We start from the raw sequence: 144179 nt of genomic DNA on the forward strand, positions 1-144179 counted from the left end.
GAGATAAGTGTATTTGAAAGTGTTATTTCCCTTTCCTCGCTTTATCATTTATCTCCTTTCCCGTTGGGGTTCCCTCTGTTGTAGTTTTGTTGAAGTTGTATGCAAGGTGGTTTTGGTTTTTCCCTTGTACTGTCTCGTTTGTCTAAATACTGTGTGTGGGCATATTATCGCTGGTTCCCAATTGTTGTGATCGGGGTCCTTCTCAGGACTAGATTACTGTGGTGCAGGGATCCTCAGGAGGTAGGGGTTACGCTGGCGGCCTGGACCTCTGTACCTTTAACAGTACCTCCAGGATGAGGGATTAGTCAGGGCCCCAGCTTAGGGTCAGCTTAGGCCCCCTACCTCCAGTATTCTGTGACAGTGTGACATTTTCACCGACCATTGCTTAAGAGGTATGTGGCGCCGGTGGTACCGTCACCTTTACCTCCCCCTCCTGTGGTTGTCAATGGTAACTTGGAGTTCCAGGTATCGAGGGTCATTGATTCACGCTTTAATCGCCGGTCCCTTCAGTACTTGGTTCATTGGAAGGGGTATGGTCCTGAGGAGAGGATGTGGGTTCCTGCGTCGGATATTAACGCAGACCGATTAGTTCGGGCCTTCCACACGACTCACCCGGATAAACCTGGCCCTGAGGGTCCGGAGGCCCCTCGTAGAAGGGGGGGTACTGTCACGGGTGTGTTGCCACGAAGATCGTCACGAGTACACAGCCTGACTTCTCGCAGCTGACTTGTTGGTGCTTTGTGTTTTCTCGGCAGTGAAGGAGTTAATTCTCTCTCTCTCTGGGCTAGCTGAGGTCCAGCCTCGCCCAGCTGCAATCAATGCTTCGTTAGTGAGACTCCTTTATATTCCTGCAGGTCTGTTTGTGAGGTGTCGGTGAAAGCTTTTCATTCAGACTTACAGAGCGGATCGTGGTGTTTGGAGTTGCTGAGATAAGTGTATTTGAAAGTGTTATTTCCCTTTCCTCGCTTTATCATTTATCTCCTTTCCCGTTGGGGTTCCCTCTGTTGTAGTTTTGTTGAAGTTGTATGCAAGGTGGTTTTGGTTTTTCCCTTGTACTGTCTCGTTCGTCTAAATACTGTGTGTGGGCATATTATCGCTGGTTCCCAATTGTTGTGATCGGGGTCCTTCTCAGGACTAGATTACTGTGGTGCAGGGATCCTCAGGAGGTAGGGGTTACGCTGGCGGCCTGGACCTCTGTACCTTTAACAGTACCTCCAGGATGAGGGATTAGTCAGGGCCCCAGCTTAGGGTCAGCTTAGGCCCCCTACCTCCAGTATTCTGTGACAGTGTGACATTTTCACCGACCATTGCTTAAGAGGTATGTGGCGCCGGTGGTACCGTCACCTTTACCTCCCCCTCCTGTGGTTGTCAATGGTAACTTGGAGTTCCAGGTATCGAGGGTCATTGATTCACGCTTTAATCGCCGGTCCCTTCAGTACTTGGTTCATTGGAAGGGGTATGGTCCTGAGGAGAGGATGTGGGTTCCTGCGTCGGATATTAACGCAGACCGATTAGTTCGGGCCTTCCACACGACTCACCCGGATAAACCTGGCCCTGAGGGTCCGGAGGCCCCTCGTAGAAGGGGGGGTACTGTCACGGGTGTGTTGCCACGAAGATCGTCACGAGTACACAGCCTGACTTCTCGCAGCTGACTTGTTGGTGCTTTGTGTTTTCTCGGCAGTGAAGGAGTTAATTCTCTCTCTCTCTGGGCTAGCTGAGGTCCAGCCTCGCCCAGCTGCAATCAATGCTTCGTTAGTGAGACTCCTTTATATTCCTGCAGGTCTGTTTGTGAGGTGTCGGTGAAAGCTTTTCATTCAGACTTACAGAGCGGATCGTGGTGTTTGGAGTTGCTGAGATAAGTGTATTTGAAAGTGTTATTTCCCTTTCCTCGCTTTATCATTTATCTCCTTTCCCGTTGGGGTTCCCTCTGTTGTAGTTTTGTTGAAGTTGTATGCAAGGTGGTTTTGGTTTTTCCCTTGTACTGTCTCGTTCGTCTAAATACTGTGTGTGGGCATATTATCGCTGGTTCCCAATTGTTGTGATCGGGGTCCTTCTCAGGACTAGATTACTGTGGTGCAGGGATCCTCAGGAGGTAGGGGTTACACTGGCGGCCTGGACCTCTGTACCTTTAACAGTACCTCCAGGATGAGGGATTAGTCAGGGCCCCAGCTTAGGGTCAGCTTAGGCCCCCTACCTCCAGTATTCTGTGACAGTGTGACACATGCACACTAACAAATTTCCTTTGTCTGTTAGTAATTAGTGTTGAGCGAGCATGCTCGACACTGCTCGGTACTCGCCCGAGCATCACGCTACTCGGGATGTTCGGCGAGCACCGAGCATTTCCGGGTTACTCGGGCGGGAGCTCGGGTCTCCGCCCTGCACGTTTGGCGCTCTTTACAGAGCCAATGAACATGCAGGGATTGCCAGCCAGTCACTGTAATGCCGCAGCCATGTTGTTTGCGGGCATTACAGTGATTGGCTGGCCGCACAGCATCACCTCGAGTATTTAAAACCGGGCACCGCCATCTTGTGCACAGTCTCTCCGGATCAGCCAGTATAGGGTCAGTGCTGCTGAGTTAGGGAGAGATATAGAGTGCAAAATAGGTAGTGTAGGGTCTCTAAAGCCTGCCAAATCAAACAAACAGTCCTTCTCAGGACTAATATCCATCCCAGATATCAGGCAGGCTGGCAAGCAGGCTGTATAGAAGACGCAGTGGTTATACCAGCAAACGCTGCATTACAGTCCTGTGTGATCCTGTTGGTCAAATTGCTAGACTTATCACCCCGGTCTCAGGGGCCAGGAAAAATTATTTTTTTCCCTCAGTCAGACTGTCAAAATACGCGTCTTATTAACCTTTTGGTATTCCCCCCCCCCCCCCCAAAAAAAATTGAGTGTGTCTGTGCAGTTCCACGGGTCAAATCTCTGCATTATCCTGTTTTTGGCATTTTTTGCCATTAAAAAAAACAGTAATAGTGTCTCCCTGACTGGTCAGACACCAATATATCTGTTTAAAAGAGTCTGGTGTAGGCCAGAAAAATAGAACTATGGTTTTGCAGTTCCACGGGTCAAATCTCTGTATTATCCTGTTTTTGGCATTTTTTGCCGTAAAAAAACCCTGTAATAGTGTCTCCCTGACTGGTCAGACACCAATATATCTGTTTAAAAGAGGCTGGTGTACGCCACATAACTATAACTGTGGTTTTGCAGTTCCACTGGTCAAATCTCTGTATTATCCTGCTTTTGGCATTTTTTGCCGTAAAAAAAACCAGTAATAGTGTCTCCCACTAGCCTCCAGGAGGCATCGCGGTAAGACGTTAAACCCTTTGCCTCACCACAGCTGGAAGGAGACCCAGGACAGTGACCCGGTTGTCAGCCGTATCAAAGAACTGATAACCCAGGAAGGTTCCTCCCTGGAGAAGGATGCGTCTCCACATGCCAAGCAACTGTGGAATGAGAGAAGCCGGCTGTTCATCTATAGGGAGAAGCTGTGCCGAAGGTACGTCAACCCGAGGACCCATGAGATGGTATGGCAGATCGTAGTGCCTAGGACGGACATCCAGATTGTGTGGAGGCCTACCATGATCAAGCAGGGCACTTTGGCTGGAAGAAGCTAGAAACCCTGCTGAAAGGTCGGTTTTATTGGGTTGGAATGCGCGCTTCCATAGAGAGATGGTGCCAGGATTGTGGACCCTGTAGTCTCAGAAGAAAAGACTACAGCAGCCAGAAGGCACCCCTGCAACCCATCAAGACACTTGCCGGTCCCGTAGAGAGGTTAAGGCAGTCTTGCAGTCCCTCCACACCTAGAACTGACAGAATGTGAGGTAGTACAAACACCAGTACCACACGCATCCCAGTACTACGTAGGTCAACACGTAGCACACAAAGTAAGACCCCTGTCAGATACAGAGAGTAAAAAAAGAAACTCTGATAGTATAAATAGTTGCCCCTGGGGTATGTTGTTCTTGTGTAATTTTCATGTATTTAATTATTGAAGTGTTTTGCCTTACAATGGACAATTTAGGTGACATGGACACTTAGCATTGCATTTAGCTACCATTAAGGGTATATATATATATATATATATAAAAGACTCTGTGGCTGAGGACTGTGAGCAGCCCAAAAACTGTTCATGTACATAATTGCACTCCCTGGAGTGCCTTATAAGTAACCACTGAACAAAAACCCGTTTGGCGTGGCCGAAGACGTGGTCCACCACCTGGATCACTTATGCCCTGCAGCCACGTTCCCAGGGCCTACGTTGAGGGTTTTCGGACGGGTCCCTCATGCTACTCATCCACTTTCGGTGAAAAGGACACCAGGTTATGGGACTTGCTGTAACCATATTGTTATTATTGCAATTGTTATTATTATTGTTAACCTGTTTTTGAAAAAAATGCTTCAGTCCAGGAGTACTGAGTTTTACTAGGGGGGAATGTGGCGCCCTCCTGCGCATTGGTGCCACAGAACCCAGAAGGGTGCATGGATGGACTTCTCCACAAGAGGCCCTCACACATTCACACACCTCCACCCTACCACCTCAGACCAGCAGAGGGAGCCCGTTAGGGATATATAAAGGGAGGGTGGAGTTAGGCAGTTCAGTTAGTGAGTCAGATTAGTTACAGTTGAGTGTTTGAGTCCTAGTCAGTGTTCAGAGAGGAACACAGCTCAGAGTGAGCAGAGAGCGTGCCGACGCTCAGAGAGTGGTGAAGACACAGCACGCCAGCTGACGAGTAGTGAGGGCCCCAAGTGTGGTCGACGGCGAGGAGGAAAAGAGAGTGGAGCTAAGGGGGCAGAGGAGCCTAGTAAGCTCACCCCGTTATACAAACCGGACACCGGGTCCGAGCCTACAGGAACCCTTTACACCCAGTAGGGATAACCGGAATCCCAGGAGGACTACAGGTCTCTGGCAAACCTGAAGCTAGACACCTACAGGACCAGGAACCACGAAGGCCCCGACGTCCAGGGAAAGTGGTTACCAACCAGAGATCCTACTTCTGAGCAACAGGTGAAGTAAAAGCAGGACACATAGTCTAGGCTCAGTTGCAGGCTGGCCAGGAACATACACAGAGACAGCAACGGATCAGGAGGCCCTATACCCGCTCACTGGGGAGAGTCCAAAAGTGCGCCCTTCACCTGGAGTACCCTGGACCGTACCTAACAACAGCACCAGTAAAGGTACTGAAGCAAATCCCCTGTCTCTGTCCGTTACTTCTGCTGCGCCATCGCTCCCCCTGCACCACAACGCCCAGCGCAACCTGCATCATTTCCACTGCCCTGAGGCCTGCTCCACCTGCGGGGAGCCGTTCCATCTCAAGCTGCCCTAACACCTGCCTCAGAGGACTGTCGCAGCGCTGGTGATCCTCACCAGACACCACAGGTGGCGTCACGACAAATCCCCCTATAAATATCCCCTTTTTGTACTGACCACCCTGGGTCACGGACCAGGCCAGCCACCGTGATCTCCCCCAAAAACAGCCATAAGGCCCGGCTGCTGAGTACCCCACGGCCCTGGGGGCGAGTCAGAACCATACAGGGTGATTACACACAGCCAAGCCTCATCTCATCCCAATGTGGATTGGGTGACAATGAGGAAGAGAAGGAGGAGGAGGAAGGACAGGAGCTAGTTTAATGCACTATAGACGGTACTACCTGCACAGCTGTCATACCGTCTGTTCAGCGTGGATGGCCAGAGGACAGAGAGGAGGAGGAGGAGAGCATGGTCAGTCATCCTCTTGGTGAGGACACGGAAGTCTTGCCTGTTAGTAGTCTGGCACGCATGGCTGAGTTTATGTTACGCTGCCTTTCCCATGACCCTCACGTTCTCAAAATTTTGGGTGACAGTCATTACTGGTTGGTGACACTTCTAGATCCATGCTACAAGGAGAACTTTATATCTATTATTCCTGAGGCGGACAGATCTACAAAAATGGGGCAGTACCAGAAGGCCCTTGTTGCGGAACTATTAAAAAAATTCCCATCTGAAAATGCTGGCGGCAGAGGGCGCACTTCGTTGGACAACCAAGGTGTACAGGCGAGAGAGACACAACTTTAATCTAGCAGAGGCAGGGGAACACTGTCAAAGTTCTGGGAGAGTTTTCTCAAACCCTCCCATCGCACAGGCCCAGAGGCGCGGGGTACTCTCACAAGGAGTGCAAAGTTTGGGAAGATGCTGAGGGAGTACCTTGCCGACCGTGCCAATGAATCCTTCTTGATTCCTCTGTTCCTTATAATTATTGGGTATCCAAGCTGGATGCGTGGAATGAACTGGCTCTCTATGCCTTGGAGGTCCTGGCCTGCCCTGCCGCCAGCGTTTTATCAGAGCGGGTTTTTAGTGCCGCTGGTGGAATTAAAACTGATAAGCGCATCCGCCTGTCAACTGAAAATGTTGACAGGCTGACTCTTATAAAAATGAACAAGGGCTGGATTGGGCCAGACTTCTCCGAATGATAGCAGCGTAACATAAACTCAAATCCAGTGTCTTTTCTTGGGAGGTGTATTCCCATGCACCTTTTCACACCCACACATGGGTATACGCTTCCTTATTTTGTCTATTTGCTCTTGTCCTCCTCCTTCTCCTCATCCTCCACCACCATATCACCAGGGTGACCGTGGTCCGTGATGCAACACCCACATAATTTTTTTAAAGGGTGTTTATGATGCCCGTGAATTTTTTTTTTTATACAGTATGTTCATGTATACCCCCCAGGGGTAAATGTTTGTCAGCCCATACACTTAGTGCATGGGCATTACAAGTATAGGAGGCCCGATCCTTTATAATTGGAACATTTTTTTATGAGACCCTCCTCCATGTCTCTTCCAAGGGGCATTGAAGTGCAAATTTTTGGCAGCCCTTGCATTCACTGCATAGGCCAACACTATGGGAGACTCTCTCCGTTCTAATGGGAATTTGTCGTTACTGTGGCCCTGCTCTGTGTGTCTTTAAATTCTTAGTGGGGCTTTTCCTAAAATTGGTCAGCCGTTGGACTCACTGCATACCCTATAACTGTATAGCAGACCCTCTCCTTTCTAATGGGATCATGTCATACCGTGTTACTGTGGCCCTGCTCTATGTGTCTTTAAATTGTTAGTGGGGTTTTTCCTAAAATTTGTCAGCCGTTGGACTCACTGCATACCCTATTACTGTATAGCAGACCCTCTCCTTTCTAATGGGAACATATCGTACCTTGTTACAGTGGCCCTGCTCCATGTGTCTTTAAATTCTTAGTGGGGTTTTTCCTAAAATTGGTCAGCCGTTGGACTCACTGTATACCCTATAACTGTATAGCAGACCCTCTCCTTTCTAATGGGAACATGTCGTACCTTGTTACTGTGGCCCTTCTCCGTGTGTCTTTAAATTCTTAGTGGGGTTTTTCCTAAAATTGGTCAGCCGTTGGTCTCACTGCATACCCTATAACTGTACAGCAGACCCTCTCCTTTCTAATTGGAACATGTCGTACCTTGTTACTGTGGCTCTGCTCCGTGTGTCTTTAAATTCTTAGTGGGGTTTTTCCTAAAATTGGTCAGCCGTTGGACTCACTGCATACCCTATAACTGAATAGCAGACCCTCTCCTTTCTAATGGGAACATGTCGTACTTGTTACTGTGGCCCTGCTCTGTGTGTCTTTAAATCTTAGTGGGGCTTTTCCTAAAATTGGTCAGCCGTTGGACTCACTGTATACCCTATAACTGTATAGCAAACCCTCTCCTTTCTAATGGGATCTTGTCGTACCTTGTTACTGTGGCCCTGCTCCATGTGTCTTTAAATTCTTAGTGGGGTTTTTCCTAAAATTGGTCAGCCGTTGGTCTCACTGCATACCCTATAACTGTACAGCAGACCCTCTCCTTTCTAATTGGAACATGTCGTACCTTGTTACTGTGGCTCTGCTCCGTGTGTCTTTAAATCCTTAGTGGGGTTTTTCCTAAAATTGGTCAGCCGTTGGACTCACTGCATACCCTATAACTGAATAGCAGACCCTCTCCTTTCTAATTGGAACATGTCGTACCTTGTTACTGTGGCTCTGCTCCGTGTGTCTTTAAATTCTTAGTGGGGTTTTTCCTAAAATTGGTCAGCCGTTGGACTCACTGCATACCCTATAACTGAATAGCAGACCCTCTCCTTTCTAATTGGAACATGTCGTACCTTGTTACTGTGGCTCTGCTCTGTGTGTCTTTAAATCTTAGTGGGGCTTTTCCTAAAATTGGTCAGCCGTTGGACTCACTGTATACCCTATAACTGTATAGCAAACCCTCTCCTTTCTAATGGGATCTTGTCGTACCTTGTTACTGTGGCCCTGCTCCATGTGTCTTTAAATTCTTAGTGGGGTTTTTCCTAAAATTGGTCAGCCGTTGGTCTCACTGCATACCCTATAACTGTACAGCAGACCCTCTCCTTTCTAATTGGAACATGTCGTACCTTGTTACTGTGGCTCTGCTCCGTGTGTCTTTAAATTCTTAGTGGGGTTTTTCCTAAAATTGGTCAGCCATTGGACTCACTGCATACCCTATAACTGAATAGCAGACCCTCTCCTTTCTAATGGGAACATGTCGTACTTGTTACTGTGGCCCTGCTCTGTGTGTCTTTAAATCTTAGTGGGGCTTTTCCTAAAATTGGTCAGCCGTTGGACTCACTGCATACCCTATAACTGTATAGCAAACCCTCTCCTTTCTAATGGGAACTTGTCGTACCTTGCTACTGTGGCCCTGCTCCGTGTGTCTTTAAATTCTTAGTGGGGTTTTTCTTAAAATTGGTCAGCCATTGGACTCACTGCATACCCTATAACTGTATAGCAGACCCTCTCCTTTTTCATGGGAACATGTCCTACTTGTTACTGAGGCCCTGCTCTATGTGTCTTTAAATTCTTAGTGGCGTTTCTCCTAAAATTGGTCAGCCGTTGGACTCACTGTATACCCTATAACTGTATAGCAGACCCTCTCCTTTCTAATGGGAACATGTCGTACCTTGTTACTGTGGCCCTGCTCCTTGTGTCTTTAAATTCTTAGTGGGATTTTTCCTAAAATTGGTCAGCCATTGGACTCAATGCATACCCTATAACTGTATAGCAGACCCTCTCCTTTCTAATGGGAACATGTCATACCTTGTTACTGTGGCCCTGCTCCTTGTGTCTTTAAATTTTTAGTGGAGTTTTTCCTAAAATTGGTCAGCCGTTGGACTCACTGCATACCCTATAACTATGCCTATCAATATGTATACAGGGGAAACAGGGTAGAGAGAACCAATGTCATAATTAAAATACAAAAGAAATCATCAGTGCAATGCCTGAAGGTAAGTAATTAGATCAATGTGCACCTGAAGAAAATATCTAACCTTACATAATAGACATGTGGCGAAGTTGAAAGTTACTTACAGGTATGTAGTAGAAAACTCCCACAGACCAGACACACGTCCACCCCGACGCGCGTTTCAGCAAGCGCCTTCATCAGGGGGTGGAGATACCAAGCAGACAGGAAGTATAAGAGGAGACGGGGACCAATGAAAAGATACGAAACATGTAGGGGGCGTGTGGTAAAGGACGAATCATCAGAGAGGAGGCGTGGTGCGATGCGATGTGAGCCCCAGCGTCCGCGCTTCTCCGCAGCAACCACGTCATGTGACCTGCAGTGACGGGACCATGCGAAGCACGTGACCCGGAACCACAGGGCACCTGATAGACGCGGTCGGCACGGAGACCGCACAGGACACGGGAGCACACCCGCGTACCGCCAAGTCCAGGATGATAAAGGAGGCGTGAAATAACGCATATGGCGCCACGGCTACCTAGGGCAGCCGCGACCCCTGTGTCACGCGACCAGCACAAAGTGCAAGGTCACGTGGTGACACAGAGGCCGCGGGTATCCACGGCAGCAAGGCGACAATGCGTACCGTCCCCTATATATATAGGGAAAGTGGTTACAATGTTTAAGAGGGACATAATGAATAAAAAGGAAATTATATATGAAATGTGAAAAAAAAAAAAAAAAAGGAAAGAGAATGTGAAAAGGATATATGATAAAAATATAAATATGTGAAAAGAATCATAATAATGTGTGCTGAACAATGTGTGAATGTGTGAAAGTGTGGAAAGTCTGATTGTAAAAGGTGTAAAAAGTGTAGGGGATGGTGATAATAAAGATACTGTTAAGTGAAAGTGAACAAGAGTGAGTCTGTACCAATGTGAAAATGTAAAGAGTGAGTATGAAGATGAGAAAAATATTCATAAAAATAAGTGAAGTGAAATGTGCATGGAGGGAGAATTAAAATCATGTAAATAGAGAGGTGATGAGAACAAACCAAAAAAGAGAATATATATAAGAAGGAATAGAAAACAAAAAAGAATATGAAACAACTAGATAGTGGCCCGATTCTAACGCATCGGGTATTATAGAATATGTATGCGGCCGACCGGGCGCAATCAGCAGAACGTTGTTTAAATTTGGCGCCAAAATCGCTGATTGGTCGCAGCCGGCCACCGCGACCATTCAGCAAAGCAGTGTTTAAATTTGGCGGCAATATCGTGATTGGTCACGGGTGGTGGCCGCGACCAATCAGCGAACTGTGTTAGTGAGGACCGGAGAGCTTGTTTAAATTTGGCGATAAAATCGACCACTCAGCAGAGCGTTGTTTAAATTTGGCGGCAATCTCGCTGATTGGTCTCGGCCGGCCAGCGGCCGGGACCAATGAGCAGAGGGGTGTTTAAATTTGGCGCCAAAATCGCTGATTGGTCGCGGTCGCCGGCGGCCGCGACCAATCAGCAGAGCGTTGTTTAAGTTTGGCGCCAATCTCGCTGATTGGTCGCGGCTGGCGGCTGCGACCAATCAGCAGAGCGGCATTTAAATTTGCCGCCCATCTCGCTGATTGGTCGCGGTGGCCAGCCGCGATTAATCAGCAGAGCGGCGTTTAAATTTGCCGGACATCTCGCTGATTGGTCGCGGTGGCCAGCCGCGATTAATCAGCAGAGCGGCGTTTAAATTTGCCGGACATCTCGCTGATTGGTCGCGGTGGCCGGCCGCGATTAATCAGCAGAGCGGCGTTTAAATTTGCCGGCCATCTCGCTGATTGGTCGCGGTGGGCGGCTGCGACCAATCAGCAGAGCGGCGTTTAAATTTGCCGCCCATCTCGCTGATTGGTCGCGGTGGCCAGCCGCGATTAATCAGCAGAGCGGCGTTTAAATTTGCCGGACATCTCGCTGATTGGTCGCGGTGGCCGGCCGCGATTAATCAGCAGAGTGGCGTTTAAATTTGACGGCCATCTCGCTGATTGGTCGTGGTGGGCGGCTGCGACCAATCAGCAGAGCGGCGTTTAAATTTGCCGCCCATCTCGCTGATTGGTCGCGGCCGGCCACCACGACCAATCAGCAGAGCGGCGTTTAAATTTGCCGCCGATATTGCTGATTGGTCGCGGTGGCCGGCCGCGACCAATCAGCAGAGCGGCGTTTAAATTTGCCGCCCAACCCGCTGATTGGTCGCGGTGGCCGGCCGCGATTAATCAGCAGAGCGACATTTAAATTTGCCGCCCATCTCGCTGATTGGTCGCGGCCGGCCACCACGACCAATCAGCAGAGTGGCGTTTAAATTTGCCGCCGATATTGCTGATTGGTCGCGGTGGCCGGCCGCGACCAATCAGCAGAGCGGCGTTTAAATTTGCCGCCCATCTCGCTGATTGGTCGCGGTGGCCGGCCGCGATTAATCAGCAGAGCGGCGTTTAAATTTGTCGGACATCTCGCTGATTGGTCGCGATGGCCGGCCGCGATTAATCAGCAGAGCGGCGTTTAAATTTGCCGGCCATCTAACTGATTGGTCGCGGTGGCCGGCCGCGATTAATCAGCAGAGCGGCGTTTAAATTTGCCGCCCATCTCGCTGATTGGTCGCGGTCGGCCACCGCGACCAATCAGCAGAGCGACGTTTAAATTTGCCGCCCATCTCGCTGATTGGTCGCGGCCGGCCAACGCAACCAATCAGCAGAGCGGTGTTTAAATTTGCCGCCCATCTCACTGATTGGTCGCGGTCGGCCGGCCACCACGACCAATCAGCAGAGCGGCGTTTCAATTTGCCTCCCATCTCGCTCATTGGTCGCGGTGGCCGGCCGCGATTAATCAGCAGAGCGGCGTTTAAATTTGCCACCCATCTCGCTGATTGGTCGCGGTGGCCGGCCGTGATTAATCAGCAGAGCGGCGTTTAAATTTGCCGAACATCTCGCTGATTGGTCGCGGTGGCCGGCCGCGACCAATCAGGAGAGCGGCGTTTAAATTTGCCGGCCATCTCGCTGATTGGTCGCGGTGGCCGGCTGCGACCAATCAGCAGAGCGGCGTTTAAATTTGCCGCCGATATCGCTGATTGATCGCGGTGGCCGGCCGCGACCAATCAGCAGAGCGGCGTTTAAATTTGCCGCCCATCTCGCTGATTGGTCGCGGTGGCCGGCCGTGATTAATCAGCAGAGCGGCGTTTAAATTTGCCGGACATCTCGCTGATTGGTCGCGGTGGCCGGCCGCGACCAATCAGGAGAGCGGCGTTTAAATTTGCCGCCCATCTCGCTGATTGGTCGCGGTGGCCGGCCGCAATTAATCAGCAGAGCGGCGTTTAAATTTGCCGCCCATCTTGCTGATTGGTCGCGGAGGCCGGCCGCGATTAATCAGCCGAGCGGCGTTTAAATTTATCGCCCATCTCGCTCATTGGTCGTGGTGGCCGGCCGCGATCAATCAGCAGAGCGGCGTTTAAATTTGCCGCCCATCTCACTGATTGGTCACGGCCGGCCACCGCGACCAATCAGCATAGCGGCGTTTAAATTTCCCCCCCATCTCGCTGATTGGTCGCGGCCGGCCACCGCGACCAATCAGCAGAGAGGCGTTTAAATTTGCCGCCCATCTCGCTGATTGGTCGCGGCCGGCCACCGCGACCAATCAGCAGAGCGGCGTTTAAATTTGCCGCCCATCTCGCTGATTGGTCGCGGTGGCCGGCCGCTACCAATCAGCAGAGCGGCGTTTAAATTTGCCGCCCATCTCGCTGATTGGTCGTGGTGGCCGGCCGCGACCAATCAGGAGAGCGGCGTTTAAATTTGCCGGCCATCTCGCTGATTGGTCGCAGCCGGCCACCGCGACCAATCAGCGAGATGGCCGGCAAATTTAAACGCCGCTCTCCTGATTGGTCGCGGCCGGCCACCACGACCAATCAGCGAGATGGGCGGCAAATTTAAACGCCGCTCTGCTGATTGGTAGCGGCCGGCCACCGCGACCAATCAGCGAGATGGGCGGCAAATTTAAACGCCGCTCTGCTGATTGGTCGCGGTGGCCGGCCGCGACCAATCAGCGAGATGGGCGGCAAATTTAAACGCCTCTCTGCTGATTGGTCGCGGTGGCCGGCCGCAATTAATCAGCAGAGTGGCGTTTAAATTTGCCGGACTTCTCTCTGATTGATCGCGGTGGCCGGCCGCGACCAATCAGGAGAGCGGCGTTTAAATTTGCCGTCCATCTCGCTGATTGGTCGCGGTGGCCGGCCGCGACCAATCAGCAGAGCGGCGTTTAAATTTGCCGCCCATCTTGCTGATTGGTCGCGGAGGCCGGCCGCGATTAATCAGCCGAGCGGCGTTTAAATTTGCCGCCCATCTCGATCATTGGTCGCGGCCGGCCACCGCGACCAATCAGCAGAGCGGCGTTTAAATTTATCGCCCATCTCGCTCATTGGTCGTGGTGGCCGGCCGCGATCAATCAGCCGAGCGGCGTTTAAATTTGCCGCCCATCTCACTGATTGGTCACGGCCGGCCACCGCGACCAATCAGCACAGCGGCGTTTAAATTCCCCCCCCATCTCGCTGATTGGTCGCGGCCGGCCACCGCGACCAATCAGCAGAGAGGCGTTTAAATTTGCCGCCCATCTCGCTGATTGGTCGCGGTGGCCGGCCGCGACCAATCAGCAGAGCGGCGTTTAAATTTGCCGCCCATCTCGCTGATTGGTCGCGGTGGCCGGCCGCTACCAATCAGCAGAGCGGCGTTTAAATTCGCCGCCCATCTCGCTGATTGGTCGCGGCCGGCCACCGCGACCAATCAGCGTCGTATTAGTGTGGGCCCGGGAGCGGCGCTGCTTGTGCGGCTCCGTATTAGCGAGGACCGGGGAGCGGCACTGCCTGTGCGGCTCCTTCTGCTGCGAGAAGCCGGGAGATGAGCGGCTGCTCGCAGCAGAAGCATCCCGACTGGCGGCGCCGCTCCCCGGTACTCCGTTCACACTTGCTGTCGGGAGATCAGCGGGCCAAGCTGCTGATCTTCCGACGTTAGCCGCATGGAGGTCAGCGGCGCCGGTCGGGGTAATTGTGCTGCTAGCGCCGCTCATCTCCCCGCTGCATCGCCGCTGACCTCCGTCCGCCAGATGAGCCGCTAACGGCCGCCATGTTTTTTCAGAAATCCCGCGGCGCTGATTGGCCGCTGCCGGACCAATGAGCGACGCGGGATTTCCAGGACAGACAGACATACAGACAGACAGAAAGACAGACAGACAGATAGACAGACAGACAGACAGACAGACAGACGGGATAAGACAATTATATAGTAGATTACATATCCAGCACATATAAAAATCCAAAAAATCACAAAATCATATGTGCATGTATTGAGTCCACATAAGTTCATTGTATAGATGGATTTCGTGTCCACAAAATGTAAAAAGACGCAGACACCACGCAATAGTATCCGCTCCATTCCTGGATCATAGATGACCGAAAATGATGCATAGAGGTTCATGAGTATCATATAAGTCCATCAAGTCCGCCAGATGTAAAGGAACGTGACGCACCACACCATGGTATCCCTCACATAGGTCAAATCGCATGAGATATGAACTAAAGAAAAATAGAGATAAATATAAATATATGTTCATCAATTAAGGTCCAGAGAAAATTAGAATAATAAATATATATCACGGCCTCCAACGGTACTAAAAAAGCAGTTAAAAACACACTACTCATATCATCACTAAATGTAATATAAAAAGAGAGAATAAATATTAAAAACAAGCCTGGTATCAAATAGGTGATCAGAGAAATGGGACAAAACTGTTATATTCATTAAGCCCAAAAGGATGGACCGTATTTAAAGTCCAAATCCATTTTGTTTCCCGCTGAGCAAGATTGTGATTGGTATTACCTCCACGAATGGTAGGGGAAATAGAATCAATACCGCGAACCATCAATTTAGTACTATCACAATCATGGTAAGTCTTAAAATGTCTTGGGATCGTTTTCAAAATTGAGGCATCTTTTTCATCTCTGGCAGCTATAATGCCCAAAATATGTACTTTTAGTTGTCGAGATGTCATCCTGGCGTATATTTTAGGGCATGGGCATGTGGCATAATATATAACGGCCTTAGTAGTACAATAAATTTTTTTGATGATTTTATATGATTTGAGTCCCATTGAGTCAAGAAAAGTATTAGATCGCTCAATGTTAGGGCATGCCACACATCGCCCACATGGTGAACAGCCCCCTATCAAAGGATAGTTATCCAAAAATGTCTTCGGGGGCACAGATTGGTAATGACTAGAGACTAATTGATCATGTAAATTTTTTGACCTGCGAAACGTAATTTGTGGTTTGTCCGGAAGATATTGGGATAGTATGGGATCTGCCAAGAGGATGGGCCATGATCTATCCAAACATTGCCTCATAGCATCAGAATCAGCATTAAATGTCGTGATAAAACGAACAAAGTTTTTGTCGGTTGTCTAAAGGAGTAAAAGAGTTGATGGCGTGGTGTATGTTTGGCTCTATGGTAGGCCCGTTTAACCATCCTATGACTGTAGCCGCGTTTGTGAAAACGAGCCCTCAATTCCAAGGCTCGTCTCTCAAAATCCATGTCTAAGGAACAAATCCTACGGAGTCTCAAAAATTGACCAACAGTAATGGAATTGATCATAAAAGAAGGGTGGGCTGAGGAGGCATGTAAGAGTGAGTTAACAGAAGTTGGTTTCCGATACATATCAGTTTGTAACACACCGTTAGTATCACGCTTAATATTCACGTCCAAGAAGTTGATGGATGAGACATCCGCCTCAAAGGTAAGATGAATGTTAGAGTCATTATTAGTGTTGAGCGATACCTTCCGATATCAGGAAATATCGGATCGGATTGGATCGGGCCGATACTCAAAAAGTATCGGATATCGCCGATTCCGATACCGGAAACCAATGCAAGTCAATGGGACACAAATATCGGAATGAAAATAAACCCATTCTTTCCTTGTAGGTTAATTCTACATGAAGGAAAACAACTAAGAATAATGTAGAATGTAATGGGGGAGGTGGGGGAGACAATAAAGGCATAGAGGTTTAGCCCAATCAAATGGAATAGCAGGAATTAATATTTTTTTTAAGACGTTCTGAGTTATGGAAATATTGACTATGCTAAGTTTTTTTATATTTTGTTAGATATTTATGTTTCACTACTTCCATGCTCTTCACCTTCTTTTTTACTTCTCCCACACTTTCTCCTTCATCATCCTCAGCATCAGCATCTTTTTCATCAACTTCTTCTTCACCTTCTTCATCTTCTTCACCTTCTTCGTATTATTCTTTTTTTTTACATTCTTCATATTCTTCTTATTCAACTATTATTCTTCTTCATATTCTACTTCTTCATCTTCTTCATATTCTTCTTCTTCATCATATTCTTATTTGTGACAGGCATTCCTCTAGTTGTTGTCTATAAAAGTTTGAACATTACACCTTTCGTTCTGCCCGTCACAAAAGATTTACAGCAGGATTTGTCCGCGTTCAGTTTGGCCGGCAGCAGCAGGTCTTTTCCAGGGGCACCCCGAGGAGGAACGGACTCACCCCCATACACTGCTTAGTCATCTTCTGCTTATAATTTAGATATTATCTTTTGCTCTGATTTTTAGTCTTATGCTTAATGTTCTTCCGCTTTTTGTTCTGCAGCTTCTTGTACTTCTGCTTCTTGGTTTCCTGTCTCTTGTTCTTCTGTATCTTGGTGGTTGTCTTCTTCTTCTTTGTCCTCTTGGTCAACTTCTTCAGGGTCATCTTCTTGGTCTTCTTCGGGGTGGTCTTCAAGGTGGTCATCTTCAGGGTCATCGTCTTTGGGGTCCTCGTCTTCGGGGTCCTCGTCTTCAGGGTCGTCGTCTTCGGGGTCCTCGTCTTCTTCGGGGTGGTCTTCAGGGTCCTCGTGTTCAGGGTCGTCGTCTTCGGGGTCCTCGTCTTCTTCGGGGTCGTCTTCAGGGTCCTCGTCTTCAGGGTCCTCGTCTTCGGGGTCCTCGTCTTCTTCGGGTTGGTCTTCAGGGTCCTCGTCTTCGGGGTCCTCGTCTTCTTTGGGTTGGTCTTCAGGGTCCTCGTCTTCAGGGTCCTCGTCTTTGGGGTCCTCGTCTTCTTCAGGGTGGTCTTCAGGGTTCTCGTCTTCAGGGTCCTCGTCAGGGAGATCCAGAGTGATTACCAAGAACCATTTCAAAAAGCTTGAACTTGGAAATGTAGCAGAAGGTACAAGAAGGCTGAGGAACTGACGAGAACCAGCTGATGGTACTGGAACCCGGATGGGTAGCAGAAGGTACAAGAGCCAATGGAACTACCAAGGACCAGCTGACAGTACTGGAACTCGGTTACTAAGCAGGAGGTACCTGTGCCAGAAAGCACTACCAAGGACCAGCAGATGTTGGTGGAACTTGGATACCGAGAAGGAGGCACCTAAGCCAAAGGCACTGCCGAGAACCAGCTGACGGTACTGGAACCCGGATGGGTAGCAGAAGGTACCCATGTAAAAAAAAGTTGCAAGGCCGCGAGCCGGCCGCAGTTACCGAAACCCACAGTCCTACAGGGGGTGCTTGTCTTATTGGCACTATGGAACCAGCCTTCATTGCCAGATCCCGCAGCCCACATAGGAGTCACCTAAACTGCAGGCACCATAGAGTCGGCTAACCCGACCGCAACACGACAGGACAACGCATTGGAGGCAAAGTGACGTTGACACTACCCGGAAACAGCTGACGTGCTGGAACCAGGCTGGGCAGGAGGGAGTACCCGTGCCAAAGGCACTGCCGAGAACCAGCTGACGGTACTGGAACCCGGATGGGTAGCAGAAGGTACAAGAGCCAATGCAACTACCGAGGACCAGCTGACGGTACTGGAACTTGGTTACTAAGCAGGAGGTACCTGTGCCAGAAAGCACTACCAAGGACCAGCAGACGTTGGTGGAACTTGGATACCGAGAAGGTTGCACCTAAGCCTAAGGCACTGCCGAGAACCAGCTGACGGTACTGGAACCCGGATGGGTAGCAGAAGGTACAAGAGCAAATGGAATTACCGAGGACCAGCTGACGGTACTGGAACTCGGTTACTAAGCAGGAGGTACCTGTGCCAGAAAGCACTACCAAGGACCAGCAGACGTTGGTGGAACTTGGATACCGAGAAGGAGGCACCTAAGCCAAAGGCACTGCCGAGAACCAGCTGACGGTACTGGAACCCGGATGGGTAGCAGAAGGTACCCATGTAAAAAAAAGTTGCAAGGCCGCGAGCCGGCCGCAGTTACCGAAACCCACAGTCCTACAGGGGGTGCTTGTCTTATTGGCACTATGGAGCCAGCCTTCATTGCCAGATCCCGCAGCCCACATAGAAGTCACCTAAACTGCAGGCACCATAGAGTCGGCTAACCCGACGGCAACATGACAGGACAACGCATTGGAGGCAAAGTGACGTTGACACTACCCGGAAACAGCTGACGTGCTGGAACCAGGCTGGGCAGGAGGGAGTACCAGTGCCAAAGACACTGCTAGGAAACAGCTGGCGGTGCTGGAACCCAGGGTAAATACTAAAAACAGAGGAGCCAGAGGTGTAATTGGAGCAAGTTTTAAATCAGTAGTACAGTGGATGTGGACAAAGCAGGAGAATTTGCTGGACACACAGCTGGGGATCAGCTGATGTTACTGAACCCCAATAACAGTGGAGCAAGCGTTGACTGTGCAGACTGCACTTCCGAGCGCCAACTGGCGGTGTTGGGGCTCAGGGATAACACTGAAAACAGAGGAGCCTGAGGTGTAATTGGAGCAACTTTAAAATCTGTAGTATTGTGAATGTGGACAGAGCAGCAGAAATTTCCGTCCGCACAGCAGGGGAACAGCTGACATTACTGAACCCCAATGACACTGCAGCAAGTGTTGACTGTGCAGACTGCACTTCCGAGCGCCAACTGGCGGTGTTGGAGCTCAGGGATAATACTGAAAACAGAGGAGCCAGAGGTGTAATTGGAGCAACTTTAAAATCTGTAGTATTGTGAATGTGGACAGAGCAGGAGAAATTGACGTCCGCACAGCAGGGGAACAGCTGACGTTACTGAACCCCAATAACACGGCAGCAAGTGTTGACTGCGCAGACAGCACTTCTGAGTGCCAACTGGCGGTGTTGGAGCTCAGGGATAATACTGAAAACAGAGGAGGCAGAGGTGTAAATGGAGCAACTTTAAAATCTGTAGTATTGTGAATGTGGACAGAGCAGGAGAAATTGCTGTCCGCACAGCAGGGGAACAGCTGACGTTACTGAACCCCAATAACACGGCAGCAAGTGTTGACTGTGCAGACAGCACTTCCGAGCGCCAACTGGCGGTGTTGGAGCTCAGGGTTTACAGTTCAGGTGGTAGAAACATGAACACAACAGGAGACCTGGATACTGTTGCCAACCAATTATTTATTCTGGAAGAGGACTGGCAAATTCATGCGAGATCCAGGCCTTGTTCATTTTGAGAAAAGTAAGCCGGTCAACGTTATCGGAGGATAGTCGCATGCGACGGTCTGTTAGTACACCGATAATACACTAGCAGCAGGGCAAGCTAGCACCTCCAATGCATACTGGCTAAGCTCTGGCCATGTATCCAGCTTACAGACCCAAAACTTGAAGGGAGAAGAGCCGTCTGGGAGTACACTGAGAGGGCAAGACATGTAGTCTGTCACCATCTGACGGAAACGTTGCCTCCTGCTGACTGGAGCCGTCTGTGATGGTGTAGACATTTGTGGCGGCGGGGACACAAAACTTTGCCACATTTGGGCCATACAGGTCTTGCCTTGTGCTGAGGCACTGCTTCTGCTCCCTCTTTGTGCAGAGCTTCCTCCACTGCCTTGACGCACTGAGCTGCTTTGTAAAGCAATAGCAGCACTGCTCTCGGTTGGAATGGAGAACATGATGGAATGCACCAGTGCGTCTTGGTACTCCCGCATTTTACGCTCCCGATTCAACGGTGTTATGAGGCTTTGTAAGTTGTCCCGGTAGCGAGGATCTGGGAGGGTGGACACCCAATAATCAGCCGTGTTGAGAATGTGGGCGATGCTGCGGTCGTTTCTCAGGCACTGCAGCATGAAATCAACCATGTGCTGCAGACTGCCAACTGGCCAAGAAACGCTGTCCCCTGCTTGAGGCGTGATCTCTGCCTGCTCTGCATCACCCCACCCTCGCTCTAGATACTGACTACTAGAGCATTGTGTACCTCCCTCCTCTGGACAGATGTCTTCCTCCTCCATTGACTCCTCCTCATCCTCCTCACAAAGTGTCCCCTGCCTAGGCCTTTGTGAGGAACCACGTTGCGCAGACTGTAGAGAAGCAGATGGCATTTGTGACTCCTCATCCTCCACCTCTTCCAATACCTCGTCCCTTAGTGTTTGCAGTGTTTTTTCAAGCAGGCAGATAAGGGGGATAGTCATGCTGACTAGTGCATCATCTGCACTCGCCATCCGCGTGGAATAATCGAAGGCACGCAAAACGTGGCAAATGTCCTTCATAGAGGCCCAATCAGTGGTGGTGTAGTGTGAACGGCGCACACTGCGACTTGTTTGCGCCTGCTGCAGCTGGTACTCCATTACTGCTGCCTGCTGCTCACACAACCTCTCCAACATATCTAACGTTGAATTCCACCTGGTGGGTAGGTCACATATGATGCGATGTTCCAGAAGGCGTAATCGGCGCTGCAGAGCTGCAATGCGCGATCTTGCGTTGCTGGAACGCCGCAAGTGAGCGCACTCTATGCGGACCTTGTGAAGCAGTGCATCAAGATCCGGATAGTCCCTCAAAAAACTCTGCACGACCAAGTTGAGCACATGTGCCACACATGGGATGTGAGTGAGGTTGCCTAGGCCCAGAGCTGCCACCAGATTTCGGCCATTGTCACACACTACCATGCCTGGCTGGAGATTCGCTGGCACAAACCACACGTCGCTCTGCTGCTTGATGGCATTCCAGAGCTCCTGCGCTGTGTGGCTTCGATTCCCCAAAGAAATTAATTTTAATACAGCCTGTTGACGTTTGGCCACGGCTGTGCTCATATCGGTCATCATAACAGGTAACCGTTCACGGGTCGATGTGGAGGTAGACCGTGACGGGTCCTGCAGCGCTGATTCAGAGGAACTGGAGTATGAGGAGGAGTCAATGTGTACAGACTGGATTCCTGCAATCCTTGGAGTTGGCAGAACATGTACAGCGCCACTCTCAAGCTCTGTACCCGGCTCCACAACATTTACCCGATGGGCAGTGAGGGAAAGGTATCGTCCCTGTCCATGCTTACTGGTCCACGCATCGGTGGTCAGGTGGACCTTGCTACTGACGGCGTTTTGTAGCGCATGTTTAATTTTTCCCTCCACATGCTGTTGCAGGGCAGGGACGGCTTGCCTGCTGAAATAAAAGTGGCTGGGCACGTTGTATTGTGGGACTGCCAATGCCATAAAGTTATGGAAGGTGTCAGTCTCCAACAGCCTGAATGATAGCATTTCAAGGGCCAGTAGTTTAGCAATGCCAGCATTCAGAGCCTGTGCTTGGGGGTGGTTTGCCGAGTATGGGCGCCTTTTCTCCCATGCCTGTGCTAATGATGGCAGTAGACTGGCCTGGGAGTGTGAGGATGACAGGGAAAGTGGTGCTGTGAGTGGAATTACACTGTGCCTCTGTACAACAGTGCCAGAGATTCTTCCATGGCGATTCTGTGAGGAAGCCGAACCAGCTGTGTGTGAGCTGGAGGAAGAGGCTACAACACGAGCTGAAGAGGTGGTAGGTGGCGCTGTAGGTTGGCCTAGGTCTTCAGTGTGTTTTTGTAACTCCACCACGTGCTTGGTCCGCACATGTTTCCACATATTTGTGGTATTGAGGTTGCGGACACTTTTCCCTCTTTTCACCTTCTGATTACACAGCTTGCATTTGACAATGCAAATGTCATCTGCAACTGTGTCAAAAAAGGACCAGGCACTGCAAGTCTTGGGAGCGCCCGCTTTGGATTTTGGAAGAGCCATGCTCCTAATGGGTGCCGAAGTGGAGGCTACAGGCAACCAAGTCTGCCCCCTCCCTCTCCCTCCTTTTTGGGCTGTTCGGGGAATCTCTTCCTAAGAGCTGCTCCCACCACCTTCCTGTCCCTCACGCCATGATGGGTCAAGGACCTCATCATCTACACCACCCTCTTCAAACAATTGCTTCTCCTGGGTAGTCTCGACAGCACAGTACGCACCAGAAAGTGGCACCTGAGTCTCATCATCAGATGCGTACTGAGGTGTGCTGCTGACCATAGGCACTGGCCCACCCGCCTCTTCAGATTCAGAGAGACAAAACGGTTGCGCATCACTGCATACTACCTCTTCTTCAAATTCTCGAATTCTGCTTGGCTGGCCCCCTTTTTCCAAGCCAAGAGATTCAGAGAACAGAAGTAGAGATGGCTCCTGTCCAGGGCTCTCTGACTGCCTGGGCAATTTGGCAGGTGGTGAAGAGACAGAGGGGTGCTCTTCAGTGCTCAGGACCTGAGAGGATCTGGAACTAATTGAAGTCGATGCGTTAGCTGCCATCCATCCGACAACGGCTTCAATTTGGTCCTCCCGCAGCAGTGGGGTACGGCTAGCTCCTACAAAGCTGTGCATAAAGGACTGTTCCCTGGTAAAACTGGGGGATGCTGAGTCACTGGTGCCCGCAGCAGGCACAGAATCCCCATGTCCTCTCCCTGCAGGCACAGAATCCTCACGTCCTCTCCCTGCAGAAACTCCACGACCACATGCCTTACTCCCTGCCTTCTTCATCTTGGTAGACTGATAAAGATAGGCAGAAAAGTACTAAGGGCTTAGTGTGCTTATCCCTGAACAGCTGCTAACAGGTATAAGAAACACTAATTTTATAAAGTGTGGACTAGACTTTAATATGAGCTAATGTGGCCTACACAACTGTAAAGTGGAGTGTTTGGTGAACTTTATTTAGGGTTTTTTTGTCACAAAAAGACACTGGATGTGACTAAAGATGTAATAACGATAGTATCACAAACTTTTTGTAGCTATTACAATGTAGGAAGGTAACCTACAATGCAATAGATGAGTCTACAAAAAATAGGCTAATACTAATCTGGCTGGGGATGCAGGGCACAATGCTGCAGAAAGGCTCCTCTAACTACTCCTATATAGTGTGTTTGGAACCAATTTAGCTGAATACGGATGGAGCCACCACACTAATAGGAGATATCAGGAAAAATTATGAATTGGCAAAAAAGGACAATGTATGAGGCAGTGACACACACTGAGTGCACTACAACCAGACGTGGTTGAAGCACACACTACAGGGTGAGCTGCACTCACACACAGAGACCTTGCAGACAGCGGTGAACAGTGCAGATGCAGAGCACTGTGCACTAGCGCTGCAAGACAAAAAAAAATTCTCTATCTACTCCTATATAGTGTGTTTGGAACCAATCTAGCTGAATACGGATGGAACCACAACACTAATATAAGATATCAGGAAAAATTATGAATTAGCAAAAAAGGACAATGTATGAGGCAGTGACACACACTGAGTGCACTACAACCAGACGTGGTTGAAGCACACACTACAGGGTGAGCTGCACTCACACACACAGACCTTGCAGACAGCGGTGAACAGCACAGGGAACTGTGCACTAGCACTGCAAGGCACAGCGATTTATAAAGTAGGTTGGGTAAAGCAGAATAGACCAAATAGGTAGCTAAAACTGCCCCTCAGAACAACAGCGTCCTGTCCCTAACTGAATTCACAGCAGAGTGAGCTCAAAATGGCGGCGGCGGCTTTTATAGTGCATCATGACATCATTTCATCAGCCAATCACAGCCATGCCATTAGTTAAGATGCCTACATGCCTAACAGGATGTGCCCACACTTCTTAGGATCCTCATTGGCTGAATAAAATGAAACTGGCTCATTGCATTATGGGAACTTCCGATTCCGGTATACGATATTGCAAAAGTATCGGAATTAAGTATCGGAATTCCGATACCGCGAATATCGGCCGATACCCGATATTTCAGTATTGGAATGCTTAACACTAGTCATTATTGTTCAGTTTATGAACAAATAAAGTAGCACACTGTAACACTGAGTATATAGATATGAAATCTGAAATATGAATAGCATAACTGCTGTAGAAAATAGAAATAAATGAAAAAATTTTTTTAGCGCATGTAAATATGAAGTATTAAAAATGAATAGTGTAGCACCCTGAGGATTCGGCTGCTACAGGGGTATTGCACCTCAACCCAGAGGTGTGATATTCCACTCCCGGGTAAGGATGGAGTGTGGATCTGAGCTCAGTCAGCTGCATGCACTACACACATCCCATTTCCGAGGAACAGGCCGACGGTACTCCCACTTAGAAATGTGCAGGTACGACCGAGTCTGTTCCTGGCTGGAGTGGGAGGGGGGTGGTACATCCCATGTAGTGTAGGGGCAGATAGGGGGAGCAGTCTGGGTAGTGATAGGAGCTCATTGGGTGCTGGTCACCTGAGCTCACACATAGAGGGATATATAAGGTGGGCACCAACTAGAATCAGGGTCAGTGGTAGAGAACAAGTCAGTTGGAGAGGAGCCTGTCTGATGCAGAGAACAAATCAGCAGAGAGAAGGAAACAGCAGCCCTGGAGAGAGAGAGAGTGGAGCAGAGAAAGACCCAGAGGGGGAAGACAAAAGGGACCCAAGAACCCAAATTAGAGCACCGGGTGAGGAGTCAGCAAAAGGGTACCGGAACCCAAACTGGTGGGGGCAGAAAGCACACCCCAGCCAGAGACCGGAGACCGTGGGCAGCGTCTGCCACGGTCACCCATCACATCCACCCCGAAGGCACACCACATGAAGGGTCAGGGAACCCGAGGCCAAGGGTGTCCCAACAGAAGGCCCGAGGGAGCTGGACCTAGGTGGATCACTGGTGGGGACGGCTGAAGAAAGGACAGAGGGAGAGCTCAGGGCCACGCTCCGGACTTGTTTGGGGGTTGGCTGGATCCAGGACCTGGTGGACGCAGCACGGCTCGGGTGGTCACTAGCAGCTGGAGTGACCAGTACAACATCTGCAGTAAGTAAAAACCCTTAACTGCACTACCCGACTCTGTCTTCATTGCCGTCTGCACTGCACCACCACAACCCCCATCCTCTGCACCTGTCCCCCCTGAGGCTATACCCCTCCCGTTGGGGGTTATCCCACCAAGCTGCGCACCCACCATCAGCCTCAGCGGACCTTGCTGCAGCGGCGGCCACAGTGACCGCATCACAACGGGTGGCGTAGTCGACACAAAAGAACTTTAGTAACATCTGTAGAACTGCCACATCACACTGAGCTTGACGCCCTGGGCACGGGACCGGGTCACAGCCGCTCGGAGACTACAACCCCCCATCTGATCCGGTGCCGGGTATTCCCCTCAAAAAGGAATATGTCCCAGGGGGTGCGTCAACTTTGGCGTAGTCGGCAGGATTACGTGCCCGCAACACCCGGGTACTGCGTGCCTGAAGAAAAGTGCAAGTTTACCTCTGAAAGAAGTCTCCCGCCGGTTCCGGAGGGTCCACGCCATCGGACTCCATCACTAGTCGTTTCCCGCCGATTGTCCGCCATTTCCAGCTTGTTCCCGCCATCTGCAGAGTTTCCCGCCACGGGGCGACGCTTCCCGCCAAAACCGCAGATTTCCCGCCTTGGAAGAGCAGCGGACGCCATTATGGGCGTGCCAAAGGAGAGCAAGAGGCCACCTCCCATCGTGGGCCAGGACCGAAAATGGCGCCAAAAGTGGAAACCGCCCCCACCAACAGAGACTGTGATGCTAGAGGTGTCTGTCAGCGTGAAAGAACCGCCCCTGGAGCTGACAGTCACCCAGTGGCCCCGGGACCGCCCTCGAAGTGGGAGGAGACGAAAGAGAAGAGAAAAGATGGGTGTCGCTTGGAGGAGTCTGGAGCGAGCGCACCCGGAGGCAAGAGGTCTAACGAGGAGTAGCGGAGGAGCTTACCCGGAGATGGAGGGAAAGCAGAACAGCACCGGCCCGCTGGCCAGGAGTCTGCTAGAGACCGAGGAAGGAGGGCAGAGCAGCACCGGCCCGCTGGCCAGGAGCCTGCCGGAAGAAAAGCAGAGCAGCACCGACCCGATGGTCAGGAGCCTGCTAGAGTCCACAACCCCGCTAGGTCTAGCGGAGATCTTAGCGCAGCTCCCCCGAGACCGGGAGTGTGCACAAACTGCCTTGGAGGGCCTCGCAAGGAGGATGGCCCGGGTGCAGCGCGAGATACTGGCGGAGTGGAGCCGGGAGATGACCCAGCAAGCTGAGACCAGTCAACGGAGCACGCTACCCTGGAAGAGGAAGCAGACCGCCTCTGAGGATGGCGCGGGAGGACCCAAGGCCGGAGACGGCGCCGAGAAGGGAGCCGAACGCATGGAGGCAGGTAAAGGGGACGCCTATACCCCAAGCCGTGACACCGCTTACCTGCCCCAGCTCCCCGTCGCAGAGCCCGAAAGTCCCCCTGCTGTGCCCGTAGCCGCCATGTCACCGCTATGGACTAGGCCCCGACCGGAAGCCGCCGCAGCGACCCCTGTGACGTCACGCGCCTCGACCCGGAGCGTGACAAAGCAGGAAATACCACCAGCCTGGTCGCAAGGCCTAGTACCCCCGGGCGCCGCATCACCAACAGCGCCCCCTACCTCCGCGGAGCCTCCGGCCTGGCCGCAAGGCCAGGTAGCCCAGGGCGCCGCCGTATTAACGGTGCCCTTCACCTTCCAGGTGCCCCAGGCCTGGCCGCAAGGCCTGGGCAACCCGGGCGCCACCACCACCGCGCCCGCGCCCGTAAAACCAAGGGTGCCACACCTGGGGGAGGACTTGTTCAGCCAGCTCACATGGCCGGACGGGCGGCCCTTCATCTGGCCCGAAGGATACCATGAGCTGGAGCGGCAACAAAGACTAGGGCCCTTGTGTGAGCCCCTGATCCCGGCTCCGAAGCCCGTGACTCGGGTCTCGCCTCCTTTAGAAGAAGCCCAATTCGTGTGGGACCCCACGGGAGAAGATTTGATGGGGTTCACCGGAGAAACTCGGGCAGTCGCCGCTGAGCGTACTGAGTGTTGTCGTCAGCAGCTAGCAGAGTTTGCGAGAGAACGGGAGGAGAGGCGGGTCAGAGAACAACAGGCCCAAATCCGGAGCGCGGAGCAGAAGAGCCGGACTAGGAGGAACCCCCGTGCAGCGCACTGTCCCCGCACCATCGGGACGGTGATAAAGTTCAACCCGCAGCATGGGTGGGGCTTTATTCGGGACCGTAACAACCGCGGTGACGTTTTTGTGACCCGCAGAGACGTCGAGTCCCACCTGCCGGAAGGTCACAAAGGCCGTGACCTCTACGTAGGAGACGAGGTCACCTTCACCCGGCACAAGTGTGCCAAAGGACCTTACGCCCTCCACGTACACCGCTTGACGGAGGAGGAGTTGCGGTACGGGGAGGAGGAGCCAGAGGACCCGGGCGGGTCTGAAGCAACACCGTATCGCCAAGAAAAAAACAGGAGGGAGCCGTCGTTGAGGATGGGAGTAGAGACTGTATATAGTTGCCCGTCGGGGCACAGTGAACCGTTGCTGCTAAAATAGTCCCCGTTGGGACCAGTGAACTGTTTACCCGTTAACCCCTTCATCCTACAGGCTGAGGACTGTGAGCAGCCATTCCCTTCCCTCTACCTGGCCGAGGACTGGGAGCGGCCAACTTCCCCTGTAAATAGTTGCGCGTCCTAAAGCGCCCCCTACCGGTTTTATAGAAGACCAGTTTTTGCAAAGAGACTGTCGCACTTTTCCCGGACACACGTTGCACAGTGTCCGGAGGAGGAACCTGAAACCAGAGACGACGAGAATGTTATATGAAAAGTTTTATATGATGTTTTATATGTTTATGTTTATGAAAAAAAATGTATGTTTGGTGTTTTATGTCTTACAGCCCGAGGACGTGCTGTGATTTACCAGGGGGGAATGTAGCACCCTGAGGATTCGGCTGCTACAGGGGTATTGCACCTCAACCCAGAGGTGTGATATTCCACTCCCGGGTAAGGATGGAGTGTGGATCTGAGCTCAGTCAGCTGCATGCACTACACACATCCCATTTCCGAGGAACAGGCCGACGGTACTCCCACTTAGAAATGTGCAGGTACGACCGAGTCTGTTCCTGGCTGGAGTGGGAGGGGGGTGGTACATCCCATGTAGTGTAGGGGCAGATAGGGGGAGCAGTCTGGGTAGTGATAGGAGCTCATTGGGTGCTGGTCACCTGAGCTCACACATAGAGGGATATATAAGGTGGGCACCAACTAGAATCAGGGTCAGTGGTAGAGAACAAGTCAGTTGGAGAGGAGCCTGTCTGATGCAGAGAACAAATCAGCAGAGAGAAGGAAACAGCAGCCCTGGAGAGAGAGAGAGTGGAGCAGAGAAAGACCCAGAGGGGGAAGACAAAAGGGACCCAAGAACCCAAATTAGAGCACCGGGTGAGGAGTCAGCAAAAGGGTACCGGAACCCAAACTGGTGGGGGCAGAAAGCACACCCCAGCCAGAGACCGGAGACCGTGGGCAGCGTCTGCCACGGTCACCCATCACATCCACCCCGAAGGCACACCACATGAAGGGTCAGGGAACCCGAGGCCAAGGGTGTCCCAACAGAAGGCCCGAGGGAGCTGGACCTAGGTGGATCACTGGTGGGGACGGCTGAAGAAAGGACAGAGGGAGAGCTCAGGGCCACGCTCCGGACTTGTTTGGGGGTTGGCTGGATCCAGGACCTGGTGGACGCAGCACGGCTCGGGTGGTCACTAGCAGCTGGAGTGACCAGTACAACATCTGCAGTAAGTAAAAACCCTTAACTGCACTACCCGACTCTGTCTTCATTGCCGTCTGCACTGCACCACCACAACCCCCATCCTCTGCACCTGTCCCCCCTGAGGCTATACCCCTCCCGTTGGGGGTTATCCCACCAAGCTGCGCACCCACCATCAGCCTCAGCGGACCTTGCTGCAGCGGCGGCCACAGTGACCGCATCACAACGGGTGGCGTAGTCGACACAAAAGAACTTTAGTAACATCTGTAGAACTGCCACATCACACTGAGCTTGACGCCCTGGGCACGGGACCGGGTCACAGCCGCTCGGAGACTACAACCCCCCATCTGATCCGGTGCCGGGTATTCCCCTCAAAAAGGAATATGTCCCAGGGGGTGCGTCAATAGCATTACTGCTGTAAAATAAATGAGAAATCTTAGCGCATAAATTGGCCAATTCATGTGTACCTGACAGCCGCGGTAAGGCGTTTCTCGATGTCAGGACCTAGCCAATTTATGCGCTAAGATTTCTCATTTATTTTCTTTGTTACTAGATTTAAGCTTTGACTGAGCACTCCACCCCCATGCCGCAGGTGGTTTTAAATGCATCAGGATCTGACTTTCCCACACATAAGCAGACGGAGGTCTCTTAGAGAGGTATTCACATGGCTAAGTCCTGACATCAAGAAACGCCTTACCACGGCTGTCAGGTACACATGAATTGGCCAATTTATGCGCTAAGATTTCTCATTTATTTTACGGCAGTAATGCTATTCATTTTTCATACTTCATATTTACATGCGCTAAAAAATTTTTTTTAAAAAATTTTCAACATTTTTTCATTTATTTCTATTTTCTACAGCAGTTATGCTATTCATATTTCATATCTATATACTCAGTGTTACAGTGTGCTACTTTATTTATTCATTATATATGGAGGTAGCTGCTCTTAGTGAGCACCTGTTCACACCTATTTTTTGTAGTGGAAGTGCCGTCATTTTCTTTGTTATTATTGTTCAGTTTAGACATGAAATCAACGAGAGAATCCTTAGTCCCCTGCCAGATCATAAATATGTCGTCAATGTACCGCGTCCAAAAGAGGACGCGGTCCATTGACGAGAGGTGATCTGACAGGAAGAGGTCTCTCTCCCACATGTCGTACCTTGTTACTGTGGCCCTGCTCCTTGTGTCTTTAAATTCTTAGTGGGGTTTTTCCTAAAATTGGTCAGCCGTTGGACTCACTGCATACCCTATAATTGTATAGCAGACCCTCTCCTTTCTAATGGGAACATGTCGTACCTTGTTACTGTGGCCCTGCTCCGTGTGTCTTTAAATTCTTAGTGGGGTTTTTCCTAAAATTGGTCAGCCATTGGACTCACTGTGACGCGCCCCCAGGGCAATGGGGTACTCGGCAGTCGGGCCTATGGATGCTGGTGAGCAATATCACGGTGGCGGGCCCGGGCCGTGGCCCAGGGCGGTCAACCAAAAAGGGGATTGGAACTTGGATAGAGATAAAAAATAAAATAAAGTAAATAGTTTGTGACGCCACCTGTGGTACCTGGTAAGGTTTACCAGCGCTGCTGCAGACCTCCGGGGGGTGATGGGATGGCAACTGAGGTGTTTCTGCTCCCCACAGGTGGAGCGGGCCCCCGGGGCAGTGTGGAGTTTGATGGTGGTGATGCTGGGACTTGTAGTGCAGGCAGATGGCGCAGCAGGAGTAACTGACAGAGACAGGGGATTCGCTTCAATACCTTTACTGGTGTGGATGTCAGGTACGGTCCAGGGTACTCAGTAGGATGGGTGCAATTCAGGACTTCTCCCCAGTGAGCGGGTATAAGGCCTCCTGGTCCGTGTCTGCCTCTCTGTATGCTCCTGGCCAGCCTGCAACTGGGCCTAGCTTATGTGTCGTGCTGTTCCTTCATCTGTCGCTCGGTAGTAGGACCTTCTGCTGGTAACCACTCTCCCTGGACGCTGGGGCCTTGTGGTTCCTTGTTCTGTAATGGGTCTAGCTTCAGGTCGTCCAGGGACTTGTAGTCCTCCTGGAATGCCTGTGATCCCTACTGGGTATAAAGGGACCCTGTAGGCGCGGACCCAGTGTCAGGTTTGTATACTGAGGTGAGCCTATGATGCTCCTCTGCCCCCTCAACTCCTCTCTCCTTTCTCCTCTTGCCTTCGGCCACACTCGGGGCCCTCAGAACTCAGCAGCAGACGCGCTGCGTCTTCACTGCTCTTAGCGTCAGCACGCTCTCAGACTCTCTCTCAGTCTGACTCCTTCTGACTAACTACCTGGCTCCACCCTCCATATATATATCCCTATTGGGCTCCCTCTGGTGGTGTGAGGTGGAAGGGTGGAGGTGTTTGTATGTAATGAGGGCCTCTTGTGGAGAAGTCCGTCCATGCACCCTGGGTTCTGTGGTACCTGTGCGCAGCAGGGTGCCACATTCCCCCCTAGTACAATTCAGTACTCCTGGACTGAAGCATTTTAAAACAAGTAATAACAACAATAATAACATTTTCCCATATACATATAATACACCCTTAAAGTTCCAGCGAGATCCATAACTGGTGTCCCTCTCACTGGTGTAAGTGCCATTAGAGTGTCATGAGGGACCCGTCTGAAAACCCTCAACGTAGGCCCTGGGCGTGGCTGCAGGGCATAGGTGATCCAGGTGATGGACCACGTCTTCGGCCACGCCAAACGAGTTTTTGTTCAGTGGTCATATAAAAAAGGGGCACTTTAGGGAGTGCAACTATTTACATGACAGTTTTTGGGCTGCTCACAGTCCTCAGCCTCAGAGTCCCAGTAATGCAGGTGTGGCTATACCGTCCAGCATGATGAACAGGAAAGGCCTTCCTCCTACGAACTGGTGGTACTAGCTTGATGGGCCTGGTTGATTTACTCCTGGGTGTCGGCCCTCGGCCCCAGGGTTTGCTCGTTTAAAGGACAGGTCCGCGCTGTGTGGCCTGCCTTGTGGCAGCGGTAGCAGATGAAGTCTCCTGGAGGGTGACATTGGTCGTTGGTCCTCCCACAGGGTGGCGTTGTCCTCCTCCGGGGTGGCGTTGTCATCCTACGGGGTGGAGTTGTCTTCCTTCTTCTCCTCATCCAGGGGACATCCTCAGGGCTGTCGGCGAGTAGGATCCTTCCTTCCTGCTCGGGCTCCATCTGTAGCTGCAGGGTGCTCAGGACAGTGGCCAGGGTTTTACTTAGCTGACGCACTTCAGAGTGCAGGCCGTCCAGCTCGCTAGGGGGTGCTGCTTTCACTTTTGCTTCAGCCATTAGCGAAGGAGCAGTGGGTGTTGCGGGTGTTAGAACCCTCCTGTTAGTTTTTTTTCTATTTTGTGGTCACGTGACCTGCTGCCTATTTATTCCAGCTCCGCCCTCCTGGCTTTGCTGGACTTCAGTGTTACCTTGACTCTTAATCTAGCCAGGTGCTTTGTACCTATCTCTTTAGTTTGCTTGGTCCTTGGACCTCTAAGTACTTTTTGTCTGTTTGTCTTTTTGCTCCGCTACTACTTCTGCTAGGAGGTGTCCAATTTTGTCCCAGTCCTTAGTACTTTTAGGGACCCCTTCCTTATATCTATAGGTCTGCGTTCAGACTAGCTGAGGACGAAGGCGGGTCTGTTCACAAGGAACAGGTTGCCCGCTGCATCGTAGGGAATCAGCTTAGTCCTATTGTACGGACAGTTTTCCTTTCTTTCCTTAGTTCTTGTAGCTGATCATTACAGTAAGTCCAGCCTAAAACAAAAGAAACTCTAAGGAAAGAAATCCGGAGATCAGCATGGTGTCTGTTCAGGAATTGGCTCAACGCCTGCAGGGATTGTCTCTTGAAGTGGCCGATCTTCAGCAACACGTGAGTAGCTGTCCTGGAGCGCATTTTGTGGAACCGAAGGTAGGACTGCCTGATTTTTTTTATCGTAAACAACAAGATTTTTTTTCATTTAAAAATGCTTGTTTATTATATTTTCATTTGAGACCCAGGTCCTCTGGGAATGAATCACAGCGCATTGGGTTTATCATGTCACTTTTGCGCAAGGAACCACAGGGATGGGCCTTTTCTCTCCAACCTAATGATCCGTGTTTTAGATCAGTGGAGGATTTTTTTTTCTGCTATGGGGTTGTTGTATGACGATCCTGATCGAGTCTCATCTGCTGAGACAGAACTAAGACATTTGAAGCAGGGGTCAGGTGATGTTGAAAATGATTGTACACACTTCAGAAGGTGGTCTTCTGAAGTGGAATGGAATGATTCGGCATTAAAATGTTCGTTTCTTGCAGGTCAAAGTGAAAGGGTTAAGGATCTGCTGATTGCTTTCCCTGCACCTGGAACCTTGCAAGAAGCCATGCAATTAGCTATATGTGTGGACAGGAGACTGCATGTCAAGGTTAATGAGGAGAAAACTCCTGCTATAGCTGTTAGAACCTTGCTGTTAGGTTTTTTTTCCTTTGCTGGTCACATGACCTTGTTGGCCTATTTAATCCTGCTCCGCCCTTCTGGCTTTGCTGGACTTCATTGTATATCTACTTTCTAGCTAGCCTGTGCTCTGTATCTAACTCTGTTAGTTTGCTTGGTCTACGGACCTCTATGTTCTATCTATTTTGTTTGTTCGTCTGTCTGCTACTATTTCTGTTAGGAGGTGTCCCATATTCCTCCCAGTCCTTAGTACTTGTAGGGATTCCCTCCCCACATCTATAGGTCTCCGTACAGACTAGATTAGGACTTTAGCAGGTCTGATCGCAGGATCAGGTTCCCTGTTACATCGTAGGGATTCAGCTGAGTCCTATAGTAGGGACAGATCTCCTCTCTTTCCTTAGCTTTGGTAGCAGAACATAACAATAGCAGCTCCAAGTCATCAGAGGGTCTGCTCGGATGATGGAGTACCGATGGAGATGGGGGCGATGTTACTCCGCTCTCAGGAAAAAGACTGCAGGTTTTCCAAAGGATTGTGTTTTTATTGTGGTAAATCTGACCATTTTATTAAGAACTGTGAGCTTCGGTTAAACAAAGAAAAAAAAATGGTCTGTTACGCCCGTATTGCTTGTTTAAACTCTAAGGGAGTATTTCTTTCAGGGAGTACCTCAGTGCACCTGAATGTGATTGATAAGGGATTTTTGGAAAAACTTAAATTAGAATCCAAACCTTTGTCATCTCCTATTTCTGTGGTTGCTGTTAATAACACTCCTTTGAAATGTATTACTCACAAGGTTGCTGAATTTCCCCTCACTATAAATGGTATACACCAAGAGAATTTGGATTTGGTGGTATTGGATAATTTACCTTCTCCAGTAGTTTTAGGTTTGCCTTGGTTAAAACTGCACAATCCTTTACTAGACTGGTCTACTAATGAGATTAAGTCTTGGAGTCCTAAGTGTTATGATAAATGTTGTAACGGTCGCATTGCTGCTGTGGATAAAGGGGAATTACCTGTACCCATTCAGGATTTTTGGAAGGTTTTTTCAAAGGAGGAGTCGCAAATTTTTCCTCCTCATAGGGATTATGATTGCACCATTGAGTTTATTTCGGGAGCTACTCTTCCCAAGAGTCGTTTATTTAATCTGACTATCCCTGAAAGAAAGGCCTTGGAGGAATACATACAGGCGAGCTTGGCTGCTGATCACATTAGACCTTCTAAGTCACCTGTGGCTGTCAGATTTTTTTTTGTAAAAAAAAAGGACGGCGGTTTACGTCCATGTCTGGACTTTCGCGAAATTAATAAAATTACCGTACACAATTCCTACCCACTGCCGTTAATTCCTGACTTGTTTAACCAGTTAGTGGGGGCCAAGTGGTTCTCTAAAATTGATCTCCGGGGGGCATACAATTTGTTGCGAATGAAGGAGGGTGATGAATGGAAAACTGCTTTTAACACTCCGGTGGGTCATTTTGAGAATCTGGTTATGCCTTTTAGTTTTACCAATGCACCAGCGTTTTTTCAGAACCTTATTAATGACATCCTGAGACCTTTGATTGGTAAGAATGTGGTTGTGTATTTGGATGACATTTTGATTTATTCTCCGGATCTGGAGTCTCATTGGCAGAGCGTACGTGAGGTATTGGAGTTATTAAGTGACAATTCACTTTTTGCTAAGCTGGAGAAATGCGAGTTCGCTGTGCAGAGGATTAGTTTTTTGGGCTACATTATCTCCAGCGAGGGCTTTGCGATGGACCCGGTGAAGGTTCCGGCTGTGCACGAATGGCCTAGGCCTATTGGTTTGGAATTGATACAGAGATTTTTGGGTTTTGCCAATTATTACAGAAAATTCATTAAGAATTTTTCTATAATTGTTAAGCCATTGACCGATCTCACCAGGAAAGGTGCGAATACGGTCCAGTGGACTACTGAGGCCATTGAAGCTTTTGTGTATCTCAAGGAGAGGTTCAGTTCTGCCCCCATCCTTATGCAGCCTGATGAGACCAAGCCTTTTTTGGTCGAGGTTGATGCTCCTTCGGTGGGGGTCGGTGCGGTTTTGTCTCAGGAGAACAAGGATGGAGTCCATCCCTGTGCCTTTTTTTCGAAAATTTTTCTGAAACCGAACTTAATTACGATGTTGGTAATCGGGAATTGCTGGCTATAAAACTCGCATTTGAACATTGGCGTCATTTCTTGGAAGGTGCTAAATTTCCCATTCAGGTTTTCACTGATCATAAGAATCTGATCTATCTAGATGCTGCCAAACGCTTGAATGCCCGTCAGGCTAGGTGGGCACTTTTTTTTTCGCTGTTTAATTTTTCTGTTACTTACATCCCGGGTACTAAGAATGTTAAAGCCGGTACTTTATCTCACAGCTTTTCTCCCATGGTTGGTACCGAGGAAGAGGAGAGCATTTTACAGGAAGGAGTTGTGATAGCAGCATTGGACTCCATTTTGGAAGATGGGATTCTGAAAGCCCAGGAGGATGCCCCATCTAACACTCCCCATGGGAGGTTGTTTGTGCCTAGAACCTTTAGGAGGGATTTGTTTGTTGAGTATCATGAGTCTCGGTTGGCAGGTCATCCAGGAATTTCTGAGACTAAGAAACTTGTAGGTCGCAGTTTTTGGTGGCCTGGGTGGCAGAAGGAAGTCATTAAGTGGGAGCGTCATTGTACGGTGTGTGCTAGATCAAAGGCTTCACATACCCCTGCTGCGGGGTTGCTTTGCCCTCTGGAGGTTCCTAGTGCTCCTTGGACGCATCTTGCTATGGATTTTATTACTGACCTTCCTGTGTTCGAGGGTTTCACTGACATCTGGGTGGTCGTGGACCGTTTTAGCAAGATGTGTCACTTGGTTCCTTTCATTAAACTACCCTGCACTAAGACACTCGCTAAGGCTTTTGTTAAGGAAATTGTCAGGCTCCATGGCGCTCCCACCGACATTGTTTCTGATAGGGGACCCCAGTTTGTGGCTCGTTTTTGGCGTGCCTTTTGTGACAGGTTGGGAGTCCATTTGCCATTTTCATCTGGGTATCATCCTGAGTCTAATGGATAGACAGAAAGAAAGAACCAGGATGTTGAACAGTTTTTGCGTTGCTTTGTGGCAGACAATCAAGAGGGGTGGTCTGAGTTTCTGCCACTTGCTGAATTTGCTCTTAACAACCATACATCCTCTTCTGCTGGGTGTTCTCCGTTTTTTTGTTGTACTGGGAGACATCCGTCGTTTGGTTCGTTCTCCAAATTGGTGTCGGCTGTGCCGGAGGAGGAGAATTTTTCCGGTGATTTGGAGAGAGTTTGGACTGATGTACGTTGTAACCTTCAAGAGACTAACAAAAAGTCCAAGAAGTATTTTAACAGGAAACGTCAAGAGGTTTTGTTTACGGTTGGTGACATGGTTTGGTTGTCCTCTAAGAATCTGCGGTTGAGGATTCCTTCTAAGAAATTGGGTCCGAAGTTTGTGGGACCATTTAGGGTGCTTCAGGTGGTGAACCAGTCTGCTGTTAGGTTGGAGGTTCCCACCTCCTGGAATATTAATCCGGTGTTTCATGTTTCCTTGTTGAAAAGAGCTGATGTATCGCATAGGGATGCCACTGTCACAGTTCCTCCGGTGGTGGAAGACGGTGAATATGAAATTTCTCGTATCCTGAATTCCAGAAGGCATAGAGGGAGTTTGCAGTATCTCGTCGCTTGGAAAGGTTTCAGTCCTGAGGATAACTCCTGGGTAAGGGCTGATGATGTCTCTGCTCCTAGACTTATCAGAGCGTTTCACAGGAGGTTTCCTGATAGGCCTGGGCCTGGAGGATCCAGAGGATCCTCATAGAAGAGGGGGTACTGTTAGAACCCTCTTGTTAGTTTTTTTTTTTCTATTTTGTGGTCACGTGACCTGCTGCCTATTTATTCCTGGCTTTGCTGGACTTCAGTGTTACTTTGACTCTTAATCTAGCCAGGTGCTTTGTACCTATCTCTTTAGTTTGCTTGGTCCTTGGACCTCTAAGTACTTTTTGTCTGTTTGTCTTTTTGCTCTGCTACTACTTCTGCAAGGAGGTGTCCAATTTTGTCCCAGTCCTTAGTACTTTTAGGGACCCCTTCCTTATATCTATAGGTCTGCGTTCAGACTAGCTGAGGACGAAGGCGGGTCTGTTCACAAGGAACAGGTTGCCCGCTACATTGTAGGGAATCAGCTTAGTCCTATTGTAGGGACAGTTTTCCTTTCTTTCCTTAGTTCTTGAAGCTGATCATAACAGCAGGCACTGGGTTGGACCCACCCTGGTGACACTGGATAGCAGTCCCTGATGTTTCCAGGGGCTGCAGACCCTTAATAGCCATGTCCTTGAGGATGTCAAAGGTGGCGTCTGGATGATCTAAAGCCCACCACTGTACAGTTCTGCTCTCCTCCTGGGACCTCAACCTCCGGATGAATTATTCCGTTAGCATTTTATTTTCATCTTGTATGCTGGCTGGACTAACCTGTAGCAGTGTAGCAGTGTGTTTCAGGGCCCGCAGGGCTTCCTGCAAGCGCCAGGCATAGTCCCAGATACTGTCCTCAGGTTTCTGGACACAATGGTAGAACCTCATTCGGAGATCTGTCTCAGTGCGGTTTTCAAACACAGTTTGCAGTCTCTTAAAGATAATGGATACTGATTCCTGGTCTGCGGCTGGCCAGGTTTCGACTTCCCACTCTGCGGCACCAGTCAATTGTCCCAGCACAACAGCGGCTCTTTGTTTACCAGTCATTGAATACATATTCAGTACACCGCATATTTTCCTTTTGAATCCGAACAGGGTGTCTGGTTTGCCATCATACTGGGGAAGCCATTTTGCTCCAGGGATATACGGCAGGGCCATGGGTATTAACGGAGTCACGACCCCTGCTGGTGGGGCGGCCGCTCCGGCCTGTGCAGCGCTGGGCGCAAGTTGGGCATCAGGAGCGTTAACCGGTGCTCCGGCGGCTTGCTGGTCGTCGGCCATGGTTGCGCCCCCCTAGTAAACCGTAGCCTACCTTCTTCACTTTTTCTATCAGGTAGGCCACAGCTCCGCAGGCGACGGTCTTCTTTCAGGACCTTGCGTCGCTCGCGTCTGACGTCAGAGCGTCCACTGGTCTCCTTCCAGGACCTGATGCTTCCTGGTTCGACGTCATGGATGGGGCGTGTCTTGAGCTTCCAGCAGTCACACCTCTCCAATTCCTGCGGTTACGCCCCTCTTCTTCCTGCGCGGTGACAGGAAAATGGCGGATAATGGCGGGAAACCTCGGAAATGGCGGGAAATCTTCACCACAGTAAGTGTTACAGTCTTTTAAGGCACACAGTACCCGGTGGCAACGGGCACGGAATCCTGTTCGTGACGCTAGAAGATGATGCGTCCCCGGGGCAATGGGGTACTCGACAGCCGGTCCTATGGATGCTGGTGGGGGATATCACGGTGGCTGGCCCGGTCCGTGGCCCAGGGCGGTCAACCAAAAAGGGGATTGGAACTTGGATAGAGATAAAAAATAAAATAAAGTAAATAGTTTGTGACGCCACCTGTGGTACCTGGTAATGTCTACCAGCGCTGCTGCAGACCTCCGGGGGGTGATGGGATGGCAGCTGAGGTGTTTCTGCTCCCCACAGGTGGAGCGAGGGGGCAGTGTGGAGTTTGATGGTCGTGATGCTGGGACTTGTAGTGCAGGCGGATGGCGCAGCAGGAGTAACTGACAGAGACAGGGGATTCACTTCAATACCTTTACTGGTGCGGATGTCAGGTACGGTCCAGGGTACTCAGTAGGATCGGTGCACTTCAGGACTTCTCCCCAGTGAGTGGGTATAAGGCCTCCTGGTCCGTGTCTGCCTCTCTGTATGCTCCTGGCCAGCCTGCAACTGGGCCTAGCGTATGTGTCATGCTGTTCCTTCACCTGTCGCTCGGTAGTGGGACCTTCGGCTGGTAACATTCCCTGGACTCTGGGGCCTTGTGGTTCCTGGTCCTGTAATGGGTCTAGCTTCAGGTCATCCAGGGACTTGTAGTCCTCCTGGAATGCTGGTGATCCCTACTGGGTATAAAGGGACCCTGTAGGCGCGGACCCGGTGTCGGGTTTGTATACTGGGGGTGAGCCTATGATGCTCCTCTGCCCCCTCAACCCCTCTCTCCTTTCTCCTCTTGCCTTCGGCCACACTCGGGGCCCTCAGAACTCAGCAGCAGATGCGCTGCGTCTTCGCTGCTCTCAGCGTCAGCACACTCTCAGACTCTCTCTCAGTCTGACTCCTTCTGACTAACTGTCTGGCTCCACCCTCCATATATATATCCCTAACGGGCTCCCTCTGGTGCTGTGAGGTGGAAGGGTGGAGGTGTTTGTATGTAATGAGGGCCTCTTGTGGAGAAGTCCGTCCATGCACCCTGGGTCCTGTGGTACCTGTGCGCAGCAGGGTGCCACAACTGCATACCCTATAACTGAATAGCAGACCCTCTCCTTTCTAATGGGAACATGTTGTACTTGTTACTGTGGCCCTGCTCTGTGTGTCTTTAAATCTTAGTGTGTTTTTTCCTAAAATTGGTGAGCCGTTGGACTCACTGCATACCCTATAACCGTATAGCAGACCCTCTCCTTTCTAATGGGAACATGTCGTACTTGTTACTGTGGCCCTGCTCTGTGTGTCTTTAAATTCTTAGTGGGGTTTTTCCTAACATTGGTCAGCCGTTGGACTCACTGCATACCCTATAACTGTATAGCAGACCCTCTCCTTTCTAATGGGAACATGTCGCACTTGTTACTGTGGCCCTGCTCTGTGTGTCTTTAAATTCTTAGTGGGGTTTTTCCTAAAATTGGTCAGCTGTTGGACTCACTGCATACCCTATAACTGTATAGCAGACCCTCTCCTTTCTAATGGGAACATGTCGTACCTTGTTACTGTGGCCCTGCTCCTTGTGTCTTTAAATTCTTAGTGGGGTTTTTCCTAAAATTGGTCAGCCGTTGGACTCACTGCATACCCTATAACTGTATAGCAAACCTTCTCCTTTCTAATGGGAACATGTCGTATTTGTTACTGTGGCCCTGCTCTGTGTGTCTTTAAATTCTTAGTGGAGTTTTTCCTAAAATTGGTCAGCCGTTGGACTCACTGCATACTCTATAACTCTACAGCAGACCCTCTCCTTTCTAATGGGAACATGTTGCACTTGTTAGTGTGGCCCTGCTCTATGTGTCTTTAAATTCTTAGTGAGGTTTTTCCCAAATTTTGGCAGCCCTTGCAGTTACAGCATGGAAATTACCACTATAGGAGACCCGCTCCTTTATAATGGGAACATTTTTTTTACTGAGACCCTCCTCTATGTCTCTTCAAAGGGGTATTGGGTTGCGTCCAAATTTTTGGCAGCCCTTGCAGTCACTGGATGCGCAATAACAGTATAGAAGACCCACTTGTTAATAATGGGAACAACAAAGCATAGCCGGCTGATGGCTCTCTAACAATAGCTAGGGCCGACTGCTGGCCTTTTAAGAATAGTAAGGGCCGTCTGATGTCCCTGTAAAAATAGGCTTGATGACTTTCAGAGTCCCTCCATCATAAATAAAAAAGGATGTGTCTGATGATGTGTCACACACCACATTGCCAGATAAGGTTGCAAAATGTTAAAATGACATTTCCCGGTGAATGCATTTGTCTAAAAAAATAACGTAAAAAAAACAAAACAATAGGATCTTTCTTTAGCATAAAAACAGCGTCACCAATTTAACCTCAATGTAAGCACATTGTTCAGCTCATGCACCTCCTCCTCCATCTCCGAAATGATCACATCAGTCACAAGCTGACAGCACTGCAGCACTGCCTTGGCCAAGCGGCAACAGGCTGTGCTGAAGATAACATGCTTAATGCTTAATTGACAAACCGCCCAGCGCAGCAGAGTTGATGAAAGCTGTAACACAGCAGCCTGATCTGTGGCTCTCACCGCTGAACATACAGCCAGGCATGGTCGTGTGTGACAATGGGCGGAACCTGGTGACGGAGAAATGACAGCCGGGGTAGATACGATTTCCCTCTATGCCAGTCCTTTCACCGAGCTAAAGAATATGGCTGTGGTGAAATACAATTCCCACTGAGAAGCTGTTTCAGATTGAAAAACATTGTGCCCACCAGAGGATTTGATTCTGAGGGCTAACCTTTCTCCCCCGCTCAAGAGCCCCATAGCAGCTGCAAAGTTAGTGATTGTTGCAAGTCTGCAATGACAGGTGCATGGCGGGAGGCATCTTCGCATGTGCCAAGGATCACTTATGATGGGCACACTTTTAGGCAGTGACCTGGAAGTCAGAGATGCTTCCAGAGATCTTCCCCATGCTGTTCCCATGTCTTTTCAGCACTGTTTGCATGTGTCTGATGATGTGTCACACACCACATGGCCAGATAAGGTTGTAAAATGTTAAAATTACATTTACTGGTGAATGCATTTGTCTTGGTTGAAAGCAATGCATAAGTGCAAAAACACATCAAAAACGCAACGTGTGAACATAGCCCAAGGTGTGGAGGAGTATTTTTGTTTTTGGTTATTTATTTTGCTTTATATACAAGTCATTACCCTGGAAAGGATGTTCCTTAACATATTTCCCAGGAAAATCCATTTTGTTTTTGTTTTTGTATGTTTTATTGTGAGTCCGGAAAAGTGGCGTAGTACTCTGACCACGTTGCTGACAGCAGTGATCTGGGAGTCAGAGATGCTTCCAGGGGTCTTCCCCATGCAGTTCCCATGTCATTTGAGCACTGTTCCCATCGATTTGGGCAATTTTTAGGCCCTCTGCAGACCCCCGGGGGGAGCCGCCTGAAAAATGCTCGAGTTTCCCATAGACTTATGTGGCGCCCCTGAGGGTTCAGTCGCCACAGAGGTGCTGCACCTCACCCAGAGGTGTGGTGTCTCCTTCTCTCAGGTAAGGAGGGAGTGCTGCCCGGAACCCCAACACCTGCATCCAACACTACACTGCTCCTGGCCTGCTGGAAGGGCAAGATGCAATGTGTTTTCCTGCTGAGCCCTGTCCCTGGCTGGAGTGGGGGGAACCCAGAGGTAGGGGGGAACCAGTAGTGGGTGTGGGTGGAGGAAGTAATTTAAGGGAGCACTATAGTAGTACGTATATAAAGGGGAGCCATTTTAGGGTGGCAGGAGAGTTCGGTAGAGAAGTCAGTGGAGAGCAGTCAGGGAGCAGAGGCTCTTTAGGAGCTCTGCTCCACGAGTAGGGCCCTGTCCTAGAGGCCCAGGTGGGGAGCAGAGGAGCAGGCTCCATTCTAAGAAGGGATCCTACGGGGTACGGCGAATGCAGGACAGCACCCGTACGCCCCGCATCTGTCAGAAGACAGAGGGATTGTAGGCCGCAAGAAGGGGACCGGCCCCTGGTCCAGCCGTGTTACTCCAGGTCTCGGCTGGGAAAACCAGAGGCTTCTGGCTTATATAGTCAGTTGCCAAAGCCTCATTCTAATCCCCGTGAGGGTCAAGCAGGTTTGTGAACTCCGACGGACAGGAGGGACTTCAGAGCACCTGAGCGGGATTGAGAGTGGGAAGCGCAGGGCAGGAGGGAGAAAGACCCAGCGTGAAGACGGTCTAGCTAGGAACACAAGAAAGTGGGGTTCTGTCAGGTACTCCTAATATACATGAGGAAGTGCAGAACCCCTGCCTGGTGAACGCAGCACGACGTGGGAGGCCGACAACTGTACAGTGCACCAGTGGAACTGTTGTGGCGCCCTGCTGCACATTGGTGCCACAGATCCTATAGGGGTCCATGGACGGATTTCTCCACAAGAGGCCCTCATAGCATTCACACACCTCCACCCTACCACCTCAGACCACCAGAGGGAGCCCAGATAGGGTTATATATATGGAGGGTGGCGTTAGGCAGGCAGTTCCTCTGGAGAGTTCAGCAAGTACAGGTCTGAATACAGAGTCGAGCTCAGTCTAGAGAACAGAGTTCCTGCTCAGAGCCAGAGAGGGACAGAGTTCTCAGTTCAGTTCCTCTAGTGAGAAAGACTACAGTGGAGCTGAAGTTAGCGAGCCCAAGGCGTGCCGACGCCATAAGAGCGGTGAAGAGTAGCGAGGCCTACTGCCAGTGTGAATTCTAGTGAGGGCACCGAGCGTGGCCGAAGGCCAGTGGAGTAAGCGAGCTACATAGGGGACAGAGGAGCTTAGCCAGCTCACCCCAAGACCATACACCGGACACCGGGTCCATGTCTGCAAGGATCTCTAGGACCAGCAGAAACAACCGGAACCCCTGGCGAACTACATGTCCAAGGAATACCAGAAGCTGACCGTTATCCCAAGGTCAGGAATCACAGAAGCCCAAGAGACCAGGGAGTGTGATCTCCAACAGAAGGCCCTACCACCAGGTCAGCAGGTGCCAGACAGATACCAAGTTAGGCCTAGCTCCAGGCAGGTCATAAACTTACCAGGAAAAAGCAAGAAACAGGAGGCCCCACACCCGCTCGCTGGGGAGAGTCCTGAAATGCACCCTTCACCCTACAGTGCCCTGCATCGTGCCTGAAAACACCACCAGTAAAGGTACTGAAGTGAACTGTTGTGAGTGTGCCTGTTCTTCTCCTGACTCGGCTGGGTCCTCTCTGTCCTGCATCTCTCCTCCTTACGCTGCCCTGAGGCCCCGCTCCACCTGTGGGGAGCCGCACCAACTAAGCTGCCTGACCACGGCCTCAGAGGACTGCAGCAGCGCTGGTGATCCTCACCAGACACCACGGGTGGCGTCATGAACATTTCCCTATTTCTATAACCTTTCCCCCTTTTTTTAAGAGTGACCCCAGGGTACGGGCCTGGGAGCCGACCACCACGACATCCCCCAGAGTCAGGCAACAACAAGGCCCGGGCGCCGAGTCATCCCCATCTCCTGGGCCCGTCACTGTCATAAGAACTGTGAGTAAAAACTTGGATGACTGCACCACACTGCCTCCGTCCTTTCTTTCATCCGCGTCATCTTTCCCTCCCTGCACTACAACGCCCAGCGCAACTTACACTACCTACACTGCCCTGGAGCTAGCTCTACCTGTGGAGAGCCACACCATTCCTGCTGCCGTAACACCAGCTCCAGAGGACTGCTCCGCAGCGGCGGCTCCCTTTAGCCGCAATCCACAGGTGGCGTCACGAACAATCCCAAAAACCCCATATAAAAATATCCCCCCTTTTGCACTGACCGCCCTGGGTCACGGACAGGGCCAGCCACTGTGATATTCCCCATCCCGGCTGCCGAGTACCCCACGGCCCTGGGGGCGCGTCACTTACATTGGGCTCGTTGCTTGGGTCGAGCACCCGAGTATTCAAATTTGCTCGACCCGAGCTACGAGTACCCGAGCATTTTAGTTTCTAGCTCATCACTACTCACAACACATACTCAATACAATATTCTGACATGCTAGCTAATCCTTCATTAGGCTGCAACTCACATTACAACCACTGGGTGGCTACATATAGATATATACAGTAAAGAATAAACCTCTCCTGACAGAATATCAAAAGATCATGTTTTTTTTTTCTAAGCTGATTTCACACCACATCTTGAAATACAGTCATATGAAAAAGTTTGGGCACCCCTATTAATCTTAAGCTTAATGTTTTATAAAAATTGGTGTTTTTGCAACAGCTATTTCAGTTTGATATATGTAATAACTGTTGGACACAGTAATGTTTCTGCCTTGAAATGAGGTTTATTGTGCTAACAGAAAATGTGCAATCTGCATTCAAACAAAATTTGACCGGTGCATAAGTATGGGCACCCTTATCATTTTCTTGTTTTAAATACTCCTGCCTGCTTTTTACTGACTTACTAAAGCACTTTTTTTGGTTTTGTAACCTCATTGAGCTTTGAACTTTATAGCCAGGTGTATGCAATCATGAGAAAAGCTACTTAAAGTGGCCACTTGCAAGTTGTTCTCCTGTTTGAATCTCCTCTGAAGAGTGGCATCATGGGCTCCTCAAAACAACTGTCAAATGATCTGAAAACAAAGATTATTCAACATAGTTGTTCAGGGGAAGGATACAAAAAGCTGTCTCAGAGATTTAAGCTGTCAGTTTCCACTGTGAGGAACATAGTAAGGAAATGGAAGAACATAGGGACAGTTCTTGTTAAGGCCAGAAGTGTCAGGACAAGAAAAACATCAGAAAGGCAGAGAAGAAGAATGGTGAGATCAGTCAAGGACAATCCTCAGACCACCTCCAGAGAGCTGCAGCATCAACTTGCTGCAGATGGTGTCACTGTGCATCGGTCAACTATACAACGCACTTTGCACAAGGAGAAGCTGTATGGGAGAGTGATGCGAAAGAAGCCGTTTCTGCAAGTACGCACAAACAGAGTCGGCTGAGGTATGCAAAAGCACATTGGAAGAAGCCTATTTCTTTTTGGAAGAAGGTCCTGTGGACTGATGAAACCAAGATTGAGTTGTTTGGTCATACAAAAAGGCGTTATGCATGGTGGCAAAAAAACACAGCATTCCAAGAAAAACACTTGCTACCCACAGTAAAATTTGGTGGAGGTTCCATCATGCTTTGGGGCTGTGTGGTCAATGCCGGCACTGGGAATCTTGTTAAAGTTGAGGGACGCATGGATTCCACTCAGTATCAGCAGATTCTTGGCAATAGTGTTCAAGAATCAGTGATAAAGTTGAAGTTATGCAGTGGATGGATCTTTCAGCAAGACAATGATCCAAAACACCGCTCCAAATCTACTCAGGCATTCATGCAGAGGAACAATTACAATGTTCTGGAATGGCCATCCCAGTCCCCAGACCTGAATATCATTGAACATCTGTGGGATCATTTGAAGAGGCTGTCCATGCTCGGCGACCATCAAACTTAACTGAACTGGAATTGTTTTGTAAAGAGGAATGGTCAAAAATACCTTCATCCAGGATCCAGGAACTCATTAAAAGCTACAGGAAGCGACTAGAGGCTGTTATTTTTGCAAAAGGAGGATCTACTAAATATTAATGTCACTTTTCTGGTGAGGTGCCCATACTTATGCACCTGTCAAATTTTGTTTGAATGCAGATTGCACATTTTCTGTTAGTACAATAAACCTCATTTCAAGGCAGAAACATTACTGTGTCCAACAGTTATTACATATATCAAACTGAAATAGCTGTTGCAAAAACACCAATTTTTATAAAACATTAAGCTTAAGATTAATAGGGGTGCCCAAACTTTTTCATATGACTGTATGTTGAGCCAAGAGGAAAGGAGAGAAAGGACACATCTGTATGTTATATATATACACATGTGTACATACATACTGTATAGGTTCCAGAGACAAAGTAGAACCCAATCCCGTGCAAAGAAGGGATTACTTTCAATCCTTTATTACCTGCAATAAAAAATGAAATATTGAGATCCGTGCCATGATTACATTTACTTTTGGGTAAGACATTAATTATTTGAATAAACAAAGGTTAGTATCCTATGATGGGAGTGCGCCAAGATCTCGTCCTACAAATAAACTGAGTATGTGATAAAGTAGTTCTTGCATTCCTTCTTAATACAGTAATGTCAGTGTTCACATCCCGCTGATTGGATTACTAGTTCTACCCAGAAAGCAAAATAAAGAAAACCTGGCTTTACTCCGATGTAACAAACAAAGCTAATGAGGAGGACAAATAAATGAGCACCTACTTTAATCTTATCAGGTGACATTTCTATAGGGTCTTTTCCAATTTCTGGTTAATAGTAAGGTCCAAAAGGATTTATAGAGAGAAAACCGTTATGTGGGAAGGGGCCCCTTTCTTGTCAAGAGTGCTAATTACTTGTTTACCCACCAGACTACTCATATTTTGTAGAAGAATGGTAAGTTTACACCTACCCTTGTCTCTGTCATATTTCTCAATATTAGAAACAATCTGTCACCAGGTTTTTGTCACCTAATCTGAGAACAGTATAAAGTAGAATTACAGACCCTAATTACAGCGATGTTCCACTTACTTGGCTGCTCGCTGTAATTCTGATAAAATCGCAGTTTTATCATTAGGAGATTATCACTAGAGGACTAGTAAACCTGCTACCATGTAGTCTTCCATATTCATGAGCTCTGTGTAATCCAGCCTACACAACAGATTGGCAGCTTTCTGCCTATGCACAGTGTACACAGAAAGATGCCGATCAGTGGTGTGGGCGGAGTTATACAGAGCTCAGAATTCAGAGAATTGCCAGATCTGCAGCAGAGAAAACTGTGATTGTATCAAAACTCCAGCAAACAGCCCAGAAAGTGACACAACACTGGAATCAGGGTCTCTGCCCCTACATCTTGAGGCTCTCAGATAGAAAAAACCTGCTGACAGATTCCCTTTAATACTTGGCAACATAAATGTTTGGGTATGTTCACATAACTTTTTTTCAGGAGGTCGAAAGCGCAAGTTTTTCCTGCCAAAACAGCTTCAGGAAACGCTGGCATTTTCATGGAGATTTTTGCTGTGAAACATTTTTGTTAACCTTTTGTTAACTTTTCCAGAAGCATTTTGTTAACTTTTTCTTAAACTTTACTCTTAACTTTTTTGAGGACTTTTTGCATTTTATTTTTCAGCGTGTTTTTGTGAGCTATTTTCTCACATTTTTTTTTTAAATCCAATAAGCAATGATTAAGCTGCTGTCGTCTTTTGTGGTGCACATGTAGCACCCTGAGGACTCGGCTGCTACAGGGGTATTACACCTCAAGCCAGAGGTGTGGTATTCCACTCCCGGGTAAGGATGGAGTGTGGAACTGAGCTCAGTAGGCTGCATGCACTACATACATCCCATTTCCGGGGGACAGAACGACGGTACTCCCACCAGTTTATGTGCAGGTACAACAGCGTCTGTCCCTGGCTGGAGTGGGAGGGGGGTGGAACATCCCAGTAGTGTAGGGGCAGATAGGGGGAGTAGTCTGGGTAAATGTAGGAGCTCATTGGGTGCTGGTCACCTGAGCTCACACATAGAGGGAGTATATAAGGTGGGCACCATCTTAGGACAGGGTCAGTCAGTCAGTCTGTGAGTCAGCAGTAACTCCAGGAGAGAAGAAGGAAGAGGGACCCAGAGGCGCAGTACGAGAGGGGACCCCAAGATCCCAGAATAAGGACAAAGGGTGAAGGGTCGGCAAGAGGGTACCGGATCCCAAGCTGGCGGAGGCCAAAGCACACCTTAGCCAGGAACCGGAGGTTGTGGGCAGGATCTGCCACGACCCTCACCAAATCCACTAGAAAGGCACATCGAGCATAGGGTCAGGGAGCCCAGAGGAGGCTTGACCAACAAGAGACCCGAGGGAGCCGGACATAAGTGGATCCCTGGTGGGAACGGCCAGAGGAGGGGAGAGTCAGAAGGGAGCTCAGGACCACGCTCCAGAATTGCCGGGAGTTGACCGAGTCCCGCACCTGGTGGACACAGCACGGCTTGGGTGGTCACTGCTGTACAGAGTGACCCGAGCAACACCAGTGAGTAAAAACCCTGAAACTGCATTTCATGCCTCTGAGTCTCCTTGCTGCACCTTCACAACCACCATCCTCCACGTCTGCCCCCCTGAGGCTATACCCCTCCCGTTGGGGGTTATACTACCACAGCTGCACACACACCACCAGCCTCAGCGGACCATCCTGCAGCGGCGGCCTTTTGACCGCAAATCAACGGGTGGCGTAGTCGACACTAAGAACATCTGCAAGGACTGCCGCACACTGAGTTTGACACCCTGGGCACGGACCGGGTCACAGCCACTCGGAGACTACAACCCCCATCTGATCCGGCTCCGGGTATCCCTAACAACATGGCCCAGGGGGCGCGTCAACTTTGGCGTAGTCGGCAGGATAACGTGCCCGCAACCATCGGGTACTGCGTGCCTGAAGAAAAGTTCACATTTACCTCAAAAAGAAGTCTCCTGCCAATTCCAGAGGGTCCCCGCCATCGGACGCCATCTCGGATCAGTTCCCGCCATTTGCCCGTCATCTGCAGTCTTTTCCCGCCATCCACAGAGTTTCCCGCCACTGGGAGAAGATTCCCGCCATTTCAGAAGATTTCCCGCCTTGGCAGAGCGGACGCCATTATGGGCGTGCCAGAGGATGGCAAGAGGCTACCTCCCATCGTGGGCCAGGATCGGAAATGGCGCCAAAAGTGGAAACCGCCCCCACCAGCAGAGACTGTGATGATTGATATGTCCATCAGCGTGAGGGAACTGCCCCTGGAACTGGCAATCACAAAGTTGCCCCAGGACCACCCCCAATGTGGGCGGAGACAGAACAAAAGAGCGAAGATGGGTGCAGCCTGGAGGAGTCTGGAGAGAGCGCACCCGGAGATGAGGAGTCTGGAGAGGAGTCCAGAGAGAACACACCCGGAGATGGAGGGAGAGTCAGGCAGCACCGACCCTGTGGTCAGGAGCCTGTTGCAGGCCGCCACTCCAGAAGGCCTGCTGGAGATCCTGGCACAGCTCCCCCGAGACCGGGAGCGTGCACAGACCGCGCTGGAGGGCCTCGCACGAAGGATGGCCCGGGTGCAGCGAGAAACGCTGGCGGAGTGGACCCGAGAGATGGCCCTGCAGGCTGGAGCCTGCCAGCGAAGCATGCCACCCGCAGCGAGGAGCAAGTCCACCTCTGAGGACGGCGAAGGAGGGACGACGGCCGGAGACGCCGCCGCGGAGGGAGCCGAAGAGATGAAGGCAGGTAATGGGGACGACAATATCCCGTGCCCAGAAGCCGTAAACCTGCCCCAGCTCCCCGTCGCAGAGCCCGAAGCCCCACTCACCGTTCCCGTAGCCGCTGCGTCATCGCTCCAAGCTAGGCCTCAAGCGGCCGGAGCCGCGACCACGCCCCCTGTGACGTCACGCGCCTCGATCCAGAGCGCGGCCAAGCAGGAGACGCCACCGGCCTGGTCACAAGGCCGAGTGCCCCCGGGCGCCGCAGTACCAACAGCGCCTTCTACCTCCACTGAGCCACCGGCCTGGTCACTGGGCCAAGTAACCCCGGGCGCCGCTGTCTTCACGGTGCCCTTTACATTCAGGGCGCCCCAGGCCTGGTCGCAAGGCCTGGTGAACCCGGGCGCCGCCACCAAAACAGCGCCCTCAACGTCCACAGCGCCACACCTGGGTGAAGATCTATTTGCCCAGCACACATGCCCGGATGGGCAGCCCTTTATATGGCCACCGGAGTATTACCAACTTGAGCTCCAAAAGGAAAGGCCCCTGTGCGAGCCCCTGATTCCGGCTCCGAAGCCCGTCAAGAGGACCCCGCTCTCGTTGGAGGAGACACAGTTTGAGTGGGACCCCACTGGAGGAGATCTCATGGGGTTCACCCAAGAAACTCGGGCGGCCGCAGCTGAGCGTGCGGAGTGCTGCCGGCAGCAGTTAGAGGTCTTCGACCGGAAACGGAGAGAGAGGCGGGTCCGTGAGCAGCGGCTGCAGATACAGAGCGCAGAGCAGAAGAGCCGGACCAGGAGGAACCCCCGTGCAGCCCACGGTCCCCGTGCCACCGGGACTGTAATAAAATTCCAGTTGGAGCACGGGTGGGGTTTCATCCGGGACCACAAGACCCCCGGCGACGTCTTTGTCACCCGCAGAGACGTTGAAAGCCATCTGCCGGAGGGACACAGAGGTCGGGACCTATACCTGGGTGATGAGGTCACCTTCACCCGGCATCAGTGCGCCAAGGGCCCGTATGCCCTGCACGTGCATAGACTTACTGAGAAGGAGCTACGGGGTGAGGAGGATCAAGAGGACCCGGACGGGTCTAAAGATTACCCTCAGCCAAGAGCACACCGCCACTGATGAACTGTAAATAGAACATGTAAATAATTACCCGTGTGGGTACAGAGACTGTTGCTACAAAAGTGTAGTCCCCGTTGGGACCAGTGAACTGTTCTAGTGTGTCCCATATCCCTTAACAGGCTGAGGACTGTGAACAGCCATCCCTTTTCCCCTCTGGCCGAGGACTGAGAGCGGCCATATTCCCCTTGTATATAGTTGCGCTTCTTAAAGTGCCCCCTACCGGTTTTATAGGAAACTGTTGTTATTACTACAAGAGACTGTTGCACTTTACCCGGTCACAAGTTGCACCGTGGCCGGAGAAACAAGAATGTTTTATATGAAAAAGTTTTATGCTGATAGTATATATAATGTTTTATATGTTTATGATGTTTTAAAAAAAATTTGTATGTTTGTGATGTTTTTATTCTTTTACAGCCCGAGGACGTGCTGTGATTTACCAGGGGGTAATGTAGCACCCTGAGGACTCGGCTGCTACAGGGGTATTACACCTCAAGCCAGAGGTGTGGTATTCCACTCCCGGGTAAGGATGGAGTGTGGAACTGAGCTCAGTAGGCTGCATGCACTACATACATCCCATTTCCGGGGGACAGAACGACGGTACTCCCACCAGTTTATGTGCAGGTACGACAGCGTCTGTCCCTGTCTGGAGTGGGAGGGGGGTGGAACATCCCAGTAGTGTAGGGGCAGATAGGGGGAGTAGTCTGGGTAAATGTAGGAGCTCATTGGGTGCTGGTCACCTGAGCTCACACATAGAGGGAGTATATAAGGTGGGCACCATCTTAGGACAGGGTCAGTCAGTCAGTCAGTCAGTCTGTGAGTCAGCAGTAACTCCAGGAGAGAAGAAGGAAGAGGGACCCAGAGGCGCAGTACGAGAGGGGACCCCAAGATCCCAGAATAAGGACAAAGGGTGAAGGGTCGGCAAGAGGGTACCGGATCCCAAGCTGGCGGAGGCCAAAGCACACCTTAGCCAGGAACCGGAGGTTGTGGGCAGGATCTGCCACGACCCTCACCAAATCCACTAGAAAGGCACACCGAGCATAGGGTCAGGGAGCCCAGAGGAGGCTTGACCAACAAGAGACCCGAGGGAGCCGGACATAAGTGGATCCCTGGTGGGAACGGCCAGAGGAGGGGAGAGTCAGAAGGGAGCTCAGGACCACGCTCCAGAATTGCCGGGAGTTGACCGAGTCCCGCACCTGGTGGACGCAGCACGGCTTGGGTGGTCACTGCTGTACAGAGTGACCCGAGCAACACCAGTGAGTAAAAACCCTGAAACTGCATTTCATGCCTCTGAGTCTCCTTGCTGCACCTTCACAACCACCATCCTCCACGTCTGACCCCCTGAGGCTATACCCCTCCCGTTGGGGGTTATACTACCACAGCTGCACACACACCACCAGCCTCAGCGGACCATCCTGCAGCGGCGGCCTTTTGACCGCAAATCAACGGGTGGCGTAGTCGACACTAAGAACATCTGCAAGGACTGCCGCACACTGAGTTTGACACCCTGGGCACGGACCGGGTCACAGCCACTCGGAGACTACAACCCCCATCTGATCCGGCTCCGGGTATCCCTAACAACATGGCCCAGGGGGCGCGTCACACACACCTCAAAAAAACCTTAGAAAGTGCTTAAAATATCACCCAGATATTTTTTAGCCTTCCAAATGACTTTTATTGTAAAGTATGGAGCCGCTTCATAACGGAAAATGACTGAAGAACGGTCCTCTCATGTCTTTTAACTGTTTGGCATTTTTGGAAACTGAAGCGATTAAAAAAAATATCCAAAACCTGAACATTTAAAAAACTAAGTGCTTTTTCGATATAAAGGAATAGAAAGAGTCTTTCAAACATTTTCTAACTGCTTTTTCGGACATTTTTCAAAATGGACCTGTTAAAAAATTACTGAAAAAAACATTGTTTGATAATCTGTTCGGAAGAGTATCAAACAATTTTTGCATCCATCACCCTTTTGACAAGTCACACTCTTTCCATGTCCAGTTCCCACCCACTGAATATGCGTCTATATACCAGGGTTAATTATGATGATGAATTATTCCAGTGCCATGAAAAGTAGGGACAACTCTTTTCTGGGAAGTTTTGGGAGGTTTATGGAGTGTCCTGGACTATGCTTGTATTACAGTCTATGAAGAGGGATAGCCTGATTCAGATCCCTTCACTCACTGAGAAAAAACTTAGAGCAAAACTTTTTTGTGGGACCATAAAAAACTAAAAGGATTGTCTCTGCGGTGTATGGTAATCTGCTGCACATTTTCTATCTGGATGTGCAGTACTGGTAATACGGGGGAGATTTAAAAAAAAAAAAAATCTCATCCTCGTTTCGGAAAAATATCCAAATGGAAATGAATACTCTGTGTGGATTTAAAATCCACTGCTTGTCTTTTCTTTTTGATCATTTTTTTTTCCAGAAGATTTCACTCTTGACAAGGCATAGGGTGAAATCTGCAACAAAATTTGTATATAAATAGTGTGGATAATTATTTGAATTTGCTGTGGAATTTCTGCCAAAATCTGTCACTGATTTTTTTGTGCAAATTTCAGTACATGTGACCATACCCATGATATACAGTTGAAACCAGAAGTTTACATACACTATGTAAAAAAACACATATGCATGTTTTTCCCAATATCTGACGTGAAATCAGAATAAACCTTTCTCATTTTAGGTCAATTAGGATTACCATAATTTTTAATATTTTCCAAATGCCAGAATAATGAGAGAGAGAACATTTAAGGCATTTTTATTACTTACTGCAAAGTCAAAAGTTTACATACACTAAGATTCCTATGCCTTTAAACAATTCTGGACTGCCCATATAATGATGTCATGTGGTTGGACGCTTCTGATAGGTTTTTTGACAACATCTGAGTTAAATACAGACACGCCTGTGGATGTATTTTAATGCACACCTGAAACACACTGCTTCTTTGTATAGCATCATGGGAAAGTCTAAAGAAATCAGCCAAGATATCAGGAAGAGAATTGTGGACTTGCACAAGTCTGGCTCATCCTTGGGTACAATTTCAAGATACCTGAAGGTGTCTCGTTCATCTGTACAAACAATTATATCAACGTTTCTCAGAGATATCTATAATAGTGAATGGGGTCATTCACATGTCCGTGATTTTTCTCGCACAGAGTGGTCCGTGCAGAATCAAGGAAACATGTCCGATTTTGATCTGAGTGTTGGGCCAAAATCGGCAATGCAAGTCTATAGGTCCGTGAAAAAAATCAAACAACACTTGGATGGCGGTCTGATTTTTACGGACTATTAGGAGAAGGTGGAAAAACTTTTTTTTTCCCTTTTTTGTTATGTGACATTAAGATTGATGACACTTGGACCAAACTCTGATGAACCTTGCATGAAACTCTGATGAAAATCGTTGCTGAAAGTTGGTCAGTTTTTCTAGTATGTGAAAAATATGAACGTGTGAATGAGGCCTTACTCTGTATATTACATGATGTTGAACATCAAGGTTCCATCTCAACTTTGGTTCCTTTCCCTTTTTCTTTTGTCTTTCGGTGTATGTACTGAGAGTACATGGCGAACGTTTCCATCAGCCTCAAGCACCTAAGGAAGGCTAATAGAGTGTCTACGCTTACACAGATTATATTGACGAAGACATGGAAGCAGATCTGCTCCAAAACCACATCAAAAACCACTTCAAATACTCTTTGAATGCACATCCGCCTCCTATTCAATTCAATTGGAGGCGGACGTGCAGCACCCTGCGGCAGCCACTACAAGTAGACGGAGCAGCTCTGAAAGCAAGTACCTCCGGCCAATGGCCGCCGCCACAGATAACAGCTGATCGGCGGGGGTACCAGGTGTCGGACCCCGGCCAATCAGACATTGATGACTTATCCTAAAGATAGGGCATCAATGTAAATGTAGTGGACAACCTCTTTAATATAGCAGAAACCGACAGCTATAATGACGGAAGATCCTGGTGAAGAACTCTGGTTGCCTTTTGATTCTAAGCCAGATCACAATTTCCTTTCAGGCTGCTACTAGTCAAATCCTTCTTAAGGCCACGGCCCCACTATCAGTATTTGGTCAGTATTCGGTCAGTATTTTTTCTCAGGAGTGGGAGCCAAAACCAGGAGAGGAACAATCAGAGAAAAGGTATAATAGAAACAAGTCACCAATTCTGCATTTATCACCCACTCCTGCTTTTGGCTCCCACTCCTGAGAAAAAATACTGACCAGATACTGACTGAATACTGATAGTGGGGCCGTGGCCTAACAGTTAATGTGGTCCAAGTAAAAAGAAACAAAAAAACATACGTACCTCCCGAACTGGTGCTGCTCCTCCAATATTGGTGCTGTGTCTCCTTGCGGTTGTGTGACATTGTTTTGTTATGTGAACGCTGCAGCCTTAAAGGGGTATTCTCGTCTATAAGATCCTATCCCAATATGTAGTAGGTGTAATAATAATATTAACCAAGTCCTCCAATTAGAAATGTAGTATAGTTTTTCTGATTCACTATGTCTATTTCCTCATGTGCAGGCATTGCAGGACCTTAGATATCCATGGTTACGACCACTAGCAACTAGCTAACTAACTGGTCGTAACCATGGATCCCTAAGGTCCTCCAATGCCTGTACATGAGGAAAGAGACAGAGCGAACAAAAAAAAAAACTATACTACATTTCTAATTTGAGGTATTTGCTAATATAATTAATATTATTACACCTACTAAACATTGTGATAGGATCTTGGAGATGGGAATACCCCTTTAAGTATTCCATCAGAGCGGACAACATAACAATGTCTTGTGACCACAAAGAGACACAGTGCTGACCGCGGAGGAGCACAGCCGGCCCGGGATTTAAATATATGTTTTATTTTCATTTATATTTGTGGATAATCCCATTTAAAAAAAAAATCTGTCACCAGATTTCACAATACAAACTTTATACATTATAAAATAAATCCCATAGACCGGATGAGGCTTGTGTACTTACTTCGAAAATCTAAGTCATCAAGGCTTATCTGACTGATAATAAAATGAGGATTTAGTCCTGCTCGTCTTAATAGCAACATTATACAGCCATTCGGAGATAGATTTTCAAAGTAAGCACACCAGCCTCAAAAAGTATATGAGATCAGGTTAATAATATATACAGTTTGTATTGTCGTATTTGGTGACAGAGACTCTTTAAATAGTATTAGAAGCTTTTAAATGCAGAGAAGAAGACATGACCAGAACCTGAGATAAAAGCAATCTGATCATGTAAGCTCAAGGTTGCAGGATGGGGACCTCTGTCTGTAGCTCAATAATGGGTCATTTTTATGTTAGGAAAATGGCAAATAAAAAAAAAATTGATTGAAGAAAAAGAAAAGCAGATTAAAAATATTTTCTAGGAAATTTTACCTCTTCTGAACCATCTTTGTTATCTGCAGATTACAATGGTAAGTGAATTCAAACTGAGACAGATGACTAATACATACAGTACAGTGTACATATACGCCTCCATAGTGCTGGAGACACTCGTCCTGTGATGAAATACTGCCCTCCTGTGGTTATTAAGCAGTAGTGGTGAAAATGAGAAAGACAGAAATTCATCATGAGTGGGATTTTTTGTCAGTTTTGCTTGTGGCTGCACTTCCATTATTTAAGTCAAAGTGATGCACAATGATGATGCATCTTTACACTTCTATCTCTAATTTGTATGCTCCCCCCTACTGCTTTAAGAATCGCAACTTTTCCGACTTTCTGAAAAGTCAGAATTCTTAAACATCATAGAAAGAAAATGGAACGCAAGAATACGCCTGCACACCAATAAAATAGTAAAGAAAAAATGTCATTTTATTACATGCCAAAAAAACAAGCAGGCAGATAAAAACTCACATACATTTAAAAATACAAGTTATAACTCCCCCCCAAAAAAACATAGCGTGGAACATAAACCAGGTGTTATAGTGGTGGCCAAAAGTATTGGCACCCCTGCAATTCTGTCAGATAATACTCAGTTTCTTCCTGAAAATGATTGCAATCACAAATTCTTTGGTATTATTCTCTTCATTTAATTTGCTTGCAAGGAAAAAACACAAAAGAGAATGAAGCAAAAATCAAATCATTGATCATTTCACACAAAACTCCAAAAATGGGCCGGACAAAAGTATTGGCACCCTCAGCCTAATACTTGGTTGCACAACCTTTAGCCAAAATAACTGCGAACAACCGCTTCCGGTAACCATCAATGAGTTTCTTACAATGCTCTGCTGGAATTGTAGACCATTCTTCTTTGGCAAACTGCTCCAGGTCCCTGATATTTGAAGGGTGCCTTCTCCAAACTGCCATTTTGAGATCTCTCCACAGATGTTCTATGGGATTCTGGTCTGGACTCATTGCTGGCCACCTTAGAAGTCTCCAGTGCTTTCTCTCAAACCATTTTATAGTGCTTTTGGAAGTGTGTTTTGGGTCATTGTCCTGCTGGAAGACCCATGACCTCTGAGGGAGACCCAGCTTTCTCACACTGGGCCCTACATTATGCTACAAAATTTGTTGGTAGTCTTCAGACTTCATAATGCCATGCACACGGTCAAGCAGTCCAGTGCCAAAGGCAGCAAAGTAACCCCAAAACATCAGGGAACCTCCGCCATGTTTGACTGTAGGGACCGTGTTCTTTTCTTTGAATGCCTCTTTTTTTTCCTGTACACTCTATGTTGATGCTTTTTCCCAAAAAGCTCTACTTTTGTCTCATCTGACCAGAGAACATTCTTCCAAAACGTTTTAGGCTTTCTCAGGTAAGTTTTGGCAAACTCCAGCCTGGCTTTTTTATGTCTCGGGATAAGAAGTGGGGTCTTCCTGGGTATCCTACCATACAGTCCCTTTTCATTCAGACGCCGACGGATAGTACGGGTTGACACTGTTGTACCCTCTTACTGCAGCTTAAACTTGTTTGGATGTTAGTCGAGGTTCTTTATCCACCATCTGCACAATCTTGCGTTGAAATCTCTCAGCAATTTTTCTTTTCCGTCCACATCTAGGGAGGTTAGCCACAGTGCCATGGGCTTTAAACTTCTTGATGACACTGTGCACGGAAGACACAGGAACATTCAGGTCTTAGGAGATGGACTTGTAGCCTTGAGATTGCTCATGCTTCCTCACAATTTGGTTTCTCAAGTCCTCAGACAGTTCTTTGGTCTTCTTTCTTTTCTCCATGCTCAATGTGGTACACACAAGGACACAGGACAGAGGTCGAGTCAACTTTAATCCATGTTAACTGGCTGCAAGTGTGATTTAGTTATTGCCAACACCTGTTAGGTGCCACAGGTAAGTTACAGGTGCTGTTAATTACACGAATTAGAGAAGCACCGCATGATCTTTCAAACGGTGCCAATACTTTTGTCCACCCCCTTTTTTAGGTTTGGTGTGGAATTATATCCAATTTGGCTTTAGGACAATTCTTTTTGTGTTTTTTCATTGAAGACAAATTAAATGAAGAGAATAATACCAAAGAATTTGTGATTGCAATCATTTTCAGGAAGAAACTGAGTATTATCTGACAGAATTGCAGGGGTGCCAATACTTTTGGCCACCACTGTATATCCACCGGTGGGGTAATCTCCTGGAAGAATTGTAATTTCTAAATAGTGAAAACCAGTAATAAATAATACAAAAACAAATAGTAAACCAATAAAAGTAATGTAACAATGTAACATCAAATAAAGAAAATAAAAGAGCAAAAATGGAGGCAGCACTTGAGGGGTAAAAATGAAAAAAAAAATTACACCCCTCTTCCCATGTGAAGCCTTTTTCAAGGACCTTGAAGTGACATTTTGAGGCCAGTTTTCTTTTGTAGAGGGGATAATATATTGCCCACATGGTGTGATGAGTTTGGTGTAGAACATTATAGAGACCTGAGCTGTACCCTATAGTACAACCTGTGAGATAAACTGGAACGTTTGTAGTACATTAATACATTATCCCACAAATTCTCGTATGGCTGAATGGCCACAAAATGTCATATTCACAAAAAAAATGACCAGGACTATTACTGCCAGGACTTTTTTTTTATTTTTAAATTCTGTATTCATAAGCATTTTAAACAAAATAAGCTTACACTGTCAATAAATGATAACATGTCAGGACTCTGGCAGACAGTAACGGATCACATACATATGAGACTTTGAAGCAATGAAAGGTTATCAATGGAACATCTGTCAATGTTAAGTCAAATGTCATAAATATTAAACTCATTTTGTTTCCTGGAAGAGAGGTTACAAAACATGGTAGAGTGATCTGACGCCAAAACCAAAGATCCCCATACACATTAGAGTAATGTCAGCTGAACCAGCTGATATCGACATGTCAAACTCTGGCCCATGGCAGGACGGTTTTATCTGGCCTGCGACACCAGAACCACCACAACTATGTGGGGCCATTATTCTGTAAGGAGGACTATTTGGGGCCATTATTCTGTATGGAGGACTATGTGGGGCCATTATTCTGTAAGGAGGACTATGTGGGGCCATTATACTGCGTGGAGGACTATGTGGGTGGGGTCATTATACTGTATGGAGGACTAAGTGGGCCCCATTAAACTGTATAGAGGACAATGTGGGGCCCATTATACTGTATGGAGGACTATGTGGGGCAATTATACTGCATGGAGGACTATGTGGGGCCATTATACTGTATGGAGGACTATGTGGGGCCATTATACTGCATGGAGGACTATGTGGGGCCATTATACTGTATGGAGGACTATGTGGGGCCATTATACTGCATGGAGGACTATGTGGGGCCATTATTCTATATGGAGCACTATGTGGGGCCATTATTCTGTAAGGAGGACTATGTGGGGCCATTATTCTGTATGGAGGACTATGTGGGGCCCATTATACTGTATGGAGGACTATGTGGGGCCATTATACTGTATGGAGGACTATGTGGGGCCCATTATTCTGTATGGAGGACTATGTGGGCCCATTTTACTATATGGAGGACAATGTGGGGCCCTTTATACTATATGGAGGACTATGTGGGGCCCATTATACTATATGGAGGACTATGTGGGCCCATTTTACAATATGGAGGACTATGTGGGGCCCATTATACTATATGGAGGACTATGTGGGGCCAATTATACTATATGGAGGACTATGTGGGCCCATTTTACTATATGGAGGACAATGTGGGGCCCTTTATACTATATGGAGGACTATGTGGGGCTCATTATACTATATGGAGGACTATGTGGGCCCATTTTACAATATGGAGGACTATGTGGGGCCCATTATACTATATGGAGGACTATGTGGGGCCAATTATACTATATGGAGAACTATGTGGGGCCCATTATACTATATGGAGGACTATGTGGGGCCATTATTCCATATGAAGGACTATGTGGGGCCCATTATACTATATGGGGGACTATGTGGGCCCATTATTCTGTATGGAGGACTATGTGGGGCCCATTATTCTGTATGGAGGACTATGTGGGGCCCATTATTCTGTAGGGAGGACTATGTGGGGCCCATTATTCTGTATGGAGGACTATGTGGGGCCCATTATTCTGTAGGGAGGACAATATTGGGCCCATTATTCTGTATGGAGCACTATGTGGGGCCATTATTCTATATGAAGTACTATGAGAGGCCCATTATTCTGTATGGAGGACTATGCGGGGCCATTGTTCTGTATGGAGGACTATGCGGGGGCCATTATTCTGTATGGAGCAATATGTGGGGCTATTATTCTGTATGGAGGACTATATGGGGCCATTATTCTGTATGGATTACTATGTGGGGCCATTATTCTGTATGGAGGACTATGTGGGGTCATTATTCTGTATGGAGGACTATAGGGGGCCCATTATTCTGTATGGAGGACTATGTGGGGCCCATTATTCTGTAGGGAGGACTATGTGGGGCCCATTATTCTGTATGGAGGACTATGTGGGGCCCATTATTCTGTAGGGAGGACTATGTGGGGCCCATTATTCTGTATGGAGCACTATGTGGGGCCATTATTCTATATGAAGTACTATGAGGGGCCAATTATTATGTATGGAGGCGAATGTGCAGCCCATTATAATGTATGGAGGACTATGTGGGGTCCATTATTCTGTATGATGGACAATGTGGGGCCATTATTCTGTATGGAGGACTATTTGGGGTCAGTATTCTGTATAGAGGACTATGTTGGGCCATTATACTGTATGGAGGACTATGTGGAGCCCATTATTCTGTATGGAGGACTATGTGGAGCCATTGTTCTGTATGGAGAACTAAGCGGGGCCCATTATACTGTATGGAGGACTATGTGGGGTCAGTACTCTGTATAGAGGACTATGGGGGGCCATTATACTGTATGGAGGACTGTGTGGGGCCCATTATTCTGTATGGAGCACGATGTGGGGCAATTATTCTATATGAAGGACTATGTGGGGCCCATTATACTGTATGGAGGACTATGTGGGGCTAATATGCTGTATGGAGGACTATGTGGGGCCCATTATTCTGTATGGAGCACTATGTGGGGCCAATTATTCTGTATGGAGCACTGTGAGGGGCCCTTTTTTTTCTGTATGGAGGACTATGTGGGGCCATTATTCTGGTTGGAGCACTATGTGGTGCCCATTATACTATATGGAGGACTATGTGGGCCCATTATACTGTATTGAGGACTATGTGGGGCCATTATTCTGTATGAAGGACTATGTGAGGTCATTATTTTGTATAGAGGACTATGTGGGGCCATTGTTCTGTATGGAGGACTATGCGGGGGCCATTATTCTGTATGGAGCAATATGTGGGGCTATTATTCTCTATGGAGGACAATGTGGGGCCCATTAACCTGTATGGAGGACTATGTGGGACCCATTATACTGTATGGAGGACTATGTGGGGCCCATTATTCTGTAGGGAGGACTATGTGGGGCCCATTATTCTGTATGGAGGACTATGTGGGGCCCATTATTCTGTAGGGAGGACTATGTGGGGCCCATTATTCTGTATGGAGGACTATGTAGGGCACATTATTCTGTATGAAGTACTATGAGGGGCCAATTATTATGTATGGAGGCGAATGTGCAGCCCATTATAATGTATGGAGGACTATGTGGGGTCCATTATTCTGTATGATGGACAATGTGGGGCCATTATTCTGTATGGAGGACTATGTGGGGTCAGTATTCTGTATAGAGGACTATGTCGGGCCATTATACTGTATGGAGGACTATGTGGAGCCCATTATTCTGTATGGAGCACGATGTGGGGCAATTATTCTATATGAAGGACTATGTGGGGCCCATTATACTGTATGGAGGACTATGTGGGGCTAATATGCTGTATGGAGGATTATGTGGGGCCATTATTCTGTATGGAGCACTATGTGGGGCCAATTATTCTGTATGGAGCACTGTGAGGGGCCCTTTATTCTGTATGGAGGACTATGTGGGGCCATTATTCTGTATGGAGCACTATGTGGTGCCCATTATACTATATGGAGGACTATGTGGGCCCATTATACTGTATTGAGGACTATGTGGGGCCATTATTCTGTATGAAGGACTATGTGAGGTCATTATTTTGTATAGAGGACTATGTGGGGCCATTGTTCTGTATGGAGGACTATGCGGGGGCCATTATTCTGTATGGAGCAATATGTGGGGCTATTATTCTGTATGGAGGACAATGTGGGGCCCATTAACCTGTATGGAGCAATATGTGGGGCTATTATACTGTATGGAGGACTATGTGGGGCACATTACACTGTATGGAGGACTATGTGGGGCCATTATTCTGTATGGAGGACTATGTGGGGCCATTATTCTGTATGGAGGACTATGTGGGGTCATTATTCTGTATGGAAGACTATGTGGGGCCCATTATTCTGTATGGAGGACTATGTGGGGCCCATTATTCTGTATGGAGGACTATGTGGGGCCCACTATTCTGTAGGGAGGACTATGTGGGGCACATTATTCTGTAGGGAGGACTATGTGGGGCCCATTATTCTGTGTGGAGGACTATGTGGGGCCCATTATTCTGTATGGAGGACTATGTGGGGCCATTATTCTTTATGGAGCACTATGTGGGGCCAATTATTCTGTATGGAGCACTGTGTGGGGCCCATTATTCTGTATGGAGGACTATGTGGGGCCATTATTCTGTATGAAGGACTATGTGAGGTCATTATTCTGTATAGAGGACTATGTGGGGCCATTATTCTGTATGGAGGACTATGTGGGGTCCATTATTCTGTATGGAGGGCTATGTGTGACCCATTATTCTGTATGGAGGACTATGTGGGGCCTTCATTCTGTATGGAGGACTATGTGGGGCCCATTATACCATATGGAGGACTATGTGAGGCCCATTATTCTGTATGGAGCACTATGTGGGGCCATTATTCTGTATGAATGACTATGTGGGGCCCATTATACTATATGGAGGACTATGTGGGCCCATTTTATTGTATGGAGGACTATGTGGAGCCATTATACTGTATGGAGGACTATGTGGAGCCATTATTCTGTATGAAGGACTATGTGGGGCCCATTATACTATATGGAGGACTATGTGGGGCCATCTTACTGTATGGAGGACAATGTGGGGTCATTATACTGTATGGAGGACTATGTGGGGCCATTATACAGTATGGAGGACTATGTGGGTCCATTATTCTGTATGGAGGGCTATGTGGGGCCATTATTCTGTTCTGTATGGAGGACTCTGTGGGGCCTTTATTCTGTATGGAGAACTATGTGGGTCCATTATTCTGTATGAATGACTATGTGGGGCCCAATATACTATATCGAAGACTATGTGGGCCCATTTAATTGTATGGAGGACTATGTGGGGCCATTATACTGTATGAATGACTATGTAGGGGCCAATTATACTATATGGAGGACTACGTGGGCCCATTTTATTGTATGGAGGACTATGTGAGGCCATTATACTGTATGGAGGACTATGTGGGGCCATTATTCTATATGGAGGACAATGTGGGGCCATTATTCTGTATGGAGGACTATGTGGGGCCATTATTCTGTATGGAGGACTATGTGGGGCCATTATTCTATATGAAGGACTATGTGGGGCCCATTATACTATATGGAGGCCTATGCGGGGCCCATTTCACTGTATGGAGTGCTATGTGGGCCATTATTCTGTATGCAGCACTATGTGGGGCACAATATTCTGTATGGAGCTCTATATGGGGACCATTATTCTGTATGAAGGATTATGTGGGGCCATTATTCTGTATGGAGGACGATGTGGGGCCTATTATACTGTATGGAGGACTATGTGGGGCCCATTTTTCTGTATGGAGCACTATGTGGGGCCATTATTCTATATGAAGGACTATGTTGGGCCGATTATACTATATGGAGGACTATATGGGCCCATTGCACTGTATGGAGGACTATGTGGGGCCCATTATTCTGTATGGAGGACTATATGGGGCCATTATTCTGTATGGCGGACTATGTGGGGTCCATTATTCTGTATGGAGGACTATGTAGGGCCCATTACACTGTATGGAGGACTATGTGGGGCCCATTATTCTGTATGGAGGACTATGTGGGGCCTATTATTCGGTATGGAGCACTATGTGGGGCCATTATTCTATATGAAGGACTATGTTTGGTCCATTATACTATATGGAGGACTATGGGGGCCCATTTTACTGTATGGAGGACTATGTTGGGCCATTATTCTGTATGAAGCACTATGTGGGGCCCATTATTCTGTATGGAGGACTATGTGGGGCCATTGTTCTGTATGGAGGACTATGTGGGGTTCATTATTCTGTATGGAGGACTATGTGGGGTCCATTATTCTGCATGGAGGACTAGGTGGGGCCCATTGTACTGTATGGAGGACAATGTGGGGCCCATTATTCTGTATGGAGGACTATGTGGGGCCATTATTCTGTATAGAGGACTATGTGGGGCCCATTATGCTGTATTGAGGACTATGTGGGGCCCATTATACTATATGGAGGACTTTGTGGGGCCCATTATACTATATGGAGGACTATGTGGGGCCAATTATTCTGTATGGAGCACTATGTGGGGCCATTATTCCATATGAAGGACTATGTGGGGCCCATTATACTATATGGAGGACTATGTGGGCCCATTTTACTGTATGGAGGACTATGTGGGGCCATTATTCTGTATGAATGACTATGTTGGGCCAATTATACTATATGGAGGACTAGGTAGGCCCATTTTACTGTATGGATGACTATGTGAGGCCATTATACTGTATGGAAGACTATGTGGGGCCATTATTCTGTATGGAGGACTATGTGGGGCCATTAATCTGTATAGAGGACTATGTGGGGTCCATTATTCTGTATGGAAGACTATGTGGGGCCATTATTCTATATGAAGGACTATGTGGTGCCCATTATACTATATAGAGGACTATGCGGGGCCCATTTTACTGTATGGAGTGCTATGTGGGTCATTATTCTGTATGAAGCACTATGTGGGGTACATTTTTCTGTATGAGCAGTATGTGGGGACCATTATTTTGTATGGAGGACTATGTGGGGCCATTATTCTGTATGGAGGATGATGTGGGGCCCATTATACTGTATGGAGGACTATGTGGGGCCCTTTTTTCTGTATGGAGCACTATGTGGGGCCATTATACTATATGGAGAACTATGTGGGCCCATTATACTGTATGGAGGACTATGTGGGGCCCATTATTCTGTATGGAGGACTATGTGGGGCCATTATTCTGTGTGGAAGACTATGTGGGGTCCATTATTCTGTATGGAGGACTATGTGCGGCCCATTATACTGTATGGAGGACTATGTGGGGCCCATTATTCTGTATGGAGGACTATGTGCGGCCCATTATACTGTATGGAGGACTATGTGGGGCCCATTATTCTGTATGGAGGTCTATGTGGGCCATTATTCTTTATGGAGGACTATGTGGGGCCCATGATACTGTATGGAGGACTATGTGGGGCCCATTATACGATATGGAGGACTATGTGGGGCCCATTATACTGTATGGAGGACTATGTGGGGCCATTATTCTGTATGGAGGATTATGTTGGGCCCATGATACGGTATGGAGGACTATGTGGGGCCCATTATACTATATGCAGGACTATGTGGGGTCCATTATACTGTATGTAGGACTATGTGGGGCCCAATATTCTGTATGGAGCACTATGTAGGACCATTATTCCATATGAAAGACAATGTGGGACCCATTATACTATATGGAGGACTATGTGGGCCCATTTTACTGTATGGAGCACTATGTGGGGCCATTATTCCATATGAAGGACTATGTAGGGCCCATTATTCTGTATGGAGGACTTTGTGGGGCCCATTATTCTGTATGGAGGACTATGTGGGGCCCATTATACTGTATGGTGGACTATGTGGGGCCATTATTCTGTATGGAGGACAATGTGGGGTTCATTATTCTGTTTCGAGGACTATGTGGGGTCCATTATTCTGTATGGACGACTATGTGGGGCCCATTATACTGTATTGAGGACTATATGGGGCCCATTGTACTATATGGAGGACTATGTGGGGCCCATTATACTGTATGGAGGACTATGTGGGCCCATTATTCTGTATGGAGCACTATGTGGGGCCATTATTCCATATGAAGGACTATGTGGGGCCCATTATACTGTATGGAGGACTATGTAGGGCCAATTATTCTGTATGGAGGACTGTGTGGGGCCATTATTCTGTATGGAGGACTATGTGGGGCCAATTATACTGTTTTGAGGACTATGTGGGGCCCATTATACTCTATGGAGTGTAGCATACCTGGCGGCGTTCTTGCATAGGGCACCATCTCCCACTATGCAAGATTACAAGCTTGTTCATCAGTCCTGTCTGCTAGCCTGGCTTCTTTCCATGCTGTCTGTTTGTCTCTGTTCTGACTGCTTAGGGCGGCGGCCCGGTCACTTCCTGTTTCTTGTAGCTGCTGTGGGCATACCCCTAATGCGTCCTCAGCCTATTGCCGTCAGTCACTGGATATTTAAACCAGCTTCACCTGGTAGCTGAGGCCTGAGCAACGCTATCATTCAGTGTGCTGCCTTACTCTGAATGTGCCAGGTCCTGTTCTTGTCTGTTTTCACCTCTCTGGGGACTGTATTCCCAGACTGGCTCCTGTATCTCCTTCAGTAGCAGTTCCTGTCTGAACTGTATCCTAGCCTGTTCGTCCCGCCTTCTAGGGGCCGCATACCTAGACCTGTTGTCTGTGTTTTCTTGCTTGTCTGTCCGCCTTCCTGGAGGCTGTATTTCCTGGCCAGTCTGAACACGCTCCTAGCCTGTTCGTTCCGCCTTTTCTGGGGGCCGCATACCCAGACTCGCTCCTGTATCTCGCTGCAGTTTCAGTTTCTGTCTGAACACTCAGTTCCTGTCTGAACTGTCTCCTAACCTGCTTCCTGTTTTTCTCTATGTCCGTACCTTCCCTTTTTCTGCAGAGTCTGAACCTGCACCTAACTCCTACTCGTTGTCGCTGTACTTCCGTTTGTGAGTTTAGAGTCCACTCGCTACTTCATTGCAAGTATCTTGGTGTATCTGGTTCTGCCTTTCCCTTCCAGTCTGTTCCGTGTGAACATAGCCCTGTCCCCTCTGCTCTACCTTGCTCACCGCTCCAGCGGTTCTTGCCTGCTCTGCCTTGCTCACCGCTCCGGCGGTTCTTGCCTGCTCTGCCTTGCTCACCGCTCCGGCGGTTCTTGCCTGCTCTGCCTTGCTCACCGCTCCGGCGGTTCTTGCCTGCTCTGCCTTGCTCACCGCTCCGGCGGTTCTTGCCTGCTCTGCCTTGCTCACCGCTCCGGCGGTTCTTGCCTGCTCTGCCTTGCTCACCGCTCCGGCGGTTCTTGCCTGCTCTGCCTTGCTCACCGCTTCGGCGCTTCTTGCCTGCTCTGCCTTGCTCACCGCTCCAGGCGGTCTCGCTCTGCTCTGCCTTTGCTCACTGCTCCAGGCGGTCTCGCTCTGCTCTGCCTTTGCTCACCGCTCCAAGCGGTCTCGCTCTGCTCTGCCTTTGCTCACCGCTCCAGGCGGTCTCGCTCTGCTCTGCCTTTGCTCACTGCTCCAGGCGGTCTCGCTCTGCTCTGCCTTTGCTCACCGCTCCAGGTGGTCTCGCTCTGCTCTGCCTTTGCTCACCGCTCCTGGCGGTCTCACTCTGCTCTGCCTTTGCTCACCGCTCCTGGCGGTCTCGCTCTGCTCTGCCTTTGCTCACCACTCCAGGCGGTCTCGCTCTGCTCTGCCTTTGCTCACCGCTCCAGGCGGCCTCGCTCTGCTCTGCCTTTGCTCACTGCTCCAGGTGGTCTCGCTCTGCTCTGCTTTTGCTCACCGCTCCAGGTGGCCTCGCTCTGCTCTGCCTTTGCTCACTGCTCCAGGTGGTCTCGCTCTGCTCTGCTTTTGCTCACCGCTCCAGGCGGCCTCGCTCTGATCTGTCTTTGCTCACCGCTCCAGGCGGCCTCGCCCTGCTCTGCTCTTGTTCACCACTCCGGCGGTCTCGCTCTGCTCTGCTTGTCTACAGCATCTGCGGTTCTGTTCCTGAGTCCCAGTCTGTACTGGACCTTATCCAGTCTGCGCTCCAACCTGCTAGTGCCTCCCTGTCGGCACTCCAGCCGTGCTTGCCAGTACCCCCTGCCTGCATACCAGTCATGCTTACCAATGCCCGCCTGTCTGCATACCAGCCGTGCCTGCCTATACCCACCAGTCAGTGTGCCAGCCTAACCTGTCTGTTCCTGTATTCCCCGGTGTGGGTCAACAGCCGTGTCCGGGGTCTGACATGGAGTCGCACCTGGTCCCTCTGCTCGGTTCCTCCCTGGTGCACAGGCGTCGCATGCCGTCATGCGACCTTGGTCGGATCGGGTAGATACTTAGTTACGCCCCTCCAGGCACTCTCCGGTTCATAGTCCAGTGGAATCACTAAGCACGCACACGCCAGTCAGTCCGGGCGTATGCATAACATGGAGGACTATGTGGGCCCATTTTACTGTATGGAGGACTATGTGGGGCCATTATTCTGTATGAAGCACTATGTAGGGCCCATTATTCTGTATAGAGGACTATGTGGGGCCATTGTTCTGTATAGAGGACTATGTGGGGCCCATTATACTGTATGGTGGACTATGTGGGGCTATTATTCTGTATGGAGTACTCTGTGGGCCATTATTCTGCATAGAGGACTATGTGGGGCCATTGTTCTGTATGGAGGACTATGTGGGGCCCATTATACTGTATGGTGGACTATGTGGGCCATTATTCTGTATGGAGTACTCTGGGGCCATTATTCTGTATGAATGACTATGTGGGGCCAATTATACTATATGGAGGACTATGTGGGCCCATTTTACTGTTTGGAGGACTTTGTGGGGCCATTATACTGTATGGAGGACTTTGTGGGGCCATTATTCTGTATGGAGGACTATGTGGGGCCATTATTCTGTATAGAGGACTATGTGGGGCCGTTATTCTGTATGGAGGACTATATGGGGCCATTATTCTGTATGGAGGGCTAAGTAGTGTCCATTATTCTGTATGGAGGACTATATGGGGCCATTATTCTGTATGGAAGACTATGTGGGGCCATTATTCTATATGAAGGACTATGTGGGGCCTATTATACTATATGGAGTACTATGCGGGGCCCATTTTACTGTATGGAGTGCTATGTGGGCCATTATTCTTTAAGCAGCAATATGTGGGGCACATTATTCTGTTTGGAGCACTATGTGGGGACCATTATTCTGTATGGAGGACTATGTGGGCCCATTATACTGTATGGAGGACTATGTGGGGCCCATTATTCTGTATGGAGGACTATGGGGCCATTATTCTGTATGGAGGACTATGTGTGGTTCATTATTCTGTACGGAGGACTTTGTGGGGCCTATTATTCTGTATGGAGGACTATGTGGGGCCATTATTCTGTGTGGAAGACTATGTGGGGCCCATTTTACTGTATGGAGGACTATGTGGGGCCATTATTCTGTTTGGAACACTATGTTGGGCCCATCATTATGTATGGAGGACTGTATGAGACCCATTATTCTATATTAAGGACTTTGTGGGCCCATTATTTTGTATGGAGGACTATTTGGGGCCATTATTCTGTATGGAGAACTTTGTGGGACCATTATTCTGTATGGAGGACTTTGTGGGGCCCATTATTCTGTATAGAGGACTATGTGGGGCCATTATTTTGTATGGAGGACTTTGTGGGGCCCATTATTTAGTATGGAGGACTATGTGGGGCCTATTATTCTGTATAGAGCACTATGTGGGGCTATAATACTGTGTGGAGGACTATGTGAGGCCCATTATCCTGTATGGAGGACTATATGGGGCCCATTATTCTGTATGGAGGACTATGTGGGGCCATTATACTGTATGGAGTACTATGTGGGTCCATTATACTGTATGGAGGACTATGTAGGGCCCATTATTCTATGTGGAGCTCTATGTGGGCACATTATTTTATATGGAGCACTATTGTGAGGTCCATTATTCTGTATGGAGCACTATGTGGGGCCATTATACTGTATGAAGGTCTATGTGGGGCCCATTATTCTGTTTGGAGGACTATATGGGGCCCATTATTCTGTATGAAGGGCTATGTGGGGCCATTATACTGTATGGACGACTATGTGGGGCGATTATTCTATATGGAGGACTATGTGGGGTCATTATTCTGTATAGAGGACTATGTGGGGCCGTTATTCTTTATGGAGGACTTTGTGGGGCCATTATTCAGTATAGAGGACTATGTGGGGCCATTATACTCTTTGGAGGACTATGTGGGACCATTATTCTTCATGAAGGACTATGTGGGGCCCGTTATACTATATGGAGGACTATGTGGGGCCCATTATACTGTATGGAGGACTATGTGGGTTCATTACACTGTATAGAGGACTATGTGGGGCCATTATTCTGTATGAAGGACTATGTGGGGCCCATTATACTATATGGAGGACAATGTGGGCTAATTTTCCTGTATGGAGGACTATGTGGGGCCATTAAACTGTATGGAGGACTATGTGGTGCCATTATTCTGTATGGAGGACTATGCGGGGCCATTATTCTGTATGGAGGACTTTGTGGGGCCATGATTCTGTATGGAGGACTTTGTGGGGCCATTATTCTGTATGGAGGACTTTGTGGGGTCCATTATTCTGTATGGAAGACTATGTGGGGCCCATTATTCTGTATGGAGGACTATGTGGGGCCTATTATTCTGTATGGAGGACTATGTGGGGCCATTATTCTGTGTGGAAGACTATGTGGGGCCCATTTTACTGTATGGAGGACTATGTGGGGCCATTATTCTGTTTGGAGCACTATGTTGGGCCCATCATTATGTACGGAGGACTGTATGAGACCCATTATTCTATATTAAGGACTTTGTGGGCCCATTATTTTGTATGGAGGACTATTTGGGGCCATTATTCTGTATGGAGAACTTTTTGGGACCATTATCCTGTATGGAGGACTTTGTGGGGCCCATAATTCTGTATAGAGGACTATGTGGGGCCATTATTTTGTATGGAGGACTTTGTGGGGCCCATTATTTTGTATGGAGGACTATGTGGGGCCTATTATTCTGTATGGAGCACTATGTGGGGCTATAATACTGTGTGGAGGACTATGTTGGGCCCATTATCCTGTATGGAGGACTATATGGGGCCCATTATTCTGTATGGAGGACTATGTGGGGCCATTATGCTGTATGGAATACTATGTGGGTCCATTATACTGTATGGAGGACTATGTAGGGCCCATTATTCTATGTGGAGCTCTATGTGGGCACATTATTTTATATGGAGCACTATTGTGAGGTCCATTATTCTGTATGGAGCACTATGTGGGGCCATTATACTGTATGAAGGTCTATGTGGGGCCCATTATTCTGTTTGGAGGACTATATGGGGCCCATTATTCTGTATGAAGGGCTATGTGGGGCCATTATACTGTATGGACGACTATGTGGGGCCATTATTCTGTATGGAGGACTATGTGGGGCCATTATACTGTGTGGAGGACTATGTGGGACCCATTATTCTGTATGGAGGACTATGTGGGGCCATTATTCTGTATGGAGGATTATGTGGGGCCATTATTCTGTATGGCGGAGTATGTGGGGTCCATTATACTGTATGGAGGACTTTGTGGTGCCCCTTATACTGTATGGAGGACTATGTGGGGCCATTATACTGTATGGAGTACTATGTGGGTCCATTATACTGTATGGAGGACTATGTAGGGCCCATTATTCTATGTGGAGCTCTATGTGGGCACATTATTTTATATGGAGCACTATTGTGAGGTCCATTATTCTGTATGGAGCGCTATGTGGGGCCATTATACTGTATGGAGTATTATGCGGGGCCCATTATTCTGTATAGAGGACTATGTGGGGCCATTATTCTGTATGGAGGACTATGTGGGGCCATTATACTGTATGGACGAATATGTGGGGCCATTATTCTGTATGGAGGACTATGTGGAGCCCATTATTATGTACAGAGGACTTTGTGCGGCCATTATACTGTATGTAGGACTTTGTGTAGCCATTATTCTGTATACTTGTATACTTTGCCCAAGTTTTTCATTTTGGCCCTCTGTGTCTTTGAGTTTGACATTTCCGGTGTAAGGTGTATGGGGGCTCCAGCCGATTGATGGTAGGGGTGATCACCATCAGATTTTGGACTGCCGATCACATTGTTCTCCCGGAGATTATCCACCGGGTGATGTGTCAGTCGGTGGCTTTCTCATAGAGAACACAGGAGGGATCGGCCGAACAAGGGCATCTGTGTATGGGAAAGTTGGCTAAGATGGCTGTCGTCTGATGTGCATGGCCAGCTATAGTGAACAAAAGAAAAGTAGTAAGAGAAGGCATAAAAGGGGATGGTGGGTTGGTGAAAATAAAAGCTGGATGAGTAGGAAAGGGCACATTCCAGCAATGTCAGCGCTGTGTTTCATGGCACTCATGTGAGCGCTGTGGTGCTCAGAGAAGACAAAATAGTAAAATCTAGTATGGCATATTAATACTATATGAAACCCAGCAGACCCGACATCGCAATGGAGCCGATGCAGGAGGTGTTCACCGGCTGTTTGCTCTAACCACTGAGCTACAGCCCATAAAGATAAAGTTAAGAGAATTTGGTTATCTTGACTCTACATTGAAATGAATCCAGACTGAGGTCTTGAACTCACAACCTTCACATTACAGAAAGATGGGAGCTTTAGTGTGCTGATCCACAAGCCCTAGTGATGTAATGAGCAGATTTCCATGTACTTGATCTGTACTGCAGAATCTGACTATAGGCTGATAGTACTGATAGAAATACACTGCTGTGTACAATGTATGTATTTTTATTCTACAGGGAGAATCAGGGTATGTGCCCATGATGTATACCAGCCTGCGGCCCCGACGCTGCGGAATAACCGCCGGTGGCTTCCTCTCAATATGCAAATGAGCTGCGCCATTTTTTTTTCACCTGCGGACTTTCCTTATAGAGATTAGGTCTATGGGGAACATGTGGACCAAGAGTGTGCAAAGCAGTCATCTAAGCAAAAGGTGGCTACTTTGAAGAACCTAGAATATAAGACATATTTTCAGTTGTTTCACACTTTTTTGTTAAGTATATAATTCCACATGTGTTAATTCATAGTTTTGATGCCTTCAGTGTGAATGTACAATTTTCATAGTCAAGAAAATACAGCAAAATCTTTAAATGAGAAGGTGTGTCCAAACTTTTGGTCTGTACTGTACATTGGGGGCAATAGGACTGAATAAAAAAGCAAAATTCAGTGATTAAGAGGTGAGTCCCAATACTTTTTCCCATTGTGTAGATAGATAAGATATTTGCTTAGCAGGATGTTAGTAGTCATCTTGTAAAATGCAGGTGGATAAGTTTGAGGCTGGATTATATATTCAACAACTACTAAGCCCAGGAGAAGTAACCCTGCTCTCCTGGTTTAGGTGGTACTGGAGATAAGGAGACCAGCCACTGCCTTTGCTGTGGTCGCTCTCGGGACTCCAGCGAAATATGTGCAGCCGCATGGAACACAGTGTCCCGCGCGGTTAAGAAGTGCCCAACTGCCAGACGACGTCAGTTAGGGATCAGACGAGGGATGTCTATGGAGGATCCTTAGTTGTCAGCGATGGGAAGAGAACTGAGTGCCGTGGATACCAAGGTCCAGGTTGAGAGGAGAAGTTTTAGTGATCATATAGTGCTATATGCAGCAGGAGTGAGGAGAGCTGCTACACATTGCCGGAAAAGAGCCGGGGTCATCACACCATGAGGGGCTGTTGGCTCCATGTAATGAATAACTGTGGAGAGCTGTAATCATCATCACCATCAACTGGTCCAGTAAAAGTGAGTTTTTCTTCCTGTTGTACCTGAGGTCTGGACATTGTTTATTGAGATGGACTGATCCTGTAACCCTTCCACAACTTTCCCCTTTTTGTTCTGCTGAGGACGGCCTGCCGGCCGGCGAGGCCACGTTGACGGTTAGCCGCCATTATGCCCCAGCTCAGTGGAGGCCGAACCAGATATATGGGTTCTGAATAGAGGCAACAGTCCACCATGGCAATAATTAATCAGTCTCTGAATACTGCAGTCACAGGTGATGGACCCCGGGCCTCCAGATCTTGCTGCTATGGCCTCTGAGGCGGCTGTCCTCTTGTCCTGCTCTGCAGCTTGTACATGTGTTATTTATGGTGCAGGCCCTGGTGCCAGATTCCCTCTATGCTGTACAGTCTCTTTCTGTACTTGGTCACTCTGCCTGGCTGTCGTCTTCTAGGAGCAGTCACAGTCTGTCTCTAGCACTCTGACACTGCTGGGGTAGCTACTAGCTCCACCAGTTGCTGTGATTCCTCCAGCTCCTCTCTCTCTCCTTCTCGGTTCCCCGGGGCACACACTTTGACCTGTGCACCTTACAAAAACTTCCCTGACTAAAACCAGAAGGAAAGTTCCTGGTTTCTTAACTGGATTCTACAGGAAGGTTTTGGCTCCATCTACTGGTCACTGTTTGAACATCTTTCTTGCATATTGTCAAGTAATCCCTAGATATTGCAGCACCCTTGCCATGAGTTACACCCCGGCCATCTGAAGTTGAAGGATACACATTGGTCCCCAATTAAGGAGGAAAGGAAGGAGATATTGAGTGCCTCATGTTTTTGGTAATTGATTTTAAAGTGGGAGAGCTGCAATCATCTGCGGGGCTCAGTAAGCACATTTTCTGTAGAGCAGGCCTGGACTGGGACTGAAAATCAGCCCTGGCACACAAACCATAGCAGCCCACCTGCAAATCGCTGTTTTTAAATAGGAGTGTATCTTTTCTATGCACCCTTTTCTGTACAGTTTGTGGGTGAGAACACCAAGGGAGTTCAATAGGTGAAAAATGACTTTGTCTTTAAAAGTTGGGACACACGCCATTCTGTGACTGTGCCTATGACCCGCGACCCTCCTCAGAATTTTTAGTTTTGAAAGGGGGAACCAGAATTAGGACTTCTATGTATGTAGCAATGGCCCCACACCTCATAGTAATGGCCCCACACAGTACTGTTTGATAAAAAAAAAAAATACTCACCTACCTTGTTCCCCGCTGCTTCAGCGGGGCCTCGGCTGCAGCGTTGCTAGGGTCGTAGCTGCTGTGTTGCTGGGGCCGCGGGAGGGAGAGCAGAGCACTCTCTGGTCACAGAACGCGCCGACACATAGCAGTGTCAGTGCGTTCTCGGCTCCAGCCACGGGTGCGTCGCAGTGTTCAAATGATGAACTCTGTGTGCGTGCGCGCGCCTTGCCCCTGGTGATGCCGAGCCACTAGGGCAGACACCAGGAACACTTAAAGGGGCTGGCAAAAACTGACTGGCGGCCCCACAAGCATTGCCACACTGCGGCCCACCGGGAAAGTGCCCGGTAGGGCAGATTGACAATCCGGGCATGCTGTAGAGACAAGAAGAATAGAGGATCATCTGTATATCCTGTGACCTTGCTTCCAGGGCTTTTTGCACAGAAATCACTGTGTTAGATATATAGGATCAAGACCTTATACAATTCAGAGAGAGGTACTCACTTCATCATGTGTGGATCACATCATACTCCTAACAAAAAGTGTCACCTTTTCATTGGCCATCAACAGGGCTGGCATCACCACCCGGCGCAACCGGGCAAGTGCAGGGGTCCTTGACAAATGGGGGGGACCCATTCGCTGTCGGCACTGTCGTAAATACAGCTGTTGCAACATCAGCAAGGCCCGGGGGGTGAGGGTCCCGCCGATGCGTGCAAATATTTCAGCTGGATGTCCATCCTCGGACGCACATTCAGCTGAAGTGTATTGCAATGCAGAGACCCATCGGGTCTGTGCACAGCAATACACCCTGCTGGCCATTCAGAGGCCAGCAGCTGACGTCGGAGTGCACATGACGTCATGCACTCCCGTTGCTTGTACGCTGAAGTCAGCTGACGGCTTCAGAAGAGGACGCTGTGCGGCGGGGGAGCGGAGGGAAGGTGAGTATTTATTTTTTAAATCAGTGAGTACACGGTGGCCATACTACTACATGGATGACATTGGCTGTGCATTATACTATATGAATGACTGTGGGCTGTGCACTATACTATATGGATTACTATGGGCTGTGCATTATACTACATGGATGACTATGGTCTTTGCATTATATTGTATGGAGGACTATGGACTTTGCATTATACTGTATGGAGGACTATTAGCTTTGCATTATACTGTATGGAGGAATATGGGCTGTGCATTATTGAAGCATCGGCGTCTCTGCCTGCTGCCTGGCAGAAACGCCGTTCCCCTCACCGCTGCGGTCCAGGTCTGGCGTCTTCCTGTTCCCCTGCTGCTGTGGCGCGCATCTGGGCACTGTGCTTAAGGCGCACACGCTCCCTCCCTCTTAAAGGGGCCGCGCTCGCGCCGTCCTATAGAGTCCCTGGCCAATGGCCGGAGGACTTCTCCTATATAAGGCATCTCCTCCAAAATGGAGGTGCCTGTGCAAGGTTGTTGTTCCGTGTGCTAACACTTGCTTCAGCCCTCAGGCCCCGCTGCCTGTCAGTTCTGACCGTCAGTCTGTCTATCAGTCCTGCTCGCTAACCTGCCGTGCCCACCAGCCAGCCTACCTGGAGCATCCGCCTGTTACCTGTTGTGCTCACCAGCCAGCCTACCTGGAGCACCTTCCTGTAACCTGCCGTGCCCACCAGCCTGCCTACGTGGAGCACCTGCCTGTAACCTGCCGTGCCCGCCTACCTGCCTAACTGGAGCACCTGCCTGTAACCTGCCGTGCCCGCCAGCCTGCCTACCTGGAGCACCTGCCTGTTACCTGTTGTGCCAGCCAGCCAGCCTACCCGGAGCACCTGCCAGTTACCTGCCGTGCCCGCCTGCTTGCCTACCCGGAGCACCCGTCTGGCTATCTGCTGAACCAGCCTGCTTATCTACCTGGACCACCCGTCAGCCTTCCTGCCGTGCTCATCCGCTGTACCGGTCAGTTCCTGCCATCTGTCCCGTGGGAGTCACCTGCTCTCACACAAGGTCGGTTCCAGAGTGGCACCTGGTCCATCTGCCCAGTCCCTCCCTGGTTCACGGAGTCGACTAAGCCGCCGTGTGACCTTGGTCAGGCCAAGTAGGCACTTAGTCACGCCCCTTTGGTCCCTCCTTGCACCGAAGCACAGAGGTTCCACCACCCGGACCCGTAACAATTATACTACATGGATGACTGTGTTCTATGCATTATACTACATGGATGACTATTGGCTGTGCATTATACTACATGGATGACTATGGGCTGTGCATTATACTGTATGAAGGACTATTGACTGTGCATTATACTACTTGGATGACTATGGGCTCTGCATTATACTATATGGAGGACCATTTACTGTGCATATACTATATGAAGGACTATGGGCTGTGCATTATACTACATGGATGACTATGGGCTGTGCATTATACTACATGGAGGACTATAGGCTGTGCATTATACTACAAGGATGACTATGGGCTGTGCATTATACTACATGGATGACTATGGGCTGTGCATTATACTGTATGGATGACTATTGATTATGCATTATACTACATGGATGACTATGGCCTGTGCATTATACTACATGGATGATTATGGGCTGTACATCGTACTACATGGATGACTATGGGCTGTGCATTATAATACATGGATGACTATAGGCTGTGAATTATACTACATAGATGACTATGGGCTGTGTATTATACTACATGGATGACTATAGGCTTTGCATTATACTACATGGATGACTATTGCGATGCATTATACTATATGAAAGACTATAGGCTGTGTGTTATACTACACGGATGACTATGGGCTGTGCATAATATATGGAGGTGCATTATACTATATGGAGGAATATGGGCTGTGCATTATACTATATGAAGGACTATGGGCTGTGGATTATACTATATGGATGGCTATGAGCTGTGTGTAGTATCGGCTTCTCTGCCCCCTGACAGGCAGAGACGCTGCCCCCCTTACCGCCGCGCTCCCGGCCCGGTGTCTTCCGGCTCTCCTGCTGCTGCCGGCACGCGCAGCTTCCCAGGCACTGTGCTTAGGGCGCGCGCGCGCGCTCCCTCCCTCTTACCGGGGCCGTGCGCGCCGCCCTAGGAAGTCCCCGGCCAATGGCCGGAGGATCTCTCAAATGAAAGGCACCTCCTCCAAAATGGAGGTGCCCGTGCAAGGTTATAGCTTTGTGTCCTAAACTCTGTTTCAGCCCTCAGGTCCCGCTGCTAGTCTGACTACCAGTCCAGTCTGCCAGCCTGACTACCAGTCCAGTCTGCCAGCCTGACTACCAGTCCAGTCCGCCAGCCTGACTACCAGTCCAGTCCGCCAGCCTGACTACCAGTCCTGTCCGCCAGCCTGACTACCGGTCCTGTCCGCCAGCCTGACTACCAGTCCAGTCCGCCAGCTTGACTACCAGTCCTGTCCGCAAGCCTGACTACCGGTCCAGTCCGCCAGCCTGACTACCAGTCCAGTCCGCCAGCCTGACTACCAGTCCTGTCCGCCAGCCTGACTACCTGTCTCTGCCAGCCAAGTGTACTTTCCAGCCCGACGGTCTGCCTACGATCCAAACCCGCCAGTCTGTCTATGGGCCTGGCTTGCCTGCCTACCTGGAGAACGTACCAGTTACCTGCCGTGCCTATCAGCCAGCCTACCTGGAGGCTCCTACCAGTTACCTGCCGTGCCTACCAGTCAGTCTACCTGGAGGCTCCTACCAGTTACCTGCCGTGCCTACCCGGAGGCTCCTGCCAGTTACCCGTGGGAGTCACCTGCTCTCATAGAAGGACAGGCCCAGAGTAGCACCTGGACCCTCTGCTCGGTCCTTCCCTGGTTCACGGAGTCGATTGAGCCGCCGTGCGACCTTGGTCAGTCCGAGTTGATACCTCCTTGCACCGCAGCACAGAGGTTCCACCACCCGGATCCGTAACATTGTGCATTATATATGGAGGTTCATTATAATATATGGAGGAATATGGGGGACTATGGGGGGTGCATTATATTATATAGAGGACTATGGGCTGTGCATTATGTATGTAGTACTATGCAGTACTATTGGCTGTGCATTATACTACATTAATGACTATGGGCTGTGCATTATACTACATGGATGACTATGGGCTGTGCATTATACTATATGAAGGACTATGGGCTGTGCATTATACTGTATGGATAACTATGGGCTGTGCATTATACTACATGGATGACTATGGACTGTGCATTATACTACATGGATGACTATGGGCTGTGCATTATTTTATGTGAAGGATATGGGCTTTGTATTATACTAATGTGGAGGACTATGTGCTGTGCATTATATATGGAGGTTCATTATACTATATGGAGCAATATAGAGGACTATGGTGGTGCATTATATTATATGAAGGACTATGGACTGTGCATTATGTATGGAGTACTATTGGCTGTACATTATACTACATTAATGACTATGAGCTGTGCATTATACTACATGGATGACTATGGGCTGTGCCTTATACTAAATTGATGACTATGGGCTGTGCATTATACTACATGGATGACTATGGGCTGTGCATTATTTTATATGAAGGATATGGGCTTTGTATTATACTAATGTGGAGGACTATGTGCTGTACATTATATATGGAGGTGCATTATATTATATGGAGGGATATGCAAAACTATGGGGGGTACATTATATTATATGGAGGACTGTTTGCTGTGCATTATATATGGAGGACCATGGGTTGTGCATTATATTACATGGAGGACTATGGGATGCATTATACTATATCAGGGGTCCTCAAACTACTGCCCGCGGGCCACATGCGGCCCGCGGAGGATTTTTATCCGGCCCACCAGGCTGTGGGCGGAGGAGAGCGGTGTCAGCGCCTCTGCAGATCCGCTGTCTTCCTGCTGTGCGCTCCCTGTGACGTCTCAGGTCAGAGGGTGCGGTGACGTCTTTCCACCGTGCCCCCCTAACCGTCACAGTCAGCGCAGAGCGGAAAGATGCCGGCGACGCTGGAGTCCGGACCCGAGGAGCGGCAGCAGGTGAGTAGTGAGGTGAGTATTTTTTTTTTTTTATAATGTATGGAGGCATGGGGCATAATATTAGGGGTGACATCCTGCATGGGGCATAATATGGGGGGGTGACATCCTGCATGGGGCATTATATGGGGGAGCAACATGCTGCATGGGGCATTATAAATAGAGGGGGTGATATCCTGCATGGTGCATTATAACAACAGGGGAGTGATATCCTGCATGGGGCACTATATGGGGGGGTGACATCCTGAATGGGGCATTATATAGGGGGGGTGACATGCTGCATGGGGCATTATATGGAGGGTGACATCCAGCATGGGGCATTATATGGGGGGTAACATCCTGAATGGGGCATTATAAAGACAGGGGAGTGATATCCTGCATGGGGCATTATATGGGGGGGTGACATCCTGCATGGGGCATTATATGGGGGGTGACATCCAGCATGAGGCATTATATGGGGGAGAGACATGCTGCATGGGGCATTATAAAGAGAGGGGGGTGATATCCTGCATGGTGCATTATAACGACAGGGGAGTGATATCCTGCATGGGTCATTATATGGGGGGGTGTCATCCTGAATGGGGCATTATATGGGGGGTGACATGCTGCATGGGGCATTATATGGGGGGTGACATCCAGCAATGGGCATTATATGGGGGGAGTGACATCCTAAATGGGGCATTATAAAGACAGGGGAGTGATATCCTGCATGGGGCAGTATATGGGGGGGGTGACATCCAGCATGGGGTATTATATGGGGGGTGACATCCTGAATGGGGCATTATAAAGACAGGGGAATGATATCCTGCATGGGGCGTTATATGGGGGGGTGACATCCTGCATGGGGCATTATATGGGGGGTGACATCCTGCATGGGGCATTATAAAGACAGGGGAGTGATATCTTGCATGTGGCATTATATGGTGTGAGAAAGGGACATCCTGCATGGGGCATTATATGGGGGGTGACATCCTGCATGGGGCATTATAAGGGGGAACAGCCTGCATGGGGCATTATATGGGGGGAACAGCCTGCATAGGGCATTATAAGGGGGAAACAGCTTGCCTATTGAGGACCTATGCTGCCTATTGGGGACATTTACCTGCCCATTAAGGACCTATGCTGCCCATTGGGGACATTTACCTGCCTTTTGGGGACATTTACCTGCCTATTGGGGACCTATGCCGCCTATTGGGGACATTTACCTGCCTATTGAGGACCTATGCTGCCTATTGGGGATATTTACCTCCCCATTGAGGACCTATGCTGCCTATTGGGGACATTTACCTGCCTATTGGGGACATTTACCTGCCTATTGGGGACCTATGCTGCCTATTGGGGACCTGTGCTGCCTATTGGGGACATTTACCTGCCTATTGGGGATCTATGCTGCCTATTGGGGACATTTACCTGCCTATTGAGGACCTATGCTGCCTATTGGGGACATTTACCTGCCTATTGGGGACCTATGCTGCCTATTGGGGACATTTACCTGCCTATTGGGGACCTATGCTGCCTATTGGGGACATTTACCTGCCTATTGAGGACCTATTCTGCCTATTGGGGACATTTACCTGCCTATTGGGGACATTTACCTGCCTATTGGGGACCTATGCTGCCTATTGAAATACCGGTTGATTTAACTTTACTTGTTCTTCATTATAAATATTGTATTTGTTCCTGTATTGTTTTTTTTACTTCAAAATAAGATATGTGCAGTGTGCATAGGAATTTGTTCATAGTTTTTTTTTTTTTAATTATATTCCGGCCCTCCAATGGTCTGAGGGACGGTGAACTGGCCCCCTGTTTAAAAAAGTTTGAGGACCCCTGTACTATATGTATGGTATTGTAGAATTTACAATATACATCAGTCATGTAATTTAAGAAATAAGTGAAATCTTTGGCATTGTACTATATATATATATATATATATATATATATATATATATATATATATATATATATATATATATTTCTCTGCGGTATCTGTGCATCATGAATCGTGGTATGTGCTATATGAGCCTACTGAGACTCTTCCGAATCTAAAGGACCCGTTCTCCTTATTTCTGAACTGTAACTTACAATACTTGGTCACCTTTTATATGTTTAGAAAATCTTGCCCTAAGTGACATGCCATTTAGTAAAGGCAATAACAGTTTCTTCTCATGACATTTCTATTCAGCTATAGAAATGATTAAATAGGATTGGAGCAGAGCAGTGTCCACAATTACGGGGAGGTTATCTATTTATAGAGTAAGAGGCCACGCTAGCCGCTGAAATATTGGGATTTACTGAGGCTGTGTGCCCACGATGCGGATTTAATGCATTTCCGCGACGGAATTTCCGCCGCGGAAACGCATTAAAAACGCTTGTTGTCTGCCATGTTTCCCATTGATAATCAGCTGTGCACATGCTGCGGAAATTTCCACTGAGAATTATCATTGTGGAAAAATCCGCAGCACAACTATTTATTGTGCGTAATCGCGACGAAATTGCCGCCATTGACTTGCATTGAACGGCATAACATCCGCATATATACATGTATTCATGCGGATGTTATGCGGTTCAATGCACGGATGACCAGTCAGCTGACAAAATGACGTCACCGCAGGTCCTTTCAGAACACCGCGAGACGTTGAGGACAGAGGACGCCACCGGAGAGGTAAGCATAATGTTTTATTTTGATTTTTTACTTTTTAATTATTTTTTTTACTATTGATGAGGCATTTAAAGCAGCATAAGTTGGTCACACAATATAAATTCATGCCGGTTGCATGGACTTATATTGTGTGACCAACTTGTCAAGCACTTTTCCAAGTGATGCTCAAAATCGCTTGGAAAAGCGCTTGAAAAAACGCATGCGAAAATGCATGTAAAACCGCTTAAAAAACGCTTTTCCCTTGCAGAAAAAATGCATGTAAAATCCACATACGTTTTTTCTGCCAGGGAGAGGCAGAAACGCTCAGAAAAACTACAGATCAATTCAGCATTGTGGGCACATAACCTGAAGGAAATAATTCTTTCATCCCTTGCTGTTTTTGTAAGTTTGCCCACTAACAAAGACATGAACAGTCTATAATTTTAAGGGTAGGTTAATTTTAACATTGAGAGATAGAATATCCCCAAAAAAATCAAGAAAATCACATTGTATAAATTAGATCATAGACCTGCACAAAGCTGGAATGGGCTACAAAACCATAAGAAAGACGCTGGGTGAGAAGGAGACAACTGTTGGTGCAATAGTAAGAAAATGGAAGAAATACAAAATGACTGTCAATCGACATCGATCTGGGGCACCATGCAAAATCTCACCTCGTTGGGTGTCCTGGATAATGAGGAAGGTGAGAGATTAGCCTAAAACTACACGGGGGCAACTTGTTAATGATCTCAAGGCAGCTGGGACCACAGTCACCAAGAAAACCATTGGTAACACATTACGCCTTAAAGATTTAAAATCCTGCAGTGCCTGCAAGGTCCCCCTGCTCAAGAAGGCACATGTGCAGGCCTATCTGAAGTTTGAAAATGAATACCTGGATGATTCTGTGAGTTATTGTGAGAAGGTGCTGTGGTCAGATGAGAAAAAAATTGAGCTCTTTGGCATTAACTCAACTCGCTGTGTTTGGACTAAGAGAAATGCTGCCTATGACCCAAAGAACACCATCCCCACTGTCAAGCATGGAGGTGGAAACATTATGTTTTGGGGTTGTTTCTCTGCTAAGGGCACAGGACTACTTCACCACATCAATGGGAGACTGGATGGAGCCATGTACCATAAAATCCTGAGTGACAACCTCCTTCCCTCCGCCAGGACATTAAAAATGGGTCGTGGCTGGGTCTTCCAGCAAGACAATGACCCAAAACATACAGCCAAGGCAACAAAGGAGTGGTTCAAAAAGAAGCACATTTTAAGGTCATGGAGTGGCCTAGCCAGTCTCCAGACCTTAATCCCATAGAAAACTTATGGAGGGAGTTGAAGCTCCGAGTTGTCAAGCGACAGCCTCAAACTCATAATGATTCAGAGATGATCTGCAAAGAGGAGTGGACCAAAATTCCTCCTAACATGTGCGCAATCCTCATCATCAGCTACAAAAAACATCTGACTGCTGTGCTTGCCAACAAGGGTTTTGCCACCAAGCATTAAGTGCTGTTTGCCAGAGGGATCAAATACTTATTTCTCACTGAAAAATGCAAAGAAATTTATCTAATTTATACAATGTGATTTTCTTTATTTTTTGGGGGATATTATATCTCTCATTGTTAAAATTAATCTACCCTTAAAATTATAGACTGTTCATGTCTTTGTCAGTGGGCAAACTTACAAAAACAGCAAGGGATGAAATAATTATTTCCTTCACTGTATATATATTGTGATAAGACGACTCACTTGGCCGCTTCCGGAAGTAGACTCAGGAACCCGGGTTTTCTCTGCAGGCTTTATTATACGGCATAAAGCCCTGCAACTCCAGCAAAATAAACACAGCCTTACTGGCAAAACAACAAAACAAAAGATAAACGATAGCTTAGTCCATAGCATTGTGGGGTTCTTCCACACACAGGTTGTAGTCCCAGCTTTCAGCTCTTCTCTGAGCTGTGGCCTTTCAGTCTGGAGTCTTTGCCACTCCAAACTCAACAACAGAAAAAAAAATTGTGACTGTGCATTTAAACCTTGCTCAGCCACACTCTGAGGAGAGGTAGGGGAATGGCCTCCCATCCTCTGCCATTCCCATAAAACCACACCCTATTTGTGAGTTAACTCCCAGCATATAACATGCTGGCAGGAAGTTTAGAGGTTTCGGTTCACACAGGCTAGCAACCTGTGTGACACATACCAGTGACTCTGTCACAATATACAGTATATAGATATAGGAAGGATATTATGGTTGCCTCTTTATTTGCAAAATAGAATCTATATATCTATCTATTTATCTATCTAGAAAAAAGAGGCAGAATTCCATCTTCAAGTAAAAAATGGACTTCTTTATTCACCCATAGTATTATATCAATGCTTTAGCTCCAAACTGAAAACAAAGTCTTCTTCCAGATGTGTACATGGTGTATTCATTACATATATATAGCGTTACTAATTCATCATTCATTATAATTAATTAATACAAAAATGAATAATAAGTGCATAAACAATACAAAAATGCATTATATAAAGTGCCATGATACAAAAATGAATCTATACAACTATTTAAAGGGAATATGTCACCAGGTTTTTGCCACCTAATCTGAGAGCAGCATAATGTATAGACAGATACCCTGATTCCAGTGATGCATCACTTATTGGGCTGTTTGCTGTAGTTTTTATAAAATAACTGTTTTATGAGCAGGAGAAGGAGATTATTACTAGAGGACTAGTTATCCTGCTGCCATACAGTCCTCCATGCTCCATGGAAGAGATGTATGTGACCAGAATGAACACTCATTTCCAGAAGATGATACCTAGCACCTGTCCCTATACTAAATGCAACTAACAGCGGTATTAATAGGGAATAGAATAGAATTTTTTTTTCAGTTGCAGTTCGGTTTGGTTAAAGCCTCCTTTTAATTGTGAGCAGCGAGTGTTTCAGTAGACAGAGAAGTGGGATGGTGACACTGATTATGGTGTCATCGCTGGTCACCATCTTGGTCGAGTCCTCCAAGTTTTGGAGAACGGCACAGACGTTCAGACATCCATACCCACTCATCAACTCTTAGGTGCAGAGGCTGACCGTAATCCCAATGGGCATGTTGACGCTGTATTCAACTACTGTCCTCTGCTGCTCACAAAGCTTTGCCAATATATGTAATGTTGAGTTCCAACGTGTGGTGATATCGCACACCAATCAGTGAGCTGGAAGTTGCAATCGCTGCTGCAGCACTGCCAAGGCGGTGGAAGCTGTAGCTGACTTGCGAAATGGCCAACAAAAGCAGATCAGGGTAGGTTTTGAGAAACCATTGAACCACTAAGTTGAGCACGTGGGTCAGGCATGGTACGTGTGCGAGGTTGCCAAGCTTCAGAGCCACCACCAGGTTATAGCCATTGTCACACACGACCATGCCTGGCTGTAGGTTCAGGGGTGAGAGCCACTAATCTGTCTGGTCTGTTAGATGTTACTACAACTCTGCGGCGGTGTGCGGTTTTTCACCTAAGCAAATTAGCTTCAGCAGAGCCTGTTGCCGCTTGGCCTAGGCAGTGCTGCAGTGCTTCCAGCTTGTGACTGATGTTGATGTTCCGGGGATGGAGGGTGAGAAGGAGGAAGAGGTGCAGGAACTACTGTAGAAGGAAGGGGAAACCCTGATTGAACCAGGGCTCACAATCCTCGGCGTCGGTAGCATGTGTTCCGTCCCAGGGTCTGACTGGGTCCTGGCTTCCACTATATTAACCCTGTGTTCCGTCTTGGAAATGTAGCATCCCTGGCCACAAGCACTTGTCCATGTGTCTGTGGTTAAGGGGACTTTCCCAGTAACAGCATTGTTCAGAGCTAATATTATAGGACACATGCTCATGAAAGACTGGGACGACACACTGGGAGAATAGTGTGGGCTGGGGACTGAGTACCGAGGGACGGCCTCCACCATGAGGTTGCGGAAAGCTTCCATCTCTACAAGCCTAAATTATTATTATTATTCATTATTATAGCACGATTTATTCCATGGCGCTTTATATGTGAAAAAGGGGATATACATAGCAAAAACAATTGCAATAATCTTGAACAAAATGAGTAATCGTCTGGTACAGGAGGAGGAGAGAGAACCCTGCCCACAATGGCTCACAATCTACAAGGGATGGGTCAGTAGGTGAATGTTGGGATGAAGACTGTGGTAAGGTTGGGGATGAGATGGGATGGGATTGGGTCAAGTTCACAGGTGATGAGGTGTGATTTGGGGGGTAAAGAGGAAACTTGTTCTTCTGTAATAGTGGAGAAGCTGGTTTTGGAGGAGGAAGGTTGAGTAGATATGAGGAGGGGCTGTGGGGACTTCAGGCAAAAGCTTTGTCTGATGATGTCAATCTTCTGCTTGAAGAATGAGGAAAGTCTTCAACTGAGAGGAGAGGGAGGAGGCGCTGAGGGACGAAGGAAAGAATCGAAAGTGTTGAATAGCTGTTTAGGATTGTGAGACAGGGAAGATATGAGAGATGAGAAGTAGGTTTGTTTTGCTGCAGTAAGTGTGGACTTGAAAATAGTGAGGTACTGTTTGAATGCAATGAAGTGCTCGTTGGAAAGGGACCTTTTCCATCTCCACTCAGCAACCCTGGAAGCCCGTTTCAGTTGTTTAGTCAGGTTGGTGTACCAGGGTTGCCTATTGATTGTGCAAGCTTTGGAATGTGTGAGAGGGGCGACTGAATCGAGAGCTGTAGATGTTGTGGTGTTATATAAAGCAGCAGCAACATCTGCGTCCTGTAAGGAACTTATGTCTGTAAGAGGGAGAAGGGATTCAGAGAGTGAGTGTAGGTCAAGGTGTGAGATTTCTGCGAGGGTGTGCAAGTTTGTGGAGTGGGGTTTGTGAGCCTGGAGAGGAGAGGGAAGAGAATGTAAGTAGGTTGTGGTCAGACAGAGTTAGAGGAGACTTAGAGAGGCTAGATAGGGAAGAGAGGAGGGCGAAGATGAGGTCTAGTGTGTGGCCATCTTTGTGAGTGGCTGCGGAAGACCATTGAACAAGGCCACATAAATGGCAACATTTCCAGTGCAAGTAGTCTGGAAATGGGGCCGATTAGTATTGTGGCCTGTGGGTTGGTAGCTGCGTATTAACATTTGCATTTCAATGACTGGGGTAGAGATAGCTGAAGGCTGTGCTGGGTTGAGGGCGTGGACATGATTGCTGTGATTGCTGACAGTGGTTGCAAGTGTGCAATAACAGGTGCAGGGGGGAGGAATCTTCATAATAGACACGGTATTGGCGTGCACATAAAACAGGGGAAGAGGCAGTGGTGTCACCTGCAGACACTGTTTCTGGACCCTGGCGTCCGGCTCAACTAGTATGGTGCTTTGCTATCATGTGCCTGAGCATGCTGGTGGTGGTCAGGCTGGCAATTATGCTGCCCCTGCTGATGCTGGCATGGCAGATGTTGTAAATGGCCTTTTTTCGGGTTAACTGGACAGTCTTTACAAAAGAGCCAGACTCGGGAGCACCTAACCTTTGGACTGGTATTCTGATATTCTCCAAGTGGGATTTAAGGGGAGACTACAACCTGGTTATAATCAGAGAAGGGGACGAATGGAAAACAGCATTCAATACCCTGGAAGGATTTTTCGAGAGTCTGGTTATGCCTTTTGGTTTAACCAATGCATCTGCGGTATTCCAGCATTTCATAAATTACATTTTCCATCATTTGGTGGGGAGGTTTGTGGTGGTCTATCTGAACGATATTTTGGTTTACTCACCTGATTTTGAGAGTCATTGGGAGCATGTTAAGCAGGTGCTCCAAATATTAAGGGATAACAAACTTTATGCCAAACTAGGAAAATGTGCTTTCGCTGTTCAGGAGGTGCAGTTTTTGGGGTACTTGTTGTCATCTTCAGGTTTTTGGATGTATCCGGAGAAGATCCGTGCAGTCCTTGACTTGGAACGTCCCGAGAACCTGAAGGCTCTACAACATTTTATGGATTTCACTAATTTTTACAGGAAATTCATCCAAAATAACTCTGTTATAGTGAAACCCCTTACTGACATGACTAAGAAGGGGTCTGATTTTTCCAAATGGTCGGATGCTTCCCTCCAAGCTTTTTCTTCCTTAAAGAATCATTTTGCCACTGCACCTATACTCAGTCAACCCGATGTTTCTCAACCCTTTATTGTGGAGGTTGATGCGTCGGATGTCGGGGTTGGGGCTGTGTTGTCTCAGGGTTCGTCCCCTGGTAAATGGCATCCATGTGCCTTCTTTTCTAAAGAACTGTCTTCGGCTGAGAGAAATTATGACGTGGGTAATAGGGAACTTTTGGTGATCAAATTGGCGTTCGAGGAATGGCTACATTGGTTGAGTGGGCTATCCATCCTGGTACTGTTATTACTGACCATAAGAACCTGTCATATCTCCAGCCAGCTAAACGTCTCAACCCTAGGCAAGCCAGATGGTCTGTGTTTTTTACTAGGTTCAATTTTGTTGTCACTTTTCGTCCAGGGGTCAAAAATGTCAAGGCTGATGCTTTGTTCCGGATCTTCCCTGGTGGTGGTGACCATGAGAACCCTGCCCTGATATTACAGAAAGGGGTAGTCATTTCGGCACTTTATCCTGAACTGGAGGGTGAGGTGTTGGAGACACAGGGGGGCGCCTCTGCCTCCTGCCCTCCAGGAAGGTTATTTGTACCATCTAATCTGCGCCGCAAAGAAATTAAGGAACATCATAAATCCTATGCTTGCTGGGCATCCAGGTGGTAAGGCAACCAAGGACCTCCTTTCTCGTCATTTTTGGTGGCCGGGGTTGCATCAGGATGTAATTGAACACGTAGCTGCTTTTAGTATTTGTGCGCATTCTAAGGTTTCGCACACCCGTCCGTCTGGTACTCTTCTTCCTCTACCTATCCCTAGTAGGCCATAGACACACTTCTCCATGGATTTTATTACTGACCTACTGGTTTCTGCAGGCAAATCGGTGGTTTTGGTGGTAGTAGATAGGTTCAGTAAAATGGTTCATTTTGTCGCATTGCCTGCGCTTCCAAATGCCAAGACACTTGCTCAGGTGCTCATAAATGAGATTGTGAATAGTGTTGAGTGAGCACTAAAATGCTCGGGTGCTCGAAGCTCGGGCCGAGCTCACCGTGATACTCGGGTGCTCGACCCGAGCAACGAGCCCAATGTTAGTCTATGGGAGACCCAAGCATTTTTGCGGCTGCACTCCCTGCAGTCTGTAGAAAGCCTAAAAAGTGCCCAAAACGATAGTGACAGTGCTCAAATTACATAGGGACAGCATGGGGATCGCCCCAGGAAGTGGTGTTAGTCTATGGGAGACCCAAGCATTTTTACGGCGGCACTCCCGGCAGTCTGTAGAAAGCCTAAAAAGTGCCCAAAACGATAGTGACAGTGCTCAAATTACATGGGGACAGCATGGGGATCGCCCCAGGAAGTGGTGTTAGTCTATGGGAGACCCAAGCATTTTTACGGCGGCACTCCCGGCAGTCTGTAGAAAGCCTAAAAAGTGCCCAAAACGATAGTGACAGTGCTCAAATTACATGGGGACAGCATGGGGATCGCCCCAGGAAGCATTTCTGACCCCCAGGTCACTGCTGTCAACAACGTGGTCAGAGGTATTAAGCCACTTTTACAGGCTTACAATAAAACGTTCAAAAACAAAACTGAAACTGCTTTCCTGTGAAATATGTTAAGGAACATCTTTTCCAGGGTAAAGACTTGTGTAAAAGGTAAAATAAATAACCAAAAACAAAAATACTCCTCCACACCTTGGGCTATGTTCACAAGTAGCATTTTTTATTCGTTTTTGCACTTTTGTATTGCTTTCAACCATGACAAATGCATTCACCGGGAAATGTAATTTTAACATTTTACAACCTTATCTGGCCATGTGCTGTGTGACACATGCATACAGTGCTGAAAAGACATGGGAACAGCATGGGGAAGACCCCTGGAAGTATCTCTGACACCCAGGTCACTGCCCAAAAATGTGCCCATCAGAAGTGATCCTTGCCGCATCAGAAGATGCAGACTTGCAACTATCCCCGTGCAAGTCCTTGTCCCAGGGCAGTGTTCAATTGTACCTCCCCCATTCCTTGCAATGCAAGAGCAAGTATGCAGCCTGCCAACCACCCACCCCCAGGCTGCAATACCATACTGCTTGCTTGCTTGCACTTGAAATTGGGCCTTTTAGGCATGTGGAGGAGGAATCTGGCCACCATGTCATGGCTGCGTCGGCGGCCTGGTATCCATACTCAGTCCCCAGCCGCCCGGCGGCCGGGTGTCCATGCTTGGTCCCCAGCCGCCCGGGGGCGGCCTGGTGTCCATATTCGGTCCCCAGCCGCCCCTATTTGTCCCAGTAACCTTCCCCACACTTTTCTTAGCGTGGCCTGCTTTAGGGCGGCATTGGCCGAGCCCACCAGACAACCAGACTCCTCCGGTGGGCCCTGGCTTCTCCATCAGGGGAGTTGAGAGTGCCAAGGTGAGGAGCATGATGATGATGATAGAAGTTAGCATCTGCTTTGTTTTCTTGGAATGCAAGTGTAAGTGTGCAGCCTGCCACCCACCCACCCCCAGGCTGCAATACCATACTGCTAGCTTGCTTGCACTTGAAATGAGGCCTTTTAGGCTTGTGGAGGCAGACGTCGGCCACCATGCCATGGCTGCGTCGGCGGCCTGGTATCTATACTCAGTCCCCAGCCGCCCGGCGGCCGGGTGTCCACACTCGGTCCCCAGCCGCCAGGGGGCGGCCGGGTATCCATACTCGGTCCCCAGCCGCCCCTATTTGTCCCGGTAACCTTCCCCACACTTTTATTAGCCTGGCCTGCTTTAGGGCGGCATTGGCCGAGCCCACCAGAAAACCAGACTCCTCCGGTGGGCCCTGGCTTCTCCATCAGGGGAGTTGAAAGTGCCAAGGTGAGGAGCATGATGAGGATGATAGAAGTTAGCATCTGCTTTGTTTTCTTGGAATGCAAGTGTAAGTGTGCAGCCTGCCACCCACCCACCCCGAGGCTGCAATACCATACTGCCAGCTTGCTTTCACTTGAAATTAGGCCATTTAGGCATGTGGAGGCGGAATCTGGCCACCACGTCATGGCTGCGTCGGCGGCCTGGTATCCATACTCAGTCCCCAGCCGCCCGGCGGCCGAGTGTCCACGCTTGGTCCCCAGCCGCCAGGGGGGCGGCCGGGTGTCCATAAACAGTCCCCAGCCGCCCCTATTTGAAGGACAGCCTAACCACAAACACGTGGACAAGTGAATGTGGCCAGGGATGGTCCATCTCACTGACGCCTTCACACTGAGTTAATATTGTGGAAGTCGGGACACAGTTGGACACTGGGATGCAACACGTCCTCCAGACATAGAGGATTGGTCAATCAGGCTTCAACACAAAGTTCAGAAGGTAGACAGCAGCAGTGGTCGGCCTCCTACACAACGAGTAAATTATTCATGATCATGAGACCATCCATCTCCTTAGCTTTCTGTTCCTTGGAATGCAGGCGCATGTATGTAGTAGCGGCTAGGCTTGAGGTTGTCAGCGTTTTGGTGCATATCCTACCTCCTCCGAGGATTGCTGGATGTTTTCCTGCTACTATCCCAGTTCTATGACTCCCGTTAAAACAAAGCTTCAGGTGATGAATGATGGATGAGGTGGTGGCAAAGTTGAAAGAGCAGGAAGAACAGGGACCATTCACATCAATATCAGGCCAGTCAACCACACATGTCTTGTAGGATATGTTTCTGTACCAAAAGGAGCAGTTTGGCTACACAGTTATAGGGCATACAGTGAGTGCAATGCCTGCCAAAAATTTTGAGGCACAACAATGCCCCTTGTAAGTAACATGGAGGTCAGAGGGCCTTAACTAAACCGTTTTTTCCATTTATAGCAACTGGGTCTCCTGTACACTGTTGGCCTAAACAGTGAATGGAAGGCTTTCCAAAAATTATGAGGAACTGCAATGTCCCTTGAAACAGACGTGGATTACAGCATACTAAAAACTTCTACCCATTATTGGGGAGTGGGTCTTCTTTAGTGTTCGCCTATGCATTGAAAAGCAAAAGCTGACTAAAATTAGGAGGAAATGCAATGCCCGTTGGAAGAGCTGTGGAGTTCAGAGTGGTTTAACAAGACGGTTTTAATGCCCCTTGGAAGAGACGTGGAGGTCACAGTAGCTTAACAAGACGGTTTTAATGCCCCTTAGAAGAGTGGTGGAGGTCGCAGTGGAATAAAAAGACAATATCAATGCCCTGTGGAAGAGACGTGGAGGTCACAGTAGCTTAACAAGACGGTTTTAATGCCCATTGGAAGAGTGGTGGAGGTCGCAGTAGCTTAACAAGACGGTTTTAATGCCCCTTGGAAGAGACGTGGAGGTCAGAGTGGTTTAACAAGACAGTTTTAATGCCCCTTGGAAGAGTGGTGGAGGTCGCAGTAGCTTAACAAGACGGTTTTAATGCCCCTTGGAAGAGTGGTGGAGGTCGCAGTAGCTTAACAAGACGGTTTTAATGCCCCTTGGAAGAGTGGTGGAGGTCGCAGTAGCTTAACAAGACGATTTTAATGCCCCTTACAAGAGCCATGCAGTACAGCATATTAAAAACATTATTCCCATTATTGGGGAGTTGGTCTCCCATAGTCTTTGCCTATACCTTCCAAGCAAAAGCTGCCAAAAATTAGGACAGAGGAACTTGCAATACCCCTTACAAGAGCCATGCAGTTAAGCATATTAAAAACATTATTTCCATTATTGGGGAGTGGGTCTCCCATAGTCTTTGCCTATGCCTTCCAAGCAAAAGCTGCCAAAAATTAGGACGGAGGAACTTGCAATGCTGGCAAAAAAGAGCCATGCAGTACAGCATATTGAAAACATTATTCCCATTATTGGAGAATGGGTCTCCCATAGTCTTTGCCTATGCCTTCCAAGCAAAAGCTGCCAAAAATTAGGACGGAGGAACTTGCAATGCCCCTTGCAAGAGCCATGCAGTACAGCATATTAAAAACATTATTCCCATTATTGGGGCGTGGGTCTCCCATAGTCTTTGCCTATGCCTTCCAAGCCAAAGCTGACAAAAATTAGGACAGAGGAACTTGCAATGCTGGCAACACGGACCACGGTCACCCTGGTGGTATAGTGGTGGTGGAGGCTGAGGATAAGGAGAAGAGCAAAATACAGCCATAATGAGGAAGCGTATACCCATGTGTGGGTGTGAAGCGGTGCATGGGAATACACCTCCCGAAATAACACAGTGGATTTGACTCTATGTTACTCTGCTGTCATTTGGTGGTGATGAGAAGTCTGGCCCAATCCAGCCCTTGTTCATTTTGATAAGGGTCAGCTTGTCAGCATTGTCAGTTGACAGGCGAGTGCACTTATCAGTTATAATTCCCCCAGTGGCACTAAAAACACGCTCCGATAACACGCTAGCGGCAGGGCAGGACAGGACATCCAAGGCGTACAGAGCGAGTTCATTCCAAGTGTCCAACTTGGATACCCAATAATTAAAAGGCACAGAGGAATCGCGGAGGACGCTGGTACGGTCGGCAAGGTACTCCTCACCATCTTTTGAAACTTTCCACTCCTTGTGAGAGTACCCAGTGCCTCAGGGCCTGTAAGCTGGGCGGGTCTCAGAAAACTGTCCCAGAACGTTGACAGTGTTCCCCTGCCTCTTCTGGATTGGAGTTGCGTCTCTCTCGCCTGTATGCCTTGGTTGGGCAACGAATTGTGACCTCTGCCGCTAGAGTGTTCAGATGGGAATTTTTTTAACAGTTCTGCAGCAAGGGCCTTCTGGTACTGCCCCATTTTTGTAGACCTCTCCACCTCAGGAATAAGAGAGTGAAAGTTCTCCTTGTAGCGGGGGTCTAAAAGTGTCACCAACCAGTAATGACTGTCACCCAACATTTTGACAACGCGAGGGTCATGGTTAAGGCAGCATAACATAAAGTTAGCCATGCGTGCCAGACTGGTAACGGGCAAGACTTCCGTGTCCTCACCAAGATGACGACTGACCATGCTCTCCTCTTCCTCCTTCTCCTCCTCCCCCCTGTCCTCAGGCCACCCACGCTGAACCGACGGTATGACAGTTGTACAGGTACTACCGTCTACAGCGCATGATACCAGCTCCTGTTCTTCCTCCTCCTCCTCCTCTCCCTCATTGTCCCCCAATGCATGTTGGGATGAGATGAGGCTGGGCTGTGTGTAATCGCCCGTTATGGCTTCTTGATCCATCTCATCATACTCTGGCTGCAATGCCTCCTCTTTAATTCTCTGCAGAGAGCGTTGCAAAAGACAGACAAGTGGGATGCTGACGCTAATGATGGCGTCATCGCCACTCACCATCTTGGTGGACTCCTCAAAGTTTGTCAGGATGGTATGACGCGCCCCTGGGCCTGTGTCGCGCTGCGTTGCGCACGCGGGAGCTTACCCGGAGCCGGATCTCTTGAGGGTTGTAGTCTCGTGGCGGTGACCCGGTCCGTGCCCAGGGAGTCAAACTGAGCGGCGATGTAACAGCGGTAGATGTAGGACGACTACGCCACCCGTTGAATGCAGCTATGGAGCTGCCGCTGCAGGACAGTCCGCTGAGGCCGGTGGATGGATGGTGCAGCGTAGATGGTATAACCCCCAACGGGAGGGGTATGGCCTCAGGGCAGCAGATGTGGATGATGGGGGTAGCAGGAACCACTCAGAGACGGTGCGGTGTAATTCAGGGTCTTTACTGGTAACAACGATAGACCCTCCCGGAGTACTTGCTAGTGAACGGGGCCTGGTCAGTCCTTGAGCAGATGGGATCTCCCCTGGCCAGGCGGAGTTGTAGGCCTCCCAAACTGACTGTACTCTTCTGGCTACCTTGCTAGAAGCGGATATAAGTAGCCCACGTCCCTGAGTGTACCGTGTGGTGCTCACCCGTATGGCCGGTGACTCGGGGCCTTCTAATGGCTTCCGCTCCACGATGGCGGTGCTGTTCCCACGCGTGTGACCGTGCCTTCGGGTTTCTGGGCCTGAGGACCTGAAATCCCCTGCCGGTCGGCTTCTGCTGCTGGGTAAGAGTTAGTCCCCACAGCCTCGGACGCCGGGTCCGGTAAGAAAGCTTCTCAGTCAGGGCGAGCTCTGCAGCTGCCAGCCCCTGACTCGTAGTAGTATTGCTTCTGCTGTTTCTTGTCTCTACTCTCCTTGACTCCAGACTCAGGCCCCTGGACAGGGCCTGCCTGTGGAGCAGAGCCCATAGAGCAGCTCTGCTCCCTGTCTTCTCCTCTCAGAACTCCCTACCCTGCCTCAGCCCCAGGTTTATATAGGGGAAGTCCTTCCCCTCCCAAGACTGGGCAGGAGGTGTGGCATGCACAGGATCCCTGACCAAAGGACCTCCCACCTGCTCTCAGACGTAATATCTCTATCACTGTGGCAACCAGACCCCTGGGGTGTCACATTCCCCCCTAGTGAAATTTAGTACTCCGGGACTAAACATATTTTTGTAACATAACAAAGTATAAACAATAACATTACAATAAGGAAACGCATAAAGCTGGTCACGGCGTGTCCGTAACCGGGTGCAGTCTTTGAAGAAAGCAAGGTGTCCATTTCACCAAAACAGGGAGACGTAACCAGGTAGGGGTCTGTCCTACCCCGAGTCCTCAACAGTCTTTTAGTCCATCCTGGGTTACGCTCCACTAACTGTACAAAGGATTCCCGGTAAATCCACCAAGGACTCCTATAAATAACTGGAAACACATAATATTTACAAGATATGGCCGCTCTCAGTCCTCGGCCAGTGGGGATAAGGATTGGCTGCTCACAGTCCTCAGCCTGTGGGGAGATGGGATGGCTGCTCACAGTCCTCAGCCTGGTTAAGGATAGGGGACACACGGGAACAGTTCACACTTGTCCCAACGGGGACCATATTTTAATTAGCAACACAAGTACCCCTACGGGTAACTATGTACAGTTCCACTTTACCGTACTTCAGTAACGGCATCCTCCTGCTCCTTCTTGTGTGTAGGCTTCAGACCCGTCCGGGTCCTCTTGGCTTTCCTCATATTGGTAGTACTGCAGCTCCTCCTTGGTTAACGTGGAGGGCGTACAGTCCTTTTGCACCTGGGGAGTTCAGGCCTTGCGACCAGGCGTGGAGAGGGTCGCCGTTGATGACGCCCGGGGTCAGAGGGTGCAACTTTGGGCCTGGGCGCGGGCTGGTGGTGGTAGTGCCCAGGGCTGGAGGGCTTGGCCGCAGGGCTTGTTGCGGGGGCTGGAGCAGGTCGGTGTCTGCAGCGCCCGGAATCGGCGGCTCCACCAGGGGGCCCGGGAGCAGGCTGACGCTGGCAGCGTCCGGGACAGGGAGACTCCTCTTACCTGCTCCCGCGACCGCTCCTGCGTCACGCGTCTTCTCCCGGCGCTGGTCGGGGCCGGCGACGACTGGGGCACTGCCGATGCTGGGCAGCTTAGTCTACTGCCGGTCCGCCATCTTGCTGTCCGTTCCTGGTGTCCTCCTCCCCCCTAGTGGACCGTGGCCTACCTTCCGGAGATCCTCTTCCGTAGGCCGCGGCTCCGCAGTCAATCGTCGGGGTAGAGGACCTGGCGTCGCGCTCCTGTGACGTCGGCGTCTGCTGGGCTCCTTCCAGGACCTTACGCAACGTCCGGACGTGAGGCGGGGCTTCAGTTCTCGTGCGCTTTCGGAGTCCACGCCCCTCTTCTTCCCGCGCGGCGTCTCCAAGATGGCGCCGGGTGGCGGGAAAACTCCTCGGATGGCGGGAAGAAGGCAGAAGATGGCGCCGGATGGCGGGAAAACTCCACGGATGGCGGGAATCTTCACAGATGGCGGGAATCTTCACCACTGGTAAGTTTGAAAAGTCTCTTTTTCAGGCACGCAGTACCCGGTGGTTGCGGGCACGAAATCCTGCCGACTACGCCAAAGTTGACACGCCCCTGGGCCTGTGTCGCGCTGCGTTGCGCACGCGGGAGCTTACCCGGAGCCGGATCTCTTGAGGGTTGTAGTCTCGTGGCGGTGACCCGGTCCGTGCCCAGGGAGTCAAACTGAGCGGCGATGTAACAGCGGTAGATGTAGGATGACTACGCCACCCGTTGAATGCAGCTATGGAGCTGCCGCTGCAGGACAGTCCGCTGAGGCCGGTGGATGGATGGTGCAGCGTAGATGGTATAACCCCCAACGGGAGGGGTATGGCCTCAGGGCAGCAGATGTGGATGATGGGGGTAGCAGGAACCACTCAGAGACGGTGCGGTGTAATTCAGGGTCTTTACTGGTAACAACGATAGACCCTCCCGGAGTACTTGCTAGTGAACGGGGCCTGGTCAGTCCTTGAGCAGATGGGATCTCCCCTGGCCAGGCGGAGTTTTAGGCCTCCCAAACTGACTGTACTCTTCTGGCTACCTTGCTAGAAGCGGATATAAGTAGCCCACGTCCCTGAGTGTACCGTGTGGTGCTCACCCGTATGGCCGGTGACTCGGGGCCTTCTAATGGCTTCCGCTCCACGATGGCGGTGCTGGTCCCACGCGTGTGACCTTGCCTTCGGGTTTCTGGGCCTGAGGACCTGAAATCCCCTGCCGGTCGGCTTCTGCTGCTGGGTAAGAGTTAGTCCCCACAGCCTCGGACGCCGGGTCCGGTAAGAAAGCTTCTCAGTCAGGGCGAGCTCTGCAGCTGCCAGCCCCTGACTCGTAGTAGTATTGCTTCTGCTGTTTCTTGTCTCTACTCTCCTTGACTCCAGGCTCAGGCCCCTGGACAGGGCCTGCCTGTGGAGCAGAGCCCATAGAGCAGCTCTGCTCCCTGTCTTCTCCTCTCAGAACTCCCTACCCTGCCTCAGCCCCAGGTTTATATAGGGGAAGTCCTTCCCCTCCCAAGACTCGGCAGGAGGTGTGGCATGCACAGGATCCCTGACCAAAGGACCTCCCACCTGCTCTCAGACGTAATATCTCTATCACTGTGGCAACCAGACCCCTGGGGTGTCACAGGTACATATGTCAGACATCCAGGTCCACTCCTGAGGTCTTATGTGTGGAGTCTCTCCTCGCCTCAGAGCCGCCACCAGGTTACGGTCATTGTCACACACGACCATGCCTGAATGTAGGTTCAGCAGTCTCAGCCACAGATCTGCTTGCTCTTTCACAGCTGTCCACAACTCACAAGCAGTGTGAGGTTTCTCACCTAAGCTTATGAGTTTCAGCACAGCCTGTTGCCTCTTGGATGACGCAGTACTGCAGTGCTTCCAGCTTGTAACTGATGTGGTAATATCTGAGATGGAGGCTGAACATGAGGAGGAGGAGGAGGATGATGTGCAGGAGCTGTACACTGTGGGGGCAACTCTGACTGACATAGGGCCCGCAATCCTCGGTGTAGGGAGGATGTGTTCCGTCCCAAGGTCTGACTGGGTCCCGGCTTCCACTATGTTTACCCAGTATGCCGTCAGGGAGACGTACCGTCCCTGGCCACAAGCACTTGTCCACGTGTCCGTTGTCAGGTGGACTCTCCCAGTAACTGCGTTGTTGAGGGCACGGCAGATGTTTTGGGACACGTGCTTATGTAGTGCGGGGATGGCATACCGGGCAAAATAGTGTCGGCTGGGGACCGAGTACCAAGGGACGGCCACTGCCATAAGGTTGCGGATGGATTCCGTCTCCACCAGCCTAAAAGGCAGCATTTCCAACGCATGCATTCGTGAAATGTGCGAATTTAGGACTGTGGCCTGTGGGGCGTTGGCTGTGAATTTGCGCTTTCATTCAAAGCTTTGGGATATGGACAATTGAACGCTGCGGTGGGACGTGGACGTGGACGTTGATGCTGTTTCTTGAGAAACTTCCATAACAAGTGAAGACTGAGAGGAGGGGGCATCTTTGCATGCAGTATGGACAGGGGATTGCCTTGCACGCACAACAGGGGGTTCTCTTACACGCACAACAGTGGAAGAAGCAGTGGTGACACCCGCTGACACTGGTCGTGGACCCTGGGGTACGCCCCACAAAGTCGGGTGCTTTGCTGACATGTGCCTGATCATGCTGGTGGTGGTCAGGCTGGTAGCTTTGTCACCCCTGCTGATGCTGCCATGGCAGGTGGTACAAATGGCCTTTTTGGGGTTATCAGCAGAGTCTTTAAAAAAATTCCAGACTCTGTAAGACCTACCGGTTGTACTGGCAACGTCCCTTGTGTTGGTGTTACAGGGAACTGCCCGCCTTCTGTGTGCGGCCAGCACACTGCTTCTTCCTGCCTGTTGGGGTACTCTGCCTCCCTCCACCTGTATGCTGCTGGCCTCTCTCTGCGTGTCCTCCTGCCACGTTGGGTCAGTTACTAGATCATCCACCATCTCCTCCTCTTCCACTTACGCACCACGATCCTCCTCCTCACTTCGTGGCAATTGTGTCTCGTCATCGTGCACCTCTTGTAACAAATTGCAAGCGTCGACTTCCTCTGGCCGTGGCTGTTCAAATATTTGGGCATCGCTACATGGGATCTCCTCTTCCACCACTTCAAGCGGAGCAGGCGAGGGGCACAAATATGGAAATGGACCAGTGAAGAGCTCTTCAGAGTGTCCAAGTGTGGGATCAGTTGCTGTCTGATGACACTCGGCATGGTGGGAGGAAGGAGCATCAGGGTGAGGAGGAGTATGCGGTCGAGACTCATGGCTACTAAAACTTGACCATGTGGAAGACAGACTGGAGGTGGTGGTGCCCAGGTAACTGGAAGTATTATCTGCTATCCAATTAATAACCTGTTCACACTGATCAGTTCGCAATACTGGTGCTGTAGTGTGCTTCCCTAGTAATTCGGTCAAGAAGTGGGAGCTAGATGTGGCTGTTGGTTGTGGCACATTTTCATCTTGGCCACGGCCCCGTCCTCTACACGCACCATCACCAGAACGTTCAGTTCCACGTCCCTTGCCACTCGCCTTGCCCATTGTAAATGAAGTAAAATAGCTTACATTCGCACTATCAATGGAAAAAGGGTAATAAAAAGGAGATTAGAACCGTGGAAGAGGAAAACCACAGTTCTATTTCTCTGGCCTATACCAGAATCTTTTAAACAGATATATTTGTGTCTGAACAGTTAGGGAGACACTATTACTGTTTTTTTTATATAAAAAAGGCCAAAAGCTGGATAATACAGAGATTTGAACCATGGAACTGCAAAAGCAAACTTCTAGTTATCTGGCCTACACCAGAATATGTTAAACAGATATATTTGTGTCTGAACAGTCAGGGAGACACTATTACTGTTATTTTACGGAAAAAAGGCCAAAAGCTGGATAATACAGAGATTTGAACCGTGGAACTGCAAAACCAAACTTCTAGTTATCTGGCCTACACCAGAATATTTTAAACAGGTATATTTGTGTCTGAACAGTCAGGGAGACACTATTACTGTTTTTTTATGTAAAAACGGCCAAAAGCTGGATAATACAGAGATTTGAACTGTTGAACTGCAAAACCAAACTTTTAGTTATCTGGCCTACACCAGAATATTTTAAACAGATATATTGGTGTCTGAACAGTCACAGACACACTCAATTTTTTTTTTTGGTGGGGAAATACCAAAAGGTTAATAAGACGCGTATTTGGACAGTCTGACTGAGAAAAAAAAAATACAGGATTTAGATGAAAAAAAAAAGATTTTTCCTGGCCCCTGAGACCAGGGGATAAGTCTAGCAATTTGACCAGCAGGAGCACACACGACTGTAATGCAGTGATTGTTGGTATAACCACTGCGTCTCCTATACAGCCTGCCTGCCTGCCTGATATCTGAGATGGATATTAGTCCTGAGACGGACTGTTTGTTTGATTTGGCAGGCTTTAGAGACACTACACTAACTATTTCGCAGTATAAATCTCTCCCTAGTTCTGCAGCACTGACCCTACACTGTCTGATCCGGAACGACTGTGTCCAAGATGGCGGCGCACAGTTTTAAATACTCGAGGTGACGTTGTGCGGCCAGCCAATCACTGTAATGCTCACAACCAACATGGCTGTGGCATTACAGTGACTGGCTGGCAATCCCTGCATGTTCATTGGCTCTATAAAGAGCGTCAAATGTGCAGGGCGGAGACCCGAGCTCCCGCCCTAGTAACCCGGAAGTGCTCGGTGCTCGCCGAACATCCCGAGTAGTGAGATGCTCGGGAGAGTACTGAGCAGTGTCGAGCATGCTCGCTCAACACTAATTGTGAAGCTTCACGGGGTTCCCTCCAATGTGGTGTCAGAGCGGGGGACCCAGTTTGTTTCCAAGTTCTGGAAGGCATTCTGTTCTCGACTGGGGGTGCAGCTGTCCTTTCCCTCTGCCTTCCACCCTTAGTCGAATGCGTGTCAATCAGAATTTGGAGACCTACCTCAGGTATTTTGTTTCTGATAATCAGGAGGATTGGGCATCCTACCTGCTGCTGGTAGAATTTGCCATTAATAATCATCGTCAAGAATCCACTGACAGGTTACCATTCTTCGGTGCATACTGTTATCGCTCACAGTTTGGTACCTTTAGTGGGGGAGGAGCTTCAGGAGTTTCTGAGGAGGAACAGCTTGCTTCATCGCTCCCCTGGGTATGGCAGGGTGTGCTGAGTAATTCAAAGATCATGAGAGACAGGTATAAATGTATGGCTGACAGAAAACGCTTGCCAGGTCCGGACCTGAATGTGAATGACTTGGTGTGGTTGTCTATCAGGAATATAAGATTGAAAGTTCCTTCTTGGAAGCTGGGACCTAGATTTATTTGTCCCTATAAAATAACCACCGTCATTAACCCAGAAGCTTTTTGTCTTGAACTTCCTCAGGTCTTTAAAGTCCTCAACATGTTCCATAGATCCTTACTTAAAAAATTTGAGGAACCTCTTGAGCCCTCACGTCTACCACCGCCCCAATAATGGTTGATGGTAATCTGGAGTTCCAGATTTTGGGGATTGTAGATTCTCGTCTCCAACGTCGTTCTCTACCATACTTGGTACACTGGAAAGGCTATGGTCCAGAGGAGAGGATGTGGGTTTCAGCGTCAGAGGTGAACGCTCCCAGATTGGTTTGCTCATTTCACACCTCTTTTCCTGAGAAACTCGGTCCTGAGTGTCCGGAGGCCATTCATAGAGGAAGGGGGGTTCTGTCACGGGTGTGTCAGAGGTGACAGACAGTTGCCCTGCAGTTGGTTGCAGGAGATCTCTACGTTTGGCATTACAGACATCTTCTTAGAGGCTGGCTGTCCCTAGGACCCAGCGGCTACCTCTCTCTGGCTAATTAGCTCCCTGGCCTGGGTGTATAAATACCTGGTGTGTCTCAGAGGGAGATGCCGGCGATATTCATTACTACTTGTGAGGCTTTAGCAAGAGCAGTACTTCATCCTCTCTGGAGCTTGAGGCCATGTGTGCATTTGTCTGGAGTCGTCTAAAGCTAAGCAATTTCCCCCTGTTTGTCTACCTTGTTGTCTATAGAGTTTACTGGAGATCTACTAGTGCTCATCTCCTTCCATACCTAGCCTTAGCCATACGCCAGGGAAAGTCAGGGCGAGGCATGCGTGTGGGGATTGGTGAAGACTAGAGCCAATATAGGGATAGTAGTTGAGACAGGGTGACACTAGACCAGACTAGGAGGTCTCCCTTTCCCCCTTTATTAGAGTCGGGGCTCCCTTTCCCTTTTCCTTTTGTGTTACACTAAGTCTTTCCCACGCCTGGCTTGACACACGGTGTCAGGAACTCACAGAGAGATGACACTGGGGAGATCACGCAATATCTCACCACTGCCATCACTCCGTCAATTATTCACAAGTTTGAGTAGGGATCCGCAAGCACACGGTCCCCACTACTCACTACGTAGGTATCAGCAAGTGACCAGTGAGCGTATGGTGTCACACCTCCAGATTTCAATGCATGTAATATGTGTATAAGTCCCCTGTACGATCACTGTCAGCTTCACGATAGCTCAATTATTATTATTCGCTGCCACCACGGGCCGAGTTTTAAATATAATACAGGCCTGGCAGGGCGTCTGCGTTCTGGTAGCGTATGGATTCGGGGGAGGGAACAATTACAGAGCAAAAGAAACAGAACTATTAAATTTTATACTTAATCCAAAAGGGAGGCAGTGTTATGAAAAATATACAAAGATTTTACAACAGGACATTTACAATACAGAATAGACTGTTACACAAAATAATAAGGATTAAAGAAGAAAGTTACTATACGATCGCAGAGACGATTCAATATAGCTGGAGCGGAGACACTCCACTTGATCAGAGCGTACAGCGAACGTGACCCCTTGCTTATGATACGGATACTCCCAGCAATGAGTGCTCATCTATCCTCCGTGGACTCTTTTATGCCTAAGGGAAGATCTGTTCACACACTCCCTGTGCTGACATCACGGGGTTGGACCCTAGCCTGCACATTTTATTTAAGATATCTGTTTTTTGGGATAACTTATCACTGGTTGACCCAGAAGCCCAAAAGTGATACCATATTTTCTATTATGATTTTACCTTCATTTAGAGACCACACATGGCGTAGCTGCGATCCGTTATTCTGGTGCTCTTGGGCTACAGCTCCCTGGAGGGGGTTATGGCTACGAAAAAATAAACATGTTCCTTGGCTGACCCTGCCACTAAAAATATGGGTCCCCTCATTATGAGAATTATGGAACTTGAGCTATCCCATATTTTATATCAGTACCGGCCGTCCAAGGACCCTCTATTAAATTTTCTTTTCATCCTGGGAAGCAAGCATCAACAGCTACGTGTCAATTGATCACAAGCCTGTGTCTAATCATCCCTGATTCTGCCAAGGAGAAAGACCCTCGCATTTTAATTAGGTTGTAGCACTTCTTGGCTAGCATTTGTTTACAGGGCACTTCTCAGGCGTGTGTTACTTGCATACAGACAGAGCTCTCAGCTCTCCTCTTGTGACAAAGGGTGGATAAGGGAGGGGTGAGAGGGGCTTCAGAGGGAAAAAGAATATTTTCAATATTTCTCAATATTTCCCTGACACACGATTACTGAGACTGAACTGTGTGGAAGACAGAGTGGTGCTTGCAAGCTGACTGGAAGCATTATCTGCTATCCAACCAACAACCTTTTCACACTGGTCTGGCTTTAAGAGTGGTGTTCCACGTCCCCCTAAAAAGTGCAACAGGAAGCTAGGTTGACATGATGTGTGTGTGTTTGTTATGCTCCCGCATCAGGCACAGTTTCACCTTGCCCACGGCTTCGGCCTCTACGCTCACCATCAGCATCACATCGACTTACCCGTCCCTTGCTACCCGCCTTGCCCATTTTAAAGTACGTATGATATTTCCCTGCTTAGAAAACTGTGCAGTATTTTTAGCACAGTAAAATTTTCCCACATCAGATCAACTTGTTAGTGTACAATAGCAATATAGCGATGCTACTGGTTACCGGCCAAGTCTGGATTTATGTTTTGAACGAACAACTGCCGAGGTTTAAATAGCGTAGAATTTTTTGATGCTGAGAAAACTGTGCAGTATTCGTATCACAGAAAATTTAGCACACCTCAGATGGACTCTTCACTCTTTGCACTATAAATAGTGTTGAGCGAGCATGCTCGACACTGCTCGGTACTCGCCCGAGCATCACGCTACTCGGGATGTTCGGCGAGCACCGAGCATTTCCGGGTTACTCGGGCGGGAGCTCGGGTCTCCGCCCTGCATGTTTGGCGCTCTTTACAGAGCCAATGAACATGCAGGGATTGCCAGCCAGTCACTGTAATGTCGCAGCCATGTTGGTTGTGGGCATTACAGTGATTGGCTGGCCGCACAGCGTCACTTTGAGTATTTAAAACCGGGCGCCGCCATCTTGGACACAGTCGCTCCGGATCAGACAGTGTAGGGACAGCGCTGCTGATTTAGGGAGAGATATATCCTGCGAAATAGTTAGTGTAGGGTCTGTAAAGGCTGCCAGATCAAACAAACAGTCCTTCTCAGGAATAATATCCATCCCAGATATCAGGCAGGCAGGCAGTCTGTATAGGGGGCCAGGAAAAATCCTTTTTTCATCTAAATCCTCTTTTTTTTTTCCTTCTTCACACTGTACAAATACCCGTCTTATTAACCTTTCCACTTTTGGGCCGTTTGTATCTAAAAAAAAAACAGTTTGAGTGTGTTGCTCACTGTTCAGCTGCAAATATATATATTTAAAAAAGTCTGGTATACACCAGTAAATTATAACTGTGGTTTTGCTGTTCCACGGTAAAAAATCTCTATTATCCTGCTTTTGGCATTTTTTGCCGTAAAAAAAGACTAATAGTGTCTCCCTGATTTTTCAGACACAAATACATCTGTTGAAAATAGTCTGGTGTAGGCCCAAGAAATACAAGTGTGGTTTTGCAGTTCCACGGGTCAAATCTCAGTATTATCCTGCTTTTTTGCATTTTTTGCCGTAAAGAAAAACAGTAGTGTCTCCTGATTGTTCAGACACAAATATATCTGTTGAAAATAGTCTGGTGTAGGCCCGAGAAATACAAGTGTGGTTTTGCAGTTCCACGGGTCAAATCTCTGTATTATCCTACTTTTTTGCATTTTTTGACGTAAAGAAAAACAGTAGTGTCTCCTGATTGTTCAGACACAAATATATCTGTTGAAAATAGTCTGGTGTACGCCCGAGAAATACAAGTGTGGTTTTGCAGTTCCACGGGTCAAATCTCTGGATTATCCTGCTTTTTTGCATTTTTTGCCATAAAGGAAAACAGTAGTGTCTCCTGATTGTTCAGACACAAATATATCTGTTGAAAATAGTCTGGCGTAGGCCCAAGAAATACAAGTGTGATTTTGCAGTGCCACGGTTCAAACTTCTGTATTATCCACTTTTGGGCCATTTTTACCTAAAAAAAAAACAATTTGAGTATGTCGCTCACTGTTCAGGCGCAAACATATCTATTTAAAATTTTCTGGTATACCCCAGTAAACAATAACTGTGGTTTTGCCATTCCACAGTAAAAAATCTCTATTATTCAGCTTTTGGTATTTTTTCCGTAAAGAAAAACAGTAATAGTTTCTACCTGATTGTTCAGATTGTTTAAAAGAGTCGGGTGTAGGCCAGAGAAATAGAACTGTGTTTTTCCTCTTCCACGGTACTAATCTACTTTTCATTACCCTTTTTCCATTGATAGTGCGAGTGTAAGCTATTTTACTTCCTTTACAATGGGCAAGGAGCGTGGCAAGGGACGTGGAAGTGGATGTTCTGGTGATGGTGAGTGCAGAGGACGGGGCCGTGGCCAAGGTGAAAATGTGCCACAACCAACAGCCACATCTTCTCGCTCCCACTTCTTGACCGAATTACTAGGGAAGCACAGAACAACACCAGTATTGCGAACTGATCAGTGTGAACAGGTTATTAATTGGATAGCAGATAATACTTCCAGTTACCTGGGCACCACCACCTCCGGTCTGTCTTCCACACGGTCAGCTCTTAGTAGCCGTGAGTCTCGACCGCATACTCCTCCTCACCCTGATGCTCCTTCCTCCCACCATGCCAAGTGTCGTCAGACAGCAACTGATTCCACACTTGGACACTCTGAAGAGCTGTTCACTGGTCCATTTCCATATTTGTGCCCCTCGCCTGCTCCGCTTGAAGTGGTGGAAGAGGAGATCCCATGTAGCGATGGCCAAATATTTGAACAGCCACGGCCACAGGAAGTCGACGCTGGCAATTGGTCACAAGAGGTGGACGATGACGAGACACAATTGTCACGAAGTGAGGAGGAGGATCGTGGTGCGCAAGTGGAAGAGGAGGAGATGGTGGATGATCTAGTTACTGACCCAACGTGGCAGGAGGACATGCAGAGTGAGGCCAGCAGCACACAGGGTGAGGGAGGCAGAGTACCCCAACAGGCAGGAAGAAGCAGTGTGCTGGCCGCACACAGAAGGCGGGCAACAGTTCCCCGTAACACCAACACGAGGGACGTTGCCAGTACAACCTGTAGGTCTTCCAGAGTCTGGTATTTTTTTAAAGACTTTGCTGATAACCCCAAAAAGGACATTTGTACCACCTGCCATGCCACCATCAGCAGGGGTGACAAAACTACCAGCCTGACCACCACCAGCATGATCACGCACATGGCAGCAAAGCACCCGACTTTGTGGGGCGAACCCCGGGGTCCACGACCAGTGTCAGCGGGTGTCACCACTGCTTCTTCCGCTGTTGTGCGTGCAATAGAACCCCCTGTTGTGTCTGCAAGGCAATCCCCTGTCCATACTGCATGCAAAGATGCCCCCTCCTCTCAGTCTTCACTTGTTATGGCAGTTTCTCAAGAAACAGCATCAACGTCCACGTCCACGTCCCACCGCAGCGTTCAATTGTCCGTATCCCAGACCTTTGAACGAAAGCGGAAATTCGCAGCTAACGCCCCACAGGACACAGCCTTAAATTCGCACATTTCACGACTGCTTGCGTTGGAAATGCTGCCTTTTAGGCTGGTGGAGACGGAATCCTTCTGCAACCTTATGGCGGTGGCCTTCCCTCGGTACTCGGTCCCCAGCCGACACTATTTTGCCCGGTGTGCCATCCCCGCACTACACAAGCACGTGTCCCAAAACATCTGCCGTGCCCTCAACAACGCAGTTACTGGGAGAGTCCACCTGACAACGGACACGTGGACAAGTGCTTGTGGCCAGGGATGGTACGTCTCCCTGACGGCACACTGGGTAAACATAGTGGAAGCCGGGACCCAGTCGGACCTTGGGACGGAACACATCCTCTCCACACCGAGGATTGTGGGCCCCATGTCAGTCAGAGTTGCCCCCACAGTGTACAGCTCCTGCGCATCATCATCCTCCTCCTCATGTTCAGTCTCCATCTCAGATATCACCACATCAGTTACAAGCTGGAAGCACTGCAGTATTTCCTCCGCCAAGCGGCAACAGGCTGTGCTGAAACTCATAAGCTTGGGTGAGAAACCTCACACTGCTTGTGAGTTGTGGACAGCTGTGAAAGAGCAGGCAGATCTGTGGCTGAGACCGCTGAACCTACATCCAGGCATGGTCGTGTGTGACAATGGCCGTAACCTGGTGGCGGCTCTGAGGCGTGGCGAGATCCCACACGTACCATGCCTGGCTCATGTGCTTAACCTCGTGGTTCAGCGGTTTCTTAAATCGTCCCCCGAGTTGCCAGATCTGCTCGTCAAAGTACGCCGCCTGTCAGCTCATTTTCGCAAGTCGGCTACAGCTTCCGCCGCCCTTGTTGTGTTGCAGCAGCGTTTGCAGCTTCCGTCACACCGACTGGTGTGTGATGTCCCTACACGTTGGAACTCTACCCTCCACATGTTGCAAAGGATTTGTGAGCAGAAGAGAGCAGTTGTGGAGTACCAGCTGCAACAAGGCTGTCGATATTCAGGTCAGACTCCACACATAAGACCTCAGGAGTGGACCTGGATGTCTGGCATATGTACCATCTTGTCAAACTTTGAGGAGTCCACCAAGATGGTGAATGGCGATGACGCCATCATTAGCGTCTGCATTCCACTTGTCTGTCTTTTGCAACGCTCTCTGCAGAGAATTAAAGAGGAGGCATTGCAGCCAGAGTATGATGAGATGGATCAAGAAGCCATAGCGGTCGATTACACACAGCCCAGCCTCATCTCATCCCAACATGCATTGGGGCACAATGAGGGAGAGGAGGAGGAGGAGGAGGAAGACCAGGAGCTTGTATCACGCGCTGTAGACGGTAGTACCTGTACAACTGTCATACCATCGGTTCAGCGTCGGTGGCCTGAGGACAGGGTGGAGGAGGAGGAGGAGGAGAGCATGGTCAGTCGTCACCTTGGTGAGGACACGGAAGTCTTGCCCGTTACCAGTCTGGCACGCATGGCTGACTTTATGTTACGCTGCCTTAACCGTGACCCTCGCGTTGTCAAAATGTTGGGTGACAGTCATTACTGGTTGGTGACACTTTTAGACCCCCGCTACAAGGAGAACTTTCACTCTCTTATTCCTGAGGTGGAGAGGTCTACAAAAATGGGGCAGTACCAGAAGGCCTTTGCTGCAGAACTGTTAAAAAATTTCCATCTGAACACGCTAGCGGCAGAGGTCACAGTTCGTTGTCCAACCAAGGCGTACATGCGAGAGAGACGCAACTCCAATCCAGCAGAGGCAGGGGAACACTGTCAACGTTCTGGGACAGTTTTCTGAGACCCGCCCAGCTTACAGGCCCTGAGGTGCGAGGTGCTCTCACAAGTAGTGGAAAGTTTCAAAAGATGGTGAGTGAGTACCTTGCCGACCGTACCAGCATCCTCCGTGATTCCTCTGTGCCTTTTAATTATTGGGTATCCAAGCTGGACACTTGGAATTAACTCGCTCTGTTCACCTTGGAGGTCCTGGCCTGCCCTGCCGCTAGTGTGTTATCGGAGCGTGTTTTTAGTGCCACTGGGGGAATTATAACTGATAAGTGCACTCACCTGTCAACTGACAATGCTGACAAGCTGACCCTTATCAATATGAACAAGGGTTGGATTGGGCCAGACTTCTCATCACCACCAAATGACAGCAGAGTAACATAAAGTCAAATCCACTGTGTTATTTCGGGAGGTGTATTCACATGCACCGCTTCACACCCACACATGGTTATACACTTCCGCATTTCAGCTGTTTTATGTTCTTCTCCTTATCCACAGCCTCCACCACCACTATACCACCAGGGTGACCGTGGTCCGTGTTGCCATTATTGAAAGTTCCTCTGTCCTTATTTTTGTCAGCTTTTTCTTGGAAGGCATAAGCAAAGACTGTGGGAGACCCACTCCCCAATAATTGGAATAATATTTTTAAGATGCTGTACTGTATGGCTCTTGTAAGGGGCATTAAAACCATCTTGTTAAGCTACTGTGACCGCCACCACTTTTCCAAGGGGCATTAAAACCGTCTTGTTAAGCTACTGGGACCTCCACGTCTCTTATGAGGGGCATTAAAAGCGTCTTGCTAAGCTACTGTGACCTCCACCACTTTTCCGAGGGGCATTAAAAGCATCTTGTTAAGCTACTGGGACCTCCACCACTTTTCCGAGGGGCATTAAAAGCGTCTTGTTAAGCTACTGGGACCTCCACGTCTCTTCTGAGGGGCATTATAAGCGTCTTGTTATGCTACTATGACCTCCACCACTTTTACGAGGGGCATGAAAAGCGTCTTGTTAAGCTACTGGGACCTCCATCACTTTTCCGAGGGGCATTAAAACCATCTTGTTAAGCTACTGGTACCTCCATGTCACTTCTGAGGGGCATTAAAAGCGTCTTGTTAAGCTTCTGTGACCTCCACCACTTTTCCGAGGGGCATTAAAAGCGTCTTTTTAAGCTACTGGGACCTCCACCACTTTTCCAAGGGGCATTAAAACCGTCTTGTTAAGCTACTGTGACCTCCACGTCTCTTCTGATGGGCATTAAAAGCGTCTTGTTAAACCACTCTGAACTCCACAGCTCTTCCAAGGGGCATTGAAATGTTATTTTTAATTAACTCTAACCTCCATGACTCTTTGAACGGGCATTACATTTCCTCCTAATTTTTGGCAGCTTTTGCTTGGAAGGCATAAGCAAATACTATGGGAGACCCACTCCCCAATAATGGGAATAATGTTTGTAATATGCTGTACTGCATGGCTCTTGTAAGGGGCATTGTAAGTTCCTCCGTCCTAATTTTTGGCAGCTTTTGATTGGAAGGCATAAGCAAAGACTATGGGAGACACACTCCCCAATAATGGGAATAATGTTTGTAATATTCTATACTGCATGGCCCTTGTAAAGGGCATTGCAAGTTCCTCTGTCCTAATTTTTGGCAGCTTTTGCTTGGAATGCATAAGCAAAGACTATGGGAGACACACTCCCCAATAATGGGAATAATGTTTGTAATATGCTGTACTGCATGGCCCTTGTAAGGGGCATTGCAAGTTCCTCCGTCCTAATTTTTGGCAGCTTTTGCTTGGAAGGCATAAGCAAAGACTATGGGAGACACACTCCCCAATAATGGGAATAATGTTTGTAATATGCTGTACTGCATGGCCCTTGTAAGGGGCATTGCAAGTTCCTCCGTCCTAACTTTTGGCAGCTTTTGCTTGGAAGGCATAAGCAAATACTATGGGAGACCCACTCCCCAATAATGGGAATAATGTTTGTAATATGCTGTACTGCATGACTCTTGTAAGAGGCATTACAAGTTCCTCCGTCCTAATTTTTGGCAGCTTTTGTTTGAAAGGCATAAGCAAACCTCCACCACTTTTCCGAGGGGCATAAAAACCGTCTTGTTAAGCTACTGTGACCTCCACCACTTTTCCGAGGGGCATTAAAAGCGTCTTGTTAAGCTACTGGGACCTCCACCACTTTTCCGAGGGGCATTAAAACCGTCTTGTTAAGCTACTGGGACTTCCACGTCTCTTCTGATGGGCATTAAAAGCGTCTTGTTAAGCTACTGTGACCTCCACCTCTTTTCCGAGGGGCATTAAAAGCGTCTTGTTAAGCTACTGGGACTTCCACCACTTTTCCGAGGGGCATTAAAACCGTCTTGTTAAGCTACTGGGACCTCCATGTCACTTCTGAGGGGCATTAAAAGCGTCTTGTTAAGCTTCTGTGACCTCCACCACTTTTCCGAGGGGCATTAAAAGCGTCTTGTTAAGCTACTGGGACCTCCACCACTTTTCCGAGGGGCATTAAAACCGTCTTGTTAAGCTACTGGGACCTCCACGTCTCTTCTGATGGGCATTAAAAGCGTCTTGTTAAACCACTCTGAACTCCACAGCTCTTCCAAGGGGCATTGAAATGTTATTTTTAATTAACTCTAACCTCCACGACTCTTCGAACGGGCATTACATTTCCTCCTAATTTTTGGCAGCTTTTGCTTGGAAGGCATAAGCAAATACTATGGGAGACCCACTCCCCAATAATGGGAATAATGTTTGTAATATGCTGTACTGCATGGCTCTTGTAAGGGGCATTGTAAGTTCCTCCGTCCTAATTTTTGGCAGCTTTTGATTGGAAGGCATAAGCAAAGACTATGGGAGACACACTCCCCAATAATGGGAATAATGTTTGTAATATGCTGTACTGCATGGCCCTTGTAAAGGGCATTGCAAGTTCCTCCGTCCTAATATTTGGCAGCTTTTGATTGGAATGCATAAGCAAAGACTATGGGAGACACACTCCCCAATAATGGGAATAATGTTTGTAATATGCTGTACTGCATGGCCCTTGTAAGGGGCATTGCAAGTTCCTCCGTCCTAATTTTTGGCAGCTTTTGCTTGGAAGGCATAAGCAAAGACTATGGGAGACACACTCCCCAATAATGGGAATAATGTTTGTAATATGCTGTACTGCATGGCCCTTGTAAGGGGCATTGCAAGTTCCTCCATCCTAACTTTTGGCAGCTTTTGCTTGGAAGACATAAGCAAATACTATGGGAGACCCACTCCCCAATAATGGGAATAATGTTTGTAATATGCTGTACTGCATGACTCTTGTAAGAGGTATTACAAGTTCCTCCGTCCTAATTTTTGGCAGCTTTTGTTTGAAAGGCATAAGCAAACCTCCACCACTTTTCCGAGGGGCATTAAAAGCGTCTTGTTAAGCTACTGTGACCTCCACCACTTTTCCGAGGGGCATTAAAAGCGTCTTGTTAAGCTACTGGGACCTCCACCACTTTTCCGAGGGGCATTAAAATCGTCTTGTTAAGCTACTGGGACCTCCACGTCTCTTCTGATGGGCATTAAAAGCGTCTTGTTAAGCTACTGTGACCTCCACCTCTTTTCCGAGGGGCATTAAAAGCGTCTTGTTAAGCTACTGGGACCTCCACGTCTCTTCTGATGGGCATTAAAAGCGTCTTGTTAAACCACTCTGAACTCCACAGCTCTTCCAAGGGACATTGAAATGTTATTTTTAATTAACTCTAACCTCCACAACTCTTCGAACGGGCATTCATTTCCTCCTAATTTTTGGCAGCTTTTGCTTGGAAGGCATAAGCAAATACTATGGGAGACCCACTCCCCAATAATGGGAATAATGTTTGTAATATGCTGTACTGCATGGCTCTTGTAAGGGGCATTGCAAGTTCCTCCATCCTAATTTTTGGCAGCTTTTGATTGGAAGGCATAAGCAAACACTATGGGAGACGCACTCCCCAATAATGGGAATAATGTTTGTAATATCCTGCACTGCATGGCCCTTGTAAGGGGCATTGCAAGTTCCTCCGTCCTAATTTTTGGCAGCTTTTGCTTGGAAGGCATAAGCAAAGACTATGGGAGACACACTCCCCAATAATGGGAATAATGTTTGTAATATGCTGTACTGCATGGCCCTTGTAAGGGGCATTGCAAGTTCCTCCGTCCTAATTTTTGGCAGCTTTTACTTGGAAGGCATAAGCAAAGACTATGGGAGACACACTCCCCAATAATGGGAATAATGTTTGTAATATGCTGTACTACATGGCCCTTGTAAGGGGCATTGCAAGTTCCTCCATCCTAATTTTTGGCAGCTTTTGCTTGGAAGGCATAAGCAAATACTATGGGAGACCCACTCCCCAATAATGGGAATAATGTTTGTAATATGCTGTACTGCATGACTCTTGTAAGAGGCATTACAAGTTCCTCCGTCCTAATTTTTGGCAGCTTTTGTTTGAAAGGCATAAGCAAACCTCCACCACTTTTCCGAGGGGCATTAAAACCGTCTTGTTAAGCTACTGTGACCTCCACCACTTTTCCGAGTGGCATTAAAACCGTCTTGTTAAGCTACTGTGACCTCCACCTCTTTTCCGAGGGGCATTAAAAGCATCTTGTTAAGCTACTGGGACCTCCACCACTTTTCCGAGGGGCATTAAAACCGGAAAAGTGTGTGGGGGCAAGTTGACAGGAGAAATAGGGGCGGCTGGGGACTGTTTATGGACACCCGGCTGCCCCCAGGCGGCTGGGGACCGTGTGTGGACACCCGGCCGCGGGGCGGCTGGGGACCGAGTATGGACACCCGGCCCCTCCCTGGCGGCTGGGGACCAAGTGTGGACACCCGGCCGCCGGGCAGCTGGCGACTGAGTATGGATTCCAGGCCACCAATGCAGCCATGATGTGGTGGCCAGATTCTACCTCCACATGCCTAAAAGGCCCAATTTCAAGGCAAGCAAGCAAGCAGTATGGTATTGCAGCTTGGGGGTGGGTGGGTGGCAGGCTGCACACTTACGCTTGCATTCCAAGAAAACAAAGCAGATGCTAACTTCTAATATCATCATCATGCTCCTCATCTTGGCACTCTCAACTACCCTGATAGAGAAGCCAGGGCCCACTGGAGGAATCTGGTTCTCTGGTGGGCTGGTCCAATGCTGCCCTAAAGCAGGCCGGGCTAAGAAAAGTGTGTGGGGGGAAGTTGACAGGAGAAATAGGGGCGGCTGGGGACCGTTTATGGACACCCGGCCGCCCCCTGGCGGCTGGGGACCGAGTGTGGACACCCGGCCGCCGGGCGCCTGGGGACTGAGTATGGATACCAGGCCGCCAACGCAGCCATGACGTGGTGGCCAGATTCCGCCTCCACATGCCTAAAAGGCCCAATTTCAAGTGCAAGCTAGCAGTATGGTATTGCAGCCTGGGGGTGGGTGAGTGGTTGGCTGCATATTTGCGCTTGCATTGCAAGGAATGGGGGAGGTACAATTGAACAGTGCCCTGGGACAAGAACTTGCACGGGGATAGTTGCAAGTCTGCATCTTCTGATGCGGCAAGGATCACTTCTGATGGGCACACTTTTAGGCAGTGACCTGGGTGTCAGAGATGCTTCCAGGGGTCTTCCCCATGCTGTTCCCATGTCTTTTCAGCACTGTATTCATGTGTCACACAGCACATGGCCAGATAAGGTTGTAAAATGTTAAAATTACATTTCCCGGTGAATGCATTTGTCACGGTTGAAAGCAATACAAAAGTGCAAAAACGCATAAAAAATGCTACTTGTGAACATAGCCCGAGGTGTGGAGGAGTATTTTTTTTTTGGGTTATTTATTTTACCTTATACACTAGTCTTTACCCTGGAAAGGAACTTCCTTAACATATTTCACAGGAAAGCAGTTTCAGTTTCGTGTTTGAAAGTTTTATTGTGAGCCCGTAAAAGTGGCTTAATTCCTCTGACCACGTTGCTAACAGCAGTGACCTGGGGGTCAGAAATGCTTCCTGGGTTGATCCCCATGTAATTTGAGCACTGTCACTATCGTTTTGGGCACTTGTTAGGCTTTTAAAAGACTGCCGGGGGTGCCGCCGCTAAAATGCTCGGGTCTCCCATAGACTAACATTCGGCTCGTTGCTCGGGTCGAGCACCCGAGTATCACGGCGAGCTCGGCCCGAGCTTCGAGCACCCGAGCATTTTAGTGCTCGCTCAACACTAACTATAAAGCGATGCTATTCCAATCAACACTTGAGCAGTGTAAATGGCGTATAATATGTTTTTTCTCAACAATTTTCAGGATTAAGAGCAAAAAGATTATTAGTAGCCCACAGAAGGGCTATATTAGATATGAGTTCGAGCAGCAGAAATGATGCGCAATGAACCCTACCCTGTCCTACACTCTGCCTACGGCACAATCTCTCCCTAACGACTGCTAACAGCAGTATTAATATTCATTAGAAAGAGCCCTTAAAAGGGCTGTTGTTGGAGATTTCAGAAATAAAAGTTGTGGAATCCCTGCCTAAACGCTCTAAAATTCTCTCCCTCGCTCAGCAGCAGCTCTTCCTACTATGCCTGTTTCCGGGGTAGACTGTGATGAGTATAGGGTCCCGGGTCTTATATAAACCCGATGACCCTATGCGGCCAACCAATCACAGTAATGCCACTACAAACATGGCTATGGCACTACAGGGACTGGCAGGCAATCCGCGCATGTTTATTGGCTGTCTAAAAAGCGCCAAACTTGTGGGGCGGGGACTCGAGTTTCCGCTTGAGCTTTTAAAAAATACTCGCCGAGTAACGAGCATCCTGAGCACTGTGATGCACGGGCCAGTAACGAGTAGTGACGAGCTCGCTTGATTATCACTAATTTTTATCCATTGATGGTGTGTTGAAAACTGGAAGCACTGTAGGGGACTGAGCAAATGCTGGAACTGGAAGTGCACAGGATTGACAAGGGTAAGTATAATTTATTTTATTGTTTTAAAATAATAACATTTAAAAAAAAACAAAAACATATACAGCCTGTCACAGTACAGTTTTTAGAGCTTTGTCTTGTAGTTTGCCTAGAAGCAGCAACAAGAATTTCTATCAAACACTTTAAACTAAAAAATGACTTTTATCTGATGAAACCAAAAAGCCCCTTCAAATGGAACCTGACAGCTGATACATGTGTAGCATGTTGGCATGTGTTCCTAGTTATGAGTACATATTACTGACAGCATAAATTTCTCCTGCAATGACTTAGTCCGGCCATTAGGGGTCAACAAGAGACAAGTAAAGAAAAGCCCGGGGATCTGTGAAAAAGCCCGGGAATCTGAGATCCAGGAAGACATCTGAGGGGACGAGACGTGTCTGATGTCCAGAGACGCTTGGAACTTGCAGAGACTTGAGCCGGATGGTGTGTTCAAGAAAAAGCTGTGCTTTGTGAGTAACTGAGATATGTGACCGGTCACCAACTGTGTAGTTATCTAGGGAAAGCTAGTTAGTAATCCCAGTAGTACTGAGAACTGCCTGGTGTATATCATTGCTGATGGACTGATCAGGCTTGATCCAGAGATTGTGAAAGATCTGGTATAACAAGACTCTGTGTACATGGATACTACAAAGGAGCCCTGTTGTGAACTGTACATTGAGACTGAGATCGATTCTGATTCCTGCCTGCACCGGGATATGCTAGAGAACTTGGTGAGGAGAAGCTGAATAAACCCTGTGGCCGGAGATCAGGGTCTAATAAAAGGTTTAGTTTGTTAATTGCTTGTGTATATTAAGTTAGAGAGATTTCTCTTTGCTTTTGTAGGAAGAGAAACTGTACACTGTATAGACAATGCATTGGCTAAACATACGAGTGTTTATTAAGGGGAAAAACAAGGGTACCCGGATCCCATTGTATTAGTGTGGGAGGGGGTGTAAGGTTATATTCCTTGGAGAACCACGTGCCATGTCCGCGGTAACATCCTGGGTAGGCCCTGTACTGAATAACGGTGGGAGCGGCATAGCCCAGGGGTAGTTTAGCTCATTCCCACGAGATTGGCACTTGGGCTCTCTCGGGCTGCATAACTTGTATTTTGTATTCGTGGCTGTTGTGGCCCATACTTTGTAGAAAAGTTCAACCCTGTTATTTGTTTACACACACAAGTATAAAAAAAGTTGATTTGCCACTACACTGAGGTGAGAGTCATTCATAACACCGCCGTATCCCTCATACACATTCGACCAGCGTTCCGGTCGTTACATCTTGGCGTATTTGGCAGGATACGGTGCTCGCTATGGATGGTGCCAGTTGCGCAGAAGGTGCTACCGCGTCTGCTGTAATAATCCACCCCCCTCCCATTGTGACTGGTAGAGACCGGTCAGTTGGTTACTCCGCAACGGGAGCACTGCTTAACCACCTGGCCAAGTTTGATGGGCATAACTTGCTGTTCAGTGATTGGGTAGGCAGGTTGAAGAATGCCATTGCTTTGCACGGCGTCAGCCCCTAGCCACAACCAGAAGTCGCGCTGAATGCTCTGGAGGGGGATGCTCACAAAGTTGTCTTGTTAAAACCCGAAGACAAACGAAAGACGGTCGACAATATCATCCAGATACTAGAGAAAGCCTTTGGTGGCGGCAGGGCAACTACGAGTACAGTTTTTCGCCTGGACCCAGAGAGATGGAGAAAGCCTGATCCAGTATGCTATAGCGCTGGAGGAACTGCATCAAGAGGTCAAAAAGAAGTTGTCTGTAACTGTGGGTACTGAGGCTGATGTCGACAGCATTCTTTGGGATCAGTTCATCGAGGGGACACGGAGTGAAACGCTAAGGAGCGAATTATTGCTGAAGGCGCGGAGTACTCCTGGTGTCACCTGTGCCGAAATAGAGAAAGAGGCGGTAGCACGGACTTTGGAAGTGAAGTCTGCTCTGCAGTGGAGTAACCTGCAAGTGGCTAACACAAGAGAGCAGAGACCAGACCCTGTTCAGGCACAGCTGGCGGCTTTACAGAAAACCGTGGAAAGCCTGGCGGAACAGGTGCAACGGATGCAAGTTCGGAAGACACCTCCGATATGCTCGGCCCTGACTAACCCCCCTATTCACTTATATAGGAAACCACCCTATACCTCAGGGAGGACGCCGACTGCTTCTAGACCTGAGGCAGCCGGAGGTAGGGCAAGAAGACCAGTTCAATGTTGGTGATGCCGAGAAATGGGGCATATGCATTGGTACTGCCAGAAAAACTTGCCGGCTGAAGTCCCGGCATCGGTAAAAAAGAGGCCCTCACTATAGTTAGGCATATGGCGAGGCAGGAACGAAAATCAACGCCCAACGTCTGTTCCGAAGATGTGATTGCGGAGAGTCCCACGTTGGAGGTGCTGTTTGCAGGAAAGAAGGTGGCTTGCTTAGTGGATACCGGATCGGAGGTGACGACCATGCCGATAGAATTTTTCATGACGCACTTTGAAGAGACCGTCAAAACGGAGTCAGGACATTTGCTAAGGCTGAAGGCCGCTAATAATGAAGAAACTCCAGTGGCAGGCATTGCATGGATGAGAGTACAGCTGTGCGGTCAGGAATTGGGAACCAAAGGAGTGTTGCTCGTGAAGACACAGGCGAGGCTGAATCTTCCTTTGGTTCTGGGAATGAACATCCTGAGGGAGCTGGACTCCCTTTTGTTTAAGCGCGATGGCCCAAGATATTGGAAAAGCCACTCAGAGGGCCCTGCAAAGGTGGTCCGTTCGTGCAGCATTCAGAAGAGTTCGGCTGAAGGAAGAATGGTGGGAGCGGTGTATGTCCCACGCGGGTCTGCTGTTTTGATCGCCCCGGGTCAAGAGAAGCTTGTGTTGATGCCGGTGGGGATGCCCAGGAAGCTGAATAGTGTGGAGGTGGTTCTGGAACCGGTGGGATGGTCACAAGATACGGATAGTCCGATGATAGCTTGAACGTTGGCCATCGTGCAAAATGGAAGTGTACCAGTGAGGTGTCTGAATCTGCAGAATCATGAGGTGACTCGGCAGTGGGCATGAAGCTGGCTGAGGTATATATGTGTGGCGAAGGAGTCATCCCCAAAAGCCAGTTCACACTGAGGACAGACCGCAGAACCGCCTGGACCCTGTTGATGCAGACGGCAGCTGAAGAATCCCCCACGCCCGCGTGGAATGGCAGAAAGATTATGGAGATCGTGGGAGTGGATGAGTCCCAGTTGGCTCTCAAGCAGGCTCGCAGGCTGGAGGCTGAGCTGTGGGAATACCGGGCTGTTTTCTCCAGGAGAGATGAAGACTTTGGTTGCACAAAGGCTGTGGAGCATGAGATACCCACAGGAAACCCCCCCCCCCCAATTTGGCAATTCGGGAGAGATATCGCCAGATCCCACCGAGTCTTTACCGGGAGGTCAAAGGAATCCTGGCGCAGATGCTGGATAATGGGGTGGTCTGGCCGAATCAAAGTCCTTGGGCTGCACTGGTTGTGTTGGTACGGAAAAAGGATGGATCCATACGGTTTTGTGTTCATTACCGTAAGCTGAATGCACAAACAGTACGTGACTCCTACCCGTTGCCCTGGATCGAGGAATCCCTGTCTGCCCGGGAAAGGCGAAGCACTTCTCCACTCTTAACCTGGCTAGCGGCTACTGGCAGGTGCCCATGGCAGCTCAAGATTGGCAGAAGACAGCATTCATCTTGCCGATGGGACTGTACGAATTTAATCGAATGCCCTTTGGACTGACTAATGCTCCAGCAACGTTTCAGCGATTAATGGAATACTGCTTGTGTGATTACAATTTTGAGTCCGTGTTGATCTATCTGGACGATGTGATTATATTTGGAGATTCGTTCGACGACCACCTGAAGAAGCTCCAGCAAGTGTTGCACCGACTGAGGGACAATGGACTTAAGATCAAGCCAAAAAAATGTCACTTGTTCTTGACGCAGATCAAGTATCTGGGGCATGTAGTGTCGGCTGAGGGTGTGCGACCAGCACCGAGTAAAATTGAGCCCATTCAGGAGTGGCCCGATCCCAAGACCGTGAGAGAAATACGGGCGTTTCTCGGTTTAGCCGGATACTACCGTCGGTTTGTGAAAAAGTTTGCTAAAGTGGCTGAACCACTGAATGAGTTGTTGAGAAGGACGGCGCAGGGGCTCAAGAATCAGCCGATTCGGTGGACGGACCGACAACAACAGGCATTTGATCGGATCCGGGCCGCCTTTGTGCAGGCACCTTTATTGGCGTATGCTCGCTTTGATCAACCGTTCACCCTGTACACTGATGGAAGTCTACATGGTCTGAGAGCCATGTTAGCTCAAGATGGGCGTGAGAGAGTCATCGCGTATGCTAGCCAGTCTCTACGGGACACCGAGCGAAATCCGGACAATTACAGCTCGTTTAAGCTGGAGATGTTGGCCCTGGTGAGGGCCATGACCGAGAAGTTTGAAGAGTACCTGGCTGGTTCGGAGAATCTCGTGATGACTGACAATAATCCACTTGCACACTTGGAAAACGCTAAGCTGGGAGCCCTGGAGCAGAGATGGGTGGCGCGGATGTCCAAGTTTAATTACTGGATCCGGTTCCGTTAGGGCAAAGAAAACTTTATCACGAGTGACCCGAGGCACATCTGAGCAGTTGGTGGATAAAGACCTCGAAGATACTGAGATCCCCAATTTGAGGCGATTGCCTGTGTTCGTGGATGTGGCACGTTCAAGTGGGGTGGTGACACGGGTCGCCACGTTGCTGGGCAAGACTTGTCAAGAGTGGGCCAAGTTACAGGATGCAGAATCCGAACTGTCATGAGTAAAGAAATGGCTGAGTCAAAAGTCCTGGCCCGATGGGAGAGCAAGAGCCCGGCTGGGTGCAGAAGGACAAAAGCTACTAAGGCAGTGGGATCGATTGGCCATAGGGGAGGGGATACTGTGTCGCTGGATCTACATAGCGGCAGAGCTGGGGTACCGTGGGCAGGTAGTAATCCCAGCTTCAGTGGCTCCGGGCATTGCCCAGGAAGCTCATACGCGGGGTGCACATTTTGGGCCTAAGAAGACTTATCGTTACCTGCACTGGTACGTGTAAACACCTGGCTTGGAAGAAGTTGTGAAAGAGGTGTGTGGTAGGTGCCGGGCATGTGAGCTGAATAAGTCCCCGGAACAGAGGGCTCCTGTTCAGACAATTGTGACGGCTGCCCCGTTGGAAGTGCTAATGGTGGATTATTTGTCAATCTGGTATGCCAGGAGTGGTCATCATTCATGCCTGGTCATGACTGATCACTTTACTAAGTTTGCCGTCGCTGTCCCCACCAAGCATCAGACTGCTAAGTCTGCAGCTGAGGCAATTTCTAAATATTTCATCCAGGTTTATGGGTGTCCTCAAAGGACACATTCAGATCAAGGTGCTTGCTTTCAAGGTCAGCTCATGACGAAGTTGCTGCAAGTCTATGGGATTCAGCAATCACGGACAACGCCCTACAATCCACAGGGAAATGGGGCCTGTGAACGGTTCAAACGAGCCTTGCTCCAGATGCTGAGAACACTGGAACAGAGGCAGAAGGAGCGATGGACGGAGTTCCTTCCAGAACTTATGTGGGCCTACAACAACAGGGTCCATAGCACCACAGGATTCACTCCTTATGCGATGATGTTCGGTCGGCCTGGGCGAGAAATTGAAGAACTGGGTCTCACTGTACCCGACGAGCCAGAATATCGTACAGCCAGTGAGTGGGTCCAGGATCATCGCCGAAGGTTGCGGGAAATCCACCAGATAATTAAAGACCGTGTGCAGGATCATCCCCACCGAGATCGGGGGGCCGGTACACCTAGATGAGTTCGAGGTGGGTGATAAGGTGCTAGTGCGAGTCACGTGTCCGGGAGATAAATTGAGTGACAGGTGGGAGGATATGCCCTACACAGTAGTGGAAAGGGTAGTCCTAGGGGGAAGTGTGTACACAGTGGTTCCCGAAGGGTGCATTGGACCCCGTCGCACAATGCACCGGAACTGGCTAAAGAGGTTTATGTCCGACACACCTGCCTGTCACCCTGAATCACCTGCATCATCTACAGTGGTTGCACCGAGCAATGTTGAATGCGACTGTTGGGATGACTTCGGGGTGGAACCCTCGGACGTGCAAAGTCCGATAGCGCAAGTTCCAGGTGTTCCAGACACCGCCCCTAAGGTTACTGTTCCACCAGATGCGGTGGACCCTCCATCGAGCTCGGAAGGTACTGGTTTGCGGAGATTGGAGAGGAGAACAGCTGGTGTTCCCCCGATATGATATAATCCTGAGGAGTATGTGTTACATATGAGTTGTACGAAACCATTTGTCGGGATGCCAAATTGTAAGTGGGGTGGAGAGTAGCATGTTGGCATGTGTTCCTAGTAATGAGTTCATATTACTGACAGCATAATTTCTCCTGCAATGACAAAGAAAAGCCCGGGGATCTGTGAAAAAGCCCGGGAATCTGAGATCCAGGAAGACCTCTGAGGGGACGAGACGTGTGTGATGTCCAGAGACGCTTGGAGCTTGCAGAGACTTGAGTCGGACGGTGTGTTCAAGAAGAAGCTGTGCCTTGTGAGTAACTGAGATTTGTGACCGGTCACCAACTGTGTAGTTAGCTTGATCCAGAGATTGTGAAAGATCTGGTATAACAAGACTCTGTGTACGTGGATACTACACAGGAGCCCTGTTGTGAACTATACATTGAGACTGAGATCAATTCTGATTCCTGCTTGCACCGGGATGTGCTAGAGAACTTGGTGAGAAGGAGAAGCTGATTAAACCCTGTGGCCGGAGATCAGGGTCTAATAAAAGGTTTAGGTTGTTAATAGCTTGTGTATATTAAGTTAGAGAGATTTCTCTTTGCTCTTGTAGGAAGAGGAACTGTACACTATATAGACAACGCGTTGGCTAAACATACAAGTGTTTATTTAGGGTAAAAACAAGGGTACCCGGATCCCATTTTATTAGAGTGGGAGGGGGGTGTAAGGTTATATTCCTGGGAGGACCACGTGCCACGTCCGCAGTAACATCCTGGGCAGGCCCTGTACTGAATAAGGGTGGGAGCGGCATAGCCCAGGGGTAGTTTGGTTCATTCCCGCGAGATTGGCGCTTGAGCTCTCTCGGGCTGCATAACTTGTATTTTGTATTCGTGGCTGTTGTGTCCCATACTTTGTAGAAAAGTTCAACCCTGTTATTTGTTTGACAAGTATAAAGGAAGTTGATTTGCCACTACACTGAGGTCGGAGTCATTCATAGCACTGCCGTATCCCTCATACACATTCATCCAGTGTTCCGGTCGTTACACATGGTGTCCGATGTACAAGCAACATGTATCAGGCACTGGATGTATGATCTTAACCAGGTATGTGTGACTCTGAAATGCTGCAGCGTTTCAGAGAGCAACATACTTTAAAAGCTGCAAAGGACTGAGTTTCATCAGAGACTAGTAGGATAGGCGTATCCTCAGTGGCTTCTCCCCGCCCGCCGCCCTTGAGTGATAGGAATCTCCTTGTGTGCAGGTATAGGGAGAGAACTGTCAGTCACTGGCAGCAGGCGGTGAGAATCCACCAGGGACACAACTTTCCAACTAGTTCGACTAGTCTTCTGTATGACTTACTACACTGTAGCTTTTCAAGTATGTTTTTTTTTACGTGTGTATGGCTGAGATTATGTAGCCAATGTGTGATACTTGCTGCCCGGAGCAGGCAGCATGCATCTGCTGTCAAGTTCCCTTTAAAACTTCAAAGGGGTATTTCAAACTCAAACATGTATAGCATATCCTCTATATATGTCATAAATGTCTGATAAGATGTGGCTCTCACCTTTGGAATCTGCACCTTACCGGAGAATCTTCAGAGTTGTGAAAACAGCCAAGTACAGGCAAACATCATTTCACTCCATAGGATGACATAGCAAGATGCGTCTTTCTGGTAGCACTACATCCTTTACTTTCTGCTGTTTTTAGAGGAGTAATTACTTATGAAGACACCCCAGACACCTAATGGACCCTACTGTAAATCAGATATAGTGGATCTCATAATTGCTCCATTAATAGACCCAATGGGCTATTATGGTGCCTTTACTTATCTGTAAAAGGTTGGAACAGAGAATTGCCTTCTCACAGAGACATCACTGTATTGTATTTTATCAGGGACATGCGGCATTGTACAGATGTCAAAATAAATGTACAAGGAAAATAAAAAAGTTTAGGAGCCATCTTATCACATTATACGTGATGTTTCTCACTCACACATACTTTGTGAAGAATCTGTCGTCTCCATCCTCAGGCATCCTTAGGATATAAAGGAAGTGAAGATACATCCATTCCTATTACAGCTCTTCTCCTACGTTGTGAAGGATTAGACAGCTGGTAGATACTGTTTATTTGTGCCTGTACTAGACAAGCGAGGATGGGAGTAGGAATGTCATGACACCAAACTAAGTGGAACGGCAATTCTTGATGCTTTAGGGATTAAGAAACTAAATTCTTATAAATACAAAGTCATTTTTACTTCTGATACTCCACTATCTCATCAGAGAATTGCCCTTGATGCCTTGTAATTGGAGATTGGATCCTCTAATTAGAAGCTGATTAGAGGATAGAAAACCTATTTTAAGGTGCTGCGGAGATGGATAGTCCAGGTTTCGCATCCTTATGTTACCACACAAAAGATCGAACTAAATAATATCACAATTATTGGATATCCACTTGCATCACTGGTATATACCTTATGCGTACACTGTGTGCAGAATTATTAGGTACGGTAATTTGTATTTTTGACGATTATTTTTTTTTTATTAAACATCCACAGCACTGTCAATCGATCCAAAAGGTTAATAAACCATAAACCTGAATATTTAAAAAAAGTAAACATGTGCTACTGTCTTTCTTAGGAGAATATCTATATATACAAAATCATTGAGCAACTATTGTTCTGCAGAATTATTATGCAAGTAAATAAAAACTTATATTTTCCTATCTCAATTGTATATTTTCATCTGTTGTAGTGAGAATAATAACCAAACAACTAAAAATGTACAAAAACACATTTCTGACATTTCCTTAAAACATAACAGTGACTGTAATGGTGGTGAGGATGGTATTCCCACTCTTCTGACATCTCATTGTGGTCAAATGTTTGAGAATGTGTTTTACATGTTGTAGGACTTTGTGCTCACTCGGCTGTGGTTGAGGTAGGCACACAAAGCATTTTCGTCAGAGTATCCAGGCTGGTTTATTTTGACAGCATAAACCACTCATTAACAAAAACAAAACAGCCTTTTCCGGCACAAAAAGATATAACAGAACCAAACTCAAAATAACAAGTCCATATACCGCATGGCCTCAGCCGTTTAAATGAAGTGCTCTTCCTGCACTTCAGCAGGTCTGAGCAGCACATGCAAGGCCTGTTCACTCAGACAGACTGAGATAGACACAGCTGTCTTAAATCAGGCCTTCCAAGACCTGGACTGGAGGTAAGTGAGCAGCTGATCCCCCCCAGGTCTTTCAGCAGCTCGTAAAACCCAGATCTATAATCCGGAACCATTAAACCCCTCTCAGCATTATGTGTGCTGGAGCCAGATTTTTCGAGTCCTACATCACTAAGGCTTGGCACCTTGGGGACATATACCTCCCGTCCATGACCTGTCCGGCTGCAACCTTACATTGTTTTTTACTGTACTGTATTGAATTTAAGAGTTCTCCTTCTGTTTCTGCTGTTTCCTGTTAGTAGTGTTGACAGGGTTAACTGTATGGATGGCCCATGTTGTGGAGGATTGGGGATAATGGGTTAGTGACAGGAATAGGAAGTTCAGTTAGTTAGTAAGTTCAGATAAGGAAAGAAGTACGGACACTCCTCTGGTCAAGGTGATCTTCATTGGAGTGTGTGTGTGAGTAAGAGGAGAACAGAGAAGCAGACAGACAAAGAAGGAAAACAACTAAGAAGAAGAGCTCGAGGTGTGGCACAGGAGTACTCCTAAAGGCGAGGTGGGGAAGGGAACTTTGGTTCAGCAATTTTGTGAGAGTCCTTCCGGGCCTCTGGGAATGGGAAGTGTCAGTCAAATCTTGAGATATGTGGGTCTGAGAAGTCAGTGAGACTGGGGGAATATACACTAAGGAAGTTAGCCACAGGCGTTTCATTTATGTGGTTACTGAAAAGTGTGCTGAAGACAGAGAAAACATGAAGGAGCAGGTAAAGTGTCATAGCTGACTAGGAAGCTTGAAAGTCCCTAACTCTGCTGATGAGAAGTTTCACCAACTGTGCCGCTGAAAATTTTTGTTGAAGACATGCCACATTAATGTAACCCAAAGGAAGATGTCTACATCTCCTGCTGTGCTGAAAAATGAAACTGACAGTACAGTTGAACTTGTTTTCATGGTATGTTGTGGTTTCCTGTTCGTGGGGTCGGGGGGAGGCGGGCCAGAGGAGTCGGGAAGTGTCCACGGTAATATCATCAATATACACACACTGGAAACAGACCCCATTTTTCTGCAATGTGCCGGGGTGTTGATCACATAACACGCACCTACGACAACCGCCCAGAGCACAGTTATATGACCAATATAGCCACCCTTCTTTTCAATAACAGTCATAAGCTCCATCCATGTAAAGCGCCATGGAATAAATGGCGCTATAATAATAAATAATAATAATGGAGTCTGTCAGCTTCTTAATTTTGTTGTCAATCAACTTTTTTAGGCAGTGTCAACCACAGCCTCCCAGGCACTGAGCAGAGAGGTGACGGTTCTCCTTCACCTAAATCCATCATTTATGAAGGACCCATAAGTTCTCAATAAGGTTTAGGTCACGTGATGAAGGGGCAGTGTCATTATTCTTTCATCTTTAAGGCCTTTACTGTCAACCAGGCAGTGGAGACTTCGATGCTGTGATGGAGCATTGTTCAGCAGAAAAATAATGGTTTTCTTGAAAGATGGAGACTTTTTCCTGTACCATTGCTTAAAGAAAGTGGCTTCTAAAAACTGGAAGTAGGTTTGGGAGTTGATTTTGAATCTATCTTCAACCTTAAAAGGTCTAATCAGCCCATCTTTAATAATACCAGCCCACAGCGGTACCCACCTCTACCTTGTAGATCATCACCGTTACTAATCCAGCTACAGATCTATCCATCTGGTTCGTTAAGAGTCACTCTCATCTCTTCAGTCCTTAAAACCTTTGAAAAATTAGTCTTCAGATATTTCTTGACATTTCCACTTCTGAGTGGTCAGCGGTGGTCGAGTTCATCTTTCCTCATCTTGGCCATGTATCTGAGCTCTGAACACTTTGTACTTGTGAGCACTCCAGGTAAGTTGCAGGTCATGAATATGACAGCACAGGAGGATAATGGCTCACATCTTATTGTTCTCAAATCTTTGGCAGTTAATGTGCCTCTTTTTTCTTTAACATGTTTTTGGGATCCTGTTGACTATTTGCAACAAAATGTGATCGTTCCCCAATATCTTAGCAATTTCAAGAGTGCAGCATCCCTCTGTAAGACTTGTAACAATTTTTAACTTTTCAGAGTCTTTTTGGTCCATTTTGTCTAAGGCAAAAAAGCTGCCTAACAATTCTGCACACCTTGGTAAGGAGCGTTGTGTCCTTAGGTCGCACCCCCCTCATTACACATTACACATCACCTGATCTGATTTATCCAATCAGCATTCAACTCAGCTTGGAGTTGGAAAATCTGAAGAAAAATTATGATGTGGTCAAAATACTCATTTACCTGATAAATACAGTGCACTTTAGGTACTGAACTACTGACTTCAAATGTGTAGAACATTACAGAACATTGTAAACGTTTCATAAGTGCAGAATAGACAAATCTCCGACCATCTTAGACTTTATTGTAGAATAAAATTCAGTTACTAAAGTGTTGAATTTCTTCTAATTTACCTGTTCCAAGATGGTGGGATTGGTTGTCCCCTGGAGCATTTTCATCTTGCTTAGATCATACAGCTTCCACTCACAGACTTCAACCTGACAATCTCTATATCTTATAGGCAGAGGTTTCTTACATCGGCTAAATATAGAAAGTGATTTCATACTTCAGGTTTTTACATGATTGTCATCTGCAAAGAGCTTTGGAAACTCACATCCAAGGTCGGATTTACATTTCAGCAAATGTGGCTGGGTTGTCACGTCTCAGCAACAAATGGCATGTAAGAATTAATACAACAGCATGGAATTGCGGGCAGCTCTGCAGACAATTGCAGTTCGTGTTGCACAGTACACAGGTGGTCTATCTTTCTATCTATACACTTTATACTCTAAACACTTTTGTAATTAGTTTTATTACCCAACACCCTGGACTTTTCCCTATTCTGCTAATCCCTAAATGTGTTTTTTTTATTGTAATTCCTGGGACGTTTCATTTGAGAAGAGTCTCAAACATAACGTCACAGGAGGCTGGGGCTGCACTCACTCTCCGCAGAGTCCATTGCCCCTCCTGGAACAGGACGTCACAGGGGGCAACGCTGCCGTTACTCAATAGTTTCTTACATTGCCGCCCCTTCTCAAGACATCCTGGATCCTGTGTGATAGACGATGTGGCAGATCTGAGTACAGCACTGACTCTGCTTCTATCTACGTATGTAGGAACACTTTTGTTGGATCTTATGCCCATTGGGACTATTGGCCAGTTTCCGAAACTTCTGGGATGTCACCTTTCATCACGATTTCTAAGCTACTTCCCCTACCACTGTTAATTTCCTAAAAACCTTTCCTGGTCCATTTGGTCTGCTCCTTCCCCATAACAATAACCAGAGAATTAACCAAAGAATTATCTAGAAACAAGTCTTGGAGTTGATAAGCAGCTTGACCATAACCAAAGCTGTGGAAAAGGGGTTTTATAATCAAAAGTGTGTCATCTGGTAGTTATTCTAGCAGCAGGAATCAGAATGTTGGATTTCTATGATTTGCTAACAGTCTGGACTCTAAGAGAAATAATGAGAGATTAAGTTATTGGAGACTCAGGAAAAAACTTGGGGGCAAGGGGCCCAGGCCCAGGATGATGTAAACCATGCCATCAAGCACCGCCACAGTTTTTGTACTGATGTTGTGATACTTATACACTATATGGACAAAAGTATTGGAATACATCGCTTAATCATTGAATTCAGATCCTTCAGTCAGTCCCATTGCCACAAAGCGTATAAAAACCTGCCCCTCGCCATGCCATTTGACTTTACTAACATGAGACAGAATGGCTTGTTTTATAAAGCTCCCTGATACCAGCACGGTCCTGTAATAGGAGCCACCAATGTAACAAGTCATTCCATGACATTTCTTTCCTCCTGAATATTTTCCCATCACCTGTGAGTCATTATTGGAAAGTAGAAGAAACTGCAACAACAGCCATGAACTGGAGACCATGTAAAGTTACAGAGCGGGGTCATCGAGTGCTCTGGGGCAGAGGGCATAAAAGTCATCAACACTTTGCTGACTTCATAACTGAAAAGTCCAAATATCCTTTAGTATTAACATATAACAAAAACTGAATACCAAGAGCTTTATGATATTGGTATCCATGGCTGAGCAACTGCATGCAAGCCTTACTAAGCCATCATCAAGCACAATGGCAAGCATTGGATGGAGTGATGTAAAAATGTGGGGGCATTTATGCATATAGCATTTATGTATACTTTATCGAAGTGCCATAATTTATCAAAGTGCCGCGGCAGTTAGATATGGCATTGCTAATATTCATCTTTCTTCTCTTCTTACAGGTATATATTTCTCACTCCTATGTGTGATCTATTCTGAAAACTGCTTTGTACCTCCATGCAATGCTCTGTAGCCTATCACTGGTCTATATTTCTCACTCCTATGTGTGATCTATTCTGAAAACTGCTTTGTACCTCCATGCAATGCTCTGCAGCCTATCACTGGTATATATTTCTCACTCCTCTACGTTGTTTAATCCATAATACTTTAAGGTCATCACACTTACTTTAACAGTTTATGATCCATGTAGAATTGCCAGTCTGTTTTTTTTTTTCAGCAGTTTTATGGTCTCCTGTTGTCTTAAGCTAGTTGATTGATTGCTAACGAGTTAAATCTGTGTAGATCTAAGCAGATACGTCCCTATATATTGAGACATAGTCAAGGGGCCGCATTTATGCGGGGGCATTTATGCATATAGCATTTATGCATACTTTATCGAAGTGCCATAATTAATCAAAGTGCCGCGGCATTTAGATATGGCAGTTGGGCAGGGCAGGAGACAGGTAAGACATGCAAGACAATTAAACAAACTTGCTTCCAGGTCATCTTTTTGGCAAACAGTATTCACCATTTGTATCTGTGCCATTTATATTCTGGCTGCTGCAATCATCCACATTCACCGTTCTCCCACAAATTCGGCACACTTCATCCATTTTAACCCCTCACTCTTCTCTTCTCCTATGTACAGCTGTCATGCTCTCTTCACAATGTTATACCACACAGATCCATTCATTCCCACAGTACAGCACAGGAAACGCTCTCACAAATCACTGAACCATCTGCTCACTCTCTGTATTTTCCTTCTCTTAGTCGCAGGTGATATTTCTCCTAATCCAGGACCCTCCAGTAATAACACTAACTCTTTCCTGTTACATTCAGAAACCCTGCTAATCTCATTAATATTCCCTGCATATCTTCTGTCTCATTCAACTGTGCCCTTTGGAATGCACGCTCAGCATGTAATAAACTCTCTTACATCCATGACTTTTTCCTCTCTAATTCCCTCAACCTTCTGGCTCTCACTGAAACCTGGATCCAGCAGTCGGACACCACCACCGCTGCAGCTCTCTCCTATGGTGGCCTACACTTCTCTCATACTCCGAGACCTGACAACAGATCAGGTGGAGGTGTTGGTCTGCTTCTTTCAACAAAATGTATTTTTCAGGTTATCCCCCCAGTACCCTCCCTTATCTTCCATTCTTTTGAGGCCCACACAGTCAGACTCTACCGGCCCTTCGTCCTGCGAGTGGCGGTTGTCTATCGCCCTCCAGGTCCCTCCCATCAGTTCCTGGATCACTTTGCTGCCTGGCTTCCAAATTTTTTATCCTGCGACATCCCCACGATAATCATGGGAGATTTTAACATCCCAATTGGCGATCCTCTTTCCCCATCTGCCGCTCACCTTTTATCACTAACCTCCTCCTTCGGCCTTTCACAGCTTGCTAATTCTCCTACACATAAGGACGGGAACACATTAGATCTGATCTTCTCCCGGCTTTGTTCAGTACATGACTTTACTAACTCTCCCCTTCCACTGTCTGACCATAATCTTCTTTCATTCTCGGTCAAGAACTGTGACTCTACTCAAGACCCCCCCACTTTCCACACTTATAGAAATATACGCGCCATTAACACCCAGAAATTTATGAAAAAGTTGCAATCATCATTGGCCCCAATCTCCTCCCTCACATGTCCCGACTCTGCATTGAAGCATTATAATGAAATAATGCTATGCGCCCTGGATGAAGTCGCACCTCCTACACAAAGAACAATTCGGCATAGACGGCGACAACCCTGGCACACGCCTCAAACACGTCTTCTCCAGCGGTGTTCCAGGTGCGCTGAAAGGCTGTGGAGAAAATCTAATCTGCCCGAAGATTTCCTCCATTATAAATTTATGCTGAAAAAATATAACTCTGCGCTTCACCTCTCCAAACAAACCTACTTTAACAACCTTATAATCTCACTTTCCAATAATCCTAAATGACTCTTTGACACGTTTCATTCTCTCCTCAATCAAACAGCACAGGCCCTGATCACTGACCTCAGCGCAGACGATCTGGCCAATTATTTCAAAGAAAAAATTGACCATATCCGTCAGGAAATTTTCTCCCAATCCCCAAACGTTTTGCATGCTCTCCCCGCCACATTGTATCTTGCTCACTTTCTGATTTCAAACCAGTCACGGAAGATGAAGTGATCAGACTCCTTGCATCTTCTCACCCTACCACCTGCACCAGTGACCCTATTCCCTCACATCTCCTTCAGTCCCTTGCTCCAGCTGTCACCACTCAGCTAACTAAAATTTTCAACCTCTCCCTCTCATCTGGTATCTTTCCCTCTTCTTTTAAACACGCCAGCATACATCCATTACTTAAAAAACCATCCCTTGACCAGAACTGCAAGGCCAACTACAGACCTGTTTCCAATCTTCCCTTTATCTCTAGACTCTTGGAACGCCTGGTCCATTCCCGTCTAATCCGCTATCTCTCAGACAACTCTCTTCTTGACCCTTTACAATCTGGTTTCCGCTCTTTACATTCTACTGAAACTGCCCTCACTAAAGTCTCTAATGATCTACTAATAGCTAAATCTAATGGTCACTAGTCTTTCTGCTGTGTCTAACATTATGTCCTCCCTCTGTCTAAAACTGAATCTGTCAAAAACTGAACTACTCGTATTTCCTCCCTCCACTAACCTACTTGTGCCCGATATTGCCATTTCCGTTTGTGGCTCAACCATTACTCCCCAGTCACAAGCCCGCTGTCTTGGGGTAATTTTTGACTTAGATCTTTCCTTCACTCCTCACATCAAATCACTCGCTCGTTCATGTCATCTACACCTCAAAAACATCTCAAGAATCAGGACTTTTCTCACCTTTGTCTCGGCGAAAACTCTTACTGTAGCTCTTATTCATTCTTGTCTCGACTATTGCAACGCTCTACTTATCGGGCTCCCTCTTACTAAACTCTCCCCTCTCCAATCCGTCCTTAATGCAGCAGCCAGGATCATATTCCTCGCCAACCGCTACACAGATGCATCTTCCCTGTGCCAGTCATTGCATTGGTTGCCCATCCAATATAGAGTTCAATTTAAACTTATCACGCTTACCCACAAAGCGCTCCATGCTTCAGTACCCCCTTACATCTCCTCCCTTGTCTCAGTCTACCACCCTACACGTGCCCTCTGTTCTGCCAGTGACTTAAAACTTAAATCCTCCATAATCTGAACTTCCCACTCCTGTCTCCAAGATTTCTCGCGTGCTGCGCCAATTCTTTGGAATGCATTACCCAGGACAGTTCGATTAATTCCCAATACATACAGTTTCAAGCGAACCCTAAAAACCCATTTCTTTAGACTGGTGTATCGCCTCCATACACTATCTGTCCATCCCAGTTGTCCATCCCAGTTTTCCCTCATATTAAAATCTTCAATTTCAGGTTCATACCAACCATGCAGATAATAGCCTCGGTCAGGACTGCACACATACTGGCAGGCGACCAGTCCATGTATTATTTATCCTATATAGTAGATCAAGGCTGCATTATACAATATATGTATGACGCGCCCCCTGGGCCAGTGCTGTTTGGGGGATACCCAGAGCCGGATCAGATGGGGGTTGTAGTCTCCGAGTGGCGGCGACCCGGTCCGTGCCCAGGGTGTCAAACTCAGTGTGTGGCAGTCTTGATAGATGTTATTGATGTTCTTAGTGTCGACTACGCCACCCGTTGATTTGCGGTCAAAAGGCCGCCGCTGCAGAAGGGTCCGCTGAGGCTGGTGGTATGTGTGCAGCTGTGGTAGTATAACCCCCAACGGGAGGGGTATAGCCTCAGGGGGTCAGATGTAGAGGATGGTGGTTGTGAAGGTGCAGGATGATCAAGCAAGAAGACTCAGAGTCGGGCTGTGCAGTTCAGGGGTTTTTACTTACAGGTGTTCTTATGGTCACTCTGGCCTGAAGCGACCACCCGAGCCGTGCTGCGTCCACCAGGTCCTGGACTCGGCCAACCCCCAAGCAATTCTGGAGCGTGGTCCTGAGCTCCTTTCTGACTGTCCTTTCTACTGGCCGTTCCCACCAGGGATCCACTTATGTCCGGCTCCCTCGGGTCTCTTGTTGGTCAAGCCTCCTCTGGGCTCCCTGACCCTATGCTTGGTATGCCTTTCTAGTGGATTTGGTGAGGGTCGTGGCAGATCCTGCCCACGACCTCCGGTTCCTGGCTAAGGTGTGCTTTTCTCTCTGCCAGCTTGGGATCCGGTACCCTGGGTGCCAACCCTTCACCCTGCTGTTTGTATTCTGGGGTCTTGGGGTTCCTTCTTCTTCTCTCTGGGTCCTTCTGACTCCTCTCTCTCTCTCAGACTTGGCCTTGGAGCTGGGCCCAGCCGGAACCACAACTCCCTGTCAGCCCTTCTGGCTGAGCTTCTCTGCTCTGCTCCTCAGGCTAAACTCTGACAGACTGACCCTGATCTAAGATGGTGCCCACCTTATATACTCCCTCTATGTGTGAGCTCAGGTGACCAGCACCCAATGAGCTCCTAGCCTTACCCAGACTGCTCCCCCTATCTGCCCCTACACTACTGGGATGTTCCACCCCCCTCCCACTCCAGCCAGGGACAGACACTGTCGTACCTGCACATATACTGGTGGGAGTACCGTCGGTCTGTCCCCCGGAAATGGGATGTATGTAGTGTATGCAGCTATCTGAGCTCAGTCCCACACTCCATCCTTACCCGGGAGTGGAATACCACACCTCTGGCTTGAGGTGTAATACCCCTGTAGCAGCCGAGTCCTCAGGGTGCTACATTCCCCCCTGGTAAATCACAGCACGTCCTCGGGCTGTAAGAGAATAAAACATCCATAAACATACAATTTTTTTTTCATAACAACATAAACATATAAAACATTATATATATATTTCTGCAGCATAAAACTTTTTCATAATAAACATTCTTGTAAACTTTCTTGTTCCTCCGGCCACGGTGCAACTTGTGACCGGGTAAAGTGCGACAGTCTCTTGTAGAATAACACAGCTTTCCTATAAAACCAGTAGGGGGCGCCTTAAAAAGCGCAACTATATACAAGGGGAAATATGGCCGCTCTCAGTCCTCGGCCAGGTATTAGGAAAGGAATGACCGCTCTCAGTCCTCGGTCAGTGGGAATAGGGACACACGGGTTTCAGTTCAATTTGCTGGTCCCAACGGGGACTATATTTTAACTAGCAGCAGTAACAGTTCTTATACCCTGACGGGTAACTATGTACAGTCTCTTTACCGTACTTTAATGACGGCGTACTCCTGCTCCTCCTTCAGACCCGTCCGGATCCTCTTGCTCCTCTTCACACCGTAGCTCCTCCTCCGTCAGCCGGTGTACATGGAGGGCGTAGGGTCCTTTGGCACACTTGTGCCGGGTGAACGTGACCTCGTCCCCTACATATAGGTCACGACCTCTGTGTCCCTGCGGCAGATGGGACTCCACGTCTCTTCTGGTCACAAAGACGTCGCCGGGGGTGTGGTGATCCCTGATGAAGCCCCACCCGTGCTGCAATTGAAACTTAATCACAGTCCCGGTGGTACGGGGACCATGAGCTGCACGGGGGTCTCTCCTGGTCCTGCTCTTCTGCCCTGCGCTCTGTTCCTGCAGCCGCTGCTCACGGACCCGCCTCTCTCTCCGTTCTTGCTCGAAGACTGCCAACTGCTGGCGGCAGCACTCCACACGCTCCGCTGCGGCTGCCCGAGTTTCCTGAGTGAACCCCATGAGGTCTCCTCCGGTGGGGTCCCACTCGAACTGCGCTTCTTCCAGCGGGAGCGGGGTCCTCTTAACGGGCTTCGGAGCCGGAATCAGGGGCTCGCACAGGGGCCTTGCTTTTTGGAGTTCCAGTTGGTAGTACTCCGGTGGCCATATAAAGGGCTGCCCATCCGGGCACGTATGCTGGGCAAATAGGTCTTCACCCAGGTGTGGCGCTGTGGATGTTGAGGGCGCGGTGGTGGTGGCGGCGCCCGGGTTCGCCAGGCCTTGCGACCAGGCCTGGGGTACCCTGAACGTAAAGGGCACCGTGAAGACGGCGGCGCCCGGGGTTACTTGGCCCAGCGACCAGGCCGGTGGCTCAGTGGAGGTAGAGGGCGCTGTTGGTACTGCGGCGCCCGGGGGTACTAGACCTTGCGACCAGGCCGGTGGTGTTTCCTGCTTTGCCGCGCTCAGGGTTGAGGCGCGTGACGTCACAGGGGTCGCGGCCGCGGCTTCTGCTTGAGGCCTTATCTGGAGCGGTGACGATGCAGCGACGGGCACGGCAGGGGGAATTTCGGGCTCTGCGACGGGGAGCTGGGGCAGGCACGCGGTTTCTCGGCTCGGGGTAGTGACGTCCCCTTTACCTGCCTCCATCTGTTCAGCTCCCTCTTCGGCGCCGTCTCCGGCCTTCACTCCTCCTGCACCATCCTCAGAGGCGGTCTGTCTCCTCGTCTCGGGTGGCGTGCTTCGCTGGCGGGTTCCAGCCTGCTGGGCCATCTCTCTGCTCCATGCGGCCAGTACGTCCCGCTGCACTCGGGCCATCCTCTGAGCCAAGCCCTCCAGTGCGGTCTGTGCACGCTCCCGGTCTCGGGGGAGCTGTGCCAGGATCTCCACCAGGCATTCTGGGGTTGTCGCTTGCAACAGGCTCCTGACCACTGGGTCGGTGCTGCCTGCCTCTCCCTCCATCTCCGGGTACGACTTCTCCGGAGTCCTCTCCAGACTTCTTGTCTCCGGGTGCGCTCTCTCCAGACTCCTCCAGGCTGCAACCATCTTCTCTGTTTTGTTCTGTCTCCGCCCACATTGAAGGTGGTCCCGGGGCAACTTTGTGATTGTCAGTTCCAGGGGCAGTTCTCTCACACTGATGGACATCTCTAGCATCACAGTCTCCGTTGGTGGGGGCGGTTTCCGCTTTTGGCGCCATTCCTTGACCTGGCCCACGATGGGAGGTGACCTCTTGCCACCCTCTGGCACGCCCATAATGGCGTCTGCTCTTCCAAGGCGGGAAATCTTCTGGAAATGGCGGGAATCGTCTCCCAGTGGCGGGAAACTCCGTGGATGGCGGGAAAAAGCTGCAGATGGCGGGCAACCGGCGGGAAACGATCCGTGATGGCGTCCCATGGCGGGGACCCTCTGGAACCGGCGGGAGATTTCTTCTTGAGGTAAATTTGAACTTTTCTTCAGGCACGCAGTACCCGGTGTTTGCGGGCACGAAATCCTGCCGACTACGCCAAAGTTGACGCGCCCCCTGGGCCAGTGCTGTTTGGGGGATACCCGGAGCCGGATCAGATGGGGGTTGTAGTCTCCGAGTGGCGGCGACCCGGTCCGTGCCCAGGGTGTCAAACTCAGTGTGTGGCAGTCTTGATAGATGTTATTGATGTTCTTAGTGTCGACTACGCCACCCGTTGATTTGCGGTCAAAAGGCCGCCGCTGCAGAAGGGTCCGCTGAGGCTGGTGGTATGTGTGCAGCTGTGGTAGTATAACCCCCAACGGGAGGGGTATAGCCTCAGGGGGTCAGATGTAGAGGATGGTGGTTGTGAAGGTGCAGGATGATCAAGCAAGAAGACTCAGAGTCGGGCTGTGCAGTTCAGGGGTTTTTACTTACGGGTGTTCTTATGGTCACTCTGGCCTGAAGCGACCACCCGAGCCGTGCTGCGTCCACCAGGTCCTGGACTCGGCCAACCCCCAAGCAATTCTGGAGCGTGGTCCTGAGCTCCTTTCTGACTGTCCTGTCTACTGGCCGTTCCCACCAGGGATCCACTTATGTCCGGCTCCCTCGAGTCTCTTGTTGGTCAAGCCTCCTCTGGGCTCCCTGACCCTATGCTTGGTATGCCTTTCTAGTGGATTTGGTGAGGGTCGTGGCAGATCCTGCCCACGACCTCCGGTTCCTGGCTAAGGTGTGCTTTTCTCTCTGCCAGCTTGGGATCCGGTACCCTGGGTGCCAACCCATCACCCTGCTGTTTGTATTCTGGGGTCTTGGGGTTCCTTCTTCTTCTCTCTGGGTCCTTCTGACTCCTCTCTCTCTCTCAGACTTGGCCTTGGAGCTGGGCCCAGCCGGAACCACAACTCCCTGTCAGCCCTTCTGGCTGAGCTTCTCTGCTCTGCTTCTCAGGCTAAACTCTGACAGACTGACCCTGATCTAAGATGGTGCCCACCTTATATACTCCCTCTATGTGTGAGCTCAGGTGACCAGCACCCAATGAGCTCCTAGCCTTACCCAGACTGCTCCCCCTATCTGCCCCTACACTATTGGGATGTTCCACCCCCCTCCCACTCCAGCCAGGGACAGACACTGTCGTACCTGCACATATACTGGTGGGAGTACCGTCGGTCTGTCCCCCGGAAATGGGATGTATGTAGTGTATGCAGCTATCTGAGCTCAGTCCCACACTCCATCCTTACCCGGGAGTGGAATACCACACCTCTGGCTTGAGGTGTAATACCCCTGTAGCAGCCGAGTCCTCAGGGTGCTACATGTACATTCTACCTTTTGTGTCTCCCCCATTTCCTCATAGACTGTAAGCTTGCAAGCAGGGCCCTCACTCCTTTCGATATGAGCTATGCTTATTCTGTATTGTTTGTATAAGTCCCCCCTAAAATTTGTAAAGTGCTGCGGAATATGTTGGCGCTATAAAAATAAAAATTATTATTATTATTATGTAAAGTCACCACCACTGGGCTCTGGAGCAGTGGAAACATGTTCTGTGGAGAGACAACTAATGCTTCTAGGAGACTGATGGAAGAGTCTGGGCTTGGCGAATTCCAGGAGAATGTTACCTATCTGACTGCATTGTGCCAGCTGTAACGTTTGGTGGAGGATAGGTAATGCTAAGAGGGTGTTTTTCAGGGGTTGACCTAGGCCCCTTGGTGTTAGTGAAGAGAAATCTTAGTGCTTCACCATTCCAAGACATTTTGGAAAATTGCAGATTATTACAAGTTTGTGGGAACAGTTTAGGGAAGGCCCTTTTTGTTCCCCATGGCCGTACCCAATGCACAAGGTCCATAAAGGTATGGTTGGGTGAGTTTCAATGGAAGAACATGAAAGAAGTATAATGCTAAGGGGTTGTTTTCAGGGGTTGTCCTAGGCCCCTTGGTTACAGTGAAGTGAAATCTTAATGCTTCAACACAAGACATTTTGGAGAATTGTAGATTCAACTTTGTGGGAACAGTTTGGGTAAGGCCCTTTTCTGATCCCCATGATTGTTTACAGTGCACAAGGTTTAGAAAGAAATGGTTGGGGGAGATTGGTGTGGAATTACATGACCGGCCACAGAGAGCCCCGACCTCAGTCCCATCTAACACTTTGGGATGTACTAGAACATAGATTGCGACCCCAGCTGCTCCTCCAAAATCAATGTCTGACATCACAAATGCTCTTCTGTATGAATGGGCAAAAATTCCCACAGACACCTCCAAAATTTAGTACAAATCCTTCCCAGAAGAGTTGGAGCAGTCATAGCTGCTCTGGGGGAACAGCTCCATATTAATGCCTGGGAAGTTTATAATTAGTGTTGAGCGAGCACTAAAATGCTCGGGTGCTCGAAGCTCGGGCCGAACTCGCCATGATACTCGGGTGCTCGACCCGAGCAACGAGCCCAATGTTAGTCTATGGGAGACCCGAGCATTTTTGCGGCTGCACCCCCGGCAGTCTGTAGAAAGCCTAAAAAGTGCCCAAAACGATAGTGACAGTGCTCAAAAGACATGGGGACAGCATAGGCATCGCCCCAGGAAGCATTTCTGACCCCTAGGTCACTGCTGTCAACAACGAGGTCACAGGTATTAAGCCACTTTTACGGGCTCACAATAAAACGTTCAAAAACGAAACTGAAACAGTTTTCCTGTGAAATATGTTAAGGAAGTTCCTTTCCAGGGTAAAGACTTGTGTATAAGGTAAAATAAATAACCAAAAACAAAAATACTCCTCCACACCTTGGGCTATGTTCACAAGTAGCATTTTTTATGCGTTTTTGCACTTTTGTATTGCTTTCAACCGTGACAAATGCATTCACCGGGAAATGTCATTTTAACATTTTACAACCTTATCTGGCCATGTGCTGTGTGACACATGTATACAGTGCTGAAAAGACATGGGAACAGCATGGGGAAGACCCCTGGAAGCATCTCTGACACCCAGGTCACTGCCTAAAAGTGTGCCCATCAGAAGTGATCCTTGCCGCATCAGAAGATGCAGACTTGCAACTATCCCCATGCAAGTCCTTGTCCCAGGGCAGTGTTCAATTGTACCTCCCCCATTCCTTGCAATGCAATCGCAAGTATGCAGCCTGCCACCAACCCACCCCCAGGCTGCAATACCATACTGCTAGCTTGCTTGCACTTGAAATTGGGCCTTTTAGGCATGTGGAGGCGGAATCTGGCCACCACGTCATGGCTGCGTCAGCGGCCTGGTATCCATACTCAGTCCCCAGCTGCCCGGCGGCCGGGTGTCCACGCTCGGTCCCCAGCCTCCAGGGGGCGGCCGGGTGTCCATGCTATGTCTCTAGCCGCCCCATGGCCGGGTGTCCACACACCGTTCCCAGCCGCCTGGGGGCGGCCGGGTGTCCATAAACGGTCTCCAGACGCCCCTATTTCTCCTGTCAACTTCCCTCCCACACACTTTTCTTAGCCCGGCCTGCTTTAGGGCAGCATTGGACGAGCCCACCAGAGAACCAGACTCCTCCGGTGGGCCCTGGCTTCTCCATCAGGGGAGTTGAGAGTGCCAAGGTGAGGAGCATGATGATGATAGAAGTTAGCATCTGCTTTGTTTTCTTGCAAGCGTAAGTGTGCAGCCTGCCACCCACCCATCCCCAGGCTGCAATACCATATTGCTAGCTTGCTTGCACTTGAAATTAGGCCTTTTAGGCATGTGGAGGCGGAATCTGGCCACCACGTCATGGCTGCATCGGCGGCCTGGTATCCATACTCACCCCAGCCGCCTAGCGGCCGGGTGTCCACGCTCGGTCCCCAGCCACCTGGGGGCAGCCGGGTGTCCATAAACGGTCCCCAGCCACCCCTATTTGAAGGACAGCCTAACCACAAACACGTGGACAAGGGAATGTGGCCAGGGATGGTCCATCTCACGCCTTCACAGTGGGTTAATATTGTGAAAGCTGGGACACAGTTGGACACTGGGATGCAATACGTCCTCCAGACATAGAGGATTGCAGGTACTGGGTCAATCAGGCTTCAACACAAAGTTCAAAAGATAGACAGCAGCAGTGGTCGGCCTCCTACACAACGAGTAAATTATTCATGATCATGAGGCCATCCATCTCCTTAGCTTTCTGATCCTTGGAATGCAAGCGCATGTATGTAGTAGCGGCTAGGCCTGAGGTGGTCAGCGTTTTGGCGCATATCCTACCTCTTCCGAGGATTGCTGGATGTTTTCTTGCTACTATCCCAGTTCTATGACTCCCGTTAAAACAAAGCTTCAGGTGATGAATGATGGATGAGGTGGTGGCAAAGGAGAAAGAGCAGGAGGAACAGGGACCATTCACATCAATATCAGGCCAGTCAACCACACATGTCTTGTAGGATATGTTTCTGTGCCAAAAGGAGCGGTTCGGCTACACAGTTATAGGGCATACAGTGAGTGCAATGCCTACCAAAAATTTCGTGGCACTCCAATGCCCCTTGGAAGTGACATGGAGGTCAGAGGGCCTTAACTAAACCGTTTTTTCCATTTATAGCAACTGGGTTTCCTGTGCACTTTTGGCCTAAGCAGTGAATGAAAGGCTTTCCAAAAATTATGAGGAACTGCAATGGCCCTTGAAACAGACGTGGATTACAGCATACTAAAAACTTTCTACCCATTATAGAGGAGTGGATCTCCCTTAGTGTTCGCCTATGCATTGAAAAGCAAAAGCTGACTAAAATTAGGAGGAAATGCAATGCCCATTGGAAGAGTCATGGAGGTTAGAGTTAATTAAAAACAACATTTCAATGCCCCTTTGAAGAACTGAGGAGTTCAGAATGGTTTAACAAGACGGTTTTAATGCCCCTTGGAAGAGACGTGGAGGTCGCAGTAGCTTAACAAGATGGTTTTAATGCCCCTTGGAAGAGACGTGGAGGTCGCAGTAGCTTAACAAGACGGTTTTAATGCCCCTTGGAAGAGACGTGGAGGTTGCAGTAGCTTAACCAGACGGTTTAAATGCCCCTTGGAAAAGTGGTGGAGATCGCAGTGGAATAAAAAGACAATATCAATGCCCCTTGAAAATGTGGTGTAGGTCGCAGTAGCTTAACAAGACGGTTTTAATGCCCCTTGGAAGAGACGTGGAGGTCACAGTGGAATAAAAAGATAATATCAATGCCCCTTGAAAATGTGTTGGAGGTCGCAGTAGCTTAACAAGACGGTTTTAATGCCCTTTGGAAAAGTGGTGGAGGTTGCAGTAGCTTAACAAGACCGTTTTCATGCCCCTTGGAAGAGACGTGGAGGTCGCAGTAGCTTAACAAGACGGTTTTAATGCCCCTTGGAAGAGACGTGGAGGTTGCAATAGCTTAACAAGATGGTTTTAGCGCCCCTTGGAAAATTGGTGGAGGTCACAGTAGCTTAACAAGACGGTTTTAATGCCCCTTGGAAGAGACGTGGAGGTTGCAGTAGAATAAGAAGACAATATCAATGCCCCTGGGAAAAGTGGTGGAAGTCGCAGTAGCTTAACAAGACGGTTTTAATGCCCCTTGGAAGAGACGTGGAGGTCGCAGTGGAATAAAAAGACATTATCAATGCCCCTTGAAAATGTGGTGGAGGTCACAGTAGCTTAACAAGATGGTTTTAATGCCCCTGGGAAAAGTGGTGGAGGTCGCAGTAGCTTAACAAGACGTTTTTAATGCCCCTTGGAAAAGTGCTGGAGGTTGCAGTAGCTTAACAAGACATTATTCCCATTATTGGGGAGTGGGTTTCCCACAGTCTTAAACTATGCCTTCCAAGCAAAAGCTGCCAAAAATTAGGAGGGAGGAACTTGCAATGCTGGCAACACGGACCAAGGTGGTATAGTGTTGGAGGCTGAGGATAAGGAGAAGAGCAAAATACAGCCGAAATGAGGAAGCGTATACCCATGTGTGGGTGTGAAGCCGTGCATGGGAATACAACTCCCGAAATAACACAGTGGATTTGACTTTATGGTA

This window comes from Phyllobates terribilis, unplaced genomic scaffold, assembly GCF_046119375.1.
Source record: "Phyllobates terribilis strain yellow unplaced genomic scaffold, ASM4611937v1 Scaffold_4__5_contigs__length_816908805, whole genome shotgun sequence".
Classification (NCBI taxonomy): domain Eukaryota; kingdom Metazoa; phylum Chordata; class Amphibia; order Anura; family Dendrobatidae; genus Phyllobates; species Phyllobates terribilis.